The sequence below is a fragment of the Thamnophis sirtalis genome, unplaced genomic scaffold (assembly GCF_051295495.1).
Source record: "Thamnophis sirtalis isolate CommonGarterSnake01/CBP01778 unplaced genomic scaffold, rThaSir2_p1.2 scaffold_11, whole genome shotgun sequence".
NCBI lineage: Eukaryota > Metazoa > Chordata > Lepidosauria > Squamata > Natricidae > Thamnophis > Thamnophis sirtalis.
Window position 1 is genome coordinate 8589389 of NW_028261391.1, and position 124801 is coordinate 8714189.

Here is a 124801-nt window from a genome sequence, read left to right on the forward strand (position 1 = left end):
AAAAATGTGATATAGACAGCATCACCACCAGATGGATTTGTAACTGGCTAACAAATCACACTCAACATGTAGTCCTCAATGGAATTGCATCTACATGAAAGGAAGGAAGCAGTGGGATATCCCAAGTTTCCATTTTAGGCCAGTTCTCTTCAACATCTTCATAAACTATTTAGATGAGGAAATAGAAGGGGACTTCATCAGATTTGCAGATGACACTAAACTGACAGGAATAGCCAACATCCCAGAAGATAGGCTCAAGATCCAGATGGATCTCAACGGACATGAACACTGGGCCCTGTTTAACATAATCAAATTCAATATAGAGAAGAGTAAGGTTTTAAGGCAGTGTTTCTCAACCTTGGCAACTTGAAGATGTCTGGACTTCAACTCCCAGAATTCCCCAGCCAGCATTCGCTGACTCTAGTTGGTAACCGCTGCCCTAAGGGCCACAAAGAAGCTCCTTGGAAAAAGCAGGGTTTATTCTCCTTTTCATTGTTTGCCTCCTTCCAGCCACAAGGTTTCCTGAAGAGCTGATACGAATATTACTTAGTGGAAACTTTTTTCTGGTCACCCAGTTTGTTGACTTAGGAGCCGTCCAGATATTCTTAGTATCCAAATTCTGGGAATAGATGGATATATTTGCTGCTCAACATCAGGAAGAGTACAGGTTAACCCTCTGAAGATAGGATCAATTTTTTTTAAAAAAAACAAAACAGAAATCTGTTGGATTACATAGAGCCTCCACAACTATTTACAATGGAACAGAACAAACCATTCCATACTTTTGTGTGTCGACATATGAACAACCATGATGCAACGAAGAAGCACGCCATGGGATCACTGGCAGCAAATTTAAACTGCAACGTAACAATTTCTCAAACTGGCAAAGCAGCAAGTAAAGTGCCTTCTGGAGCATCACCCCACCCCCACCCCCTGCAATGACCTGGCCAACTGGCCTGGGCCCCAATGGGGGCATGCCATTCTGGAGATGGTTAATGGACTAAGATAAGATGGCACCTCCTTCTCGTGGGCATCTTGCTCCCTTTTTTAGCCACCTTTGTCAATTTTAAACCAGGTTTGTTGTTGCTATTTATTGTTTTAAATGTTTTATATTGTTGTTTTATTGATTGTAAAATACCTACAGTCACCAATATGGGCGGCATATAGGTTTTCAATTAATAAATAAGCAAAGTGCTCATTATATCTGTTCCAAAATCAACATAGATACAGGGTGCTATTCCTGAACCCTCTAAATTTTGGAATAATCAAATATATATGTGTGTGTGTAAATTTTGTGTGTGTGTGTGTGTGTGTGTGTATGAGGACCCGGATTGTTGTTGGGGGCGATATGCTGACTCTGTAAACCGCTTAGAGAGGGCTGAAAGCCCTATGAAGCGGTATATAAGTCTAACTGCTATTGCTATTGCTATTGCTATTAACTATTAACTATTATTATATCCATATCCACACACAGAGATGGATGGATGGATGGATGGATAGATAGATGATAGATAGATAGATAGATAGATAGATAGATAGATAGATAGATAGATAGATAGATAGATAGATAGATAGATAGATAGATGAAAGGTAGGTAGGTAGATCGATAGATCGATTAGCAATAGCAATAGCAGTTAGACTTATATACCGCTTCATAGGGCTTTCAGCCCTCTCTAAGCGATTTACAGAGTCAGCATATCGCCCCCACAGTCTGGGTCCTCATTTCACCCACCTTGGAAGGATGGAAGGCTGAATCAACCTTGAGCCGGTGAGATTAGAACCGCTGAACTGCAGATAATAGTCAGCTGAAGTGGCCTGCCGTACTGCACCCTAACCACTGCGCCACCTCGGCTCTTGCGATTGATTCCACTGTTTACAACTAAGATGATTAAAGGCCTGGAGACTAAACATATGAAGAGTAGTTGCAGGAACTGGGCATGGTTAGTCTAGAGTAAAGAAGGACCAGGAGTGACATGATAGCAGTATTCCATTATTTGAGGGGCTGCCACAAAGAAGAGGGGATCAAGCTATTTTCCAAAGCACCAAAAGCAAGACAAGAAACAATGGATGGAAACCAGGGGTGGGTTCCAGCAGTCGCTACTGCCAGTTCGCTCATGGCTGCGGCACGCCCGTGTCGTTTGATGCGCACTGCACGGGCATGTGCAGTGCAATAAAACCTGCCCTCTGGGGCTTTGGAGAACAAGTCAACCACCGCTTCTTTGTGACAGCCTTCAAGTACTAGAAGATAGTTACTGGGTTCCCACAACATGTTTCCCTTAAATACTAACACTATACATTGCAATGTATGGCTGTGAAAAGTTGGACCATAAGAAAGGCTGAGCGCCAAAGGATGGAGGCCTTTGAACTCTGGTGCTGTAGAAGATTCCTGCGAGTCCCTTGGACTGCAAGACAATCAAACTGATCAATTCTAGAGGAGATCAACCCTGACTGTTCTTTAGAAGGCCAGATCCTGAAGAGGAAACTCAAATACTTTGGCCATCTAGTGAGAAGGAAGGATTGCCTGGAGAAGAGCCTCATGCTGGGGGAAAGATTGAGGGCCAAAGAAGAAGGGGACGACAGAGAATGAGGTGGATGGATGGAGTCATCAAAGCAGTAGGCATGAGCTTAAATGGACTCCAGAGGATGATGGAGGTCAGGAAGGCCTGGAGGAACATTGTCTATGGAGTCGCGATCAGTCGGACACAACTCCGCAACTAACAACAACAACAACAAAATCCATTTTGGCTTGCTAAAATCCCAAGTTTGTTACTTGAAAATATTAATCAGTAAATAGTATTAAAATCTTTCTGCTTTTAAGTGTTTTCAAGGAAAGTTCCATGGTTCAGCACAACTCCAGAGCACATCTCTTGCCATATTCTTGACCTCACAGAGGTCAAGAGCCGAGGTGGCACAGTGGTTAAATGCAGCACTGCAGGCTATTTCAGCTGACTGCAGTTCTGCAGTTCGGCTGTTCAAATCTCACCGGCTCAAGGTTGACTCAGCCTTCCATCCTTCCGAGGTGGGTAAAATGAGGACCCAGATTGTTGTTGGGGGCAATATGCTGACTCTGTAAACCGCTTAGAGAGGGCTGAAAGCCCTATGAAGCGGTATATAAGTCTAACTGCTATTGCTATTGCTAACCGCTATTGCTCACTGGCAAGAATGTGGCAAGAACATGAATCAAAGTCATCTTCTGCACTACAGATATTTTCGAAGGTGATTGGAGTTCCCAAGTTAAAAGCAGTGATATCACAAGGGCTGGAGAATCAAATATAGATCCAGACCCCTCATGGACAAAGAAACAATGGTTGGAAACTAAACAAAGAGAGAAGCATCCTGGAATTAAGGAGAACTTCCTAATAGTGAAGACAATTAACCAGTGGGACAGCTTGCCTCCAGAAATTGTGGGCACTCCATCAATGGAGGTTTTTGAGAAGAGACTGGGCAGTCACTTGTCTGAAATGGTAGAGGTTCTCCTGCTTGAGCAGAGGGCTGGACTAGAAGACCTCCGAGGTCCCTTCCAGTTCTATTCTACAGTATTTCTATGTAGGCTTGGCCAGTGTTTATCTCTCCATTGCAACTGATTATATTCCGTTTGCCAGATCTCTGCTCCAGAGGTTGACTTCTGCAGGAATATCACCTTCAATAAAAGCCGGTTCTCCATCCCTTATTTTTTTTTAAAAAAAAGAACAACTCATTTTTCCTTCCTTCATCTTGTAGTTTTTAGAATTAGAATAACAGAGTTGGAAGGGACCTTGAAGGTCTTCTAGTCTAACCCCCTGCTTAGGCAGGAAACCCTACACCACTTCAGACAAATGACTATCCAACATCTTCTTAAAAACTTCCAGTGTTGGAGCATTCACAACTTCTGGAGGCAAGTTGTTCCACTGATTAATTGTTCTCACTGTCAGGAAATGTTTCTTTAGTTATAAGTTGCTTCTCTCCTTGATTAGTTTCCACCCATTGCTTCTTGTCCTACCCTCAGGTGCTTTGGAGAATAGCTTGACTCCTTCTTCTTTGTGGCAACCCCTGAGATACTGGAACACTGCTATCATGTCTCCCCTAGTCTTTCTTTTCATTAAACTAGACATTGGAATTGGAATTGGAAAGTTTATTTATAGGCCGCCCTTTTCCCTGGGGGGACTCAGGGCGGCTTACAATTCATGGGGAGGGGAATACAAACAGTGAGACATATCCAGTTCCTGCATCCGTTCTTCTATGTTTTAGCCTCCAGCCCTCTAATCATCTTTGTTACTCTTATCTGCACTCTTCCTAGAGTCTCAACATCTTTTTTACATCGTAAAAATGATGAAACCAGCAATTCCACCATTTTTATTTATTTTTTTACTCCTGTTTAATCCTGTTATGGACATAATTATTTCTTCAAGCTTGGAAACAGAATAGGGAAAGTTGCAAACTTTGGAAACGATTAAGTTCCATTCTTTCTTTCTGGAGGAAGAGAGGGGTTAGGAGAGAGGGTAGATGGGGCAAAAGAGGAGGAGAGAAAGAAGGAGTGGAAAGAGGAGGGAGGAGGAGGAGAGAGGATGGGGAAGTAGAGAAGGATGATAGAGGGAAGAAAGGAGGTAGGAAGGAGGAGAAAGGGATAAGAGGCAAGGAAGTGATGGTATAAATATGGTGTATGGAAAGCAGAAGAGCAAATAATAGTCTTTGAGGGGTTGACGGTAAGAGGAATTGATATAATATTGAGTAACAGAAGATAGTGTTGGTGATGATGTAATGGTACACATGTGGTTATTTGTATGAAAATAAAAAATAAAAAAAACTTATTTAAAAAGTTCCATTCTTTCTCTCTTTGAAACTTGCTTATTATCAATCCGGAGATTATTCTTGGACCAACCCAAAGCGACCTACAGCCAGAACCGTATGTTCTGACCCTGACATTGCAAAGTAACAACTTGTATTGTGAACTGCAAGTGAATAAACTTGGTATTTCTCTTTTTTTTAAAAAAAAGCAAACACTTAAATAAACCCCAGAGGATGTTCACACTGACATACTTGAGTTCAGTATGACCGAAGCTCGTGAAACATTTTTGCCTGTGTTTTGTTTACTTTAAGCGCTCCAATTTCCGTTAGGAGGATATACCCCCCCACACTAGTTATATTGGAGCTCTTTCTCCCCATCCCACATTCATCAGATTTCAGAAGGAGCTTCTCTCACCTGGATATGGAAGTCTTCATTCTGCTAGTCCTCAGCGTTGGACTTTGCCAAGCAAAGGATGCCCATGACATAGTGGACAGCAATAATCCAGAGGTTCTCGGTGTCGTGGACAGAGCAGTAAAAATACTTAACGAAGGCAGAAGTCATGGAAATAAGTTTGCCCCAGGTAGCATCCTTCTTGCCTATGGATCAGTAAGTAAATTTGGTAACAACGTCAAAAAGCTAATTAATGGGCAATTTCATAATTGGGGATTTGCACGAGAATGCACCATCAGCGCATCCTATCCAACACTGAATGGTGATCATTTTCCCCAGATTTAATGTTTAATTTAACAGAAAGAAAAAAAATACTGTTTCCCCAAAAATAAGACAGGGTTTTATTTTCTTTTCCCCCCCCAAAAAAAAATAAGCACTTGGTCTTATCTTCGGGAAGGTCTTATTATTTTTGAGGTCCAGGAGGCGGTGAGCGTGGTCACCTCATGGCTGCTGCTGTGTTGCAATATTTTCAGGGCAGGGCTTATTTTCAGGGTATTTCGTGCATGGCAAATAATCATATTTGCTGTATTTAGTTCATTTGATTTGGAAATTTTCTCTTTTGCAATCCCATTTCCTCCACTCTAAGATTTGCTGAAAGGAATCCCATTGCTATTCCAATGAGCATTTAGTGACAGTAAGCGGACCTTCAAAACATAATCCCAAAAAATATTGAACTTCATCTCAATATCATTAATTCCACAAGCTGTGAAGAGCACCCGGAAGCTTCAACTGCTCCAAATGCGGCTGCGCGAGTTGTCATGGGGGCACCTAGGTGCTCCCATGTTACACCCCTTTTAGGCGGCCTGCACTGGTTGCTGGTTTTCTTCCGGGTGCGATTCAAGGTACTAATTATGACCTTTAAAGCGCTCCACGGCTTAGGCCCAGGGTACCTGCGAGACCACCTACTGCCACCGGTAGCCTCCCATCGTCCAGTGCGATCCCACAGAGTTGGCCAGAGAGTGTCGACTGGTGACCCCCAGGGGGAGAGCCTTCTCTGTGGGAGCGCCTTCCCTCTGGAATGAGCTGCCCCCGGAGCTTCGTATAATCCCCAACCTCCGGTCCTTCTGACGCACCCTAAAAAGTTGTTTTTTCCAGCAAGCCAGCCTGGCCTGAACAAAACAAATCAAAGTATTGATTGTTGTTAATTTTAATTTGAATTCTTTTAAAAAATGTGTCACTGTTAATTTTAATTGGGTTTGGGGATATCCTATTTAATTTCTTTTTAACTTTTGGAGTATGTGTTTCTTTTAATGTTGTACGCCGCCCTGAGTCCTTGGGAGAAGGGCGGCATATAAATCGAATAAACCTCAAACCTCAACCTCAAACCCTGTGAGGGAATTTGCATTCCAACTACCCAATTTATTTTCAAAAACTTTGTTTTGCGTTCTTCCATGTCTTCAAACAACCTTCATAAGTCTGGCACTTTTGAAGTAGGTTGGATTTCAGTCCCCAGAATTGGGAGAATTATTGGAGCTGCGGTCCTAAATTTTGGGAGCACAATCTTCCTTCCCAATTCCGCTGCTTTGCCATACAAACATAATATGGTGTAACGATTTGGTGCATTTCATTTAACATTGCCTAACTTGGGACTTCTGTGAGTTTAACTCATGGAATGAATTGGTAATCCTGAAATTGATCCAAGGGAATCGGTTGGATTCCAAGGGTCAGAGGTTGAATAGAATAACAGGCTTGGATGGGACCTTGGAGGTCTTCTAGTCCAACCCCCTGCTCAGGCAGGAAACCCTACACCACTTCAGAAAAATGGTTATCCAACATCTTCTTAAAAACTTCCAGTGTTGGAGTATTCACAACTGTTGTTCCATGGATTAATTCTTCTAACTATCAGGACATTTCTCTTTTAGTTTTAAATTGCTTCTCTCCTTGATTAGTTTCCACCTATTGCTTCTTGTTCTGCCCTCAGGTGCCTTGGAGAATAGGTTGACTCCCTCTTCTTTGTGGCAACCCCTGAGATATTGGAAGACTGCTATCATGTCTCTCCTAGTCCTTCTTTTCATTAAACTAGACATACCCAGTTCCTGCAACCGTTCTTCATATGTTTTAGTCTCCAGTCCCCTAATCTTCTGTTCTTCTGAGAGATTGTGGGTACGCACACACACCCTCTTGGCAGCTTCCTAAATCGATCAGGTGTATTCCAGGGATCACGCTGCAATAAGGAAGGACCTGCATAATCCAAAGAAACACCTTTTCCTCTCTGAATCCAAAGTGCTGCCCTGTTCAAAGCCATTATAGATAGTCCTCAACCTATGGCCATTAGTTGGGACTAGAATTTCTGTTACTAAACAACGTGGTTTCATGAACTGTAGCTGATTCTACTACTTTTGGGGGGGCACAGTTGCTAAGTGAATCACCGCTGTTCTATGAATCATGCAGTCATTAAGTGAATCCAGCTTTCCCCATTGATTTTGATTGATAGTAGCTGTCTGGGAAAGTCATAAATGATGACCCTCAAGATGCCAGACCCGTCATAAATGCATGCCAGTTGCCAAGTGCCCAAATTTCAATCATGTCACCGTGATGGCGCTGGGTTGATCGTAAGTGTGAGGACGGTCATTCTCACCCCCCTACCCGCAAAAAAAAAAACTTGCTGTAACTTTGCACAACTGCTGAACAAATGGTTGTAAATCGAGGACTTTTTGTATTGATACAACTTTTAACTATTTCTCTGAGCGTCTTTGAATCATTTCATGCTGCAAGTAAACAGAAGAACATGGCAAGGTGTTTTTTTTACTTCTAAGACATGGGCAGCCAGGTCGGTTGGCTGGCAAAACAAGAATGCAGCATTGGGACACATCACACTATTTATGTTTTTAATCATTGGTTCTGATTCACTATGTTTCTAAGTTGTTTTAACTGTTAGCTGCGCAGAATCATATATTCGAGATGGGTAGCCAGTGTTCTGACCTAGGCTTCCCCAAAAAGCACGAGGCAGAGTCCTAGTTCCGACAAAACCCCTTTTATTAAACGAATGTGAATTCCGCTCATTCGCATTCAGGAAAGGCCTGGCAAATAGTCTTTCAAAGACGTATTTATGACTACAGACCAGGGGTGGGTTCCTGCCAGTTCTAACCTCTTCTATAGAAGAGGTTCCACAAATCTACAATGCCGTTTAGAACCGGTTCCAGCTCCCTCCCCCCGCCCGTCCGCACATCATCAAGATGAAGAGCAAGAGGAGGAATTCTGGGAGTTGAAGTCCACAAGTCTTAAAGCTGTCAAGTTTGAACATCCCTGGGGTTTTTTCTAAAGGGTTAGGGGTGCAAGGGTCTTGTAACTTAACAGCTTTAAGGCTTGCGTCCTTCAAATGTCAGAGTTTCTGAGCCAACATTTTTGTTGCTAAGCAAGAGCATTGTTAAGTGAGTTTCACCACATTTTACAAGTTGGCCACACCCACCCAGTCACATGGCTGGCAAGCCACTCCCACCCAGTCACATGGTCAGCAAGCCACTCCCACAAAGCAGGCCACACCTACAGAAGCGGTTCTAAAAAAAATTTGAAACCCACCACTGCTACAGACCTTATCTATCTTGGAAAGCTGCCATGTAAATATTTTCCAAATGAGGCGCTATGCAAGGAAAGACTGGGCACAGAGTCTCTGGGATTCACGGACAGATCTCCACACTCCTGAAACAAATCTAACAAATGAACAAAAGAATTGTTTCATGCAAAAGCCCAATCCCCTTTCGCTCCTCTTTTAATTCCTATGGGGGGGGGGACCATTCACCTTCCATCTGTGACTTTACTCCCAAGTCGACCCTCATTTCTGAGTTGTTCTCTTCTTCTGGCAGCTTTGCGCATGCGCACACTGGGAATAGGCTCCAGCTGTTCCTCTGTTTTACTGCTGTATAGTTCTGAAAGCAGCTGATCACTGCCAGACAGCCTTGCCCCCCCCACCACCACCACCACCACCACTACTCTGCCTCTGATGTAGAGCCCTCGTCTGAGCCTTCCCCAGCCTCCAGGACTGGCCCATGTTCACCCCCAACTTCCTCACTGTCCTCACTGTCCAACAGCTGCCCGTTCTGCTGGCCACTGGCGGGCCACAACAGCTATATCAATTTATTAAATACATAAAGCCAAGGTGGCGCAGTGGTTAAATGCAGCACTGCAGGCTACTGCTAGATCAGCAGTTCAGCGGTTCAAATCTCACCGGCTCAGGGTTGACTCAGCCTTCCATCCTTCCGAGGTGGGTAAAATGAGGACCCAGATTGTTGGGGGCAATATGCTGACTCTCTGTAAACCGCTTAGAGAGGCCTGAAGGCCTATGAAGCGGTATATAAGTCTAACTGCTATTGCTATTGCTATAAATCAAACTGCAACAGCACTTACGTAAGTCATCTTTTCAGACAGGTCCTGAAAAAAAACTCCATATCGTGTATGGAGTAAGAGAAACCGTGTGTCCAGTTGCTGCGAAAAGGCCTTGGCAAAAGTGTGAACTTTTAAGGACCTCAAATGCAGTAAGTATTCATCCTTCCTCCTTTGAAGTGGCAGAAAAGAGTTTGGGGGGTGGTTGGGACAGCAAGAAGAAAGAGAAAGGCGTACAGTATAAGGCTTCCAGGATCACCATGGGCAACCAGACCAAAAGTACCTTAATATAAAGCTTGAGGAGAAACTGTGTTTTGGCACCAGACTCAAGGATGGGTATAATAGAATAACAGAGTTGGAAGGGACCTTGGAGGTCTTCCAGCCCAACCCCTTACTCAAGAAGGAAATTCTATATCGTTTCACACAAATGGTTGTCTGATTTCTTCTTTAAAACTCCCAGAGTTGGAGCGCCCAACAACTTTTGTTGTTCCACTGATTAATTCTTCTCACAATCAGGAAATTTCTCCTTCCTTTTAGGTTGCTTCTCTCCTTGATTCGTTTCCATCCACTGCTTCTTGTCTTACCTTCAGGTGTTTCAGAGAATACGTTGATTCCATCTTAACACAATGAGATGCATTGCCTATAACAATATTTCTCACATTTGTTTATTTTAAGAGATGTGCAGTTCAGTTCCCCAAATTTCTCAGCCCCCAAGCAATGATTGTTGAGTGTTGAGGAGCAGCTGGCTCTCTCAAAGATAATTCCTGCCTATCATGCCCAGAGAAAGTCACCTGACCCCTGAAGACCAATAGAAGGAAAGAATCTGATTCTGTGTGGTTGGGAGAGAAGTGCTTAGGTGTCTTTTCTTGATTGGAGCTCAGGATAAATTCCAAAGTTGAAAGTTATTGAGTTAGAAATAGGATTTATTAAAAAAACACAAACTCTGCACTGGATGTGTGGAAACTGGTTTTGTTTTCATAAAATCCACTCCTGGAGTTGACTTCTGGCAGCTGCCTCAGCTTGGCAGACCTATTAAAATCCCTAATTTTTGTTTTGTTTCCCGTTTTGCATTTAGCCAAACTCAGGGAGGGACCTCAATCCTTGCACAAACATCTGTATCTGCATCTGTTCCATGACATATTATAAAATACAGAAGCTCTTATCTGCAATGTTTGTGTATAGAGAGCGAAGGTCCTACAAACAATCCATTGCTTGTTTTCTAACTACTTTATTAGACCATGTTTTACAAGCTCACATCCATATCCACTCACCCAAATATAATATACATAGGTAAGGTAAAGGTAAAGGTTTTCCTCGCACAGACGTGCTAGTTGTTTCCAAATCTAGGGGGCGGTGCTCATCTCCGTTTCAAAGCCGAAGAGCCAGCGCTGTCCGAAGACGTTTCTGTGGTCATGTGGCCGGCATGACTAAATGCCAAAGGCGGACAGAACGCTGTTACCTTCCCACCAAAGGTGGTTCCTATTTTTCTACTTGCATTTTTACGTGCTTTCGAACTGTTAGGTTGGCAGAAGCTGGGACAAGTAACGGGAGCTCACTCCGTTATGTGGCACTAGGGATTTGAACCGCCAAATTGTCAATGTTTCTGATCAACAAGCTCAGCATCTTAGCCACTGAGCCACCGTGCCCCTTATAATATACATACCCACACAGAAAAAAACATAGGTGAAATAGAAAGGGCCCTTCTCGCCCATTGGCCCAATCAGTGAAAGATTTGGGTGATTCCACTGGTGGGATTCAGCCGGTTCGCACAAATTCATCAGAATTAGTAGCTAATTTTTTGTGGAGTTTGGCGAACCGGTTATGATAAATCTTTTTTTTCCGGAACACGTCTGGTTTTCATTCAACTTCCTTCCAGGCCAAGTGTGGGGGGGAACCTCCCCAAAAGTCTAAGAACAGAGTGACGGGAACCAAATGGAGACACAAGAAGAAGTGAGAGAGTAAAGAAAAGGCTAGGAAAATTACTTAATCACCCGTCTAATAGCTTCTGCGGCTGTGGCTTACCTAACTGTTCTGAACCACCCCACTCTGTACGATGAGGCACGCCGACACAAGATTACTGCTAGACAATTTATTCACAGTAAATTAACACACCAACAAGACTTTGGCAGCAACCCAGACTTCCAAGATAAGAAATACATACGAGAGCTTCTCCAGCGTTAGTATATTAGTTGAATCCTGCAAACAGCCTCCTCCCAAAGTCTCTTCTTATATACTCTCTTGGGAGTAGCCTAATTACAACCATCTGTGTCCAATTATCTTTCAGAGCTGACTCATAGGGCCCCTCGCTGTCGGAGTCTGTTTGCAGCTCCAACGGCTCCTGCTGGGCCACAACACCCAGCTATGCTTTTTTTCTCTGCCTCTCCATCCACCACTACTCACCTCATGTTTACATAGGGATTATAGAGGCAGCTCTGGAGGATTAAATGTAGATTTAATCAAAAATAATAATCAATAATCCAAAAGCAAACAATATTCTAATCAAGGAACTACTACCTCAGATAAGCAAGCTAATAATAAACAATAGCCTAGTCAAAAACACACTCACGGACACGGCAAGGCATGTCACCAGTAGATAAAGTGAGAAGAAACCATACTCTCTTCTAGCACTAATGATGTTACCTACTTTGGTCATGAAAGGTCTGCAAGAAAACAACCAAGCTCAGAGATCGCAAAACCCCCACCGATTCCAAATAGCTTTTTGTGAGAATATCTCAGTTTTTCCCCATATCATACCATAATTATAGTAGCTGTGATGATTGCCACACATTTTGACACTTTGTTGTGTCCTCATCACTTTTCTTCCTGTTGGGATGTGTCAAGGAAATGAAGGCCTGTCAATCGATAGCAGCCATGCTGTCATGACAGATGTTTCTATGGGTCTGTTTCCATTGATCAGCTCTACAGGGCGGGGCATAACCTTTTCCTAGGGGGTCACAGCAACACTTGTAATAACAACACAAATAATTCATACACCATTCGAAAGCCCATCAAAAACTGAGTTTATTGACACGATTTAATAGTCAGTATGACCACCATTAGCCCTTCGAACAGCATTCAAACGAGGTGGATAAGAACACAACAAATCTTCAAACAGTTCCGTTCGATTTTCCAGATTTTTCAACACAGTTTCCAAATTCATTCTCAAAGTTTCAACCGAAACAAATTTAACATTTAATAGCTCATTCAATTCAGTTTTTTATGGGCTTTAAAATGAGGTGTCGCGGAAGTTGTAAACTGCTGTCGATCTTGCTGTGACCCCCTAGGAAAAGGTTATGCCCCGCCCTCTGGAAAATCTGGAAAATCGAACGGAACTGTTTGAAGATTTGTTGTGTTCTTATCCACCTCGTTTGAATGCTGTTCGAAGGGCTAATGGTGGTCATACTGACTATTAAATCGTGTCAATAAACTCAGTTTTTGATGGGCTTTCGAATGGTGTATGAATTATTTGTGTTGTTATTACAAGTGTTGCTGTGACCCCCTAGGAAAAGGTTATGCCCCGCCCTGTAAATGATGCAGATCAATGGCTTAGTGACTCTATTCTTTAGTCTATATCCAGGGTGTCAAACTCGCAGCCCATGGGCCAGATGCGTCATGTGTTGGCCACACCCACTCCTCTTTTAGCGAAGGGGGGGAAAGGCACGTGATGACAACATGACGACCCTAGTTTGACACCCTGGTGTATATTCCATAGCTGTCTTGTTATTTCTCTTTTCCCCTTTCCTGATTGACTAATAATAGAAGGATATATAAGCAGGGGTGGGCTGCTATGGGTTTGCCAATAGCTAAACTTATGGCCAGTTCAGTGAACCTCCGAATCCCACCCATGACTGGCCCCACCCGCCCCTTCCAGGAATCTCTACGAATCTTGGATGTGAGGTAAATGCAGGGCCCATGCGGAGGCTCGGGGAGGGGGGAGAAACAGGCCTTCTGGAAGTTCCGGAAGGCCAGAAATGAGCCCATGAGGGCTTCCAAAGTCCAGGGAGGAAGTTTTTGCCCTCCCAGAGGCTCGAGGAAATCCTCCGGAGCCCGGGGAAGGAGAAAATGCCCCCCCAAGCACCGTGGTGCAGGAGACCACCGGGCCACACCCACCATGGCCACGCCCACCCAGCAACCGGGCAGAGAACCCGTTGCTGAAATTTTTGAAGCCCACCCCATATGTAAGTGCATAACAGGATTCAAAGATAATGTAACAGAATAATACATGTAAGGGAATTAAATACACACTTGATTTCAAAAGCTATGGAAGTCATAAGTTCTGTTTCTTAACAGCGGATTTGCACAATTCCTCACAGGTAAGTGCAATACCTTATTTAACACAACAGGTTTAAATTGGTGTCTCTTTCTGCTTCTCTTTCAGCACTCTGGAAACTGTGTGGCTGATATTGACATTAGTGGGTCTCAACAGTTTACCTCCATTTCACAAATTTGCCAATTTAGCCAAGGTGAGTATATGTTTGAGTTAGAAGTCTGAAAAAAAAAATCGCCCCGTTCCCGACAATAATGGAGAAAATAAATAAGTGGCCAGATTTAAACCTGTGAGTGGGGTGGGGATCAGGAAAGGATGATACCACAGTACAGATAGTCCTCAACTTATGACCACAACGCGGCCCAAAATTTCTGTTGTTAAGTGAGTCATTTCTTAAGCGAGCGTTGCCCCATTTCTTGCCATAGTTGTTAATCACTGCCGTTGATAAGTTAGTAGCTTGGTTGTTAAGTGAAGACTTCCCCTTTGACTTTGCTTGTTCAGAAGGTCGCAAAAGGGGATCACATGATCCTAGGACACAGCCACGGTCATAAGTATGAACCAGTTCCCTAGCATCTGTACTTTGATAACATGATCATGAGGATGCTACAAAAGGTCTTAACTGTGGAAAAATGGTCGCAAGTCACATTTTCCAGTGACGTTGTAGCTTTGAACCAGAGGTGGGTTCCTACCAGTTCGCACCAGTTCGGTAGAACCGGTTCGTCAAATCTACTGAACCGAAGAGGTTCCACCAGTGGACCCAGAAAGCAGGCAGCACCTACAGAAGAGGTTCCAAAATTTTTTGAAACCCACCACTGCTTTGAACGGTCACTAACTAAATTGTTGTAAGTCGAGGACTACCTGTAGCTTTCACTTCAATTTCCAATGTGTAATTCCGTGCCTCATGAGCGAGACTTTAAGATGTGAATCGCTCAGCTGAAAAATATTTTCAGAGTTGCATATTGTCAAAATAGAATGTGCAGGAAAAAAAATGTTTGGGCTGTTTGAATTTTTGGAAAATGATTAAGGGGCTGAATGAGGACCTTAAAATTTAACTTTTAAATCGTAAAAAAAAAATCATTTTGCCCCTTAAAAGTGCTGCACCTACCTTATACTGTAAGTTGTATTCAGAACTCCCAGAATTCATAGCTAGAAGAATAGTGGGAAGGAATTCTGGGAGCTATAGTTCTAATAGACAGGGTGATCACCAGGAGGGTACCGTTGGAGTAGGGTGCTATACATCCTTTTGTCTAGCAAGATTATACAAGCCAAACATATATGGGCTGCAGGGGTGGGTTGCTAATCCCGTTCCAACCGGTTCGGTTGGAACGGGGCCGGCGGCGTCCTCGTGCACACGTGCAGTTCACGCATGCGTCTTAGCGCCTGCGCGATGCTCCAGCTGCTCGCGGAGACTCGCTCAGGCGCTGTATGTGCCATCCAGCTGCTCGTGGAGAATCGCGCAGGCGCTGTATGTGCCATGCGCCTGCATGGAAGCGCAGAAGCCTTCAAAGACCGGTAAGGAGCGCGGGCGGGCGGGTGGGCCCTTCGCCGTTCCCAAAAGTTACTTACTTCCGGGTTTGCCGACCAACCGGTTCACGGGGACCGCCGTGAACCGGTTGAAACCCACCCCTGATGGGCTGGGACTAAACTCACTTCTTTTTATATGAATGTGCAAACAACCATATATGCAGAGTTAGATGTAATAAACCAATGTTTAAAAGGGAAGGTATAATTTTTTGTCGACCATTAATTTCTCTAAGATGAATTGCCCCTCATTGCTTGTCCTTTCCAAAATTACTCTTTTGATTCCTTATGTTGTGGCCCGCCAGCAACCAGTAGAACTGGCAGCAGATTCAGACAGTGAGGAGGTTGGGGAGGAACGTGGGCCAGTCTTGGAGTCTGGGGAAGGCTCAGACGAGGGCAGAGAGGGGAACAAGTCCATCTGCCTCCAGAGCCTCCGGAGTCTGACATCAGCGAGGCAGAAGAACAGCGGGAGCCTGTTCCCAGTGTGTGCATGGGGAGAGCTGCCAGATGGCAAGAACAATTAAGAAAACAGGGTCGACTTGGGAGTAAGGCTTGGAGATGATTGCCCCCTCCCATCAGACATAAAAGAGGAGAGAACAGGACGTGAGCTTTTGCAGGAAGCAATTAGTTTATCTGGTCGGTTCAAGCTTTGAAAAGTTCTGTTTGACTCTGCGCTAAGTTCGCCCTTGCTCTGCATTTAGCAATAGCAATAGCAGTTAGACTTATATACCGCTTCATAGGGCTTTCAGCCCTCTCTAAGCGGTTTACAGAGTCAGCATATCGCCCCCAACAACAATCCGGGTCCTCATTTTACCCACCTCGGAAGGATGGAAGGCTGAGTCAACCCTGAGCCGGTGAGATTTGAACCGCCGAACTGCAGAACAGCAGTCAGCTGAAGTAGCCTGCAGTGCTGCACTCTAACCACTGCGCCACCTCGGCTCTATTTGGCAATTAGGTCTCCAGTTCCCAGTAAGATAAGGTGGGTTTTTAATCAACATTCCCCTGAAAGACTGTGGCAACTCAAGCAGACATCTGTCAGAATCTTCACAGACTGTTTGTGAAGCCTTGCAGACTGTTAATGACCATAATTCACAGCCATATAAATAAAAGAGGCCCACAGCTGACTTTCGAACACCACCTGTCAACTGTGACCAGGGGGGCATTTGCCCAGGTCCGCCTGGTGCACCAGTTGCGCCCCTACCTGAACCAGGAGGCTCTCACAACAGTCACTCGTGCCCTTGTGACCTCTAGGCTGGAGTACTGCAACGTGCTCTACATGGGGCTGCCCTTGAAGAGTATTCGGCGACTTCAGCTAGTCCAGAATGCGGCCGCGCGAGTGATTGTGGGCGCACCGCGGTTCGCCCACATAACACCTATCCTCCGCGAGCTGCACTGGCTACCTGTTGGTCTCCGGGTACGCTTCAAGGTGCTACTCGTCACCCATAAAGCCCTTCATGGTAGTGGATCTGGGTACTTGAGAGACCGCCTACTGCCAATCACCTCCATTCGACCAATTAGATCTCACCGATTAGGCCTCCTCCGAGTTCCATCCGCCGGTCAATGTCGACTGGCAACCACGCGGAGGAGGGCCTTCTCGGTGGCAGCTCCGACCCTATGGAACGATCTCCCCGTGGAGATTCGTACCCTCACCACCCTCCAGACCTTCCGCACAGCCCTTAAAAACTGGCTATCCCATCAGGCCTGGGGCTAAAGATTGCAACCCGCCCGAATGGTATGAATGTTATGTTTTAATGATGTATTGTTCTATATGTTAAAAGTTTGTCCCCCCCCTTTTTAAGTTGTAAGCCGCCCTGAGTCCCCCCAGGGAAAAGGGCGGCATATAAATAAACTTAAATACAAATACAAAATACAAATACAAATTTTGGGACTAAGATTGTGATTTATGCTTTCTCAGGAAGCCTAGGTCATAACACCTTACCTCTCCTTTTTTTTTAACTGTAAACCTTACCAATTTGCATACTGTACTAATTTCTATGTAACTTCCCTTTTTAATTTGCTTACTTTTGTTTCCTTTTGGTAATTTATTATTGGCTTGCTTCCAGGACAGAAAATGGTAGCACAATCCCTTGCTCTATGCCCCGGTTGTTGGCGTCACATAAACACTCATAGTAATGAAGTCATTCGTATTGTGATGCACACCATACGGCAATTTAACAATCAGAGTCAACAGCCTTCCTTATTTGGTTGCCCAGTAATAAAAGACGCTCAAAGTCAGGTTTGTATATATTCCAATAATTCTCCATCTTAACTTTATAGAATCTGGTGATTTCAAAAGATTTTAGCTAAAATCTTTAAAAAGTTGAATAGCAATAACACTTACACTTATATACCGCTTCCCAGTACTTTATAACCCCTCTCTAAGCAGTTTATATAGTCAGCATATTGCCCCCAATAATCTGGGTCCTCATTTTACTCAACTCGGAAGGAGGGAAAGCTGAATTAACCTTGAGCCATTGAGAATCGAACTGCTGGAATGAGCAGTAAGTTAGCCTGCAGTACTGCATTCTTTTTTTAAAAAATTTAAATTTTTTATTTAAAACAAACACAATCCTTCTTTACATGCTGTAGAAAGTGTATCAGTTGGTTACAAAAAGACTTTCGTGTATCTCTTCCACAGTCAACAAACATATTTCATATTAACTCAAGAATTTTAACTCAAATATTTAAACATGTGACCATCATCATATCTCCATTTTCATTTGACTATAATTGTTTAAGCGTCCTTCATCATAAAATATACCAAAGTTTAATACATAACCACATACTGGCCTTTCAATCACTATTTCTAAGATCCTCCACTAACACTAAATCCTTATGTCCTATTCTAGTTAAACATCCATAATATTTAATAACAAAGTTTTCTAATGCTCCTTTCCAAATCACTGTTTAAAATTTACATCCAGTTTCTACATTATACCCATTTCTATATATACGTTGTTATTCTTATCCCTCCTTTATTTGACTATATCCTGTATCATAACATTTCCCCCCTATAATCAAAACTTTAGCTGCATCTAAGTTGGTTCCCTTTTTTTTAATTAACCTTTATGTATAATCCAAAAGGATTTCTAATCTTCCTTACATGGGTACCATTCCATATTCATATCCAATTTTACACATCATAACACTACCCATTGTATACATTAATAACATTATCAATTATTTATTTAAACTATATCTATTGTCAATAAATTTCACTAAGTTTAACTAGTTTTAAATTATATTTTTCCATCTATCAACCTGTATCTTTCCAATAGCAAAACAGTCTCGTATCTTTTGCCATTTGTGGTGCCAGTCCTCTAATCATCTCCTTGGTCAACTTTGTATGGACTCCTCTTAGCAACTCCTTGCTTATAAGATCTTTCATGTAATCTTGATGCTCTTTTTCTGTTTCTCTAATCAGTTTATCTTTGATTGTCAGTAGATCCATGCTATTACTAATGAAATTTCTCTCTTTAAATCCATAAATTCTTTGTCTTTTTCTTCTTCTGTGTCTTGCCCATGGATAAATTTCCTCTCCCTTTGTTTCCTCTTTCAGTATTCCACTCTTTCCATTTTCAGAGACCTGCCAATCACCATAAATATCAGCAAATTTAATCTCTTTACATTCATTTTCCACTTCAATTTTTTGGGTTTTAATAATCACATTTTGCATTTGATAAACATCTTCAACTTCTTCATCATATTTTGCTGTTATGTGCTCTAAGTCTTCCAACTTCTTGTCTATCTTCTCATATGTATTTGATAATTTCTGTATTTTTGAAAATATCTTTTGCAAGCTCAAGGTTTCTGTTTGCTTTTGAAATTGTGCCATTCTTTCCAGCTAACAAACACAGCTGCTCTAGCTTGGAAGATTAAAAAAAATTAAACATAGATTCACAAAAATGTTTGTTTTCACTTTTCTCTGGTTAGAGATATACTTCAAAGGGACATCTGTGTGCTTCCCTTCTTATCACTCTATAACCAAGCAGTAAGATCTTACAGTGTCAAGCCAAAACAATCAGCAAAGAAAAGAAAATGTTCAATTTCCAATACACAAACTCTAATAAACAAACCCTCCAGCGTTCGAGCAGGAGTGTTACCATTGCAAATATTATTTCTTTTGTATCTTTTTTGTATTTCAAGTTTAAAAAAGAGTCCAATCTTTAAATGAGTTAGAAAAACACCCACAGCAATGAAAGAAGAAAACTTTAGTCCATAGGTTACAGAGAACAATAAAAGAAAAAAATAGAAGAAGAAAGCTTAATCCATCCATTTCAAAAGGCTTGCATAAATTCCATCCATGAAGATAGCATTTAAAATGTAAAATAACCACTGTCCAAAACCATTCCAAATTTAATTCTGCCGCTCAATTCTTCTGTTCTCCAATTTGAATTAATTTTAAGTTTTTTATAGGCAGTCTCTTTTTAAAACAGTAAAAGTTCCTCACCAGCTGGAAACACTTTCTCTTTCCATATCCTTCAGTTTTGGAGCCGCCCCGACTATACCAGCCTTGGCTGGATTTTTTTTTTGTTGCCAGCTTGAAGAACTTCTCTTGCTTCTTTCAGGGACTTTGCGATGTCCCTGAGGTCAGCAAGACGTATTGTTCCTGTTTACCATCTCTGCGGGACGGTTTAGGTCCGATTGGACCACCCAGCGGCAAAAGTATTGGCTGCGGTCTTGGAGCATCGAGACCGCATGTCCTTATCGCCATGATGCTGGCTCCTCCCCCCCCCCCCCCGCAGTACTGCATTCTAATCACTGTGCCAGCACGGCTTTTCCTTGAATATATGAATATCCTCCCCTTGTGTATCTTTTTGAAACCATCATTTAAAAAAAAAATACAGGCCTGAGAGAAACTCTGCAAGCTAATTCTTTTATTTTCTTGACAAGATATTTGTCCTGTGCAACTTCTATTACATTTTCTCATAGGTGGTTAATGGAGTGAATTATCGTTTGGCATATTCCATAAAAGAAACAAATTGTTCCAAGAGTGAATTTGCAGATCTGAGTCTGGAATGTAGACCCCTTTCTGGAGGTGTAAGTGAAATTCTTTTATGTCATATTCCTATCAGAGGAAGGGAGAGAGGGAGGGAGGGAGGGAGGGAGGGAGGGAGGGAGAGGAAGAGAGAGAGGGAGGGAGTGAGGGGGAGAGAGAGAGAGAGAGAGATATTCCTAAACAGTATGCAAGAAGGTGGACTAGGTAGGTAGATAAAAAGGAAGGTAGGGATGGATGGATGGATGGATGGATGGATGGATGGATGGATGGAGAGATACATAGATAACAGGTGAATGATAGATGGATGGATGGATGGATGGATGGATGGATGGATGGGTAGGTAGGTAGGTAGATAGGTGGGTATAGATGATAGAGAGAGAGAGAGAGATGAGAGAGAGAGAGATGATGGATGGATGGATGGATGGAGATAGATAGGTAGAGATAGATAGATAGATAGATAGATAGATAGATAGATAGATAGATAGATAGATGGTAGGTAGGTAGGTAGGTAGGTAGGTAGGTAGGTAGGTAATAGATAGGTGATGGATGGATGGATGGATGGATGGATGGATGGATGGAGATAGATAGATAGATAGATAGATAGATAGATAGATAGATAGATAGATAGATAGATAGATAGATAGATAGATAGATATAGATGGCTGGGTGGCTGGCTGGCTGGCTGGCTGGCTGGCTGGCTGGCTGGCTGGTTGGATGGATAGATGGATGGATGGATTTAGATAGGTAGATTTAGATAGGTAGGTAGATAATAGAGGATGGATGGAGATAGATAGATGGGTGGGTGGGTGTAGGGAGGGAGGGGGTGGTGGGTGGGTGGGTCGGGTGGGTGGATGGATGGATAGATAATAAATAGATGATAAATGGATGGATGGATAGAGATAGATAGATGATAGATAGATGATAGATAGATAGATAGATAGATAGATAGATAGATAGATAGATAGATAGATAGATAGATAGATAGATAGATATGGGGGAGAGAGAGAGCAGCATGTGAACAGTTTTGAACAAGAAAAGTATGACTAGACAATATGTCAATAAACACTCAATCATCCAGGCCAAAGGTGTCTACAGGTTGAATCATGATAACTGGACCAACTTTGTTAATCTGAGAAATTTCCTTGCTCATCCACCCATCAGTCAGAGCAAAATTAATTAGGCAGAGTCAGAGCGTTGTTAGAATGTACCAACTTTTGCCAAACCAAGACCAGACAACCAGTATCAAGGAAGTGATGGAAGCCAAAATAATGGGCGGCAATAGCTGCCTTTCGGAACTTCCAGAAATAGCATTCAAGTAAGTTTTTTCTTTCTTTTTGGCAAAAGGAGCTGCCTTGACATAACCACTAAAAGAAAGACAAAGATTAAAACACCAAGGCAGTAACAGTGTATTATTCACCAACACATTCAAATTCCTGCTGGACTCATTTGGAATTTATCAGTACTATCCTTTCTATGCCATCGTAACTTCAAACGATTGCCGAACAAGTAGTCACTAAGTGAGGATTACTTGCAGTCAGTGTGGTAAAGATAATTTACAGAAAGAAAACCCAGTTCTGGCCTATCTACAATAATCTCCCATAAAAGTATTTGACCTGGAATTCAAATAATCACTGGTAGCAGGTGGCAGAATATATTTGCATAAACTCAAGCAAGATGCAAGAATGACATACAACATAAAATCATAATTTATAGAGAGAAACAGAGAAAATTAGAACTGTGCACAAAAAACAAGAAAACTAGAATCTTGGCCACAAATTCTTACCTATTATAAAATAAAATAAGATATAAACAGATGTTCACTCTGCTTTAAACTACCTGGAGTTTCCTCAGATTCCTGGAAATGTTAAATGTTAATCAAAACACTCTTAGATCTCTGCTTTTTTCCCAAGCACCAGTTTTCAACTTCTGTCTGAATTTTGTCGCAAGATTTGAAGGGATGAAAGCTTTTCCCCATATCCTGCAGAGTGTTAGAGACCAAGATAATCTGACATCATGTGCATGTAGCAAAAGGCTCTTCTCTGTGAATCAGTGGTGGGTTTCAAATTTTTTTAGAATGTCTTCTGTAGGTGTGGCCTGCTTTGTGGGAGTGGCTTGGCAGTCATGTGATTGGGTGGGTGTGGCCAACTTGTAAAATGTGGTGTAACTCACTTAACAACGCTCTTGCTTATCAACCAAAATGTTGGTTCAGAAACTCTGGCATTTGAAGCACGCAAATCTTAAAGCTGTCAAGTTACAAGACCCTTGCACCCCTAATCCTTTAGAAAAAAACCCAGGGGTGTTCAAACTTGACAGCTTTAAGACTTGTGGACTTCAACTCCCAGAATTCCTCCTCCAGTCATGTTGGCTCAGGAACTCTGGCATTTGAAGCATGCAAGTCTTAAAGCTATCAAGTTACAAGACCTTTGCACCCCTAAACCTTTAGAAAAAAACCCAGGGGTGTTCAAACTTGACAGCTTTAAGACTTGTGGACTTCAACTCCCAGAATTCCTCCTCCAGTCATGTTGGCTCAGGAACTCTGGCATTTGAAGCATGCAAGTCTTAAAGCTATCAAGTTACAAGACCTTTGCACCCCTAACCCTTTAGAAAAAAAACCAGGGGTGTTCAAACTTGACAGCTTTAAGACTTGTGGACTTCAACTCCCAGAATTCCTCCTCCAGTCATGTTGGCTCAGGAACTCTGGCATTTGAAGCATGCAAGTCTTAAAGCTATCAAGTTACAAGACCTTTGCACCCCTAAACCTTTAGAAAAAAAACCAGGGGTGTTCAAACTTGACAGCTTTAAGACTTGTGGACTTCAACTCCCAGAATTCCTCCTCCAGTCATGTTGGCTCAGGAACTCTGGCATTGAAGTGTGTAAGTCTTAAAGCTGTCAAGTTACAAGACCCTTGCATCCCTAACCCTTTAGGAAAAAAACCCCGTGGTGTTCAAACTTGACAGCTTTAAGACTTGTGGACTTCAATTCCCAGAATTCCTCCTCCAGTCATGTTGGCTCAGGAACTCTGGCATTTGAAGCATGCAAGTCTTAAAGCTATCAAGTTACAAGACCTTTGCACCCCTAACCCTTTAGAAAAAAAACCAGGGGTGTTCAAACTTGACAGCTTTAAGACTTGTGGACTTCAACTCCCAGAATTCCTCCTCCAGTCATGTTGGCTGAGGAACTCTGGCATTTGAAGCATGCAAGTCTTAAAGCTATCAAGTTACAAGACCCTTGCATCCCTAACCCTTTAGGAAAAAAAAACCAGGGGTGTTTAAACTTGACAGCTTTAAGACTTGTGGCCTTCAACTCCCAGGATTCCTCCTCCAGTCATCTTGGCTCAGGAACTCTGGCATTTGAAGCACGCAAGTCTTAAAGCTATCAAGTTACAAGACCCAGAATTCCTTCTCCCGCTCTTCATCTTGATGATGTGCGGATGGGCAGGGGGAAGGAGCTGGAACCGGTTCTAAACGGCACTGTAGATTTGTAGAACCTCTTCTATCGAAGAGGTTAGAACTGGCAGGAACCCACTCCTGCTGTGAATGTACATTATGTGGAATGGAGAATGTGTATTCTGTGTGTGAGAATACTCGCACTTCATGCCAGTCACGCTGACAGGGGTGCCATCTGGAAAAACTGATTGAAACAAAGGAGCTGCCTGATAAAAACGTGGTTCAGACTTCTTGCTTTTTGTCCCCTTCCAGCAAAAAGGTTTCTGTAAAGCTAAAGCCTACACTGACAATAGAGGCGCACTCGTCTCTGCACAAGTGGAATGCAAACTGGAAGGTTTGTAACTGTTGTTTCTTTGATTCAATATTGCTCGGTGTTTCTGCGTAGCAACAAATCCATGCTAGGTAAAGATAAAGGTTCCCCTTGCATGTATGTGCTAGTCATTCCCGACTCTAGGGGGCGGTGCTCATCTCCGTTTCAAAGGCAAAGAGCCAGCACTGTCCGAAGATGTCTCTATGGTCATGCGGCCGGTATGACTAAACACCGAAGGTGCACGGAACGCTGTTATAGGGACGCTGTGGCTCAGTAGTTAAGGCGCTGAGTTTGTCGATCAGAAAGGTCATCAGTTTGGCGGTTCGAATCCCTAGCACTGCGTAACAGAGTGAGCTCCCATTACTTCTCCCAGCTTCTGCCAACCTAACAGTTCGAAAGTAAGTAAAAAGGCAAGTAGAAAAATAGGAACCACCTTTGGTGGGAAGATAAATCCATGCTGCAGGCATTCAATTCTTTAGGGTGTTCTAATATCGATATCAACGCCCTCTTAAGAGGCGCTGACCAACAGAATCTTGTAGAATCTTCCCCTTTTGGCCATACTTTTAAAAGATGCAGGGAATGGGCAGGATCCCATCAGGCACAGCCAACCAGACAAAACAGAGGAGTATGATGGGACTTGGAGTTCAACCTTTGGAGAGTCACAGATTGGCCATCTGAAAACAAGGGTGATTGAAAAGTTCAGGTTAGGGAATGCTTCCAAAATTATTTACAGGCCCCAGGTTTAGAGTGTTTGAATGACAACCCATAGATATCAACAGGCTATATTATTGAAATTGGGATCAATGTTCTTCTTCCTTGAGCCGGTGATACGCTGATGCCGAATGTTTTTAATGTACAGCCTGTTTTCAGCAATATTTCAGCAGTTCTTGAACGTAGTGCATGGCTTCAGTGCTTTGTTGGCAGTGCTGTATAGTGGCGTAGAAAGTTGGCACCTACCCCTCTCCTAGAAGAATGAAATATTTTGAGAAATATTAAAAAGGCGGAATATTATATTTCCCTAAAGGAATGAAGAAAAATGCTCTTGGAAATAGAAAGAGACAGCCCCTAATTTTCTTAATAGTTTGAGTTTGAGTTTATTGGTCTTGTATGCCGCCCACTCCCGAAGGACTCCGGGCGGCTTACAATAAACAAGGGAAGGGGATAAATAAACAAAACAACACTTTAAAATACACAACATTCACAGTTACCATGGGGCTGGATATTTCACAAGCCCCCCGGCCTGCTGGAGCAGCCAGGACTTAGTGGCTTTGCGGAAGGCCGGGAGAGTAGTAAGGGTCCGGATCTCCACGGGGAGGTCGTTCCAAAGGGCTGGAGCTGCAACAGAGAAGGCTCTCCCCTGGGGAGTCGCCAGCCGACATTGGCTGGCAGATGGAATCCGGAGGAGACCTAACCTGTGAGATCTAATCGGTCTATGGGAGGTAATCGGCAGGAGGCGGTCTCTCAGGTACCCAGGTCCGATGCCATGTAGGGCTTTATAGGTGACAACTAGCACCTTGAAGCGGGTCCGGAGACTAATGGGTAGCCAATGCAGCTCGCGGAGGATAGGTGTGACGTGGGTTTACCTGGGTGCACCCACAATCGCTCGCGCGGCTGCATTCTGGACTAGCTGAAGTCTTTGAACACTCTTCAAGGGCAGCCCCATGTAGAGCGCATTACAGTAATCCAGTCTTGAGGTCACAAGGGCGTGAGTGACTGTCTGAAGGGCCTCCTGATCCAGGTAGGGTCGCAATTGGTGCACCAGGTGAACCAGCCACCAACAGATATTTTTTGCCCATTAAGAAAGACTGAGCTAGCCTATCTACAAGACAAAAGACCTCCAGCTCCAGGATGATGGGATTAAGACATGACCCTCCAGGATATAATAGGATTAACCCATCTAGCAGAAGAGCTCACTACATTGCACAATCTCCCAAGGACATTACATCAGCAGTCCAAACTTCAACCAAACCTGAGAGCTCAGACAACCTACAGAGCCAACTATGACCCCTACAACAGCCAATAGAATACATGTTCTTGCACAGGAACAGGAAGCTCAAGTGCAAAGCCCAAGAGAAGGTACAAATACCCCCCCCTCTCTCAACTCCATGTGGTCAGCTGCCCAGATTCATGCATGCTTGGTGGTTCTCTTTCACCATTAAATCATCCTTCCAATCAGCCTCCATGTTTCCAATGTCTTTCTCCTGGCTTGGAACTGAACCAGATGGATATTTCTCCCAACAGCGGAATGGAATAAATCATTCATTTTATAGGCACAAGTTGGGGGCCATGATGAAACCATAGATAACCAGCACTAACAGCAAATTCCAAGCTGCTACAGAACAATTTGCACTCATACATTTTTTGCATCGGCCAAATGTGTTCATTAATCTCTTACAAAAATAATGATAGATGCAAGCTACCATTCTTGCATACTTTCGTTTTTTTAAAATAACCCGATATAAACCTGTATTTTCATTTGTGTATTTTCAACAGCTGAGGACAGCCCGATTGCAGAAGATAGTCAAGAACCGGAGAGGCCTCTGGAAGCTATTGTGAAATTATTTAACTATCAAAGCAGCAGTAACTTTTATTACAAAATTGTGGAAATAACAAAAATATCAGGAAAGGTATGAATTCTGAATACCACTGTATTTCAAGATAGATTTTTTTAAGGAAAAAAAAACATGGTGTCAGCTTTTCAAATATCATGCAGAATTAAATCAGAGTCCAAGGCAGAGCTATCCTTAAAGTTCCAATTTAATAAGACAGACATGTTGGCACATCTGTGGAAATCCCAATTCTAAAAGCTTCCTGGGATTCCACCCAGTTGAAAGTTCATGATCTTATCCCCACACCCATAAATCCATCACATGGTCCAATCTTCTTCGGCCACGCTGGCATTCCCACCCATCTAGTTCCGGTCAGGTGCAGAGGTGCGGAGACAAAAGATGACCTTGGGCTTCTATAAAAGAATGACAACAACACATTCCACAATTCTACTCCTTTCTATTCCCCCCTCCCAACTACTACACTAATGAAACAGCATAATGAAATAATAGAGTGTGTGGCAGGCCAAAGATCCTAAAAAGGAATATAACTGCAGGCCTGACACATGGTTGGAGAATAATCTTTTGAGCTTGACTCCTTTCCCAGTTTAGCTGGCCTCATACAAAGTTGATATTGAAATGGAAGACCAGTGGTTTATATTTGAACTTCCCCCAGGTAAGATGGGTGGGATAACTAGGGATGTAACCTAGAGAACACCAGTTTGAGAAAGCCTGCAGGAATTGTGTTAATAGATGATGATATATTTCTGTGGTAGACATTTTCAACCTGAGCGCTTGGCAACTCCAGTAAGCATGGAAAAGATTCCTGACTGTTCTGACCGAGGCTTCCCAGGAGCATGAAGCAAACTCCTTGTCCCGACAAAAAAGCCTTTTATTAATTTACTGTGAACTTTGCTCATTCACATCCAACAAAGTCTTTCAAGGGAGGATTTACTGTCACAGACCTTATCTGGCTTGGAGAGCTGACAGGTCGATATCTGCAGAACTTTGCAAGGAGTCTTGAAGAGTCACGAACCAATTAAGCGAACTAATTGTCTCCTGCAAACTCCACTCCCCTTTCGCTCCTCTTTTATTTCCTCTGGGAGGGGCCATTCATCGTCCACCTGTGGCCTTACTCCCAAGTCGATCCCTCTTCTTTAGCTGTTGCCTTCCTCTGGCAACTCTGCGTATGTGCGCACTGGGAACAGGCTCCAGCTGTTGGTCTGCCTCAGTGATGCCTGACTCTGAAGGCAGCTGAGAACTGTCAGACGGCTCTGGCCCCCTCTCTGCCTCCGACACAGAGCCCTCATCAGAGCTTTCCCCAGACTCCAGGACTGGCCCATGTTCTTCCCCAACGTCCTCACTCTCCGAATCTGTTGCCAGCTCTGCTGGCTGCTTGCGGGCCACAACACTGACTCAAATTTGGAGTGTCTTACTGGTGAACATCAACAATATTGGGCATGAGGAGTCAGTGGTTTGATTTGATCCGTAGCAGTTTCTTATATGCCTCTAAGGCAGTGTTTTTCAACGTTTTTCAACCTTTTTTGTGCAAAGGCACACTTTTTTCATGAAAAAAAATCACGAGGCACACCACCATTAGAAAATGTTTAAAAAATTTAACTCTGTGCCTATATTGACTATATGTTTTTAATGTTTTTAATGTTTTATTTGTCATTTATAGGCCGCCCTTTTCCCTGAGGGGACTCAGGGCGGCTTACAATTCGTGGGAAGGAGTGCAAGACAAAACATAAAATATGTGAATAAAATAAAATAAAACAGTAAAACACAACATTCATTCAACATTCGGGTGGGGCGGATTAGGATCTTATCCCCAGGCCTGATGGGATAGCCAGATCTTAAGGGCTATGCGGAAGGTCTGGATGGTGGTGAGGGTGCGAATCTCCACGGGGAGATCGTTCCAAAGGGTCGGAGCTGCTACTGAGAAGGCTCTCCTCCGCGTAGTCGCCAGTTGGCACTGACTGGCAGATGGAATTCGGAGGAGGCCTAATCTGTGCGATCTGATGGGTCGAAGGGAGGTAATCGGCAGAAGGCGGTCTCTCAAGTACTCAGATCCACTACCATGGAGGGCTTTATGGATGGTAAGTAGCACCTTGAGTAATTTTCCCACGGCACACCTTACACTATGTCACGGCACACTAGTGTGCCGCGGCACAGTGGTTGAAAAACACTGCTCTAAGGGGACACCATCTTTCCTTGGCCCTTTCTCTTGTTTGTTTTTATTAGAATCATGGAAAAAAAATGGGTCCTTGGGGCCACTGACTCCAACATGAGCTAATTAGGCAGCAAGCCAAGAATTTTGTTCTTCATGCTTCATGCTGTTCAGCATCCAGTCTAAATACAGCTGCTAATCGTTTTTCTCCTTCAATTTCAGGTGATAGTTGGACATGTATTTCAAATTGACTTCAAAACTCAGAGAACAAATTGCTCCAAGGCTGAAGTTAAGAATCCAGATGACAACTGTACTCTTGTAAAAGGCGGGGTAAGACACTCGGTTTAGTTCAAGAGGAATATTTTACTTAAAGGAACTCTGTCTATGGAAGTCATCCAGATCGCGATTGTCCCAAAGGTGCTTTTTGAAAAGGCAATTGGACTTTCTGGTTTTTCTTTTAAGACGTTTTGCTTCTCATCCAAGAATTTTCTTCAGAGCTGAAGAAGCTTCTTGGATGAGAAGCGAAATGTCTTCAAAGAAATAAGCTTCTTCAGAGCTGAAGAAGCTTCTTGGATGAGAAGCAAAACATCTTCAAAGAAATAAGCTTCTTCAAAGCTGAAGAAGCTTCTTGGATGAGAAATGAAACATCTTCAAAGAAAAACTAGGAAGTCCAGTTGCCTCTTCAAAAAGCACTTTGGGACAATTTAAGGGAATTAGTTAATTTTAAAGCAGATTCTTGAAATAGCACTTTGATGGGAAATGTTGCATTACTCTATGGATGCATACTACGTTTTGAGATAATCTTGAGATAATCCTTCTGATAAGACAATCCAATGTATGTCTAAACACAAGTACTAAACATATTAACAAAACTCCTGGACCCAAATAAACCATAAGATTAAAAGAATGTCCTTGTTCAACCAATATGACCACTTTAATCTATCTAGACTCATTATTTGGTTTAGAATTGAGCTATAATTAAGTGAAGTAGATCTATGCTCCGGTTTGCTCCAACTTGCTGTTTAATCAGTTGGAAAGCCCGAGACCCCGAATACATTTACATTTTCCAAAACACCACTCAAAACATAATTATTCTACACTAGCCGATAACCCGGCGTTGCCTGGGTATTTATTTATAGGGGGAAAATATCCGGACCAAACGTAATTTCTAATGTTGGATTTTTCCCCTTACCAGAGGGAGCCCCCTTGTGGAGTACTGTGAAGTCATTACTATGGCAGCTCCATTGCACTGTACAGTAGAAATCATTTTACGGCAGTACAGTAGAATCCATTTAAAGGCACAACAGGCTGCAATTTAACAGAACACACACCCTGAGGGGTGTTAGGGGTGTCTTACCCCCACAGTGTTTGTTTCCAGAGAGTAAGTCATCATCTGTGTACCAAGTTTGGTTGAAATTGCTTGAGGCGTTCCAGAGTTATGCTGGAACATACACACACACACACACACACACACACACACAGAGACATATATATATTATTTATCAGCACAAATAAAACACACACACACACACACACACACACATATATTCGTAGATTTTCATGGGTGTAGATATGCTGGTCTTGTTGTATTCAGGTCTTTTCCTGTGAAAGATTGAGATTGTCTTGGCAACGCTTCGGCAAGACATTGCCAAGACAATCTCAATCTTACACGGGAAAAGACCTGAATACAAGACCAGCATATATATACATATACGTATATGTATACGTGTGTGTGTATGTGTGTTTGTAGATTTTCATCTGTACAGGTATGCAGGTCTTGGCATATTCGGATTTTTTCCCATGTAAGATTGAGAGTATCTTGGTGACGTTTCAACGAGGTCCCACTCGCCATCTTCAGGCTGGTACCTTCGGCTTTGTGCTTATGCAAGCAAAGCATGGTCGGAGCTGCTGTCTTTCTATAAATATTGGTGTGTGTGTGTGGAGTGCTGGCTTTGTTGCTGTAAGTGGTTGGTTGGCTGTGTTGTTACATCTTGATTGGTTGATGGAGTTGATGTATGCAGATTAGTCGACTGTTTTATAACATCCTGTGTGGCTGAGGTACTAGCTGTGTGCCCATTAGTCTTTTGTGTTGTAACGACCTGGGTAATGGGCTGTGTGATGACAGTGTCATTTCCAAATGATTTAACTTTGCAGTCACCCCCAAATGCATCCCCACTGAAAACATCATATGCGGAGTTGAAGCTATCCTAACCAAAATCAACCCAGATGAAACCAATAAAATCAAACTTGAAGTCACCAACGTCCTCTGCTCCAGCAATCCACCCAGAAGCAACGTACATAAAGAAGAACAAAAAGCACTCACCAACTTGAGGAAAGACAACAACATAATCATTCTCCCAGCAGACAAAGGTAACGCCACTGTGGTGATGAACTTCAGCCCTACACAGAATCCATCACCTCACACGTACAAAACTCACTCCACTTCATAGAAACAATAAAGAAACATAACCTACAACCCAGCGACCTACTCAGGAGCTTCGATCTCATATCCCTCTTCACCCAAGTGCCTGTTAAAGAAGCCTTGACAGCTATCCAAAACAAATACAACACCCCTAAGCACATCCTAGATCTGACCAATCACTGCCTAACCAAAACATACTTCATCCACAATGGACAAAAATACAAACAGATAGAAGGAGCAACCATGGGATCACCCCCTCTCACCCGTCATCGCAAACCTATACATGGAACATTTTGAAACCAACACCTTAGATAAATCTGAACACAAGCCCAAACTCTGGCTTAGATATGTAAATGACACTTTCGTAATTTGGCCACATGGGAAAGAAAAACTGGACAACTTCCTCACCTCAGCCTACCCCCCAAAATACAATTTACTATGGAAATAGAAGCTAATAACCAACTTCCCTTCTGGATGTCCTAATCTACAAAAAACCCAATGGCTCCCTAGGACACACCATCTACCGGAAAAAAACACACACCAACCACTACTTAAACGCACAATCCCATCACCACCCTGCACAGATTAACTCCGTAGCCAAGACCCTCATCTCCAGAACCAAACGCCTAGCCAACAAAGACCACCTGAAAACTGAATTACACACTCTCACAAACGTATTAATTTCCAGTTGATTGCAAAGAAACACAATTACCAACCTAATCCAAAAGGACACACACACACACCCCAAGAACTGAGACACAGAATAGGACATCCTCCTCCCTTACATCAAAGGCACCACAGATAAAATCAGCAAAATTCTCCACAAACACAATATCAAGACAGCCTTCGGCACTGATCAAAAATATAGCCAACATCTTAAGAAACCCCAAAGACAAAATCCAGCTAGAAAACCAAGGAGTCTGCGAAATACCATGCAAAATCTGCCCTGCAACATACATTGGACAAACTAAGAGGAGAATAAATGCACGCATCACAGAGCACAAGAACACAGTTAGAAAAGAAGAAAAAACTTCCTCCCTTTTCCAGCACCTTAAAGCTACAGGACAAGAAATTAATTTTGAAGGAACCAAGTTAATCTCCAAAACTGAATACTTCAACAAGAGAATAATTATGGAAGCCATCGAAATAGAGAAACACCCCCACAACATGAATAAACATGACGATGCCTCCCGCCTACCAGACATCTAGAAACTAGCTCTAGTCAATAAATGAGTCCCAGCCACAAAAACCGACACCGGACCCAAAACAACACGGGACGCCACCACCAATCGCCCACACCAAACTCAAACCCAAACCCATCCCATAGATGAAATGCAATCACTATGCAGAAGCCAAACCACGGCGGCATCACCAACTGCTGCACCCCCCTCTGACCCCAACACAAAACAAACTGACACACGCCATGAACACATGGCCAGTCCGCAAACTACATCTGCTCAGGATATTACATCACAGAACTCAGGAGGTTACAACGCAGCCAACCTCCCAGGATGTTGCAGCGCAGGACTCAGGATATCACTACACTAGAGCTCAGGATGTCATCACACAGCCCAATACCCAGGTCGTTACAACACAAAAGACTAACGGGCACACAGCCAGTACCTCAGCCAAACAGGATGTTACAAAACAGCCGACTAATCTGCATACATCAATTCCATCAACTAATCAAGATGTAACAACACATCATAGATAGATAGATAGATGATAGATAGATAGATAGATAGAGATAGAGATAGAGAGAGAGAGAGATAGAGAGAGAGAGAGAGAGAGAGAGAGAGATGGTATTTTATTTTTATGCCAATATTTGACAAGAGATGAGTGTTTTCCTTTTTTGTTTCGTTTGGTTGACAGGAAATGATGACCTGCCATGCCTTAATTTATGTGAAACCCTGGGAGCCATCAGTCGTACCAGAGGTGACCTGCACAGACGAGCAACCTTTCCAGGTATTCAAATCTGTCTCCATCCTCTCTTCTATCACTCTCTTGTCATAATACAGAAAGTGATCATTCATGTTGTCCTAGGCCTAGAATTATTGGTATATTTCCCAAGGAATAGGTAATCAGCTTTTCAGACATTCAGTTATGAAGATAAATTAGAGAAAGCGGTAGAGAAGAAGTCCAGAAATATTAATTGTACTCATGAAATTGTTCCTCTTAAAAATGGATAAAAGCTCATTGGTGTTGAAGGGTAGTATACATCAGCAGCTAATGTTAATTTGGACTACATTTGCCTTAATCGCTAGGGAGAGAGACTGCTGACCAATACATCCAGAGGTCACGAAGCTAAGGAATAACGTTTTGAAAGTTTTGCTTTGTAACTTTAGTACCAGTGCAGAGTGATTTGGAATTCCTTTAGACCAGTGTTTCTCAACCTTAGCAACTTGAAGATGTCCGGACTTCAACTCCCAGAATTCCCCAGCCAGCATTCGCTGCTTTAGACATTCATAGCTGATGCGGGACTTGAACTAGTGGTTTCTTGCTAGTTAGAAAGTTTCTTGTTAACTTTCTAAGCAGTTCAGAGGACCGGTTGTTGGAAGAAATCTCCTTTTGTTTTTTCCCACTTTACAGGGCTAATCCTGTAAGGAAGGCAGGAAGGAAACATTCTGGTGTTGTTTTTAGACTAATCTTTATTGCTTACAGAAACTGCCTCTTCGTTTAACCCTTATTATATTGTCACAGCTAAGGCAAAGTGCCCACCGACATGAGTGACGTTGAGTTGGCCACGCCCACAAGGTCACATGACCACCAAGCCACACCTACCCAGCTGGTCATTAGGGCACAGAACTGGTTGTTAAATTATTTGAATCCCACCACTGTCTCTAGCCCAGTGTCTTAACCGCTAGGCCAAACTGGATCTCATATAAGATTGTACCCCCCTCAACTTCCCTGCTTTCACATGAGTGGCTGAAGGGGGGGGGGAAACACTGTCAAACTTCACCAGCTGGGATGAACCAGGTGCCTTCCTTTCCCTGCCTCCTTTCACTCAGAAAGGATCAGTTGCAAGTTAAAACCTACTATATAACCCCAAAACTCTAGTGAAAGGTTACCTTCCTTTTTCTGCAAGTGAGACTTGGACATTTGTTTCACCGCTTTCTGCTTGCATTTGGTCAAAAACCCAACATCTTGCTTAACCTTCTCCTCAGCGGTGGGATTCACTTACTTTCCCTACCGGTTCGCAAATGTGAGCACACATTTTCTGCGCATGTGCAATTCTCGCCCTGTCAGGGTTCCAAATAGCATCCAAAAGTAAATCAGAGTCCAAGGCAAAGTATTGTTCAAAGTTCCAATTTGTGCCAGATGTTGGCACATCTGGGGAAAACCCGAATCTGGAAGCTTCCAGGTTTCCCCCACCTAGTTGAAAGTTCAAGATCTTGCCCCCCACACCCACATGTCCATCACATGGTCCAATCTCCCACTGCCATGCTGGCAGTTCCACCCATCCAGTTCCAGTCAGGTGCAGAGACAAAGGATGACCTTGGCTTTCTAGAAAGAATTTTGTTATGGCTACATCGCACCTCACTCCCATTTTCCCACAATAGAAAATGCATAGTAGAATAATAGAAAATGTGGCAGGCCAAAGATCCAAAAGAATCGGTGACTGCAGGCTGACACACACATTACGTCGGGGCAGGTGGGTGGAGTCTCCCGCAGCCGCCGCTACTGGTTCGCCCGAACTGGAGAGAACCGGCTGAATACCACTTCTGCTTCCCCTCAAAGATTCAGGTGCAGAAAATCCTGGGAACTTGTAGCCTCATGCCTCAAAAATCACAGGAACTCAAGAGACTTATTTCTGCATTTCACTTTTCAGTTTAAGATGTTGATTGTGTTTCCTTTCTAAGTTCCTAAGGCCTTCCCCCGACCTATCTGAAAAACCATTTTTCTGTGTGCCGTTCCAGGCTCCTGAATTCGAAGAACCCAAATATCCAGAGGATCCTATGACCATCTTCGAGGATTATGATATTGTTGATGAACACCATTTTAAAAAGGCAATGAGCTATTTCTCCTGAAATGTTCTACTCTTGGAAATGATGGCATTCTTGGGATTTCTGACTGCATAAAAGCGTAACACTTAAACACAGCAGTTGGCCTGCAGCATTCTGCCTGCTTAGCTTCTTAATGTTTTGCAAAATACAGTAGTTAGCAAACAGTGAAACAAGAACTTTAATTCAGTCCACTTGATCGAACAGCAATATGCACAACTGCCTTCTGCAGGGCCAGCGTTGCCTGCACTCAACCCTGGAGAAAATATATACCGTATTTTTCGGAGTATAAGACGCAACAGCGTATAAGACGCACCAAAATTTTAAAGAGGCAAATTAAGAGCAAAAGTTTTTTCACTCTTGCAGACCTTCCTGAAACGGCCCATTTTTTGGAAAAACAGGCCGTTTTTTTTTCCAAAAAAGGACATGAATATTTGCATTTGCATTTGTAGGCCGCCCTTTTCCCTGAGGGGACTGAATAGCCTTTAGGAAGCTTGTAGAGTGCTCCTGGAGGGTGAACCCCCCCAAAAATGAGCAAAAAATGCCCTATCAAATCCTAGACCTGTCAAAAAAAGGGCATGCATAGCCTTTAGGAGGCTTATAGAATGCTCCTGGGGGGTTGGGGAGGCAAAATTGAGCAAAAAACGGCCCGTTTTTCACTCATTTCTGCCCTCCCCAGCCCCCAGGAGCACTCTGGAAGCCTCCTACAAGCTATGCATGGCCATTTTTGCAAAGGGGGCGGGGTTTCAGGAGGCAAAAAATGCTGTATTCAGTGTATAAGATGCACCCAGGTTTTCAGCCTCTCTTTTGAGGGGAAAAAGTGTGTCTTATACTCCGAAAAATACAATATATATATTTCTTGGAAGAGTCTACAGCAACTCCATGGGTGAATTATATTTTCTCTGCAGTCAGTCAGGATAGAATTCCAAATGTAAATTACTTCCCTATACCTCATTCTAATGGATATTTTATAATAAATGTATAAGGAACATCAGTAATTCAGTACAATTATATTAATTAGTTCAATCTTTTTATTACTGGATATCACATACATTTGATCGTATACCTTTCCTTGGTTATCACAAAACAAAATACTGGAGGACTAAATTTGCTTCATTTGAAACATCAGAAATTCACTGAAGACTTAGCCAAATTCTTTAACGCCTTCTTCGCTCAGTCTTTGTAAACAGCAATGGCTCATGCTCCACATTTCCCAGTCATACCACAGCTAATCACAATGATCTAATACATATCGATTTTACAGAAGAAAACGTTGAAAAGGTAGTACGCAGCCTAAAACCATCTCTATCTATTGGACCTGACGGACTATGTGCCTACTTCTTAAAAAAAGCTTTCCACTGCCATAGCAGAACCTCTAAGCATAACCTTTGAAAAATCTTTCAGGATCAGCTCCTTGCCCAGCCTATGGTCTCTAGCCACGGTCATCCCTATCTTCAAAAAGGGAGACCCCAGCCTAGTTGAAAATTGCAGACCAATCTCATTATGCTGCGCCACCTGCAAAGTCATGGAATCAAACATAAACCAATCCATTGCCCTACAGTTAGAGACAAACAACCTTCTCTCTAACAAACAATTTGGTTTCAGAAAAAAAAATTGTCCTGTAATCTGCAACTCCTACACTGCAAAAACATACAGACTACACAACTTGACCAAGGCAAAGCAATAGTTGCAATTTACATAGACTTCTGCAAAGCCTTTGATCCAGTGGTACACGGCAAACTACTTCTAAAACTAAAATCGTATGGCATTTCTGAACCCCTGCATAACTGGATAACTATGTTCCTGTCAAACAGGCAATAAGTGGTCAAAATTTAGATTTAGATTTAGATTTATTTTATTTGTATGCCGCCCTTTTCCGGGAGGGACTCAGGGCGGCGAACAACTCAAAAAGGGGAAAGGGAACATAGAACACAATACAAGTAATTAAAATAACCAAGAATCACACAGCCACACAGGTCGAGAGGGGAGGGGAACTCATCAACCCCAGGCCTGCCGGCACAGCCAGGTTTTAACGGCTTTCTGGAAGGCCTAGAGAGAGGTGAGGGTCCGAATCTCTGCGGGGAGTTCGTTCCAAAGGGCCGGAGCTGCCACAGAGAAGGCCCTCCCCCGGGTGGTAGCCAGGTGGCATTGGCTGGTGGACGGAACCCGGAGGAGGCCGACCCTGTGCGATCTAACAGGTCTTTGGGAGGTAATTGGCAGCAGGCGGTCTCTCAAGTACCCAGGTCCAATACCATGAAGGGCTTTATAAGTTACGACTAGCACTTTGAAGCGTATCCGGAGACCGATACGCGCCCTATCAAATCCTAGACCTGTTAACAGTGGTGTTCCCCAAGGCACATTTTAGGACCAACACTCTTCATACTTTATGTAAATATCCAGTCTTTTCAAAGGACCTGGCAGATGTTGATGTTTGTTAAAGGTATCTTCACAGGATATAAGCTGTTCCATGTAACATGCTGCCCTTAGCAATTGATTGATGGTGATTTTGTCAATGCTGATGATATTCAAGAAGTGCTCCCGTTGCTTGGGATTGCACCTATTACTATCGGCATTACCTCTTTGCCTCTTAACATTTATATGCCGTATGACTCCCAGTAACTTCGGGCATTTACGATGCTTTCTATGATTTATCTATGCAGGGTTTTTTCTCTTTTTCTGATGGTGGACCTTATAGTTGAGGGACCCAATTTCAATGCCAGGACAGCTCTCCAGCATTCATCTCAAAGGGCAACCAAGGACCTGAAGCTCACCAAGGGCTCCTTATGAGATTACCTGGCAGTGAACCACCTGTATTCATTACAGGTGCTATAGATAAAAGCCAGAGTTGGCCACCAGAATGGTGTAAACCAATTAATTGTGAGGGCAAAACACAAGGGCCAAGAATAATTTGTAGCAAAAGGCAGAGCTTCTGGTTTTGAGTTGAGTTGAGTTGAGTTTATTATATTTCTATGCCGCCCTATTCCCCGAAGGGGACTCAGGGCGGCTCACAACCAAGTCAGGGGGGGGGGGTACAAATAATAAAAAAAGAACACGAACAAAACAATACCACAATTTAAAACACTCAACAACCATACCATTCGAGGGGGGACAAAAACTCATTAGCCCCAGGCCTGTCGGAACAGCCAGGTTTTAAGGGCTTTGCGGAAGGCCTGGAGGGTGGTGAGGGTCCGAATCTCCATGGGGAGCTCGTTTTGTTGTTGTTGTTGTTGGTCATCAGTTGACAAAACAAAAACCCAATGGCCATGTGTCCCATAAACCTTCTGTCTTGTGCCCCCGGATAGTTTGAGAGTAGAAGCCCCAAAATTATCGTCCTTTATGAAAATTCATTTTGTGCTTCCCAAAACCCATCAGATAGATTGTGCAGAAGATGGGGTGATTTTTAAAATGTTTCTTGGAACTTGGGGAAAAGAGAGCCAAATCAGCTTCTAAAGTCCCTCTGAGGTCTTAAAGTGAGGCACAGGGAGAGCCATTCTTTTAAAGCAGGGGGCTGGCAGAGATGGAAATGAAGCCATCATCTCCTGTCCCTCCTGGTCCATTGCCTCATTCCTCCCAGCAGCAGCGTACTTCCTATGGCAGGGATGTCAAATGCGCTGTTCTGACCTAGGCTTCCCCAGCAGCACGAAGCCAAATCCTCGTCCCAATAAACCCCTTTTACTTAATTTACAGTGAATTCCTCTCCAGCAAAGTCTTTTGTCTCCCATAGTCTTTCAAGATAGTTCACAATTACTAACCTTTATCAGGCTTGGAGAGTGGCCCAGGCAATATCTTTCAGAGTCGCAATACTTGGCAAGAATGCAGGAATGAACTAATTGTCTCCTGCAAGCTCCACTCCCCTTTCGCTCCTCTTCTATACCTTGTGGGAGGGGGCATTCATCGTCCACCTGTGGCCTTACTCCCAAGTCAGCCTTTGTTCCTTAGCTGTTCGCTTCGTCTGGCAACTCTGCGCATGCGCACACTGGGAACAGGCTCCAGTCTGCCTCACTGATGTCTGACTACGAAGGCAGCTGATAACTGTCAGACGGCCCTCGCCCCATCTCTGCCTCTGACACAGAGCCCTCATCAGAGCCTTCCCCAGACTCCAGGACTGGCCCATGTTCCTCCCCAACCTCCTCACTGTCCAAATCTGCTGCCAGCTCTGCTAGCCGCTGGAGGGCCACAATACATGCATCATCATAGCATTGTCACATGACATATTGTGACTTTTTCCCCGCTTCCCTAAACTGGCTGTGGGTGTGGGAAGCACATGACGCATCTGGCCCACCAGCCCCGAGTTTGACAGCCCTGCCCTATGGCGTCCTTTGTCAGCCTTTCTTGTGTCCCCGATGATTAACCTTTTCCCACGATCACATCTTACCAATACAGAAACTCTGGTGATTAATCTTTTCCCATGATCATATCCCTCCCAGTAATTTATTTTCTCGTTGCTGTTTATAAAAGCCCACGTAAGCTTGTTTGCAAGTTCCTGTTTTACACAGCAGGTTCTGTTTTCTCTTGATTGACAGCTATGATGTTATAGCCTGAAGAAACCAATCGCAGCCACTTGGTGGCGGTCACTTTACGATCAAAATGCCAGGCACCCTGAAGATACGTCTGGGCTTCTGGTTTCTTCCGTTTAGACCATTAGGGGGCAGTAAAGCTCCCTGGCCTTCATAGTCCTCCTTCCTTGCTATCACTCAGCCCAGCAGCTCTCAGAAAAGGCTTATGGAAGGAATGTGTCAGATCTGCCATCTTCAGCTTAGCGCTTTGCTGCCATGCTGCCATAATTTTTTAGGGGAAGAGGGGAGGAAAGGAAGTAAGCAATTGTCATGTAGAAAGTAGAGATGGGGGTGTGTGGAGTGACGGTCCTGAGGAAAACCAGAAATGTGAGAATCAGTCGATTCCAGCCTTCAAGGCCAGCAAGCCTAGGTAAGGAATGCGAATTGTATCAAGCAACACCAAATATCTGCATGGTTTCCAACACACATACACGGAACGTCGTTGGATGAAGACAGACCAGTCAAGGTGGGAGGGATAGGGAGAAGGGGAAAATGCATGTGAACTTTAGTTCTAGCCTTGCTTTGTTTGCAACCATTAAGCCTTAGTAAAAGAAATGATAAGTTCAATCAAATGGAGTCGAGGGTCTTTCTTTCCTAGGAACCTAGCTATGGCCAGCATGACAGAATGACTGAAAACGTCACTCCATAACTTGGACAACAGATGTACCAGGTGTTTGGCATGTTTATCAGGGACCACCACAAAAGACAGCATACTTTGTTTTAGATGATGCATGGGGGGTAGGGCCCCTCTGTGCCCCATTTTTTGTCCCAGGAAGCTTCAGGGAGGCCTGCTAGCACCAAAACACGGGTCGCACGAGCATGCACAGGAGGTGGGGGGAGTGTGTGTGCATGCACAGGGAGCGGGGGCTGCAGGGGGGCATTGCATTATGGGTGTTGCCGCTTTCAGCACCCAAGGAAATAAAAAGTTTGCCATCACTGGTATAGGGTTTCCTGCCTGAGCAGGAGGTTGGACTAGAAGACCTCCAAGGTCCCTTCCAATTCTGTTATTCTTTTATATACATTCCAGAAACCAGCAGCCTCTACTTAATTTTCTAACTCTTTTGCAAGCAGAGAAAGAAAACAACTCATTTTTTTTCTTCTTCCTTAGAGTATTTTAAAACAGCAAGATGAAAAAGAGAAGAAAAATAATTGTATTTCTGATGGCCCAGCAATTCCACCATAATTTCCTCTCTAGCGAGGGCCATAGTTATCTGACTAAGCTTGGCAACAGAGAAATAAAAGTTACAAATCTTGGGAAAGATTTATATTTTCACTTTTTCTCCCTTTGAAATGTACTTGCGGGTAGTCCTTCACTTACAACCGTTTGTTTAGTGACCATTCAAAGTTACAACAGCACTGAAAAAAGTAACTTTTAACCATTTTTCACACTGATGACTGTAGCGATGGCATCATGGTCCCCTAATCAAAATTCAGACACTTGGCAACTGATTCATATTTACGATGGTTGCAATGGCCCAGGGTCATGTGATCAGCTTTTGCGACTTTCTGACATAACAAAGTCAACGAGGACGCAAGACTCACTTAACGACCATGTTGCTAACTTAACAGCTGGAGTGATTTTGTTGTTAGTTGCAAAGTCGTGTCCAATCCAGGAACAACATTTCTCCAATTCTTCCTGTCCTCTACCATCTTCTGGAGTCCATTCAAGCTCACGCTGGCTGCTTCGGTGACTCCATCCAGCCACGTCATTCTGTGTTGTCCCTTTCTTCTTTTGCCCTCCATCGTTCCCAGCATGAGGCTCTTCTCCTGTGAGTCCTTCCTTCTCATTATGTGGCCAAAGTACTTGAGTTTCCTCTTCAGGATCTGGCCTTTTAAAGAGTGATTTACTTAACCTATTGTGGCAAGAAAGGTTGTAAAATAGGGTACAACTTCATTTAGCAACTGCTTAGAAACAGATCTTTTAGGCTTAGTTGTAATCGTAAGTTGAGGACCTCCTGCTTTATCGTTCTGGAACACATCCTCAAAGTTATCTAAAGCAGTGTTTCTCAACCTTGGTGACTTTAAGTCCTTTGGACTTAAACTCCCAGAATTCCTCAGCCAGCACAGCTGGCTGAGGAATTCTGGGAGTTGAAGTCCAAAGGACTTAAAGTCACCAAGGTTGAGAAACACTGATCTAAAGTGACCCACAGTCAAAACCGTATGTTCTGACCTTGAGATTGCAAAAAATTAACTTGCATTGTGCACTACAAGTGAATAAACTTGGTTTTTAAAAAAAGTTTGGGGCTTAAATAAACTACAAAGGTTGTTTACACTGCTTATAGGCCATGAGTCCAGGCCATGAAATAGCTTTGTTTACTTTGAGTTCTCTGGTATCTGCTAAGAAGATATAGCTCATCAGTTATCTTGAAGCTCTTTCTCTCCTTACCACGCTCATCAGAAGCTCAAAGGAGCTTCTGTTACCTGGCTATGGAAATCTTCATTCTGCTAGTCCTCAGCGTTGGACTTTGCCAAGCCGGTCCTGTCCCAGATGACGTGAGCTGTGATGACCCAGAAGTTTTTGAAGCTGTGTCTACAGCAATAACACGATTTAATGAAGAAGGGGAAAAAACAAATATATTTGCTCTCAATGTCATCCTTCATGTCCACAGAATAGTAAGTAAATTTAGTTAACAACCAGAACCTCAAAAAGCTAATTAATGGGAATTTCGTAGTTGGGGACTTGTGTAAAAGTGCACCGTCCATCAGTACCCTCTACCCAATGTTGAATAGTGGTCATCTGAGCGTTTCCCCCAGATTTAATGTTTAATTTAACAGAAAGAAAGAAAGAAAAATATTACATATGTGGAAAGTAGTCATCTTTACTGTGTTTCATTTGTTCAATTTTGGTTTTTTTCTCTTTTGCAATCCCATTCCCCCCACCCCACCCTAAAAAGAATTGCCCTTTCCATTTGAATGAGCAATTACGATAATTCTAGAATCTCTGCAGGCCTTTGTATTCCAACCAAGTATTTTATTTACAATCACTTTGTTTTGGGAAGGGGGAATTCTTCCCGTGGCACGTCAAAACCACGGTCCACTAAAGCGCGCCCAATTAAAGCGTGTACGTGACGTCATCAGCAGCGCGACAAATACGACCGCGGAGAAAAAAGGGTGCTTTAAAAAGCGCTTTTAAAGCAAGCCGATTCACATAAAGGTAAGGGTTAGGTTTAGGTTTAGGTTTAGGGTTAGGGTTAGGTTTAGGGTTAGGGTTAGGTTTAGGGTTAGGGTTAGGGTTAGGGTTAGGGTTAGGTTAGGGTTAGGGTTAGGGTTAGGGTTAGGGTTAGGGTTAGGGTTAGGGTTAGGGTTAGGGTTAGGGTTAGGGTTATGTTAAGCGTTAGGGTTAGGTTGAGGGTTAGGTTTAGGGTTAGGTTAAGGGTTAGCGTTAGGTTTAGCGTTAGGTTTAGGGTTAGCTTTAGGGTTAGGTTAAGAGTTAGGCTTAGGGTTAGGGTTAGGGTTAGGTTTGGGGGGGTTAGGTTTAGATTTACGCGTTAATTTTAAGTTTACCGCTCACAGCGTGCTGTTTTCGTCACGCTGTGATGACGTCACGTACGCGCTTTCGTCGAGCGCGCTTTAGTCTACCGCGGTTTTGTGGTGGAACCATTCTTCCAGATCTTCAAATAACCTTTATAGGTTTGGTGGTTCTTTTCAAGTACATTGGGTGGCGAATTATTGGAGCTGTAATCCCACATGTTTGGAGAGCCATCTTCCCAATCCTGTTGTTTGGCCATACAAAACATAATACGACGCAGCCATTTGGTGCGTTCCATTTAACATTGTCTAATTTGGGTTTCCATACATTTGAATTCTTTGGTAATGCTAAAATTGAGCCATGTTTCTGCACCAAAAGAGATGGCTATGGTGATTCTCAGTCACCCAGGTCATGATTGTCCCAAAGGTGCTTTTTCAAGAGGCAACCTGGACTTTCTGGTTTTGCTTTGAAGATGTTTCGCTTCTCATCCAAGACGCTTCGTCAGCTCAGAGCTGGAAAAATAAAATAAAATAGTGAAGTGAAGTAAAATAAAGTATTCCTTCTGCCTCTTATTTTCCCCACAATAACGACCCTGTGGGGTGAATTGGGTTGAGAGAGGTGTGACCCGTCAAAACCGCGGTCCACTAAAGCGCGCCCGATTAAAGCGCGTACGTGACGTCATCAGCAGCGCGACAAATACGACCGCGGAGAAAAAAGGGTGCTTTAAAAAGCGCTTTTAAAGCAAGCCGATTCACATAAAGGTAAGGGTTAGGGTTAGGGTTAGGGTTAGGGTTAGGGTTAGGGTTAGGGTTAGGGTTAGGGTTAGGGTTAGGGTTAGGGTTAGGGTTAGGGTTAGGGTTAGGGTTAGGGTTAGGGTTAGGGTTAGGGTTAGGGTTAGGGTTAGGGTTAGGGTTAGGTTAAGCATTAGGGTTAGGGTTAGGGTTAGGGTTAGGGTTAGGTTAAGGGTTAGGTTTAGGGTTAGGTTTAGGGTTAGGTTAAGGGTTAGGGTTAGGGTTAGGGTTAGGGTTAGGTTTGGGGGGGTTAGGGTAAGGTTTTCGCGTTAAGTTTAAGTTTACCGCTCACAGCGTGCTGTTTTCGTCGCGCTGTGATGACGTCACGTACGCGCTTTCGTCGAGCGCGCTTTAGTCTACCGCGGTTTTGTGGTGGAACCGAGAGAGGAATGATTGGCCCAAAGTCACCAGTCGGTTTTTATGTCTAAGGTGGGACTAGAATTCACAGTCTCCTGGCTTCTGGCCTAGTGTTTTAACCACTAGACCAATGATGGCAAACCTTTTGGTCTCGACATGTCAAAATTTGGGAAATTCTTAAGTTGATTCTGTTGATGTGTCAAAAAAAGAATCCTCTATTTCTTCTCCTGCCATCACCCCCATATAGACCACCCTGGACAGTGGCATTTGGCAGCAATTCCAAGGCTGGTTCTAGAGTAGAGGCCCAGTCCTCTACTTCAATTCTAGCCCCCTCAAAATGGCCGCCCCTCACCATTCCCCACAGTAGCTCCAGTTACATGAGGCCTTTGTTCTTGAATGTCTATGGAGATTCTCAGTCGTCCAGGTCATGGTTGTCCCAAAAGTGCTTTTTCAAAAGGCTACTGGACTTTTTTTCCCCCTTGAAGCTGTTTCACTTTTCATCCAAGAAGCTTCTTCAGTTTCTGGCTGGATGGTGGAGAACCAAAGAAGCTTTTGGGATGAGAAGCGAAATGTCTTCGAGGAAAAAACAAAGTCCAGTTGCCTTTCGAAAAAGCACCTTTGGGATGTCATTCTTGAAGCAACTTCAGAGAATGCTCTTTTGTGGCCTCTGCAACAGGGGTGGGTTTCAATTTATTTTACTACTGGGTTTGCTCATGCGCGCACACGCACTTGTGTTCAGCACATGCACAGAAGCGTCCAGGCGGGTGGGCAAAGCCTCCCACCGTGGCCACTACCACTTCACCCGATCCAGGGTGAATCGGCAGAAAGCCAGCTCTGCTCTGCAGCCTCCAAAAACCACAGGAAAGCACGGCTCTCTCATGCAACTTCCAGTGGGTCCAAAAACTATACACTGAATAGAGCCTTTTCTGCCTCCTGAAACCCAAAATGGCTGTGCAGAGCCTGTAGGAAGCTTTCAGAGTGCTCCTGGGGGTTGGGGAGGGTAGAAATGAGCAAAAAACAGGCTGTGTTTTGCTCAATTTTGCCCCCCAGCCCTCAGGAGCACTCTATAAGCCTCCTAAAGGCTATGCATGCAATGTTTTTGACAAAAAATGGGGCCGTTTTCCAAAAAAACTGGCCGTTTTTTCTCATTTTGGGGGAACCACCCCCCAGGAGCACTCTACAAGCCTCCTAAAGGCTATTCATGCCTTTTTTAAAAACGGGCCATTTTCTGGGAGGTTTGCAGAGTGCAAAAACTTTTTTTAAAATTTGCCTCTTCAAAACCTTGGTGCATCTTAAACTCCAGTGCATCTTATATTCTGAAAAATATGGTACTAGGCCATGGACCATTACAAGTGGATTGGCCATCAAAATAAGAAATGCAACTTTGGGGTAAATTATGTAATTTATATTTTTAATCATTGATTGTGCTTAACTTTATTCCTGTGTTGTTTTAACTGTTAGACACTCAGAATCATGTATTTGAGATGGGTGGGCAATGGCATATCGATTTATTAAATAAATAAATGAAATTGCAACAGCACTCATGTAAATATTCTTTTCAGGCAGGTTCTGAAAAATCAATCCGCGTCATCTATCAAATAAGAGAAACTGCATGTTCTTTTAAGTATCACCCTTGGCAAACCTGTGATCTTTTAGAGACCTCGGAAGAAGTAAGTATTCATTCTTCTTCCTTTGAAGTGACCAGAGAGAGGTTTATGGGGAGACAGCAAGAAGAAAGAAAGAGGTGTATAGTATGAAGGGCTATCAGGACCATCATATGCAAGGAGGCAAAAGATGCCATTAAAATAGACTTGATGTAATGATCTGGGGCGTGGCATGAATGCAACACAGCCAGAGAACCGGTATGAGTCCCTTTATTGGCACCAACTTTGCCCCCAATATCCCTTTTATTCTCCGGCCTGAAGAGAAGCTCTTCCACAAACTTGTAGATACTCCAGTCCAAATGCTGTAAGCAGAATGACTGCAATCAATCACTCCAGCAAGGCAACATAATGAGTCCCAGAAGCGAAGAATAATTCCAGCAAGACAAGATAAGCACACAGGACGATGGCAATAATTCAAACAGTCAGGAGGAATGCCAGGAATGCAAGCCACAACTCTCCACTCTAGATGATTTCAGCGTTTATTCCCGACAAATGCCCCTCCCAATTGCCTCTCCTTTAAACTCCATCCCCAGGTGTGCCTTGTGAAGGGAATTGGGGCCCTTTCCTTCCTTGTAAGCCACATCACCCACATTGCTCTCTTCTGCATTCTTCCCGGCACTCCCTGGGATGAGGAAGGGTGAGCCTTGGTCTTCATCTGAACCCCCTCTCCCTTCTTCTATCTCTCCCCTGCTCTGCCCAGCCTGACTTTGCCCTTCCCCAGTTTCCTCCACAGCCAACAGAGCCACTCTCCCGCTCTCTGTCAACTGTTTGTTCAACTTCCATCTCAGAGTCAAGAGTCCTAGTGGAGAAACTGCATTTTGGCACCAACGTCAAGATTGGGTAGTATTAGGTGGATTCCTTGGCAGTTTTAAGACATGTGGACTTCAATTCCCACAATTCTCTAGCTAATAGGCTAGCTGAGGAATTCTGGGAGCGGGAAGTCTGTATTTCTCAAAGCTGCCAATTTGACCTATATTATCATGTGACTGTTGAGGGGAACCGTTGGCCCGTTAATACAATAACCCCGCCTTCTGTGCCCAGGTGGTGTCACCTGACCCTTAAAGGCCAATAGAAAGAAAGAAGAGATTTCTATCGAATTTGGGTGGGGAAAATGTAGATGTATTGTCTTGGCTGAAATCCAGGATGAGGGGTGACTTCAGGCGAGGTTGAAAGTTATTGAGTTAGAATTACATTAGGAGCTTTTTTTATTTAAACTCCACCATCTGTCTGTCTGTCTGCCTGTCTGTCTGTCAGTTTGTCTGTCTGCCCATCCATCCATCCATCCATCCATCCATCCATCTATTTATCTAGCTCTCTAGCTCTCTATCATCTGTTTATTCCATTAGGCACAGCCAAATTATATGATAACAAATGAAATTACCATCTACCCAACTGAGAAAATAGGATGCTTTATTTGTCTCCCCAAAGATCTATCTGCAGGCGTTCCATCACACATTATAAAAAAATATATAGGATTTTATCCGCAATACAAGAAGTCCTCGACTTACAACAATAGCAATAATAGCAATAACAGTAGACTTATATACCGCTTCATAGGGCTTTCAGCCCTCTCTAAGCGGTTTACAGAGTCAGCATATTGCCCCCAACAACAATCCGGGTCCTCATTTTACCCACCTCGGAAGGATGGAAGGCTGAGTCAACCCTGAGCCGGTGAGATTTGAACCACTGAACTGCTGATCTAGCAGTCAGCCTGCAGTGCTGCATTTAACCACTGCGCCACCTTGGCTCATAAAAGTCCTCGACTTTTAATAGTGACCGCTAAAAGTTACAACTGCATTGAAAAAAAAGTGACATGACAGTTTCTTGCAATTATGACCTTTCCAGCATCCCCATGATCATATGATCAGAATTCAGATGTATTTATGGTCACTGCTGTGTCCCAAGATCATGTGGTCACCTTTTGCAACCTTCTGACAAGTAAAGCTGATGTGGGGAAGCCAAGATTTACCTCATAACTGGGTTTCTAACTTGTCAACTGCAGTGAGTTACTTAACAACTGAGGCAAGAAAGATCACAAATGGGGCTAAACTCACTTAACAAATGTCTCACTTAAGAACAGAAATTTTGGGCTCAGTTGTGGTCGTAAGTCAAAAACTACTTGTATTTAAGTACAGGCAGCAAAGGTCTCACTAACAACCCCTTGATGGATTATCAAACAATATCAAAAAGCTATGAAATGTGATGAGTTTTACCGTGTTTCCCCAAAAACAAGACAGGGTCTTATTTTCTTTTGACCCCCGAAATAAGCGCTTGGCCTTATTTTTGAGGAGATCTTATTATTTTTGAGGTGCAGGAGGCGGCGAGCATGGTCACCTCATGGCTGATGCTGTGGTGCAATATTTTCAGGGAGGGCTAATTTTGGGGGGGAGGGCTTATTTTAGCACATGCGCTCAGAAGCCTGATTGGGCTTATTATCCAGGGAGGTCTTATTTTCAGGGAAACAGGGTATTACTTAACAGTGGAAAGTGAATGAACAGGAACTGACAGGAATAGCCAACACTCCAGAAGACAGGCTCAAGATACAGAAGGATCTTGAAACACTTGAACATTGGGCCCTATCTAATAAAATGAAATTCAATGGTGAAAAGAGTAAGGTTCTACATTTAGGCAAGAAAAACAAAATGCACAGGGACAGTATAGGTGGCACCTTGCTCAATAGTAGTAAGTGTGAGAGGGATCTTGGAGTCCTAGTGGACAACCATTTAAATAGGAGCCAGCCATGTGCAGCAGCTGCCAAAAAAGCCGCCACAGTTCTAGGCTACATAAACAGAGGGAGAGAATCAAGATCACATGAAGTGTTAATGCCACTTTCTAATGCCTTGGTAAGGCCACACTTGGAATACGGCATTCAGTTTTGGTCGCCACGGTGTAGAAAAGATGTGGAGACTCTAGAAAGAGTGCAGAGAAGAGCAACAAAGAGGATTAAGGGACCGGAGGCTAAAACATATGAAGAACGGTTGCAGGAACTGGGTATGTCTAGTTGAAAAGAAGGACCAGGGGAGACATGATAGCAGTGTTCCAATATCTCAAGGGTTGCCACAAAGAAGAGGAAGTCAAACTATTCTCCAAGGCACCTGAGGGCAGGACAAGAAGCAATGGGTGGAAACTAATCAAGGAGAGAAGCAACTTAGAACTCAGGAGAAATTTCCTAACAGTTAGAACAATGAATCAGTGGAACAACCTGCCTCCAGAAGTTGTGAATGCCCCAACACTGGAAGTCTTTAAGAAGAGGTTGGATAGCCATTTGTCTGAAGTGTTATAGGATTTCCTGCCTAGGCAGGGGGGTGGACTAGAAGACCTCCAAGGTCCCTTCCAACTCTGCTATTGTATAACACAACTCCAGGCAACTTCTGTGATGTCCCACTGAATACATAAAAGTTCAACTGTTATATCTCTTTTTTCTTCTTTCACAGGAATATGGAAACTGTACAGCTGAGATTGAAACTGACAGATACACGGTAATACAACAGGACTGCAAATTTGCCTCAGGTGAGTAAATTTTAAGTTAGCCTTTTAAAAAAAAAATCACCGTTTTCCTATCCTCTTGATAATAATGGCGGGGGGGGGGGGAAATCAGTGAAAATAAATAAAGTTAGAAGTCTAATAATAACTTGATGAGGGCTGAAACCAGTCTAAACATTAGATCCACTGCAGTGGTGAGTTTCAAAAATTGTTCGAACCTACTCTGTGGGTGTGGCCTCCTTTGTGGGAGTGGCTTGCCGCCCATGTGACCGGATGGGAGTGGCTTGCCGCCCATGTGACCGGATATGAAGATGCTGATGACACTTGTCAGAACCACCTTAAATTACCTCACACACAGCACTGGCATGCATAAGAATATGATGTAAACTTGTTTTTTAAAAGGCATCTTTGGTTTGCGTTAAAACAACTTCAACACACGCAATGTTCTGATTGCACCACAAACGCAGTAGTCATCCTTACCTTTCACAGAGGCACTGAGTTTTCTAAATAGGAGCATGATAGTGTAGAATAATCATATCCAAGGACTCCACTGTGACAAACTATAATAGATGAAGATCTATTACATACCTCAATGGAATTGCCTTTCCGAACTTCCCTTTGACCTTTCTCCTAGAGTAATGAATAGAATAGCAATAGTAATAGCAATAGCAGTTAGACTTATATACTGCTTCATAGGGCTTTCAGTCCTCTCTAAGCGGTTTACAGAGTCAGCATATCGCCCCCACAGTTTGTGTCCTCATTTCACCCACCTCGGAAGGATGGAAGGCTGAGTCAACCTTTGAGCCGGTGAAATTTGAACTGCTGAACTGCAGATAACAGTCAGCTGAAGTGGCCTGCAGTACTGCACCCTAACCACTGCGCCACCTCGGCTCTAAAATGACATTTATTTATGATATTTAATGATAGTCAGCCTTTCAGTAAAAGGTTTGGGGAAGCTGCATGTGAAAAGAGAAAAATAGCTAAAAAGGAACAGCTGCTAGTGATATTCATTTCCCACTCGTTTTTTAACTGTATCTGAAAAATAGAATTCAACAGAGATGGCAGTGCAGTGCTCACAAGTTCAGTGTAAAACGTTTCCCACCTGTTAACGTTAACATCCACTAATCAGTGGGATGACTTCCTTCCACAAGTTGCAGGTGCTCCAACCCCGGAGATTTTTAAGAAGAGATTGGACAACTGTTTGTCTCAAATGGTATAGGGTTTCCTGCCTGAGCAGGGGGTTGGACTAGAAGACCTTCAAGGCCCCTTCCAACTCTGTTATTCTGTTTTTTTCCCCTCTACCAGTTCTAAGGATTTGTAATCTATGTTGGTGAATTCAGTCACAAGACTTAGTCCTTCTCCAGGAGACCCTGTGCAGAGGCATCTCAGGTTGTGAAGAGACTTCACTGAACTAAACTTTTTAAAATAAAAGGGCAGGGTTTTTAAAAAAAAATATTTGTGGTTTAAAATATATTCACAATGGAATAGTGACACCTAGCTGTCAGCAGCATTCAGTGGCCAGGAAATTGTGCTTTCAAAGTTAAAATTCAAAAATGAACCCCCAAAAATGCACCTCTGCCTATAAAGAAAATTATTCTTTGCGCTTGAATAAGGGGGGACAAATTAAAAGGGACAATTAGGACATCTTCTCCATCCCTTCTCTCCAGCTCTATTAGAGATTTGATGCTATTAATTCTATAGCCTGTGTTGGGGCCTGCCAGCAGCCAGCAGAGCTGGCAGCAGATTCGGACAGTGAGGAGGTTGGGGAGGAAGATGGGCCAGTCTTGGAGTCTGGGGAAGGCTCTGGTGAGGGCTCTGTGTCGGAGGCAGAGAGGGGGCCAGAGCCGTATGCCAGTTATCAGCTGCCTTCAGAGTCAGACATCAGTGGGGCAGACAAACAGCTGGAGCCTGTTCCCAGTGTGCGCATTGTTGAGGTCCAGCCCCGATTAGAATGAATGCATGTGGTTTTGTGATTTTAAATTGTCTTTTTCTTGTTTTTTTTTTTCTTTTTCTTCTTTTTTTCTTCTTTTGTAAGCCGCCTGGAGTCCTTCGGGATTGGGCAGCATCTAAATTTTAATAATAATAAATAAATAAATAAATAAATAAATAAATAAATAAATAAATAAATAAATGTGCAGAGTTGACGGATGAAGGGAGTAAGGCCACAGGTGGACGATGAATGGCCCCTCCCAGAAGAAATAAAAGAGGAGCAAAAGGGGAGTGGAGTTTGCAGGAGACAATTATTTCCCTTAATTGGTTCGTGACTCTCGGAGACTCCTTGCCAAATTTTGCAGATATCGGCCTGTCAGCTCTCCAAGCCAGATAAGGTCTGTGACTGTAAATCCTCCCTCGAAAGACTTTGTTGGACGTGAAGGAACAGAATTCACTGTAAATTAACAAAAGGCTTTTTTGTTGGGACAAGGAGTTTGCTTCATGCTTTCAGGAAGCCTGGGTGAGAACAGTATAGCTGATACATGGTTTTCCTGAATTTGAACAAGTTCATGGTTCAGCCCAGATACTACAATGTGGAAAATAAGTTAAATTTTTGCAGCAACATTTGAAGCATAGCAGGTGATAAGTCTCCCACCTTACTGTCCCTTACATCCTCACAATCAATGCAGTTATCTGGTTGGGAAGCATAGGTTTCTGTGACGTTGAAGTTTCAACTGTTGGATTGTGCAATGAAGGGACTTGTGTTCTGAAAGTGGGGTTGGGCAATTCCTATTGTGGCTCCTGGCTTTCATCCTGTGTTGGATCTTAGGGGAGGGGCTGCCTTCTAATCCTACCATTCTGCCTTTGTTAGCTGTCAGACTTTGCTGCAAGGAGTTTCAAAATATCCTGTCTTGAACTGATTTCTACCTGCAGTGTTTGCTTTGCTTATTAATGGAGCTATCTATATAGTTGTCTTCCTCTTTCAATAAGCTCTTTATCTCCTTAAGTGCTGGCATCTGCTGTGGGCTATTAAGAAATACTGGGGGCTGCTTCCTGCCTCTAAAAATATGTTTCTCCATTTCTCCTTTAGGGAAATATAATATTCTGTCTTTTTTTAATATTTCCAAAAATATTCCACTGTTGGGGAGGGGCTTCCCACACTACCATATGTGCAAAGATTAGATGTAGTAAAACCAGCTGTTGAAAGGCAACAAACAATATAATTTTTTGTCTACTATTGATTTCTCTAAAGATGAATTGCCCCACATTGCTCATCTTTTCGGAAACTGCTTTTCATTCTTTGTCCTTTCTTTAATCTCTAACCTTTACCTGTTTGTGTACTGAGTGCTATAGTAATTTCCATGTTACTTTCATTTTTAATTTCTTTGCTTGCTTTCAGGGCAGAAGTATGAAGAAGAGACTTTTGCGAACTGCCTGGGATGCTGGCATCCCATAGACCCTACAAGTTTGGAAGTTCTTCCTATTGTGAGATTCACCATACGGCAATTTAACAATCGGAGTGAACAATCCACCTTATACGAAGTTAAAGAAATGAAAAAGGCAAGCCGTCAGGTTGGTATATGTTGCAATAATTCCCCATCATAACTTTCCAGAATTCAGAATTCAGTGATTCTGATCGATTTATAGTTAAATCACTGGGGACGCTGTGGCTCAGTGGCTAAGATGCTAAGCTTGTCAATCAGAAAGCTTGGCAGTTCAGCAGTTCGAATCCCTAGTGCCGTGTAACAGAGTGAGCTCCTCTTACTTGTCCCAGCTTCTGCCAACCTAACAGTTCAAAAGCATGTAAAAAATGCAAGTAGAAAAATGGGAACCAACCATCTTTGGTGGGAAGGTAACAGCGTTCCGTGCGCCTTCGGTGTCTAGTCATGACCATGGAGATGTCTTCAGACAGCGCTGGCCCTTCGGCTTTGAAATGGAGATGACCATTACCCCCTATAGTTGGGAACAACTAGTACATATGTATGTGCGAGGGGAACCTTTGCCTTTTCCTTATAGTTAAATCTGAAAATGTGGAATGTCCTCCCCTTGGGTATGTTTGTGAAATCTTCATTTGTTTAAAAAAAAAAAACAGCCCAGTCAAATGTTGGCTAAAACACACAAAGTATAAATAAAATTCTTATATTAGTCTGTGCAGTTTTATTTAAACTACAGTGGTACCTCAGTACTTGTCATTAATTGGTTCTGGGAGATGTGATGAATACCAAAATTGATGAGTGTCAAGGAAATTTTTCCAATAAGGAATAATAAACCAATGCAATTTTAAGGCAGTTTATAAAAATATATGGTTGTATATGGAATGGAATGGAATGGAATGGAATGGAATAGAATAGAATAGAATAGAATAGAATAGAATAGAATAGAATAGAATAGAATAGAATAGAATAGAATAGAATAGAATAGAATAGAATAGAATAGAATAGAATAGAATAGAATAGAATAGAATAGAATTCTTCATTGGCCAAGTGTGACTGGACACACAAGGAATTTGTCTTCGGTGCTTATACTCTCAATGAACATAAAAAAGAATAGAATAGAATAGAATAGAATAGAATAGAATAGAATAGAATAGAATAGAATAGAATAGAATAGAATAGAATAGAATAGAATAGAATTCTTTATTGGCCAAGTGTGACTGGACACACAAGGAATTTGACTTCGGTGCTTATGCTCACAATGTACATAAAGAAGAATAGAATAGAATAGAATAGAATAGAATAGAATAGAATAGAATAGAATAGAATAGAATAGAATTCTTTATTGGCCAAGTGTGACTGGACACACAAGGAATTTGTCTTCGGTGCTTATGCTCTCAATGTACATAAAAGACAAGATACGTACGTCAAGATCATAAGGTACAACACTTAATGATAGTCATAAGGTACAAATAAGCAATCAGGAAACAATATCAATATAAATCGTAAAGATACAAGGAAGAAGTTACAGTCATGTAGTCCTAAATGGAAGGAGCTGGGTGATAGGAACGTTGAGAAGAGTAATAGTAATAGTAATGCAGCCTTAGTGAATAGTTTGACAGTGATGAGGGAATTATTTGTTTAGCAGAGTGATGGCGTACGGGCAAAAACTGTTCTTGTATCTAGTTGTCTTGGGGTGCAGTTCTCTATAGCGTTGTTTTGAGGGTAGTAGCTGAAATAATTTATGTCCAGGATGTGAGGGGTCTGTAGATATTTCCACAGCCCTCTTTTTGACTCGTGCATTGTACAGATCCTCAATGGAAGGCGGATTGGTAGCAATAGTTTTTTCTGCCGTTCTGATTATCCCCTGAAGTCTCTGTCTGTCCTGTTGGGTTGCAGAACCAAACCAGACAGTTATAGAAGTGCAGATGACAGACTCAATGATTCCTCTGTAGAACAGAATCAGCAGCTTTTGGGGCAGTTTGAGCTTCCTGAGCTGGTGCAGAAAGAACATTCTTTGTTGTGCTTTTTTGATGATCTTTTTGAAGTTAGGTGTTCATTTTAGGTCTTGAGTTATGATAGAACTTAGACATTTGAAGGTCTCTACTCTTGATACTGTGTTTGTTTAGTATTTTAAGAGGTGGTAGTATGGGAAGGTTTCTCCTAAAGTCTACCACCATTTCTACGGTTTTGAATGCGTTCAGTTCCAGATTGTTCCGGTAGCACTATGAGGCTAGTTATGCAACCTCCTGTCTGTATGGGATGCATCGTTGTCTCGAATGAGGCCTAATCACTGTTGTGTCATCTGCAAACTTCAATAGTTTAACAGAGGAATCGTTGGAGATGCAGTCATTGGTATAGAGAGAGAAGTGGAGAGAGCACTCCACTGGAAGTGGAGGGGCTCTTGTGCTAATTGTACAGGTATCTGATGTGATTTTGCCTAGCTTCACCTGCTGCCTCCTGTCTGTTAGGAAGCTTGTGATCCACTTACAAGTGTGTTCAGGTGCCGCTAGCTGATTCAGTTTATTTAGAAGAATGTCTGATATGATGGTATTGAATGCTGAACCAAAGTCTACAAAGAGGACCCTTGCATAGGTCTTTGGAGATTCAAGATGTTGTAGGATGTACTGAAGAGCCATATTAACAGTATCACCTGTCAATCTATTTGTTCGGTATGCGAATTTCAGGGGGGGTCTAACAGCAGATCCGTGATGGTTTTCAAGTGGGACATCACTAGCCTTTCAAAGGTTTTCATAACTACAGATATCGTTACTTTGCATGAGAAATAAATCTAATAAATCAATAAAGACAACTTAAAAGCCAGCCATCAACACATCCCAATCAACATCTAAAAAGCCACACACAATAGGCAAATAAATACCACACACAGAACAGCACACACTCTGCTAGAGATGAGTTCCTTGAGGATGGACTCCAGCACACGTTCGAAAGCTCAGCAGACAAAACCTCTGCTCCCGGTGACCAGATTAGATCCTGCAACAATATCCTGGGACAGGCATATTTGCCTTCATTCGCAATAAATATTTAGATTAAATTAAATAAAAAGTTCACTTTACCTGTACTTATGGGGTCAGCTTATTTTCCAAAGCACCAGAGGGCAGGACAAGATAGAATGGTTGGAAACTAAACAAAGAGAGAAGCAACTTAGAACTAAGTAGAAATGTCCTGACAGTTAGAACAATTAATCAGTGGAACATCTTGCCTCCAGAAGTTCTGAATGCCCCAACACTGGAAGTCTTTAAGAAGATGTTGGATAGCCATTTGTCTGAAATGGTATAGGGTTTCCTGCCTAGGCAGGGGGTTGGACTAGAAGACCTCCAGAGTCCCTTCCAGCTTAATCTATTCACTTGTACTGATGAGGGAAAGGAGCACAAAAATGCACAAGATGATCACAGACGCTAAGATAAAACTGCCAGGAGATACACACAGAGTAAGAGTTACTGCATGACTAATGTGTCACCTTTGTTTTGGCTGGAAGGAGTAGTGAGTCACAAGGCGACTGACACCAACACGTTCTAGCTTCCACGTTGAGTTACCAAACAAATGTCAAGTACCAGGACAAAATTTTCTCGTCAAAATGCAATGAGTTTTAAAGCAGCTGAGTCCCAAGATGCCATTGTAATTTCTTTTCTCTTAACAAGATACTTCTTGTTCTGTGCAACTTCTCTTAAATTTCTTGCAGGTGGTTAATGGATGGAATTACCAATTGGAATATTTGATAAAAGAAACAAATTGTTCCAAGAATGAATTTCCAGATTTGACCCCAGCATGTAGACCACTTCCTGAAGGTGTAAGTGAACTTTTATATTCCTAGCCTAGTAGATAAAGATAGATGACAGATTCGGTAGATGATAGATAGATAGATAGATAGATAGATAGATAGATAGATAGATAGATAGATAGATAGATAGATAGATAGATAGATAGATAGATAGTTCATTCTCTCTCTCTCTCCCTCTCTCCCTCCCTCTCTCTCTCTCTCTCTCTCTCTCTCTCTCTCCACCCCCACCCCCTCTTACTATACTAAGACCTGGAAAAACACAGAGAAATACAAATAATGGAAAAATATTCTTCTTTTAAGATAGAGCAGGGTCAGCAATCTGGGCTTTGTCAAGATTAGCAAGATATTAAAAAACAGTTTGTTAAAAGAAAAAAAACACAGCATAACCATCCTTGCTTATTTTTAAATGTTACATCTATACAAAGATAGTCCTTGGTTACCAATGATAATCAACAATCCTCACTGCTGTTGTGAAGCAAGAATTGCAGGTGATTAAGCTGAGCAACTTCCCGTCATCATCTTGTAACAAACAAAGGCAATGGGGAAGCCAACAGGAAATCAAAACAGATCATGGATTGCAGTGGCTACTGCTGGACACAAGAGAGCGCACAAGCCCCAGTAGTACAGCACAAAGCCTCATCCACCACAACCGAGAAATGCAGCACAGCCGAGAAATGCAGCACAGCGCAAAGCCCTGGGCACCCCAACCCAGCAACAGGGCGCAGTGTCCCAGTTGCCCCAGTGAAGCACAAAGGCTCGGTTGCGCCAAGCCCACCAGTGCATCATGAAGACCAATACTGCCCTGCTAGACCCCAGCTACAGTCGTTCTGCACTCTGCAGCCACTGCCGCCATGCACTCTACCATCCCAAGCTGATTTTCGCCATCTTCTCTTTCTCACTGCTCAGGAAACAGCACAGCCTGGCCCTTCACAAGACAGCTGCTGGTTACACATGGCTTTCTTCTTGAGGTCTCATGAGGAAACCACGGTTCACTGACAAAAGCGCGCCCAACGAAACCGCGGTGACAAAACCGTGAGTTCTAAACCATGCCGACAAATGAGCACTGAAGCGCGCCAATAACAGCACGCCGAAAACCCTAAACCTAACCCTAAACCTGACCCTGACCCTGACCCTGACCCTGACCCTAACCCTTACCTTAACTTAAATCGCGCTTCTGTCGGCGCGCTGTTGTTGGCGCGCTGTTGTTGGCGCGTTGATGACGTCACAGTTTTCGTGCTGCGGTTTTGTTGCCGCGCTTTTGTCGTGCGCGCATTTGTCAGGTCATGGAAACCACCACACACAACCTCAAGAAGAAGACTTTGTACAGCTAACATTTGCCTCGGGTGGGGCCAGGCTGGACACACAAGGAGACAGCGAAGGGCAGTTGGAGGCAGCAGGGGAAGGGCAGAAGCCACAGAGCACAGGGAGCAAAATTGCAGGGATCTGGGGGGGGGCGGGGGTATTCCTGGAAATGTTAAGTGTTAATCAAACTACTGTAGAATGCTCTTAGATCTCTGGTTTTCCCCCAGCCCCCGTTTTCAGCTTTTGTCTGAATTCTGCCTCGTGATTTGAAGGGATGAAAGATTTTCCCTATATCCTGCAGAGTGTTAGGGGCCAAGATAATCTGGTGCCATGTGCATGTAGCAAAAGGCTCTTCTCTGGGGGTGCATGTTATCAGGAATAGGGGATGTGTATTCTGTGTGTGAGCTCATACTTTGGGCCAGTCATATTCACAGGAATGCCTTCTGGAAAAACTGCCCTGAGTGAAACAAAGGAGCTGCCTGATAAAATACGCAGTCTAGCCTTCACTTTCTTTGCCCCTCTTCTAGAAAGAAGGTTTGTGTACAGCTACTGCCTACGTGGACAATGCAAACGCACTGGTCCGTGCAGAACACAATTGCCAAATGAAAGGTTTGTAACTTCTGCTTTCTAACCACTTGATTCAGTATTGCTTGAAGTATCTCGACGATGACAAGTTCATATTGCATGCATTCAGCTCTTTAGGGTCTCCTACTGTAGGTGTGATACCCCTGACAAAGTTGCTGAACTAGAGTTCCCATCCTCCTCCTCCTCCTCCTCCCTGGCCATACTTCCAAAAGATGCAGGGAATGGGTAGAACCCATCAGGTCCCAGCCAACCAGACAAAGTAGAGAGGTTGGTGCGACTTGCGGTTCAAGATTTGGAGGCACAAAGATTGAAGGGCGGAGGTTCACTCTCCGAGCTTGTGGGTTGGTTTCCAAACATTTCCTTACTAGATCCCCTAAACACCACTGAAGTTACGTAGCTTAGTAATTGAGTAATTGAGTAATTGAGTAATTTATTTATATGCTGCCCTTTTCCCTGGGGGGACTCAGGGCGGCTTACAACTCGAAAAGGGGGGGAAACAAACAATTAACACATAAGACAGTACATCATTAAAAGCACAACATTCATACTATTCGGGTGGGTTACAGTCTTTAACCCCAGGCCTGACGGGATAGCCAGATTTTAAGGGCTGTGCGGAAGGTCTGGAGGGTGGTGAGGGTACGAATCTCCACGGGGAGATCGTTCCATAGGGTCGGAGCTGCCACCGAGAAGGCTCTCCTCCGCGTAGTTGCCAGTCGACATTGACCGGCAGATGGGACTCGGAGGAGGCCTAATCTATGGGATCTAATTGGTCGGGTGCAGGTAATTGGCAGTAGGCGGTCTCTCAAGTACCCAGATCCACTACCATGGAGGGCTTTGTAGGTGACAAGTAGCACCTTGAAGCGTACCTGGAGATCGACCGGTAGCCAGTGCAGCTCGCGGAGGATAGGTGTTATGTGGGTGAAGCGAGGTGCACCCACAATCGCTCGCGCGGCCGCATTCTGGACTAGCTGAAGTCGCCGAATACTCTTCAAGGGCAGCCCCATGTAGAGCACATTGCAGTACTCCAGCCTAGAGGTCACAAGGGCACAAGTGACTGTTGTGAGAGCCTCCCGGTTCAGGTAGGGGCGCAACTGGTGCACCAGGCGTGTAATGAAATGTTTGGAAGGCAACCCACAAGCTCGGAGAACGAACCTCTACCTTCATCCTACGCCTGAACTACAGATATTTACCACCATCGCAAACAATGATTGGCCAGCTAAAAACAGAAATGATCAAAAAGCATCAGGTTAATTTGGCTTCCAGAATTACCATATTTTTGGAGTATAAGACGCACCATAGTATTTGCGAAAAACGGGCCCATTTTTTTTCCAGAAAGAGGGCATGAATAGCCCTTAGGAGGCTTGTAGAGTGCTCCTGGGAGGTTGGGGGGGGACAAAAAGGAGCAAAAAGCAGCCCGGTTTTTGCCAAACAAAGGGCGTGGATAGCCTTTAGGAGGCTTATAGAGTGCTCATGGGGGATGCGGGGGCAAAATTGAGCAAACAACGGCCCATTTTTTGCTCATTTCTGCCTTCCCCAACCCCCAGGAGCACTCTGGAAGCCTCCTAAAAGCTATGCACGGCCATTTTGGTGAAGCGGGCAGAGTTTCGGGAGGCAAAAAATGCTGTATTCAGTGTATAAGACGCACCCAGATTTTCAGCCTCTTTTTTGAGGGAAAAAGGTGTGTCTTATACTCCGAAAAAATACTGTACCCACAGTCTGTCCCTGGGTTAAGAAAGTTTGACTTAAGGATGACTTATAAATAGGAAGGAGCTGTCTCTTACTAAAAATGGTGGACAGTGTTCTCCTCCCTCAAGCCAAAGAAGTGCTGATGCCACGTATTTTTTATATCAAGGTAATCCCGGTTTAGGAATATTCTCTTAACAAATGTTCAAAGTTATGCAATAAGCACCCCCTAGTGTTTGAAAACAGGCCCGAAACTACAAATCTTTCAGCACCACAGCAGTTGTTCGCCCTTACGATACCTCATGTGCACTTAACAAGCCTCGATTAGCGAATGCATGGGCGAGAGGCGGAAGTGATCCCGTTCAAAGTACAAGATTCACTCCCGTGAATCCTCAGGTTACGAATGGAATGGGTAGGCTGCATTACATTGGTAACTCGAGGAATCACCTGTACAGCCTCTTTTCAGCACTTTTCAGTGGTTCCTCAAAGTAACCATTGGCTCAAGGAAGTAACAATGCTGTCTGCCATTTTTAGTACAGGTAGTCCTCGATTTACGACCACAATTGAGCCCAGAATTTATGTTGCTAAGTGAAAAAATTGTTAAGTGGGTTTTGCCCCATTTTACAACTTTTCTTGCCACATTTGTTAAACACTGCAGTTGTTAAGTGAGTAACACGGTTGTTAAGCACATCTGCCTTCCCCATTGACTTTGCTTGTCAGAAGGTCGCAAAAGGAGCTCGCGTGACCCTGGGACTGTGCAACCGTCATAAATACGAGCCAGTTGTCAAGCATCTGAATGTAAATCATGTCACCATGGCAATGCTGCTACAGTTATAAGTGTGAAAATGGTCATCCATCCCTTTTTTCAGTGACGTTGTAACTTCGAATCAGAGGTGGTATTCGGCAGGTTCTGACTAGTTCTGGAGAACCAGTAGCGGAAATTTTGAGTAGTTCGGGGAACGGACTGGCCCCACCCCCATCTATTTTCGGCCTCCTGAGTCCCAGCTGATTGGGAGGAAATGGGGATTTCACAGTACCCTTCTCCTGCCACGGCCACCAAGCCACATCCAGAGAACCGATAGTAAAAAAATTGAATCCCGCCCCTGCTTTGAATGGTCACTAAATGAACTGTTGTAAGTCGAGGACTATCTGTAATAGGCAGTACTATATAGTGGAATGGGATTAAGCATTATTTTTATATGCATACGCTGGTGCATATAATGATGCAACCCTAGATAATAACCACCATCCACAATTAAATTTCAAACAGCTGTAGAACAATTTGCACTCACGCAATTTTTTTGCATGCCCAAAATGTGTTCAATAATCTCTTGCAAAAAAAACAAGAACATAGATGCAGGCTGTTATTCTTGTAGTCTTTCCTTTTTTTTACAAAACCTGATATAAAGCTGTGCTTTTAATTGATATATTATCATCAGTTGACGAAAAAGTGGAACCTCCTGTTGTTGTGTGCCGCGGTTGCCCCAAGACGGTACCAACGGACAGCCCAGAACTGGACATACCTCTACCTATTGCTATAGAATGGTTTAACGCAAAAAACGACAGTGACTTTCATTTCAAAATTGTAGAAGTAATAGAAGCAACATCACAGGTTTGAATTTTATCTCTACCGCGGTATTGCAATTTCACTACAAAAAACCTGGTGTCAGGGTTCCAAATAGCATCCAAAATTAAATCAGAGTCCAAGGCAAAGTATTGCTCAAAGTCCAATTTATTAAGAGATCCATATCGGCACATCTGGGAAAACCCGAATCTGAAAGCTTCCCGGTTTTCCCCACCCAGTTGAAAGTTCAAGATCTTGCCCCCACGCCCACAAGTCCATCACATGATCCAATCTTCCACTGCCATGCTGGCAGCTTCGACCCATCCAGTTCCGGTCAGGCGCAGAGATGTAGAGACAAAGGATGACCTTGGCTTTCTAAAAAGAAAGTTGTTATGGCTACATAGTATGTGACTCCATACCTTCCCCCTTCCCATTTTCTCACAATAGAAACAGCATAGTAGAATAAGAGAAAGTGTGGCAGGCCAAAGATCCCAAAGGAATATGACTGCAAGCCTGACCCCTGATTTGAACCTGAATCCATTTCCAATTCAGGCCCTCAGGCAGCAGAAACTCTGTGTTGATAAGTGACAAATATATAAATAAAATAAATAAAATGTGCTCATTATTTCAATTACAAAAACCAACATAAATGCAGGTTATTCTTGAACCCTTCTAGGTTTTGGAATAATCAAACATATATACCCTGTTACCCCAAAAATAAGACCTCCCTGGATAATAAGCTCAATCAGGCTTTTGTGCGCATGCGCTAAAATAAACCCTCCCCCCAAAATAAGCCCTCCCTGAAAATACTGCCACACAGCAGCAGCCGTGAGGTGACCACGCTCACTGCCTCCTGCACGTCAAAAATAATAAACCTCCCCAAAAATAAGACCAAGAACTTATTCCGGGGGTCAAAAGAAAATAAGACCGTGTCTTATTTTCAGGGAAACACAGTAAGTGTATACATATAAGTGTAACCACTGCACTTATTAGGGACAGTGCTGACTCTTCGGCTTTGAAATGGAGATGAGCACCTCCTGCTTGAGTTGGGAACGACTAGCACATATGTGCAAGGGGAACCTTTACCTTTAGGTCAATGGCTGGCCTTGATCCACAGCAGCTTCTTATATGCTCTAAGGCAGTGTTTCTCAACCTTGGCGACTTTAAGTCATATGGACTTTGTTTGTTTGTTTGTTTGTTTGTTTGAAGTTTATTTATATGCTGCTCTTTTCCCTGGGGGGACTCAGGGCGGCTTACAACTCAAAAAGGGAGGGGGGGAACAAACATTTAACACATAGGACAATACGTCATTAAAAAACACAACATTCATACCATTCGGGTGGGTTACAGTCTTTAGCCCCAGGCCTGACGGGATAGCCAGATTTTGAGGTCTGTGCGGAAGGTCTGGAGGGTGGTGAGGGTACGAATCTCCACGGGGAGATCGTTCCATAGGGTCGGAGCTGCCACCGAGAAGGCTCTCCTCCGCGTGGTTGCCAGTCGACATTGACCGGCAGATGGAACTAATCTATGGGATCTAATAGGTCGAGTGGAGGTGATTGGCAGTAGGCGGTCTCTCAAGTACCCAGATCCACTACCATGAAGGGCTTTATGGGTGACAAGTAGCACCTTGAAGCGTACCCGGAGATCGACAGGTAGCCAGTGCAGCTCGCGGAGGATAGGTGTTATGTGGGTGAAGCGAGGTGCACCCACAATCGCTCGCGCGGCCGCATTCTGGACTAGCTGAAGTCGCCGAATACTCTTCAAGGGCAGCCCCATGTAGAGCACATTGCAGTACTCCAGCCTAGAGGTCACAAGGGCACGAGTGAGTCTTGTGAGAGCCTCCCGGTTCAGGTAGGGGCGCAACTGGTGCACCAGGCGAACCTGGGCAAACTCCCAGAATTCCCCAGCCAGCTTTAAAGTCGCCAAGGTTGAGGAACACTGCTCTAAGGGAATGCCATCTTTCTTTGGCCCTTTTATTAGAATCCTGGGGAAGGAATGGGTCCTTTGCTCCGTTGAATCCAACATGAGCCGATCATATAGCAAACCAAGGTTTTTTTGTCCTTCGTGGTTCATTCTATTCAGCATCCAGTCAAAATGCAGTTGCTAATCATTTTTCTCCTTGAATTTCAGGTTCTGGCTGGGATAAAGTATCGATTTAAGTTCGTAATTCAGAAAACAAATTGCTCCAAGGCTGAAGTTGAGAAGTTAAATGAAAACTGTACCGCTGTTGAAGATGGTGTAAGACACTGGGATTAAGTTTTTGTAGATTCTCAATCATCCAGGCCACAGTTGCCCCAAAGATGTTTTTTCTCAAAAGCCAACTGGAGTTTCTTGGTTTTCCTTGGAAGACATTTTGCTTCTCCTCCAAAAGAAGCGAAATGTCTGCAAGGGAAAACAAGGAAGGTCCAGTTGCCTTTTGAAAAAGCACTTCCGGGGATGACCCTGGGAATATTTCAAGAGGAATATTTCAGAATATACAGAGGTTTCGGGAGCTTCATCATTGGAAACTTTCAAGAAGAGATTGGACTGCCATCTGTCAGAAATGGTGTAGGGCAGGGGTGTCAAACTCGATTTCATTGAGAGCAGCATCAGGGTTGTATAGTGGGCAAGGCCAGGGTGAAGCATGGCCAGCTTGATGTCACTCATGTCGGGGGTGCCTGTAGTGCAGGGACGTGCAGTCACTAGAGGCAAGGGAGGCGGAGCCTCCCCAGTCTCCTGAGAGAAAGGAAAGAGTTTTAAATATTTTTTTTAATGAATTAAAGCCAGGATAGTTGCTACCAGATTTCAAGTCACAGTGGCTTGGTGTCTTCTCTCAGTGTTAACTAGGAGGAGGCCAGAGAACTCGGGGCCTCTTTTGCTTAAGGAATTTTTCGCCTTTTAAAAGTTAAGGCGGAGTTAAAAAGCAAAAGATTTAATATGCAAAAGAGGCACTGATTCTCCCGCCTCCTGATCTGGGAGCAGCGAATCATGTCTTGCACTTGAGTGACTGCGCAAGTGCAAGGGTGATTCTGGAGAGGTTTTTCTTTCACCAGCCGCCATTTCTTCTGCAGCCAGCCCAGCACCGAGCGGGGAGGACGAGGAGGAGAAGAGCGGTGAGCCCTTGTGGCTGGCTGGGGAGGGACTCACCGCTCTTCTCCCAGCCAGCCAGCCACTCACCCCCACCCAACCTGCTCCCTGCTTGGCCGGCCGGCCGGTCGGCACAAAGACTCACCGCTCTTCTCCTCCCAGCCAGCCAGCCACCCACCCCCACCCGACCTGTTCCCTGCCTAGCCGGCCAGCCGGCACAAAAACTCACCGCTCTTCTCCTCCCAGCCAGCCAGCCACCCGACCTGCTCCCAAGAATGTCAGCGGGGACGGAGGAGGCGGGGGGCGAGGCGGCAGAGCGCGGCAGCGGCGAGAAGCAACACCCCCGCCGCTGTGTCCAACAGGCATCTCGCGTTTATGTCCATCATAAACGAGAGACGCCTGTCGGACACAGCGGTGGGGACGTTGCTTCTCGCCGCTGTCGCGCTCTTGCCTCACCAACGGTATCCCTCACCGCACGTCACTGCTGTAGTGGCCTGAGCACTTTGCCACCGAAAACAGACTCCCGAGCTCCGTTTCTGGCTGCGATGGCCTCCTGCAAACCTATTCCAGTGAAAATGGAACTCAGTAGGGCTACGTACAGCCTTCGCGAGCTCTATTTCCAGCTGCCATGGCCTCCTGCAACCCTCTGCCAGCACAAATGGAGCTTAGGAGGGCCCACACGCAGTCCTCCGGAACTCCGGTTTTGCTGGCAGAGGCACCGCGGGGCAGTCTTTCCCTGTTTCCACAGTGGACTCTCAGGCCAGCTATAAGCAACCCTGCGGGCCGGATGCAGCCCGTGGGCCTTGAGTTTGACATTCCTGATGGAGGGTCTCCTGCTTGGGTGGGGGGTTGGACTAGGTGACCTACAAGGTCCCTTCCAATCTGTTAATTTTACTTAAGAGAACAAGTGTTAATTTTGAAGCTGATACTTGAAATATAATGGTGAGAAAAAAATGCAATTCCCCATAGATGAATATTAAGCCTTGAGATAATCTTTCTGATAGGACAATCCTATGTATCTCTACTCAAGTTCTAGTCTAAACCAGGGGTGAAATACAGCAGGTTCTGACAGGTTCTAGGGAACCGGTAGCGGAAGTTTTGAGTAGTTCGGAGAACCGGTAACAGAGAATTTGAGTAGTTTAGAGAACCGGCAAATGCCACCTCTGGCTTGTCCCAGAGTGGGGTGGGAATGGAGATTTTGCAGTATCCTTCCCTTGCCATCCCCACTAAACCACATCCACCAAGCCACACCACGCCCACCAAGCCACGCCCACAGAACTAGTAGTAAAAAAAATCTGAATTTCACCACTTGTCTAAACCTTAAACACAACTTAATAAAACTCATCTGCCCAAACAAGGCAAAGGATTAATAGGATGGCCTCATTCATCCAACATGTTCACTTTGAACTACCCAGAGCCATTTTTTTTTTTGGTTTACTAAAATACTATAATTTGTTACTAGGAATTCTTAGTAAAAAAAATAGCATTGGGGTAAAATTAGATAAAGTAGAGCTCAATAAACCAGTCCTCCCCCCCAAACAGCTGCTGGGTCATGTAGAAATTAAGATTCCGAACACATTTGCATATCCCTTCATTGGGAGTGGCTTTCTGAATGCACAGTCACACACATGCACACCAGTGGTGGGTTTCAAAACTTTTTAGAACCTCTTCTGTAGGTGTGGCGTGCTTTGTGGGAGAGGTTTGCTGGCCATGTGACCAGGTGGGAGTGGCTTGCCGGCCATGTGACTGGGTGGGCATGGCCAACTTGTAAAATGTGGTGAAACTCACTTAACAACTCTCTTGCTGAGCAACCAAAATGTTGGCACAGAAACTCTGGCATTTGAAGCACGCAAGTCTTAAAGCTGTCAAGTTACAAGACCCTTGCACCCCTAACCCTTTAGGGAAAAAACCCCAGGGGTGTTCAAACTTGACAGCTTTAAGACTTGTGGACTTTAACTCCCAGAATTCCTCCTCCAGTCATGCTGGCTCAGGAAGTCTGGCATTGAAGTGTGCAAGTCTTAAAGCTGTCAAGTTACAAGACCCTTGCACCCCTAACCCTTTAGAAAAAAAAACCCAGGGGTGTTCAAACTTGACAGCTTTAAGACTTGTGGACTTCAACTCCCAGAATTCCTCCTCTCGCTCTTCATCTTGATGATGTGCGGACAGGCGAGGGAGGAAGCTGGAACCGGTTCTAAATGGCACGGTAGATTTGTGGAACCTCTCCTATAGAAGAGGTTAGAACTGGCAGGAACCCACCCCTGATGCACACACAGACACACAGATCCAGACCCAAAACCATATAGGGGTAATAGGTCATGATTTTATTGTGTTGATTATATTCCCTGACTTACCCTTCTGAAAGAATTGTTCTTCCCCAAATCAGAGACCAAAGTCATAAACATATTCAGAAAGCAAATATTTTGTCATCTTTTGGAAAAGTGAACGTTTTCCCACAATGGCACTCAAATTATAATTATTCTACGTCATAGATTGTTTTTCATGCCAAGAGATGAGTGTTTCCCCTTCTGTTTTGTTTGGGTGACAGGAGCGACTGTACTGCCATGGCTCAGTTTACATGAGACCCTGGGTAAGACTCCAAGTACCTGAAGTAACCTGCAGCGAGACGCAAATTTCACAGGTATTCAAATCTGCCTTCACCCTCTCCTCAATTACATTCTCCTCCCAATGCAGAACGTGAAAATCAGCATATTGGCCCAGAGAAATTGGTATATTTCCCAGGGAAGTGGCCATCAGCGATATTCAGTTATAAAGTTATGAAAATAAATTAGATCAGTGATGGCGAACGTTTTCGGCACCATGTATCCAAATCGGAATGCATGTGCATGTTTGCACACTGGAAACCCAAAGACCAGCTGGCTGGCACACCAATGCCTTTTTTTGCCTTTTGGGGTGCCATTTTTGGGGGTGTTTTCTGACACTCCAGTGCGCGCAAAGACCAGCTGGCTGGCCCAGATGTGCACACTGGGAAACAGACGAGCAGCTGCTGAGGGCACGCGTGCCGACAGAGGGGACTCTGCGTGCCAGCTTTGGCACGCGTGCCATAGGTTTACCATCATGGAATTAGAGAAGAAGTGGAAGAGATATGGTGTGCAATCATGAAATTGTTTTCCTCTTAAGAATGGTTAAAAGCTCATTGGTATTGGAGCATAGCATACATGAGCAGGGGGAAATATGGTGCTTTTGGAACAGAATTCTCATATTTCTTAGGAATAGAGATTGCCAGCTAATACATCTGGAGGCCATCAAGCTAAAGAAAACTGCTTTTAAAATGTTGCTTTGTAAGTTTAATACAAGTGCAGAGTGATTTGCAATTCCTTCAGACAGCACATGTTCTACCTTAGCTGCCTTGCAAATCTTCATTGATAGCCCTGGAAATGGTTTGTTGTTGTTGTTTTTAAAAAAAAAATCTTCACTGTTTCTTCGGCGTAAAGTGCATGAAAAGTTGAACAAAAATTGACCAGTACTTTTGGTATTGGTATTGGTATTGGTATTTTATTATTTGTATGCCGCCCTTCTCCGGGAGGACTCAGGGCGGCGAACAATTCAAAGGGGAAAAAAGGGGGAACATAAAAGACAAAATTCAAATAATAAAAGTAGACAACAGTCGCACAACCATACATGTCGAGAGGGGAGGGAACTCATCACCACCACCCCCCCAGGCCTGCCGGCAAAGCCAGGTTTTGACGGCTTTTCGGAAGGCCTGGAGAGAGGTGAGGGTCCGAATCCCTGCAGGGAGTTCATTCCAGAGGGCCAGAGCTGCCACAGAGAAGGCCCTCCCCCGGGTAATAGCCAGGTGGCATTGGCTGGTAGATGGCACCCGGAGGAGGCCAACCCTGTGAGATCTAATGGGTCTGTGGGAGGTAATTGGCAGCAGGCGGTCTCTCACACAACACCTACTGCTGAAGCCTAGCTTGTAGGGTTTTGAGCATAACCTTGCTAATGTGTGAAACAAGCACAGTTGTACAGTCATTTGAACATCCTTTGGCATTGCTCATCTTTGGGATTGGAACGTAAAATGACCTTTTCCAATCCTGTAGCCATTGTTGAGTTTTTCCAATTTTGTTGGCATATGGAGTGCCGTACTTTAATAGCATCGTCTTTTAGGATTGTAAATCGCTCAGCTGGAATACCGTTTCTTCCGCTAGCTTTGTTGGTGGTGATGGCCCACTGGACTTCGCCTGAGGTCTGCAATCACACCTTCATAATTATCAGGGACATTTTAAGACCTTCCTCGTATGGTTCTTCTGCGTATTCTTGCCACCTCTTCTTCATCTCTTTTACTCTGCTATCATCTTCCTCGTCTTTGCAGGAAATGTTCCCTTGATATCTCCAGTTCTCCTGACGTCCCCTCTAGTCTTTCGCATTCTATTGTTTCACTCCATTCCTTTGCTTCGTTCATGGAAGAAGGCCTCCTTATCTTTCCTTCCTATTCTCTGAAAATCTGTATTTAGCTGGGTATGTCTTTTCCTTTCTCCCTTATCTTTCACTTTCCTTCTTTCCTCCGCTATTTGTAAAGCTTCATCAGACAGCCACTTCCCTTTCTTGCATTTCCCCCACCCCCTTTGGGATGGTCTTAATTTTCTCCCTCCTGTCTAACAAGGGGAAATGGCTGGTGTACTGTGTAATGACAGTATATTAGTGCTTTGTTAAAATGGAAATGTGGAATAAATAATGTTAAATGCATTTAAATAAATACATTGCTTGGAGAATTCCCAATAATGAAACAATATTTCAGAACTATCTTAGGGTACCTCCAGGTTTCACCCCTTTCCGAAGTGCACTCCCTGTCGCTAATGATCCGGAAGGACCAAGAGTTGTGGAGGAATTCCATATTGATCCCAGAGGACGTCGCGCTCATGAAAAAAAGCAGGGCCATGGCCACCAACACAGACACGGCCACCGACACAAGCATAAGAAGTCAAAAGAGAGTTCTTCTGAAGAAGTTGCAGTTCTACCCGCTATTGAAACCCCAAGTCAACTGCCTACTTCAAAAGCTTTTCTGGAACAGGAGGCTAACAGTAGAAGTCCCCATGGAGAACCTGTTGGGTTTCCTGATGCCTCCCCAGTGCACAGTAGCTCTACAGATTCCCCCGTTTTCTTACATCACCTGCCAGATCTACCAGAACCACCAAAATGTCCCGGGACACCATGGAAGCCTGAAAGAGCAGAGTCTGAAGATACCCTTTTTAACGATTTTGATCTTTACGATGCTTTACAGGATTAATTTTTTTAAAAGGCAGTGAGTTATTTCTCCAGAAATGTCCTACTCTTAGAAATGATGAGAGTTCTCAGGATTTCTGACTGCGTAAAAAGTGTAACACTTAAATATAGTTGCAGCCAAGGTTGGCCTGCTGCATCAGCCTGCCTAGTTTCTTAATGTTTTGCAAGATACAATAGTTAACAAATAATAAAACAAGAACTGTAATTCAGTCTGCTCGATCAGCCAGCAATGTGCTAGGCACAACTGCCTTCTGCAAGAATAGCATTGCCGGCATTCAATCCTGGAGAAAAAAATACATATTTCCTGGAAGAGAAAGGGGCCTTTGAATGACTACAGCAGCTCAGTGGGTGAATTGTGTTAATTTTCTCTGCATGTTGAGTTACTTTCCTACACTTGATTATTTCCTTGCACCATGATTATTTTATGATGAATCTGTAGTAAGTTCAACGCAAGTATATTAAGTAGCCCACTCTTTCTATTACTGGTTTGTGATACATTTTGTTTGTACACTTTTTCTTGGCTATTGCAAATAAAAGACATGTACCAAAGCACTGGAAGGCTAAATTTGCTTTATTTAAAACATCAGAAAAGTCACTGAAGTTTTGAGAGGAGGAGCCAATGTCGCAACGAGATAGTTGTGTGGTCTCAATGCTCTGAGACCACAGCCAACACTTTTGCCACTGGGTGGTCCAAACGGACCTAAACCGTCCCGAAGAGACGGTGAACAGGAAGAATATGTCTTGCTGATCTTGGGGGTATCGCAAAATCCTCGAAAGAAGCAAGATAGGTTCTTCAAGCCAGTGACAAAAAATCCAGCCAAGGCTGACAAAGTCGGGGCGGCTCCAAAACAGAAGGATACAAAAAGAGAAAGTGTTTCCAGCTGGTGAGGAATTTTTATTGTTTAAAAAAAAGAGACTGCCTATAAAAACTCAAAAACCAATTTAAATTAAAGAACAGAAGAATTGAGCAGTGGAATTAAATTTGGAATGGTTTTGGACGGTGGTTACCTTACTTTTTAAATGTTATTTACATGGATCGAATCTATGCAAACCTTTTGAAATGGATGGATTAAGTTTTCTTCTTCTACCTTCTCTTTGTGACTCTCTGTAATTTACAGACTAAAGTTTTCCTCTTTTATTGCTGTAGGTATTTTTCTAATTCATTTAAAGATTGGACCTCTTTTTCTAATTTGATATACAAAAAAGATACAAAAAGAAACTCTTTAATAGCGTCTCCATTCTGGAGGCTGGGAGGTATTGTTGATCAGAGTTTTGTGTATTCAAAATGGAATGTTTTTTCTTTCTTTCGCGGATTGCTTTGACTTGGCACCACAAGGCTTTAATGTTTGGCTACAGACTGAGTGCACAGATGTCCCTTTGAAATATGTTTTCGACCAGAGAGAAGTGAGAACAGCGTTCTTTGCGAATCTATGCTTTAATTTTGTTGATCGTTCAAGCTAGAGTAGCTGTGTTTGTCAGAATGACACAATCCCAAGGAAAAATATAGATCCTCGTGTCCCATTTGGAAAGAGAAAAGGACATTATTATTCTAAAAAAAAAGAAAAAAGATTTGTATTTTTGTGGTCGCTGCTACCAAAAAGATTTACACTTCTCCATTACTGATACAGAAACTTTGGCAATTAGTCTTCTCCTGCAGTCATGTCCCTCCCAGTACTCTATTTTCTCATTGCTGTTTATAAAAGCCCCCGGTAAGCTTGTTTGCAAGATCCTATTTTACACAGCAGGTTCCGCTTTCCCTTTTGAGCTGTCCTGCTGATTGACAGCTAGGATGTTATGGCATGAAGAAACCAATCGCAGCCACTAGGTGGCAGTCACTTTACGATCAGACCGCCAGGCACCCTGAAGATATGTGTGGGCTTCTGTTTTTTTCCGTTTTGACCATTAGGGGGCAGTAAAGCTGTCTGGGCTTCATAGTCCTCCTTCCTTGCTATCACTCAACCCACCAGTTGTCAGAAAAAACTTATGACTTAGAATAACTTTATTGTCACTTTAAATGTACACTAATCGGCATATATTAAAATGAGATTTTGTTGCATTCAGCTCTCCAACCTCCAATATACACTACATAAATATGACAAATAAATAGATTTAAAAATATGATTTTTTTACCCACATAGTAAAAGTTTCCCTCACATGTATGTATAGTCATTCCCGACTCTAGGAGGTGGTGCTCATCCTCGTTTCCAAGCCGAAGAGCCAGCGCTGTCCGAAGACGTCTCCGTGGTCATGTGGCCGGTGTGACTAAACACCAAAGGTGCACGGAATGCTGTTACCTTCCCACCAAAGGTGGTTCCTATTTTTCTACTTGCATTTTTTCATGCTTTCAAACTGCTAGGTTGGCAAAAGCTGGGACAAGGAATGGGAGCTCACTCCATTATACAGTGCTAGGGATTCGAACCACCAAACTGTGGACCTTTCTGATCAACAAGCTCAGCGTCTTAGCCACTGAGCCACCACATCCCACATACCCACATGTATTATTATATGGTACAGAGAAACAATGCAATATAGTCCGGATGTATAAATGAAAAACAAATATTGTGAGTTTACTAGATGGATGGCATAGGGAACAAAGCTGTTACAGAATCTGCTAGTCCTGCCAGAAATACTTTGAAATCTCCTCCCAGTGGGGAGCAACAGAAACAGTGATATTTCATTCCTTCCTCCCTTCTCCCCCCTCCTGCCCCAAATTATTTTTTAAAAAGAATTCTAGTTTCCTTCTGCTTAAAAAAGGTTGCAGGATTGCACTCCGGCGCTCCATCACACTAGGGGAAAAATTGTGGCAGGCAGGGCTTCAAAATGTTTCGTGCTAAAAGAGGCTGAGTTGTGGTTAGGATCATAGAATCTGCGACTTTGCAACTGCAGGTAAAGAATTGCACGCGTGAAACCAAACACTCAGAGTAGTTACAACAAAGGGGTCCAACCTTAGCAACATTAAGGCTTGTGGATTTCAACTCCCGGAAGTGCTGGCTGGGGAATTCTGGGAGTTGAAGTCCGCAAGTGCTGGCTGGGGAATTCTGGGAGTTGAAGTCCGCAAGTGCCGGCTGGGGAATTCCGGGAGTTGAAGCCCGCAAGTGCCGGCTGGGGAATTCTGGGAGTTGAAGCCCGCAAGTGCCGGCTGGGGAATTCCGGGAGTTGAAGTCCGCAAGTGCCAGCTGGGGAATTCCGGGAGTTGAAGCCCGCAAGTGCTGGCTGGGGAATTCCGGGAGTTGAAGCCCACAAGTGCTGGCTGGGGAATTCCGGGAGTTGAAGCCCGCAAGTGCTGGCTGGGGAATTCTGGGAGTTGAAGTCCGCAAGTGCTGGCTGGGGAATTGTGGGAGTTGAAATCTGCAAGTGCTGGCTGGGGAATTCTGGGAGTTGAAGTCAGCAAGTGCTGGCTGGGGAATTTGAAGTCCACAAATTTTAAGTTGCTACGGTTGGACATCCGTGATCTAAACGTTTTGACCTGACCCGAAGATGATTTTTCCCTCCAAAGTTCCCAGCCACCTCAGTCCCTTTCGGGCAGCACCAAGCCCACGAGCTGGCAATTCCAGAGAAATTCTCCTCCAGTGCTCCGTTTCATTGCAGGATGAAGTCAGCGCGTGTATATTTAGCATTACTTTCTCATTTTGAATACCTTCCCATCTCCATCGCCCTCCCCCCCCTCCCATTATGGCCAGACTTTGCCAACACAACAGTTTCTGCAGAGGGAACAAGGGGGACTTCTGGAGAGGATCGTAACCGTGGCTTTTTGCTCTCCTGAGCAGGAGGGTTGGCTGGTGGGATCTTCCGTCATTCTTCAGCCCAGCTGAAAATCCATTTCTCTCTTTTCCTGCATGCATGCTTTCCTTTTTTACAGACAGCGGCAAGTCTGTCTGAATGCTTCAGTGCAACTTTGGGATTTGCTTTATGCCTTTGTCTTACGTAGGAATTGTCCAGGAGAGGAACCTGTCTTATCCCCCACCTCACCCCCAAAACACAGGCTTCCCAGAACATCACTATGGGCAACAGTTCTTCTGGAGCAGGATTTTGTCTCTATATCCTCATGTTCACATGCTGCCAGGGGTGGGATTCAGCCAGTTGGGATTGGTTCGGGCGAACCAGTAGCTCCCACGATCAGCTGAGCGCAAACTGGTTCCCTCCAATGATCAGGTTGGCCCTCCCGCCCTTGTGCTTTACTTAAACACATAATCACCAAACCAGTTATTAAACCGGAAGGATCCCACCACTGCATGCTTGTTTTAGCATGTATTTTGAAGGGGGGAAAAGGCTCGTTTGCATACTGCCAGGATTTAAATATATTGTCATTAACATCTTTCATAAAAATTATATAAATAAATAAAATTGTGGTTGGCTGTGGACTCTACTGGTTGAAGGACAGGACTGGAAGACACCCAGATTCATTCTCACCATAGAAGTGGGTGGGTGGGTGGATGGGTTTAGGTAGGTAGGTAGGTAGGTAGGTAAGGTAGGTAGGTAGGTAGGTAGGTAGGTAGGTAGGTAGATAGATAGATAGATAGATAGATAGATAGATAGATAGATAGATAGATAGATAGATATACAGTAGATGATAGATGATAGATAAATAGATAGATAGATAGATAGATAGATAGATAGATAGATAGATAGATAGATAGATAGATAGATAGATAGATAGATAGATAGATAGATAGATAGATAGATAGATAGATACAGTAGATAATAAATAGATGGATGGATGGATGGATGGATGGATGGATGGATAGATAGATAGATAGATAGATAGATAGATAGATAGATAGATAGATAGATAGATAGATAGATAGATATACAGTAGATGATAGATGATAGATAAATAGATAGAAAGATAGATAAGATAGATAGATAGATAGATAGATAGATAGATAGATAGATAGATAGATAGATAGATAGATAGATAGATACAGTAGATGATAGATAGGTAGATGGATGGATGGATGGATGGATGGATGGATGGATGGATGGATGGATGGATAGATAGATAGATAGATAGATAGATAGATAGATAGATAGATAGATAGATAGATAGATGATAGATAGATGATAGATAGATAGGGTAGATAGATAGTGTAGATACAGTAGATAGGTATGGTAAATATAGAGATATATGTATATTCATGTATATGTACTGTATGTGTATGTATATGGAATATCAATGTCAAAATGAAGAAACATGTAGTGTTATCTTACAAAGGCCACAGTGAATGCACTCAATATGGCACGTATCATTTGTCCCCTTTTTCTCTCTCTCTGCTGACACCTACATCTTCTACCATTTTGGCACATTCCTATCAATGAGTTGCTCGGTTTTTTTTTGTTTTTTTTTGTAGGGAAGCAGGGAGAGATGCCGACGGTGATTTTTTTTTAAATGACTGTTTTTTATGACTCAGGACAGAAAGGATGCGCCCAGCGAAAGCCAAGGGGTCTAGAATGTTTTACAATCTAGCACAAATTCTCAGTAACCACCCTGGTTGTGCAAAGATCATCCGCTCCTGGCTGGCACATGTGCTGCTTTCTGCGAAGGCTCAAATAACAAGGCTGCAGTGGATAACTGATTACGAAAGCAAAAGTATTTCTGACTGTGCCAAGAGCAATCCCCCCAAGGACCAAAATCTATCAGAAATTGGAGAAAATACAGGATAATGAAAGACATCTCTCTCCATTTTCCTGGGAAAAAGAGACGCAGCTGAAAAAGAAACGGATTTGTGTTACTGCTGAGTTAACGATGGTTTCACATGGCAATCGTCCCTTTGAAGAAGAGACACAGAATACACATGCTTTATAAATAGTGTAGATCTGCAGTGTTGTTCTGACCCAGGCTTCCTTAAAAACCAAGAAATCCTGGTCCCAGCAAAACCCCTTTTATTTACAGAACTGTGAATTCCTTTCATTCGCAGTCCGCATGGCTTGGCAAACAGTCTTTCAGAGGATCAACACGAACCTTATCTCACTTGGAGAGCTGCCAGATAAGTAGTTTCCAAAGGCAGGGCAAGGCAAAACTTGGCATAGTCTCTCTTACAGTCCCAAACAGAACTTTTCACTCTTGAAACAACTGAACGAACAAATTGTCTCCTGCAAAAGCCCCCTTCCTGTTCACTCCTCTTTTGTTTCCTATAGGAGGGGCCAATCACCTCCAAGGTGTGGCTTTCCTCCTAAGTCAACCCTGCTTTCTTAGTTGTTCTTGTCTTCTGGCAGCTCTGCGCATGTGCACACTGGAACAGGCTCCAGCTGTTCCTCTGCCTCACTGCTGTTTAGCTCCCTCTCTGCCTCCGACACTGAGCTTTCCTCAGTCTCCAGGACTGGCCCATGTTCCTCCCCAACCTCCTTACTGTCTGACTCTGCTGCCAGCTCTGCTGACTGATGGCGGGCCACAACAAGCGTAGGAATCTTAAGATAAACATAATCCACTCCTAAAACTGAATGTGTTTTGGAGATGTATATTCAGCAAGTATTGTGGGTCCAATGGCAAAAGAAAGCTCAGGGCTGTATTGGTTGGAAACATGCAGATAAGGCCTGTGATGCCATATATATATAAGGAAAGAGGATATTTCTGTCCAGAGAAAAAAACCCAGTTAATGGAAAATTTCTGAACCAACAGAAAACTTGGCCATTTGCAGCTTTTTATGTACTGTTACTGTCCATTTCCCCAAAGGTTTAAAAAGTTGCACCCCAACACCCAGCATACACACTTGTGAGATCAGTATAACCATTGTTTGCTTTTCCTCATATTTTTTTTCTTAATTGCTGAGTTATCTTTCTTTAATTAAAAAAACAATCTGTTATCACGAGAAATACAGTCCTTCCCAAATGAGTATGGGAAATTCTTGTCTGTAGACTTTCCCCGACAGAATTTTATGAGACTTTGCAAACAAGGCACGTTAATTCTGTCTTCTGGCATGAGGGACAACATTATTGCAGGAAAAAGCAAAACTCATCTATGCACAGACAATTCACACATCACACTCATACAGCATTTTAGTGCAATACAGGTAGACCTCGACTTACAACCACAATTGAGGCCAAGTTTTCTGTTTGCTAAGCAAGACAGTTAACTTTGCCCCATTTTACATTCTTTCCTGCCACTGTTGTTAAGTGAATCCCTGCAGTTAAGATAGCAATACAGTTTGTTAAGTGAATCTGGGGTCCCCATTGACTTTGCTTGCCAGAGGTTCGCAAAAGGTGATCACATGACCCCGGGACACTGCAACCCACAAAAATGCCCGCCAGTTGCCAAGCATCTGAATTTTGATCCTGTGACCATGGAGATGCTTTAACAATCGTGTGGGAAACGGTCATAAATCACTTGTTTTCAGTGCCAGTATAACTTTGAACCAGCGGTGGGATTCAGCCGGTTTGCACCTATTCAGGAGAACCGGTTGTTAACTTTCTAAGCAGTTTGGAGAACCAGTTGTTGGAAGAAATCTCCTTTTTCCCTCTCACTTTACAGAGCTAATCCTGTAAGGAAGGCAGGAAGGAAACATTCTGGTGTTGCTTCTAGCCTCATCTTTATTGCCCTGCTTACAGAAACTGCCTGTCGAGTTAACCATTGTAACAGCTAAGATAAAACACCCATCGACTTGAATGATGTTGAGTTGGCCACGCCCACACAGTCACATGACCACCAAGCCACACCTACCCGGCTGGTCATTAGGGCAGAGAACTGGTTGTTAAATTATTTGAATCCCACTATTGCTTTGAACCGCCACTAAATAAATGGTTGTAAGTGGAGGATCACCTGCAGGCAAATCCAGTCACTGTCCATTCATTCCTAATGAAAGTAAATTCATTCAGAATTTGTAGAAATTCAGCAAAGTCTGCATGGCGAATCAATTGTTCACCATGTATAGGGAGACTATGGAAACATAAGATAAAGCTGACCTAAGTAAAAGGGACATCTGGATTGAAATAAGCACAGCTTTATTCCTCCCACATCTTAGCACTGCATGAAATACATGGCATTGCGGTAAACATTTTGCCTTCGAAATGAAATGTTAATGCAACCATACATATCTCTGAATTTATCAGCAGCAAACACCTGCTCTGGCTCTTATTTTATTTTAGTGCTGCCTGAAGAGCCTTTTTACAATATTTTCCACTGAAGGTTTTTTTACATGTTGAACAAGGAACACCTTTCACAAAATATTCAGGAAAAATGTCCTCCTTTAGGCCAATAAGCAACACCTTCATAATGGATGTTGTACTTACTTCACCTCTCATTATATATACACTTTAAATTTCCCTAACTAACTACATGGCTCCTTTCAGATGGCTGTTCCTTCTAAACATTCAGGATTACAAAGAGTAGCAAAGAACAGCCTAATTCAGCATGTGACTCACTGGCATTATTTTCATCTGCCTTGATGAACTTAGCAATTAAAAACTGATGATTACATCCCCCACAGCAATTTTTAGTGTGTGTCATGATGTTCCCAGCCCTGGAATTATGTTATAAAAATGACTAATTGAACTGTCTAACATCATCAGAGTCACTAAGAGCAGCTGGTTATTTCCCATTTGGCTGAATGATAGGTTTCAGTCATACTGAGATAAGGGTAAAGTTGACTATTTACATTAAAAAAAATAATCAGGTGAAAACCCAGCAAGTCAAGTCAGTGTAAACCTAATATGTCTATAACTTTGGGACTAAATATTAAAAAGAGTTACTCCGTGTCATGCATCTGTAATGAAACGTCCTCCAAGGTAAACAATAGTGCCATATATACAGGTCATCCTTAATTAAGAGCACAATTAGAAGCAGAATTTCTGTTGCTAAGTAAGGTGGTTGTTAAGTGAGTCACGCTCAATGTTATCTTTTTTTGCCACACTCTTCAAGCAAATCACTGCAGTTGAGTGAATCACATGGTCATTAAGTGAATCTGGCTTCCTCCAGTGACTTTGCTTGCTGGAAGATCCCTGGGAATGTTGCAAGTGGCGATCACGTAATCCTGGGACACTGCAATCTTTATCAATACATGCTGACTGCCAAACACCCACATTTTCATCACGAGGTCGCAGGGATGCTGTGAGGGTCATAAACGTGAGGACTGGTCATAAGTCCACTTTTTCAGTACTGTTATAAACTTCAAATGGTTGCTAAACAAATGGTGTAAATAAAAGACTACTTGCACATTTTTAAAAGGTATTGAATTTTACATACTATTCAATCGTCAGAAAAAGCTCTTTAAGCAGTTTACAAATGCAAAGGGGCAAAATAACAATCACACAACAGACAAGAAGCCAACAATTAATAAGCATGTTGTTTTTATTGACTGAAAAATAGGTGACCATATAAATATCTTTTGGCTGTGCCTAGTGGGATAGATGATGGATGGATGGATGGATGGATGATAGACAGATAGCAATAGCACTTAAAGTTATATAACGCTTCATAGTGCTTTTACAGCCCCCTCTAAGCAGTTTACAGAGTCACCCTATTGCCCTCAAAACTCTAGGTTCTTATTTTACCCATCTTGGAAGGATGGAAGGCTGAGTCAACCTTGATCCAGTGAGATTTGAACTGCTGAACTGCAGCTAGCAGTCAGCTGAAGTAGCCTACAGTACTGCACTCTAACCACTGTGCCACCTCAGAGATAGACAGACAGACAGATAGGTTTGCCATCATATATAACATACCTGTATGTCAATTGCTAAGTGCAAGAAAGGGCCCACCATACCATCTGTCCAAATGATTTTGCAAATCAGCCAGATTTTGGAAGCTTTCCTAAATGTCACGAGGTAAGATGAGAACTCCAACATCAAAGATAAGATGCAGGATTTCTACTTTTAAGTTATTAGAGACCTTAGGACTGACAAGTCTGAAAATGCCAAGTAAGTTTGCCTTCAATCCTTAATGAAAGGAAATTTTAACAATAAAAGAGTGAAAAAAGTGTTCACAAAAACCATTAAATAAACCGCAAAAAATTAAATAAGACTTTGATCTCTTAGAAGGTTAGAAACAGATTAAGACTCCAGATAAATTTGGAGTAAGATTTCCGAATTAGGTATTAAAAAAAATCCTTCCTGCAGGAAATATGTTTGGACTATTTGCAAGCCACAATAAAGATTAATAATTTTAAAACTGAACACTAGAGGGAACTAAAGATTTCAGTTAAAGGAGAAAAATACACTACTACTCTGATTGACAGCTAATTAATTTGAACATAAAATGATGCATTGTAATATTTTAAAAACCTGGACACGTTTTTAAAAATGGAATTGGAAATTAGCACACACAATGTCAATTGGGAGGTTTGCTTCTATGGATACACTGTGCCAAAAAATGTTATGCAAGAAATGGCAGATGAGAAACAAGTTTTATCTGAAAATACAGAAATGGCATCAAAAGTGGATCTAAAATAACAGGCTGTAAGAATGGGAAAGGATGTCTGACTGGCCATACACAAGAAACTTTTTACTATCTCAAAAATTAAAAAGGAAGAAACTTCCTGTAAGCGCCATGGCAAGTTAATGTCCTGCTGGTAGCGAGACTAAGAAATTTGAGGGTACTTTAATTCAGGAATTGATCTTGTCCAGCCACAGAGTTCTATTTTGGTTTCACATTACAGCATATGCTAACGCAATTCTGCTTTTAAAAAAAATCTAAGTTAAATATGTAAATGGAATGCTAAATTACATTCCTGAAATGGAGGTTGCCATCTTATGAAGAGCTTTGGCTTTACTGAGATTTACATAAATTTCCCTAAATAGAAACTTATCTTCCTGATGTTAAGTAACGGATTTGACGCATATGTTTGATATTAATGTTTGAAATGTCTTTACAGTTTAAAAATGAGAAGAGGCATCATACCTCTCTGTTCTGACCCCCCCCCCTCTTCGCTCGTTCACAAATGACAGTCAGACAGAACTTCAAAGTAAATATCTTTATCAGTCCTGGCTCAAGCTGGCTGCGAGCCCAAAAATAAACGTAGATAAAGTCTCTTGCAAAAAGTTACACAGCAAAAGCAAAAACATAAAGCTCTTACAGCAAACCAGGTTTACAGAAAGCAAATCACTTATCCAAGTGCCTCTTTGAATCAGGTTTACAGAGAGCAAATCACTTATCCAAGTGCCTCCTTGAATCTCGAAACGATGAACCACACACGACGAACCACGAACCACGAACGGTGACTTCTGCAACTAAGGCGTGGCACCATCCGTCTTTTATCTGCAGAAGACGACCCTAACAAGCAACAGCTGCTCATTATTCCTGCATCCCGGCTCAACTCACAGCAAACTTCTGCTGAGTCACAACACCTCTCTATATTGTGTATTATCTACTGGTAAATTATAGATAGATCTTATCAAATCCTGCTCTATTATCTTGTTCTGGAGGTCTAGCACTCCTAGGTAGGATGAAGGAAGATTGCCAAGACTGTTCACCAATAATATATGCTAGGACAACTTGTGACTATTTTGTCATCCTTTCAGAGGTATTTCCTTACCAGATTCTTCAATATTTTCAATAATGTCAGAAGTTCTAAGGTACTGCCTTTAATTGAAAATTTGGGATACATTCAGATGTATCTGCCTTGGGAATAGTCTATCTCGAACTGTACAAACCTCAGCAAAGGAAATTTTGTATTATATCATAAATTGTTTAATGGTAATTTTTTTGTCACAAATTGTTTTATAAAATTTGCCAAATTTCAATTCCACGGGCATCATGGATCCCAGATTTTGGACACATTAGCCCATTTCAGGTATCTTGATTTAAAAATTGTTGTCTTATGATGCACTGTTTCAGCCAATTAAAAGTTACAGGAACAAGAATATTAAGAGACTTAAGGTTGTGCTACTTATTCTACAAGGGAATTCACTGGAGAAAACAATTATGCTTGGAAGAGTAAGCAGTAAAAAGAACACAGTGACTGGGCACGATCAAAGCTAGCCAAAGCTTACCAGCCAGAGCACAAAAAAAAAAATATTAGTGCAAGATCAGATATAAAAAGACCTGGCCCATAGAATCACCAAGAATCGGACAAGACTGAATGGATCCGTAGCAGCAGGATCCACAGTAGAGAGGGAGATGCCAGATGTTCAAAGTAGCTTCAGAAAAGACCAAGAAACACTATGTACTATTGCTGATACATATTTAATAACTGAGAAGGTCAAAAAATATCAAAAGAAAGGTTGATTCCTATGACCATGTGAAGTTGAGAAATATGCTTAGGAATCAACTGGATCATGAAAGGTATCAGCCCACAGTTCACACTTGGTGCACAAAGAACCAATCTCCAAATATTGCATTTTGGACCTATAATTATGGGAAGAACCGGCTTTCTGTAGAAGCCTACAATGATGTGAAAAGTAGAAGGAATGAATACATCAGCAAGATGGATGGACTCAATTTGGAGATGTCACACTACTAGAAAACCTAAAGGGCTAAGTTGGGTCTAGATCATCCTGGTGCTCATTAGGACTTGGCACTGAATTGATGGTACATCATTAGACATGTAATCAATTAAGCACTGAATTAATTTTTGATTGATTCAATGTGATTCTTATTTTTAATATTTTTCTTATATTTTTGAAATCCCTATAATGAATGGTTTTTAAAACTGTAAATCAATAGTATATTTAGTTGCTCTTATTCTTTTTATATTCCATTAATAAAAATTCTAAAAGAATTAAAAGGCCATTCTCAGAGTGATCAGAGCACAAGAGTTGTTCATTGTTAGCTATACCAACCATCTTATCTCTTAGCAGAGAAATAATAGAGAAATGTATAGAACTGTAGATGAATTCTATAAATATAGAAGCGATATAAGATTGATATATACAGGTATAATGACATAACAATATTAATGTGTTGATTGTAAGATGTTATAGAGGGGAAAAACTTTTTAAAAAAAAGAAAATGGTGCTTTGGATTTGAAATCTTCAGTAAAATCTGGGAAGTTAAAATAGGAGTTTTAACCTCTTCCACTTGTTGCTACCTAAAGCTTTTCCCCTGTTGGATCAGCTTCTGTATTTCCAACTTGATTCTAGGATGCTATTTTCTATAATTTTACCTTTGTTTAGAGCAATAGTTTATAAAATTCTGTTGCCTTTCCTCTGCATTTAGCCATAAATGAAGGGCTATTATATGCAAACAGTAATCTTATTTCTGAGAAGTTTAGCATTAGAGATATACTGAGCCTAATGATTTCTGAGCATCCTATAACAAATAATCCACTAAAGGAGTATGAATTTCCTAGTAACCTGAAATTGCACTTATGAAATCTGATAGAAATAAGATGGATGTTTAAAAACTTTAGTGGATTTTTAAATCAAAGTCAAACCTCTGGAAGGTAGTCCATTTCCTTTCCATTCCACCCTTACAATTTCTCCTACACAGGACTTAAAATGCACTACTGAAACATGGCCCTTTTGACTCCAAGAATCAGCTGCAAACGTTAAAACCCTCTGAAATATGAAATAAGGTCAGAATTCAATTGCACTTTTATTTGATCAGAAGGTTGGGAAACTAAATTATGCCCCCCAATCCCATAAATGTTGCATTATTCTATAATTAAGGAATAAAAATGAGAAACAGGCTCTGATATGGTAAAATGGTGCTTTGTGATTTAAAAAAAAAGTCAAAACAGCAGTAACCAGAATTCTTTACCTAAACTATGAACATTTGTAACTAATGCAAATCTCTTAAGCCTTTTCTGGAGGAAAACTATTCATTAATTTACATGCAGGATTAAACTCAATAAAGAATAGTCTGGCAATGAAGCAATAGGAACCGATTTCTTCACCTGTAAACAATGCATCCCAAAGGATGCAATTCCTTGCCATTAAGCCATTATTTTTTTGGCACCAAAATGCAAACTGTTAAAAGAATATCTGTGAGCAGAAATAGTGTTCAGGAAACTACCCTATAGAATATATTAAAATGAGCAATTACTTAGGATGAAAAAAGGATCAAGCTAAAAAAGTAATTATTCTCACTTGTACTCAATTCTTCCAAAAGTTGGCAAGCTCTTAACTCACCAGATCACACCTTAAAATCAATTCTGAATGTCACATATGAAAATAAATAAAAACAATTTTGTTCACCAATCACTTTTATTACAATTTTAAGCTATCCTTTTTCAAAAACTTCTAGACTAGTTCAAAAATAGACTAGGTCTCACCCCATATATCCTTCTATATCTTGATAAGCTTTGAAGACAAAATGATTAAAACTAAACTCATTAAATAGGCAGTGATTTCAGTCTGAAACTTTTCAGGCTCAACACAAGAGACAGCAACAGTTAAAGGAAAAATAATTCTGAAGATTCTCAGTCATCCAGGTCATAGTTGTCTCAAAAGTGCTTTTTCAAAAGCCAACTAAACTTTGTTTTTCCTTCTTATCCAAGAAGCTTTATCCATTCAGGCAGGATAGAGGGGTTGAATGATTAGTTCTGATAGGAAAGGGGGGGGGGGGAATGGAAGGATCATTTTCAGTCATATGAATATTCAGTCATCTGGTCATACTTTCTGAGAAGTTCACATTTTGAGTCAACTATCAGCTCCATTCTGAATTCAACAGGTGGCTTTCCCAAAAACACTATTTTTACCTGCTTATAACAAGAATATAGAGCACATTAAAAGCTAACACTCAAAATCCATGACAGTTACAAATATTAAACATTATTACTGCTGCTGAAGTGATGCTTGCCTTAAAGAGATAGCAGAAAAAGTCTTTATTCATACTAATCTGGAAGCAGGCAGCACGTTTCTAACCACCTGGCATGATCCCAGAGAAATTAACTGATGCAGGCAAGCCCTTCCCCACCCTAGAACTTCTGTATTCCATCAAGGCACCAGAACAGCTATACCTAGTGAGGTTTTTTCTCTATGAACTAACTCTCCCCCACTTCCCAATTTACATTGCCTAGACATGAAGTTTTCCCAGTGGCAATGTATGGCTGTGAAAATTGGACCATTAGAAAGACTGAGCGCCAAAGAATGGAGGCCTTTGAACTGGTGCTGGAGAAGACTCCTGCGAGTCCCTTGGACTGCAAGGCAATCAAACCGGTCAGTCCTAGAGCAGATCAACTCTGACTGCTCTTTAGGACAGATCCTGAACAGGAAACTCAAATATTCTGGCCACCTAATGAGAAGGAAGGACTCACTGGAGAAGAGCCTAATGCTGGGAAAGACTGAGGGCAAAAGAAGAAGGGGACGACAGAGAATGGATGGAGTCACCGAAGCAATAGGTGTGAGTTTAAATGGAGTTCAGGGGATGGTAGAGGACAGGAAGGCCTGGAGGAAAGTTGTCCGTGGGGTTGTGATGGGTAGGACACGATTTTGCAACTAACAACAACAAAAACATGAAGCAGGTACAATAATCTTCTCTGATTCCGTTTAAAAGGATACGTAGCCAAAAGCTATCACCAGTCTTTGTTAACTCGTCCCCTTGGCGTTAATATTACTTTCCCATGCACCCCTTTCCCCCAACTTCTTTCCATCCATTTGCCTGATGAAGGAAATAAATAAATAACAAGTTACTCTTTCATATAAAGTGTAAAAATGTAACACAAAGGGGTGAGACTCTTGGCACGGTTTTTCTTGATTGTAAAATTCCTTTGACTTTGAAATACAGACAAGCACACCAGTTGGTGAGATCCACCGCCTAAACAACCAAAAGAAGCAGATAAGAAAAAAAAGGGGGGGCTGCAGGAAAAGTCATGCTGAAATGCGAATGAACTTCAGAAGAAAATGGGGAGGGCTTAAGCGTCATGTATGATGAGTAGAAACGTATAAATTGTATTACTTGAAATCTGTCTTTGCGCTCCTAGCATTCAAGCCATGGGGAAGAACCTGGGAGGCCGCGCTTGCAACCGCTTATTCTATTTCCTTGCAATAAAAACTTTTGAATTGTGAACCGGACTTGTCTTTCGAATTGTGAGTATAAAAATTTGTTTTTCCTATCTCACATTGACTTCTCGCCTCTTCTTCCTTCTTTCCCCCCAAGCGACCTCCAGCCTTCCTCGTTTCTGTCACCCTCCCTCCCTCACCAAACCTCTGGCAGCCTCGTCCGCCAACCAAATAATCAACGTACTAGACGGCTCTCCGCCCAATCAACCAGACGCTTTTCCATTCAAAAAACAACCGTTTCGCCCCTCGGCAGGCAGGGCCGGCGGTTGCGCCCGCCCGACTTCAATCTTAGGGAAGAGGCGGGCGAGGTCTCCTAAGTCCTCCGTCCCCCTTCCTTCCCCAACCTCGCGCCCTCCAAGCGCACCCTAAAATGAGGGTGGGGGGGGAATGAATGGAATGTAAGGACGAGCCGCGACCCTCCCCCTCATCCCGCTACACGTGTTAGGCCGGACGCCCCTCTACCCCCCCACGGAATAACCCCCACAGATCTGGAAAGAAACCGGGGCGGTGAGGGAGATGAAGAAACTGCTTCATCTTCCTCTCCTTGCTGCCCCTCTCCTTTTTTCCAATACTGCCGCGCAGATTGACACCCCCCCCCCCCGACGGTCTCTCAAATAAGCCCACCCTGGGGGGGAAAGACCGCCCGGTAACCACCAAGATTCCCTCATTAAAGGGCTCTGCGGGTTCTGAGGCGGCAGAACCTTTAAAATCACCTCCACCGCCGTCCTTCCTTGAGATGGGGCGGCTCTGCCTCACTTTCCAGGCTCAAAGACCCTGTTCTCCCACCCCCTCTTCTCGCGGGCCCCTCTCCTCCGCCTTTCCGCCCAGAATCCCCCTCAGGCAGGGAGAGCCGCCGCCATTTTTCGTTCCCTTTTCCCTCCTCCCGCTTCTTCGCCGAGGCAGGGGCCGCCTAGTAAGCCCCGTTTACGAGGCGGGGGGGGGGGCGAGTTCAGAGGTGGGGGGGAGGTTTGAAGCGGGACGTATCCCGTCACCACTGCACTGCTGCAATATCCTTCCGCGTCTCGCGGCATAAAGTAGTCCCTCCCGCCGGGCTCCGTTCTTTTACGGCCCTGAGCCAGCCGTTGCGGTCCGCCTGGAATAATCTCTCTCTCCCTCCCTCTCTCTCTCCTGACCACCCTCCCCGAGCCTGAGATGTGTCCATGGACAGGAAAGGGGGTGGGGCAGACCTGCACGGGATCCCCCTGCTATGAAGTTCTCATACTTGGGCGGGGGGGGGGGGAGTAAAAGTAGATCCGGCCAGGGGGGAGGGATATATAAAGCGGGCGCCGCGGCGACGCTGCCTTTTCAGTTGAGGAGAGCGGCAGCAATCGGAACATGTCAGGCGGATCCGCTGATTACAGCAGGTATATTCCGGCGTGGGCGAAGAGAAGACGGCGGGGAGGCTTTTAAAGGGAAGCTTATTCAGGGCTGTAGGTGTGATGGGAAGAAGCGGGGGGTTCCTGGAGGCGGCCGCCTCGGGGAGGGTCCCTTTCTGGCTCCGCTTCCTCCTCCTCCTGCCCTTGGGATAAGGAGAGGTCTTCTCCCTCGCCAGTGCCTCAAGCGGCTTGTCAGGGAACTGAGGGGGCTTTTGACGGAAAATCCGACCGTTGGTCTCGAGCGTGCAGTAGATGGCCCTGTTGCCATCCCTTCGAGCCACCACATGGTTTCGCCCAAGCGGGCGGGCGGCCGCCTCGGACGAGTCCATTTTCGTCCACGGGTGGGGTGGGGTGAAGAGAAGAACAGGGAGGGGCGCGGCTGGTAAGCCGTTGGTTTGCCGACAGCCTCGTCCGTCACCGGCTGGCGCTCGACTTCGAGAGGGTGGAGCTCTCGCGAGAGTTCGGCGGACTTTTTGAAGGGAAGAGAAGGCCCGGAATGGCGCGGTGATAACGTTCCCCTGTCCACGTTTTCCTCGCTTGATCAATGATTTTCCTCCTTCGCCCCTATTGCACACGGGCCTTCCCTCCTTCCTCTTTGCCCGTTTTCTTCATTCCACGAATCCTTGCAAGAGACGGTCATTTGGGGGTTCCACGTGGACGGGGTTGCCTGGGCAACCCAATGGATTTTTTTCGCAGGTGGGAATCCTAAAATTGATTGGATCTGCCATGCTGGGCCCCGATTTAATCGAAGAAAATAAGCCATAAGGATCAGTGTGTTGTTTGCATGCAGGCATCTGTTTATTTTATTATTAAGCCTCCGGTGTATATACACAGTCCACAGCTATCATTGGCTTGCCATTTCTTGTGTGAGGCGATGAGAGGTCCTTTTTTTATCCCCAAAAAACTCAATTAAAATTGGGGGAAAGTCCCAAAGGTGCTTTTTCAAGAGGCAACCGGACTTTCTTGTTTTTCTTTGAAGAAGAATCGCTTCTGATCTCCAGAACTGAAAGTTCAGTTTGCCTTTTCAAAAGGCACCTTTGGGTCACAAATATGACCTGAATGACTGAGAATCTCCATAGACGTTGAGAAAAACTATTATTTTCTAGGACTAGATTTTAAAGGCAAGAAAAATAGATTTAATAGTTTAAAGTATTTTTGGGGAACACAACAAAATTTAGCCAAATACTTTAGATAGATCACTGCCAAGTATTATGACAGAAGCAGAGCAACTGTATGCTGTGGCCTGCTGTATTTTGACTTCCCCGGGGTATTTCTATTAGCATCAGAGGTCAATGCAGAACATTTGAAAGCTTGCTTTTTTTTTCTCAAATGAGAGAAGGATGAATGATGGCTTCCCAAATGCACGCCATAATGTGATTGAGGCTCAAATATTTCAATGCAGACTGATTTTCATAGGGCCAGTGAGACAGTAAATGTAGAATTGCAATAACAATTGCCAGTTGTGAACTTGGGTCACAGACAACCCAGAGTTATGAGGATAACATAAAGTAGGGAAGGTACTTTTGAGGGAACCTGGAGGGGTAGTCCATAATTAAATGCAATCTAAAGGCTTTAGAAAGGACTTGCGCAAATGGTCCCTGACTTAAAATTGGAATTTTTTGCTGCTAAATGGGTTTTGCCTCATTTTACAACCTTTCTTGCCACAGTTGTTAAGTGAATCACTGCAATTAAGTTAGTAATATGGTTAAGTGAATCTGGCTTCCCTGTTAAGATTGTAAAGGATGATCACTTGACCCCTGGATAGTGCAGCCATCATAGTTGCCAAGTGTCTGAATTTTGATCACATGGCCATGGAGATGCAACTATGGTTGCCACTGTGATAAGTCACATTTTTCAGGATCCTTGTAATTTTGAATGGTCACTAAACAAACTTGTAAATTGAGGACTATCTGTACATTTTGAGAAGGCATGCATTCTTAATGTACACTGCAAGCAAAATACTTCTGATAGTCCTTGACAAATGACCACAATTGAGTCTGAAATTTCCATTGTTATGTAAATCAGTTGTGAGTTTTGCCCCATTTTACAACTTTTTCTTGCCATGGTTGTTAAGTTAAATTAAATTGGTGAGAGTTGGTAAGAGAATCAGGCTCCCCTCATTAGTTTGACCTGTCAGAAGGTTCCATAAAATAGCTATGTGATCCCACGACACTGTAACTGTCAAAAATAGTAGCCAGTTGCCAAGCATTTGAATTTTGATCACATGACCACGTGGATGCTACAAGAATCATAGTGTGAAAAGGGCTTATGAGTCCCTTCTGTGCCTTCGAACTGTCACTAAATGAATAGTTCTAATTCAAGGATTGCATGTAATGTGCTAACATAAGTAGATTAGTGAGAAACAACCAAAGTTATTAAATGGAACTACTTATTTTTTCATGATTTTTTAATGGTATGTATATGATCATGAATGATTTAGTAATGTTAGAAAAATTGTGAAGCAGTACACTTTTGACTAGTTATGGTCTTAGCAATAATTACTGCATATTTGACAGCTTTCAGATATGTTATACTAATAATACTTCAAGAATTCTTAAATTTGGTTAACAATGTATGCTTCTCTTACTTGATAGAGACCATGGCCCCGAGGGAATGGATCCTGATGGTGTCATTGAGGTTAGTATGTTAGTGATAGTTGTTTTTTACAAGCTTGTGTAGAAAGATGATGAGGCATATTAAAATTTGCTTTTTCTTCTTGCAGAGCAATTGGAATGAAATTGTTGACAATTTCGATGACATGAATTTAAAAGAATCCCTTCTCAGAGGAATTTATGCCTATGGTTTTGAGAAGCCTTCAGCTATCCAGCAACGTGCTATTATTCCATGTATTAAAGGTAAGCCATAGTGAAGATTTTTTTTAATAGACACAAAGGTTTGGTCTGAGCTGCTCTGCCTTGGGTGGAAATTCATATTTCCTTGTGAAGTGAGATGATGGTATTCCATCTTTCGGGACTGACCTAAAAATGGAGACTATTTGTAACACTGATCACTTGAAAAGGAAATGTATAGTTAAATTGCAACCTTAATGTGTTGTGTGAGAGCAGTAAATATCTATCCTCTTTTTAGGGTATGATGTGATTGCTCAAGCTCAGTCAGGTACTGGCAAGACAGCCACATTTGCTATTTCAATCCTGCAACAGTTGGAGATTGATCTCAAGGAGACCCAAGCACTAGTATTGGCCCCCACCAGAGAACTGGCTCAACAGGTATCGATAATGTAGTTGAAAAAGCTGCTTACATGTTGCATAGGTTTCAAGTGTCATAACATAACAGCAGGATTTCTTGCAAGTTTGTAATGGCTGCTCATTGCCTTTGGGTTAATAAATCTGGAAAAGGTCAAGATATCAGATATGACTGAGGCAGATAATGGAATGAAGTGCAGTAATGGCTGTGCAGGAGCTTAAGTGAAAATTGTTAAAATGCAAAATGCAAACAATTTATCTGAGGAAAAGTACTCTTAAGAATGCATGTAGTTTCTGCAACATGAAAATGCCTGTGTGCATGTAATCAGTTTTTCTCTATATGTGTGCAAATTATACTGTGTCAGTCTCTTGGCCTCTATTTTGAACTGCATTTTTGCAGAACTATATTTAAATTTTTATTGGTTTTTTTATTTTTATTGATAGTCTTATTTTTACAAATAAGGCAGTGAACCTACCCAACAAACATTCTTTTTCCTATTTTCCCCACAACAACCCTGTGAGGTAAGCTGAACTGAGAGAGACTGGCCCAAGGTTCTCCAGTGGCTTTCATGGCCAAGCAAGAACGTGAATGAACTAAGCTTCTCTTTTTAATCCACTGTCTTAATGACTACACCAAACTGGCTCTAAATACTATAATCTGGTGGTGATGTTGAAGAAATTGAAGGCCAATTTTACAGCAATACTGTGCTATGCTTGGTGAAAGAAAATGTTCATGCAGAGAGTAACTCAAAGTACCTTCGAAAAACACTCCTGGTGCATCTGAGCATACAACTAAAATGCAGTTAGATGTCTACTCACCTTGTACTGCTTAATAGTTATTCTTTGAGGACAAAGCAACAAGCCCAAAGTTATTTTTAGCAGTAAATAGCTTTTTTGGTCATGTCAGCCGCGTAAATTGTTATGCATCAACATCTGATTGTAAAATTGAGGTGTACAGAACATTTCAAGTTTCCACATGGTTCTGAACTTATTGGAGGCATTCAGCAATAATGACCTGAACATTTTTGGGAGAGCTCTTAAGTTGAGAACCTTTCTGGGTGATATTTGAGGGGCGTGTTTTTGAACTTGAAATGTTTCAGATTTAAATGATTTGTAGACCTCTGCTAGTGTTGTGTCATCTAATAAAGAGTCAGTTTTATCTTGCTGACTTAACTGATAATTCCAAAAGACTAGATTGAGTCTGCTTGTCTATAGAGAAATGCCTGATAATGGTTTTGGCATGGTATCATAATGAGCGTATGGTTCTTGGCTAGCTGTCAGCTTTATTTTATAGAGCCAAAATTCCCTCTTCATGCAGTATCAGTTGAGATTCTACAAATATGGTATTTGTGGGTAAAGAAAGATTGTCAGATCTCATTTGAGCTTCCTCATCAAATATGAGCCATGGTGGCACAATGGTTAGAATGCAATATTGCATATTGCAGTTTACATCACTGCTCACTGCCAGGAGTTCAATCCTGAGTGGCTCAAAGTTGACTCAACCGTCCAAAGACTGTAAAATGTGGACTCAGATTATTGGGGCAATGGGCTGACATTGTAAGCCATTTAGAAAGGGCTGTTAAAAGCACTATGAAGCAATATATAAGTCCTATTGCTATATTATGAATCCATTGGGAAACTGGCCAATGGAAACACGGTAGAGACACACATATGCCCCAAGTAGTAAAATTCTAATTGAGATTTATGTCATTTCAGATCCAGAAAGTTATTTTGGCACTTGGAGATTATATGGGCGCCACTTGTCATGCTTGCATTGGTGGTACAAATGTTCGCAATGAGATGCAGAAGCTCCAAGCAGAGGCTCCCCACATTGTGGTGGGAACTCCTGGACGCGTATTTGATATGTTAAATAGGCGCTATCTGTGTAAGTACTTTAATGCTGATTTGAAATCTCTATAGGATGTATCAAAGTAGGCATAGGTTTAAAAATTCATGATTTAAACAAAAGTAAAATTTTAATAATGCAAAATATTATTTATAAGAATACTTAAATGGAGCCTGGTTTTTTTTTTCTTTGTAGCACCTAAATGGATCAAAATGTTTGTCTTAGATGAAGCAGATGAAATGTTAAGCCGGGGGTTTAAGGATCAGATCTATGAAATTTTTCAGAAGTTAAGCACAAACATTCAGGTAAAGTGAAACTTGATGCAGTCATGTAATAATGCAGGTAAAGTTACAATGTAGCTGTGAAGTGCTGTATTGTCGTTCCCCCTGCATAAAACAAAATTGTCTCTATTCTATCTTTGTCTGTTTTGATTCCGTAGCAGACAAAGACGCTTGGTTTCATACATTCGCCTCTTAAACCTTTGGGCAGACTAATGTTTTAATTTTCTTGAACCAGGTTGTATTGCTCTCTGCAACTATGCCAATGGATGTGTTAGAAGTGACCAAAAAGTTCATGAGAGACCCTATTCGTATTCTAGTGAAGAAAGAAGAATTGACCCTTGAGGGTATCAAGCAATTCTACATTAATGTGGAAAGAGAGGTAAGGAAGATGATGAACCAGTGAAGCTAGTTTGACTTCTTGTTACAAGCACTATGCTAAAACTGCACAAGTTGGGGTATTTCCTTGGCTTTTGTGGTAATGCTAGCACGGTACACACAAGAAGAAGAAGAAATGCACTGAATCAAGTGTGACTTGGGTGGACCTCTTTCTTAATGTCCAGTGTCCTAGTCTGGAGACTTGGTGCAACACTATATAGTGCTGAAAGTTTTATTTTGCACTGTTTTTTTTTCTGTGCTTATGGTCGCTTCCTTAATTTCACAGGAATGGAAGCTGGATACCCTGTGTGATTTATATGAAACTTTGACTATTACCCAGGCTGTTATTTTCCTCAATACAAGAAGGAAAGTAGATTGGCTTACAGAGAAAATGCATGCAAGAGACTTCACTGTTTCTGCTCTGGTAAGAAGACATCCGAAGATAGGTTCTGTGATATGGTTCAAATGCCAAATATTGGAACATGTCCCCTATTCCAGTTCCCTGAGCTCTGTATCAAGACTGGTATTGAACGACAGAAAATACTTCAATCTGCCCCAAACTTCATGAATTTAAATGTAATACATCAGAAGTCAGGTAGTTTCATCAGTAGGTCCTTTGTTTATTTTAGGAATTGGTCCTCCTCCAGTGACTGAACACCAGATTCTCTTAGAAATAAAAATAATTGCTGGGTTCTGTTTGTGTGTACTGACTGTCCCACCTGCTCAATTCCTCTTGTCTAGTCCACAATAGAATACAGTAAAAGATACTATTTTATTTAAAAGGCCTGCATTTTTTAAAAAATTGACTAGCAAAACTCAAAGAAATAAAAGCTGGTTGACATGGTTAACTCTTTGTATTTATAAAAAATCTCTACAGCATGGTGACATGGATCAGAAGGAGCGAGATGTTATCATGAGAGAGTTTAGGTCAGGATCAAGCCGTGTCCTAATTACTACTGATTTGCTGGTGAGTTTCAGTGGTCATTGAGCTTAAACTGATTTGTTTTATGTGGGTCATTGTAACCTAAGTTTCCCAAGCTCTTGGCAGAGCAAGTTCATACCATGATGTGGACTTATTAACTGCGGTATATTAAACTATATTGTCCAGCAGAATTGAGATACCTTGACCTCCAGGCTTGAAGTGTGCTGTTCAGTGCTTTGCCTTTGTTTTACAGGCTCGTGGCATTGACGTGCAGCAAGTATCGTTGGTTATAAATTACGATCTGCCAACCAATCGTGAAAACTATATTCACAGGTAAGTTGAATTTTTGAATTTCAATTCTGAAGTCTGAACCTTCACATCTTCAAACCTCCCTCGCTTTCTTGCATTATATAATGTGTGTGTGTTTATTGTGCGCGCATAGTGTGTTGAGGATGGGAGGGGCAGAGCTTCTTGATTAGCCAATGAAACAAAACAGTGGGAAAACTTGTTTATTCAATTTTTGATAATTACTAAAGATAGCGAAGACTGCTAAATTAACCTCCTTAGTCAGATGCTTGAAGTTTGCAAACATGTTTTAAAGAAGTTGCCATTGTGTATTATTGTGATTTTAGGAAAACATGCTCAGAGGTTTGCGCTTTTCATAAAGTTGTTGTTAGCTTAATATTGCTTTATTGGACATTTCTTTGTGCCAATGCCTCCACTGCCTCCTTTGGTTCCTCTTACATTGGGATTCTTTCTCTGGTGTCTTCTAGTAGAACTTTAAATTTACCTCCCTAAGCTGTTGTCTTTCTTAGTGGCTTTGTCCGTAAATGAAGTAAATTGTACCTTATTACTTGATACAAAAAAATACAGGAGTCGCTAGCCCAGTTGATGACGAGATGGTGCTCAGAAACGACGACGTAATTTAGGACGTGGATTCGTAAGCGGCACACTGTTTGCATAAAGAGCGAGTTGGTATTTATATACTTTTCTTTTGTAATGACTGTTGTGAGCTATGTTTGTCTTAAAAAGCTCTTAATGGTTTGACCAGGTAGAAGCAGAAGTTGTGGGTTTGTCAACCTGTAGATCTACTGTGTGCCCAGTACTGTTTAATTTTTAAGTTGTTTGTTTTGACAGATGGTGATAAGTTTTCCCACTGATGAATAAAAGTTCTTTGTCTCTTTGAAAATACAGTATTAACTCTTGGCTTTTAAGAACTGCAATTGGAATGAGAGTCTCTCTGATTTAAAACAAGCTTGGTAATTTGGAGGCTGACATCAAGCTCTGTCCGTGTTCAGAAGAAATGGTGTGGGAGAACTTTTTGCCAAAGTTCTCCAAAATAAGGAGGGGATGAGATCAGCAAAAAAAATACTTGGGAGTCATGTTGAATGTAATATATCCCGTCTACACCAAAACTGAGAAGCTGTTCTGTAATCAAAGTATTAGTCAATATTTGCTAAGCTTTTAAAATGCTCAGGCCAACAAAATAGCATAAGAGATTGTAATAACATTAATCTGGCAATGAGTGTCATTACTAGTTTCTGGCTCCCTCACCCCAAAACAGGTTTTGTTATTTGTCAAAGAAGACTAATGTTCAATGTCTTTGCTTTGTTTGCAGGATTGGTCGAGGTGGTCGTTTTGGCAGGAAAGGTGTGGCTATAAATTTTGTCACTGAGGAGGACAAGCGGATCCTTCGGGATATTGAGACTTTCTACAATACTACAGTGGAGGAAATGCCTATGAATGTGGCTGACCTCATTTAATCCCTGGGTTGAGATGTTTTTGGAATGCAGTGCTCGCTGTTGCTGACCTGGCGATCCACAACGTGCATTGTGCTTCTTGGGGGATACATTGAATCTTGTCTCAATGCTCATTACGGATCAGAAATACAGATTTTTGATAAGCAAAGCGACATTTTGTCGTGAGCTTTTGTGGGGGAGAGCCATTGGCTTTCTCCTCTTTAGGGTTTAGACTGTTGGGGTTGGGTGGAAAGTCATGGGGTCTGTACATTTTTTCTTTATTAGAAATTTATTTCCTAGTTCTGTAGAAGTGGTAGTGCTAGATGTTCTTTATCATTTAATAATTTACTTATGGACTAAAAGATATAAGTGCTGTATAAAATCAGCCAATTATGTTAAACTAGCATACCTACCTTTATTGTATGTTATAATCCTATATTAGAGTAAATTGGAAAGGCCTTTCAAAATGACTAATCTTTTATAAGAACATAAAAATGCATTTTTTGTTTGGTATGTATTTATTGAATAAAGTATTTAATTAGTGTTAAGTGTGATCTGGACCCTGTTGCTAAACCCTGAAAGCAATCATTAATATTGTCTTAGTTAGGGTTTAAACCCATTAAATTGCCATATTGCACATGTCTTAATGAAGTTTGAATGTTCAATAAAATATTATATATTCACTTCATTGGATGAACTGGATGCTTTTTGGAAATTGGCAGTGCAGTTCTGGGTTTCCGTTTTCAATCTTTACACAGACTGCCAGATATGTATCTTGCACGTGCCACATTCAACTATACATAATAGTAGCAAGTTATTTATTTGTTTCTGTCTGCCTAGTGGAGATAGTGGTTCATGTAGTCTTTCGGCTTATGGCTGTTGAGCCCAGAAGTACATTCATAAATCATGCCAGTCGTTAAGCAGTCATCAAGTGACTGATTTGAATGTTTATAAATAGCTGTAAATGCTGGCATAACGGGGCATCCATCACGACTTCAAAATCAGGCAACATGCAATTCTTGGGGAGATATATTGTAACTTTGATCAGTAACTAAGTGATCAGGCATCAGTTAAGGACTAACTATACCTAATGTTGAGTTAATTCATGGTGCTTCAGTTGTATTACCACACAGGTCACCTACAGATAGTACATAAGTAATGGAGATCTTGTACAAGTTGACATCAAACTGCTATTTCAACAGTAGTATTGAGCAGGGGTCACCAACCTTTCGGACCTCAGGGACCACTAAATAATTTTAAATCCCGCAGTCTACTAATACAAATTTTTTAAAAGATAAATAGTATTTAGTGCGATATAAAAAATAATTTTTCTGTGGGCCACCAAAATTTTCTCACGAACCACCAGTGGTCCATGGTTGGTGACCAATGCTAGAGTGATTAGACGAACCAGTCTCTGGGTATTATGTCTTAAATGTTGACCACTTTAATTACAATTACAAATTTATTCTATTTGTCTAGTCAAGAATGCCCAGGAAACCTAAGGCTTTGCTTTGCTTTTTGTCCTTAAAATTTAGTTACTTTTAATGATTAGAGTAGGAGAAAGCTAAAAACCAAGCTTAATATTACTTTGTAAAAAGTTGGACTTGCCTGAATGGTAAGAGAAATTTATGGAATGCACCTCCAATTTTCATAAACCCAGAAGCACTTTGAGCAATACGTTTATTCAGGTTAGTGAAAAACTATTGGCCAGGTTTCCAGCCTTGTTTACTATTTTTCTTATTTCTTCTCTTGCTTTTCCTAAGTATTTTATCACTACCTTCTAAAGAAGAATGTTGAAAACTTTAGTTGAAAACTTAGTGGTCTAAAAAAGTTTTTTAAAGTTAACCTAAATTTCAGATGACCAGAAGCATGCCTTTACAATTACAGGCCTTACCTTTTTCTGCTGGAATAGGTGAGGTCACACTGGGGGAGAGCATGATATGATGGATTACATCAGGCATTCAGTATCAATCATTCTATTTTTGCTTTGGTTTAGCCTAATAATGTAGTTTGCATCGATTTGATTTTTAAAATGGGCAACTACTACAAACAAAACTGGAACTTGAAATACAAAAATTCGGAAGTGTTGGAAATGACTATTGTAGCAAAATAAGCTTGCATTCTGGATACAGAAAAGAATTTCCTAAGGAAAGGGGAAATAAAGCAATTGTTATGGGGGAGGGTGTGTGCAGACAACTCCATGTGGTTGTTTTGGCAAAACTAGATTCTTAGCCATCCAGGTCATGGTTGTCCCAAAGGTGCTTTTTCAAGAGACAACTGGACTTTGTTTTTTCTTTTGAAGATGTTTTGCTTCTTATCTAAGAAGCTTCAGCTCTGACAGGTTAGTGGGGAATTGAAGGATTTATATTCCTTGCAGTCAGGTGGTCATTTGTATCCTTTTAGAGCAGGGTTTTCAACCACCAGGTGCTGGCCACACCCATGCCTGGTTTAGTGAAGGGGGGGGGGGAGTCCTGATGAGTTTAACACCAAATTTAGAGGGTTGTTGAAGCACTTGGAGGTTTATCTGGGTCACCTGACTAGTAGTGTTTTGTCAAAATCTGAAAAGCTATCTGAAGATGACTAGCACATAACTGGTGTTTTTTTACTTAATGTGTATTTAAACCTACCTTGCATCTTCCATTCTCTTATTTCTAGCATATCTGTCATAAAATATCCTTGTGTTGTTTAAAACAAGTTTTAAACAATATTTAAATATTTTATGATCTGGTGCATTTCTTAATTTCTTTTCATATATAAGTTGCATACAAGTTAAATAGGCAGGGCGATAGTATATAGCCTTGCTGGACTCCTTTCCCAATTTTTGAGCCAATCAGTGATTCCGTGTGCAGTTCTCAGTGTTCCATCTTGACCAGCATATAGGTTTTTCAAGAGACAAATAAGATTGTCTGGTACTCCCATCTCTTTAAGAACTTGTCACAATTTTTTGTGATCCACACAATCAAAAGCTTTAGTATAGTCAATGAAGCAGTAGATGTTTTTCTAGAACTCCCTAGCTTTCTCCATGATCCAGCATTTGTTGACAATTTGATCTCTAGTTCCTCTGCCTCTTTGAAATCCTGCCTGTATTTCTGGTAGTTCTCAATCCAAATACTGCTGGAGCCTAGCTTGTAGGATTTTGAGCATAACTTTACTAACATGTGAAATGAGCGCAATGGTGCGATAGTTTGAACATTGCCTTTCTTTGGAATTGGAATATAAACTCACCTTTTTCAATCCTGTGGTAACCGTTGAGTTTTCCCAAGAAATTGGGTACAGCACTTTTACTGCGTCGTCTTATACTGTCACCTCCACTAGCTTTGTTGTTTCCTAAGGTCCATTTGATTTCACATTCTAGGATATCTGGCTCTAGACCACCCCATTTTGCTTATCAGGGCTGTTAAGCTCGTGTATATATAGTTCTGTTAATTATGCCACCTCTTAATCTCTTCTGTCTGTTACGTCCCTGCGATTCGGGTCCTTTATCATGTCCATCTTTACATGAAACATTCCCTTCATATCACCAATTTTCTTGAAGAAATCTCTAGAACCTCTCTATTCTATTGTTTTCTGTTTCTTTGCACTCTTCATTTAAGAAGGCATTCTTAGCTCTTCTATTGTCTGGAATTCTGCATTCAATTGGGTGTATCTTTCTCCCTTTCCTTTCCTTTTGCTTCCCTTCTTTCCTCAGTTATTTGTAAAGCTTCCTTAGACAGCCATTTTGTTTTCTTGCATTTCTTTTTCTTTGGGATAGTTTTAGTTGCCTCTTGCACAATGTTGCAAACCTTCGTCCATAGTTCTTCAGGCACTCTTATCTACAAGATCTTAATTTCTTAAATCTATTTGTCACTTCTACTGTGTATTCATTAGGGATATGATTTAGTTCATACCTGAGTAGCCTAGTGCTTTTCCCTACTTTCTTCAATTTAAGCCTAAATGTTGCAAAGAGAAACTCGTGATCTGAGCCACAGTCCGCTCCTGATATTGTTTTTACTGACTCTATAGAGCTGACCCATCTTTGGCTGCAGAGCACATAGTCGATCTCATTTCTGTGTTCACCGTCTGGTGATGTCCATGTGTAGTCGTCTCTTGGATTGTTTGAAAAGTGTTTGCTATGACCATCGTATTCTCTTGACAAAATTCTATCAGCCTGTGTCCTGCTTCATTTTGTACTCCAAGGCCAAACTTGCCTTTTATTCCGGTTATCTTTTGGCTTCCTACTTTAGCATTCCAATCCCCTGTGATGCTAAGGACATCATTGGTGGTAATTCTATAAGGTGCTGTAGGGCTTCGTAGAACTGGTCAATTTCATTCTCTTCAGCACCAGTGGTTGGGGCATAGACTTTGACTACTGTGATGTTGAATGGTTTGCCTTGGATTCGAACTGAGATTTTGTCATTTTGGGGATTGTATCCCAGTATTGCTTTTCCCACTGTTATTGACTATGAAGGCTACTCCATTTCCTCTGGGGGAGTCTGGCCTGCAGTAGTATACCTGATGGTCATCTGAATTAAATTCACCCATTCCTGTCCATTTTAGTTCGCCGATTCCTAAGATGTCGATGTTCAGTCTTGTCATCTCGTTTGACCACGTCGAATTTGCCTTGATTCATGGATCGTACATTCCAGGTTCCTATGGAGTATAGCTTTTTTTAGCATCGGACTTTCCTTTCACCACCAGATACATCCACAGCTGAGTGTCCTTTCGACTTTGGCCCAGTCACTTCATTGTTTCTGGCGCTACTAGTACTAACCCTCTGCTCTTCCCCAGTAGCATATTGGACACCTTTCATATCTTTTTGCCTTTTGGTACATGGGGTTTTCATGACAAAGAGTGGGTTGCCATTTCCTTCTCCAGTGGATCACATTTTGTCAGAGATCTCTGTCCGTCTTGGGTGGCCCTGCACAGCATAGCTCATGGATTCATTAAGCTACCCAAGCCCCTTCACCACGACAAGGCAGTAATCGATGAAGGGATTTCACATCTTAAAGAATACTAAAAACAAAACTTAAATGCTACTTTTTTTCAATTTCAAGAAAATGACCCCCCCAAATTTTTTTTAAGTGTTTACCCATTTTATGAGAAGATTCACAAATTTGATGGGAGCCTCAGATTTAAAGTTAAGGCTTTAGGATTAGGTTTTATAGGATGAGGAACCATTGTGTGATGTAGCCTCAGAACATGTCCTAAACCAGCAATTTTCACAGTAGTCTGGGGACTCCTGAAGGCAATCTTTAATGCTGTAAATATCAAATACCAATATTATCCACATAAATCATTTTAATAATGTAAAGGGGACCTGTAGCAAAAAATTTTGAAATCTTCCCTAATCTAAAGCCATATATTCTCGGTGTATCCAATTACATGTGTTTGTGCATGTATGTGCCTTTCAGTCAGTGTTGGCTCAAGGTAAGTACAGTTTTCCTGGGAAGAAGTCAGAAGTGGTTTGCCATTTCCTAGGGTTGAGCGTGTGTGACTGGCCTAAGGCACTCAGCTGGCTTTTGTGCCTAAGGTGGGACTAGACTCATGGTCTCCCAGTTTCTAGGCCTTTAGTCACTATTATCAAACTGGCTCTATTGTAATGACCACTTAACCATAGCTTGTTTTAACACCGCATTCCCCAACCTTTCTGGGTTGGCAGCCCAGCGTTGGGGGGGGGGGGGGAAGAGGAGGGCATGGTTTTGTGTGAGGGGCAGGTCCACATGTGCACATCTTTTGTGTGAGCAGCAGATGCGCACACCCACCCCTCACACCAGTGCCTGCCGCTTGTGTGATTTGGGCTCTGTGTGCATACCAGCGCAGTTGTGACTAGGCCATGGCCTGGTAGTGAGCTGCAGCCCATAGGTTGGGAACCCCTGTTTTAACATACTATATAAACACATGATCACCAGATGGCTTGTATAATGTATGTATGTATGTATGTATGTATGTATGTATGTATGTATGTATGTATAGCAGGAAAAAAAGCTTTGATTCTTCCTTCCCGCAGTAGCTTGGACCTGAACCAAAAAAGCTAAAATGAAAGCGAGAAGATGAAAATCCAAAGCAAAGTCTATATTTACAGAAGAGTTTGCAAACTGTGCCAAAACTGCAGAGAAAAGATCTGCGATGGCCATCAAAAGGCCACTTGTCCCCTGCAGTTAGCTATTCTGAATTATTTGCTGCATCATGACTGCACAGACGCTGATCAACTGCAAGAACTCATCGGAGCCGTCTGCCAAGCACTTGTCTGCTTCCTGCAAAACAAAACAAAATACTCAAGATCTGCCAAGTTTGGTAACAATCATACTTGGCATAAAGCAAAACATTTTAGCAAATATATTTCCTCTTCCCTTGCAAAATATGTATCAAACTTTTTTTTGTTCTAGGGAGAATGAAATTAAACTCTCTAATATTCATTAATATACAGGTGGTCCTTGTTTAACAAACTACTCAATCAACGATCTTGTAACATACCAAATTTCAAAACTACTGAAACATTTTAAAGCCATTTTTCAGGTAATTGTTCTTTTAGTTGCCAGTACAGAACAATCTGCCAGCCAACCTTTTCCAACTTGTACTCCTAATTTAGTTAAATAATACCTACTAAAATTTCCAGCTAACATGGAAAATCTACAACTTGCCATGGTTATCTTGCCACAGGAGTTAACACTAATACCGGTATTGAAGAAATAGCCAACTAGAATAATTAAAGAAAAGATGCCAAAGAAGGGACAAAATAAAATGTGAAGGACAAAAATTAAAATATTTTCAAATATTTTAAATAATTAAATTGTATTGTTGAATTGTCCCACTGTGAGTTAACTATGGCAAATTGGCCACGAGTTGATCGTAACGAGTTGTCCCATTCCGACATGGAAATGGCCCAATGCACCTGGAGACATCAGGCTGAACTAGCTATAGTTGTGGCAAGAATATTAGCTTATATTAAACAGTTGTCTAAATGCAGATACATTATGCTTTTATTTTTTTTGTTCTTGTTACTACCAAGTAGCAAAAGAGAGCACAGGAAAGTTGGTGAAATTACAACCACCCACTATGGAACAAGTTGTGAATCTCTTTACCATACAGATTCTTTATGACTCTTACTTACTTTTATTTGTATATCACATTTAGAAACCACCCATCTCTGTGTGTGACTTCTAAAATACAACTTCCCACAAGTCCTTAATGTACTTACTATTCATTTTCAACCACATATTTCATTAGCCTTTGATAGAGTTTGAATGCAAGTACTTAAGACTTACAGCTAATTTCTCTACAATTACAGATTTTTGCTTGTCATTGAGGTCTTCTTTGTCAACGATGATATCATGAAGCTGATTTATCAGTTGAGTAGCTGCATAGCCTTCACTGATCACATTCTATAAGCAAGTCAGAGAAGAACAAATAAGGACTAGTATTAACAGCTGGACATTATTATTGACAAGATTAAATAGTTTAATGTTATTTAAACAAATAGTTTATTTGTTATTAGTTTAAAACCTAGTGAAAGTACTTCTGGTCCTACATAGTGAGGGGGTCCTTGGTAGTCTCCAAACTTGGTTGTTTTCTTGTTCTTTTCATTATCCAAACTAAGTCAAATCATCAGTGCTAGTAAGGATTTTACATTCCTGTCAGTGTTGATAGGAGTGGTGGTGATGGTTCTTGGGTTAGGCTGTTTGTTTGTAGTAGTATTTGGCTGTTTAGTGTTGGCTTGTTTGGCAGTTCCTTGATAAGGATAAGGGTATTGTTTACTTGACTGATTGTCTGATGTTAATCTATGCTCATCTGGGTGCTGATTACTGGTCCTATATAGTAAAGTTAGGAGATAATATAAAGGTAAAAGTTCCCCTCTCACATATGTGTTAGTTGTTCCTGACTCTAGGGGGCGGTACTCATCTCTGTTTCAAAGCCGAAGAGCCAGCGCTGTCCGAAGACGTCTCCATGATCATTTGGCCAGCATGACTAGACTCTGAAGGCACACGGAACGCTGTTACCTTCCTACCAAAGGTGGTCCCTATTTTTCTCCTTGCATTTTTACATGCTTTTGAACTGCAAGGTTAGCAGGCGCTGGGACAAGTAACGGGAGCTCACTCCATTATGTGGCGCTAGGGATTCGAACCGCCGAACTGCCAACCTTTCGATCAACAAGCTCAGCGTCTTAGCCACTGAGCTAAGTCAGGAGATTCTAAGTTCAATTATGAATTCCTTACTAGGATAAAGCTGCCCATGGAGTTGCTTGAAATATTACAAATGAGCACTATGCAGAAGTTGAAACTGAGCAACAACCAGTGAAATAGACCATTTCATTAAACGCTCTGCCTTCCAGAGATCATTCAAGGTGGCAAAGCTGTCAATACTTGGGATTTTATTCATTTACTCTGCCCTCAAGTTCCTAAATGCCAACTTGATTCCTTCTTGTGCTAATGGAATGTTGCACCTCCATGCTGGTTTTACCAAGTCAATTGAGAGCTCAACTCAGCAGGGTGCTGCTTACCAGTCTGCATTCCAGGAAGAGCCAAGCTATGATGCCATCCTCCCAGCATCCCCACAAGCCAGGGTTAGAGTTAGCGAAAGTTCTACTATCCCACAAGAAGACCCGGTCAGTGGTGATTCTTCTGCATTCTGCCCCCCTAAAGAGATCCACCTTTGCCAGTGTGCCTTACTCAGCCAGGCATCCCACTGAAGCCAGTGTCTTTTTCAGGAAAAACAAAGCTTGCTAGCCAGTGTGGCCGCCTCTTCTGGCATCCACCCAAATCAGAAGCAACAAACCACAAGCCCAGGGCAGCCAGAAATAATAAAATAAAATGGTACTGACAGTTTTTGAAAGTTTGCTTTTAAACTAGAGCAGCACACATTCCATCCGGTTATTTGATGGTCCCAATAATGGGAGATGATTTTTATATTGTTCAACACTACTACTGTGCTATTGTTTAATAAGCATATTTAAGAATAAATCATATAATTGAATTAGTAACATCTGAGTTAACCAGAAGCCTTACTTGGCAGGAATAGACGTGAAGGTGTTTCTGGCACTGCCCTATGAACAAAGTACTAAGAAGGTATCAATCTTGTAACATTAACTGTTAAAGGAGACTCTACAGCAGGGGTGCCAAACTCAAGGCCAGATCTGCCCCACAAGGCCACCTTAGAAACAGCGAAGGACCGTCCCGCTGTGCCTATGCCAGCAAAATTGGAGCTCACGAGGGCGTGTGGCCTTCCTGAGCTCCGTTTTCACTGGCAGAGGTTTGCAGGATGCTGTCCCAGTTGAAAACGGAGCTTGAGAACCTGTTTTTGCTGGTAAGAGTGCTCAGGCCACCAAAGGCGCCTCCCTAATATAAGTGATACCATGCTGGTCACGGCTATCCCCCCCCCCGCCTCAGGTCAAACACAAGCCTAATGCGGCCTCAATGAAATCAAGTTTGACACCCCTGCTCTACAGGGAAGCCTTTCCCTTTCCGTTTAACAATCTGCAGACAAGCAGGAGTATAGACACTTGCTCCATTTTTAAAGTGGAATTTAAATCTTCCTCAAATGTTCCTGCAGAGACTGAGGGATTGCTCTTGCAAACAGAGGAACAATCTATTCTAGTGATGAATTTGCTTAGCTCCAAGGCAGATCACTGCTTATTTTACAGAGTGTGAAAAATTGCTACCACTGCCAACATAATTACAGAATCTGAGACAACAGTGATACAAAGAGGGAGGGGAGGTGTCAAGACTTCCAACTATATATGGAAACTAAATTGCTCCCATAAGAATATAGTATTTGCTTCAGGGGGGGGGGGAAATCACAAATTCTTGTTCAAAGCAGGAATCTTATCTGCAGTATCTCAAAAAATACCTGTTTAGGAAAATCTCTTCCTCCTCCCTTCGACCTACATGAGCGATGCAGCTATTTTGAGCTGGTGGGTTTTATATCAAACATTGAACACATAATAAAGTTAAGAGAGGCCCTGCACGGTGGGGGGGAGGGTATGTTTGCTCATTCATAAAATATGAGTTGCAAACCATACCACCTGTCACAACTACCCATTTCTCAGAAAAATAAATTCCTGATGCTTTACAAATAAAAATATGCCCCAAATATGGGTCCAAGGCAGAGATCAATTTCCAAAACGCAATGCTACCCCTTTGAACCTAGCTTTGTATTCCAAAAGCCCATTTCACCTGTACCCCAATACAAGCAAAAAATCACCTACTCACACCAAGCACGCTAGGGCTATGCTGTGCTTTTCTTTCAAAGAGAATTTGGAGCATGTGGGGAGACTGAATTAGCATTTGCCAGCAACTCTATAGCACAATCCTGGAAAAGGGCAATTTGGTTTAGGAGACTACATGTACACATAATATACATACTCCAAAGCAGATTCCCCTTTGGTTCTGAAGTCATTTATAACCTTATGACACACCTAACAATTCACTCACACATACATTTTACACAGAAAAAATATCCAAAGCCAATCTTAGGTACAGAGAAACATATGAAGCAAAAATATCAGCTATCTGAGAGAGAGAAAGACCTCTCTATTTTTGTCTTATCATAGCTCCTTAAAGTAGATCAGGAGAAAAATATGCAAGAGTAGGAAACATGGAGCACAACACACAAGAGTCCCAATTTTCATGTACTTTTAGGGCCTGCCATTTTGAATTGTTCAAAAAGATATGCTGAAGCTGAATATTAATCAAGCTGAAAATAACATATTCTTACTGTACAAAGTGAGTTAGACAGTTAATTAACTCTAGGGAGTTATACTTCTCCTGTACCTAAGGTCATAAGCCAAATAAATGTCAGGCAGTTCATGTTACATTGACACAAGATTAGCTTAAAGGCAGGCAGTTTTTAGTTTCAGTGTGATTACGCAATTGTACTATGTACCACCTACCAGCAGAGAAAAGAGTGTCCTATAATACAAAAAGCTACTTGCTGTGTCTCATTCAAATCTTAAGGAACAAACCTTCATTACAACTTCCAGCTTTTCAAAAGAGCCACTTTGACAGGCACTCAGCAGCCCATCCAATATTTCTTTGGGGACAACCTAGAATATAAAGTCGTAAAAATAAAACATAGATATATTATCCATCTCCTATCACACAAAACCTTTTCTTTTTGATGTAAATCACCAGGGCAATAAGAAAATACAGATAGACAAACAAAAATCCTAAGGTCACAGGTAGTCTTTTCTGTCCAGGTTTTTCCAAAAATGAGAAATGCAGCCAGCATTCTGGACTTTGCAGACATACATGTCCATCACGCTATTCCCTTTTAAGGTAAGCAATGTTAGGCAGAAGTGGGAAAGGAGTAACAGGCAAAGAAAGTGAAGGCACGAGCCAAGAGAAAAAGAAAAGGAAATCATGGTTATATCTACTTTACACCAAACCATTCATTATATCTATCCATATTTCTCTATTCTTCATCCTTGCTTCCAGCATATCCATAGACCACTTTACCCTATCCTGCCTTCTGTACTTGGATCACTCACATTTATATTCAATTCACATACATTCATCATCTAGCAATACTTGACCCTTCATCATCTAGCTTACATTATGGCAATATTTCTAACATTTATCTCATTGCATCTTCAATCTATGATCATCCCTATACAGGTAGTCCTCAGTTGAAACCACATGACCAGCACCATTTGAGCCGTGGTGGCACAGTGTTTAGAATGCAGTATTGCAGGGTAATTTTGCTGACTGCCAGGAGTTCAATCCTGACTGGTTCAAGGTTGACTCAGCTTTCAATCCTTCCAAGGTCGGTAAAATGAGGACCCAGATTGTTGGGGGGCAATAGGCTGACTCTGTAAAGTGCTTAGAGAGGGCTGTAAAGCACTGTGAAGAGGTATATAAGCCTAAGTGCTATTACTATTCTGTTACAACAGTGCTGACAAGTGGTGATTACAACTGGCCCGTGAATTTCTGGCTATCCTGGCACCTTTACGGTCATGTGAGCGGGGAACTGCCTCACAATTATGACAGTTGAAGTGTCACATGGTAATAGTGGTCATCATTTTCAAGCTTCCCTGCCACAAGCAAAATCAATGGGGAAGTTGGCAGAGAAGATTGCAAGTCACTCTGGTAAATCTTCTGCATCTGGCAGTAGCCACCTGCACCCTGCCACACTTATGCAGCCCTTCACATCCCCTCCGGCAGCAGCAACCCAAGCCCTACCCTACTGCACTTCCCCTGCACATCCCTCCTGGGCCCTAAAGCAGCTATCCCAACTCTAAAGCATTCACCCCACACTGATCTCCCATAAAGCAATTTTCTCTATATCCACATTATTGGAAGTATAGAAAAGATCCAGGTGGAAGCAATAAACATTAAACAGGAAATACAAATGATAAATCAAAAGAATGAGCTAGAAAATGATTTTTTGATAGATCTATCAAAGAGATTTGTTAAAGCCTTGAAAAAATTGGTGTGGTATGAAAAAGAATTGGAGAGAAATCTAATCCTATGACAATATTTTAGTGAATTAATGATTACATCTGTTTCAAATAAAATAATATTTAATATTTATTCCTATTTAAAGTAGGAAATCACTTCTTCACGTTTTCTTTTTCTTTAGTCTATTTTTTCTTCTTTCTTGCATTCTTTCCTGTTCCCTTCTTTTTCTCTAACTTTAGTTCGCATTAGTTTCTACAACTATAATTAACATTCTTAATACAAATTATAGCAAGAAAAAAGTCTCTCTTCAACACATAACTCTCAGAGTATTATTCTGGGTAAGTCTTTAAAAATATGTGTGCAGCTTCTGAAGCTTTGTCTTTAATGAAAAAATCACAATTTTGAATCATCACTTTTTACGACAGCAAATATATCATCTCAAAACAAGGCTTACCCCTGCAATTTCAATGACAATTTTCTCTGTCACTTCTTTTCCCCCTGTCAGTCGTGTAGCGCTCTGAAGAAGTGTGATTGCTTTCCTCAAATCTCCTTCTGCCACATGAACAAGGTAATCGATTCCCTACATAACACAGTATTTAAAATAAACACAAAAGAAATCACATGCAGAAAAGGAAAACAATGAATACCATTTTGCAAAGCATACTTTTTTATCATCTTATACTAAATTTTCAGCTTGTTAATAGTCTGGTGAACCAAGATGGAAGTGGAGCTCCCATGGTTATTCTCCTTGACCTCTGACAGCTTTTGAAATTGCCAATCACGCTCAAAAGGCCAGGGGTTACACACTTTAGGAGCCTTCCCACACACTCAGCTCCAGCTCAATCAGCAGGTGGCAGCTATGCCAAGGCAGGCCTTTGTCCAGCTTCATCTGGTACACCTATGTTGTCCTTTCCTAAATCAAGAGGCCCTTCAGTCACTCATGCCCACAAGTCACAGCTTGCTTACTACAATGCATTCTGCAGGGGGCTGTGCTTTAAGATTGCCTGAAAGCTTCAATTAGGCCTAAAGTATGCATTTCAGTATGCCCATGTGATACTTCTGCTTTGTGAGATACACTGGCTGCCTGGTTTGCTCCTAGGTGCAATTCAAAGTGCTGGTTATGACCTATAAAGTCCTACATGGAATAGGGACTGGTTACTTTAGGAATTGCCTGTTTCCTGTGATGTCAGTCTGGCTGGTTGATTCCGACAATTGGCATGCTCCAGATTCCTTGAGAAATAATCCATCTATCAGGACCCTGGAAGAATGTCTTCTCTGACCCAGTGTTTGCCCACTGAAGGGAGGTCCCTCTGAGATCCAGGTGCTTACCACCCTGATGGCATTCTGGTGGGTCTTAAAAGACTTGGCTGATGTCCCAGTCTTTGGGCTAAGTGGTTGGAGTCCCTTTTTGGGTGTGCGATATATTTGTTTGACTGGATCTTTCATCAGTTTATTGCTGCTTTTAATCTGGATTGTATATTTGTTGTTCTTATGAGGGAGGGGAGTGCAGAGGAGGGGAAGGAAGGAAGGAAGGAAGGAAGGAAGGAAGGAAGGAAGGAAGGAAGGAAGGAAGGAAGGAAGGAAGGAAGGAAGGAAGGAAGGGTTTCATTTGTGGTGAGCCACAGACAGTTCAATCCTCATTACTTTGGGTTATGCATTTCTCTTGGAGATATGGGTGAGGAGGGCATGTTAAACTTCTATTGAACTTCGATGGTTGGAATGCGAAGTGCAAATTGTAGGACTGTTTATGTATAATCTCCCAATATTACAATTAGGTTCATCTTCCCAATCCTGACAATTTGGAGTTAGTATCAATGAAATTAGAGACCCCATTTTGGAAAGACTGTTCTAAGTCTAATCTATCGCCATTCCTTACAAAAGACATAATCTTGTCTCAGGCTCTCAGATGAAGGAACACACAATTAAATTTTATAGGCTGTATTTAATTCAGGTTTCTTTTCTCTTTTCCCAGGGGATTCTCCAGTTCTGTGCTATAGAATTAAGCTGTGTGCAGAAACCTTCGGGTGGGGGGGGCATGGAATTCCATTCACAAGTGTTACTTCTTCTACAGGTAAAAAAAACCCACTGATGAATACAACCTTTTATTCACAATATTAAAACAAATAATTTTACAGTTAATTGGCATGTTACCTCATTGCTGATCATCACATTTTCTTTTTCAGCAATGTTTAGAAGTCTCTGACGTTGGATTTTGTCGGAAAGTGGCTTGAAACGAAATTTGGAACATCGAGATGTAATCGGTTCAATGATTCTATTCAAAAACAGGAAGAGAAACTCAGTAACCAGAGGAAACAGAAACACTTTCTGCTGTTATTTTCTTGCAACATATGTAGTTTCTTTCCACAGCATATGAAGGTAAAGGTTTCCCTGTCCAGTCATGTCCAACTCTAGGGCATGGTATTCATCTGTTTCTTAGCCAAGGGAGCCAGCATTGCCCAAAGACATTGTTTGTGGTTGTGTGGCCAGCATGGCTGTACCCCAAAGGCGCACAAAGCACTGTTACTTTCCTACCAAAGTGGAACCTATTTATCTACTCACATATGCTTGCTCTCAAACTGCTAGGTTGTCAGGATGTACATTTTCACATATTAGCATTGTGTTATCATACTCATTTTTTTCCTTAAGTAGAACATAACTGTCTTTAAAATTAAAATACATTATTTCATTTCTTAGACAGATATTTTAACAGAGCTAACCAAATTTAGACTCAGAATTTATGCATGGTCAGACCTGGTTGCTATCTGGATGGGAAAACACCAGGAAATCCCAGAGCTGAAGGCTTGAGTGGGAAGCTGAAATATCAGCCAAAAAAAAAAAAGGCTGAGTTATAAAAACATCTATAACATTCCTCGGAAAATCTCAGAAATATGCCCAGCATGTTGCCAAGAGGTGAGTGGACTCCAAGGTGTAGTTTTCATAAGAGTAAATAAACACAAAAGCACACTGTAATTCATACACACCGGCTGATGTAATTACAGATAAGGCAGAATCGTGTGGTCTTAGATTCCTTCTCCATGGTGCGCCTTAAAGCCGCTTGAGCTGCCGAGGTCATAGAATCTGCCTCATCCAGGATTATGATCTTAAAAGGCGGACATGGTTTGCCGCTAAACACAAACAATCACAAAAGCACGTGTGAGCCATTTATAGTGCCAGCACAAGCAGTGCTTTCATCAGTCTACTGACAAACACATTCTGGCATAAATGTTGCGTACCATTCAAATCTACAATGGGAAAAATTCTGAATTGGAACTTTCCCCATTCTGTTCCCCAACTTAACTAAATACTGTTGCACTATGTGGAACTGCCTCACAGTTATTCAAAACAGGCCACATTATTTTCTTCTAGACTTTTTATTTCCCATGGATTCATTTATGGAAAGTGTTGGCATTCCCACACTGCAGGTGTTTTTATGATGTTCCCTAATTTGTCCATACTTCACAAGGCCAAAGTTCCTGGCCTTTTAGGGACTAGGTTTAAGGGCAACATCTGATCCTTGAGCTTTATAGAAGCGTTAGGTGTACATTTCACCTTTAAAACCTTGAATTGCTTTTCCCCATTTTAGAGGGAGATTTAAGAATCTAAAAGAATATGATTTTAGCTAAAGTAATTATTTGTCCCTAAATCCCAGCAAAAAAAGAAAAACAAACAGGCAGGAAAAAACAGGCCAAATCAACTCATGCTTTTCCTAAACTCTTTTCAATACATAAGCTCCATATAGCTTATATCTTTCCTTTCTGCCTATAGAATATTCAAAGGAGAATTGAAACATTAATCTATTTCTTATCATAATCTGATCAATAGTCAGGTTACCCAAAGGGATAGTTGAAGCTGCTATTTCAATTAACTGGAGGATGCAATTTAAATATCTTAATATATTACATGACATTTCAGTGTTTACACACAAGTTCTATCGGAGACACTAGCAAAGGTATGTACACTTGATGATTAATAAATTCCCCTCAGATTATAGTAAAGTTTGGAGACTCACTAAGGCATCATCCGAGAGCCTCATAGTCCAGTGCTGACTGATAGTTTATTTTAGCATTACAAAGCAACTCATGTTAACCTGAAACAGAGATAAATACTATCCGAGAGAGCTTACTCTGAACGATTTCCTGATACTGTTAATTGGGCAAAAGTCTTGACTTTCTCTCGAATGACTTGTATTCCACGTTCATCAGATGCATTTAATTCAAGGACTCTCTGCCGGAACAATTCAGGACTATTTATAACAAAAGAAATATAACACACCTTTTAATAAATATCTTAAGCAGAATTACTAACCCAGATTCACATTCTGAATTCTCCTAAAGTAAACTGTAGAAGAGTACAGGGATACAGCTTTTACCTAAACATCACTTTAGGCTCGATAGAGAGGGAGTAAAGAAAAAAACTTAAGATTGTCCCATTTTTATTCTCTGATTCTCTCAGAGAATCTGTCAAGACATTCAAGATTCTGTTACTGCATTCTATAATAATAATAAAATAGAGTTAACTAATAGAAAATGAAGAAGCTAAATAGCTCTGGGACTTTAGAATTCAGAGAGACAGGTACCTGCCACATAACACTCCAACAATTGTCCACAAGAAAGGGGGGGAAAAACTGGATAGTGGATGTGGCAGTACCTGGAGACAGCCTAAGAGAATCAACTAGAGAAGGGAACAAAATACAAAGACCTGCAAATAGAAATAGCATGACTGTGGCAAAAAAATAGCAAAGGTAGTACCAATAATAAAAGACACTCTGGGTATCTATTTTATTCTTTATTCTGAACAGGACCCATTCTTACTGTGTTATAAAATTTCAAGATGTTCATGCCAGAAACTCTACTGAGAAGAACAACATATGGATAGAGTCAAATTCAATTTCACTGAACTTCATATTACCCAAAGAGTTCTCTAGCTGCTGCCAAAATCGTAGATGTTTTCCCAGTTCCAGGAGGGCCATAGAACAAGAGGTTGGGAAGCTACAACAGAAAGAAAATTAAAGAATATGATAATATATTTAGCAAATACATATTTCCCACTTTTAAATAACTACAAGAAGTACAAGAAAAAACATTTGAAAGTAAAAAAATCTAAAATGTATATATTTTCTCCAAAATGTTGTTGCTATATCTACTCCACATTCACAGCCTCACACATTCTTAAACACCCAACAAGCTATGTTCTAACCTTACTGAAAAGAAAGACCGAGTGGGTTCAACAGAACTTAATTCCAGGGAAATATATAAAAGAATTGCAGAATGAATGGCCATATTTTAAACAGGGCTGTTTAAATGACCCATCTATTGTATTTCATTCTTCCCAACAATAAAATTAATGTACCTGCAGACAGCTTATTCAATTCAGAAAAGGTTAAGAAATACATGGATAGTTACAAATTAAAATTCACGATAAAGATATGGTAAAATTATGTTAGATCTGTGGAAACTTCATAGAAAGCATACATTTCAACAAAAACAGATGCAGTTATTCAAACATGTCTAAATATTGAAAGCAAGATGTTCAAGACAATGGTGAAGACTCAAAAAGGTAGTGTAGGTGTGTGTTTAGTAGTCCTTCTTTGAGCAGATATCAATACTGTACCAAGGGATGCTTTCAAAACCCACTACGTTAAAAAAGACAAAAACAGAAACAAAAAACCCTTTGTACAGAGGTCCCCAACCCGCGGTCCGTGGACCGGCACCAATCCATGGCATACCAGAAACTGGTCTGTGAAAACAAGTGAAGCCCCATTCGTGAGATGCAGGCAGCAAACGAAACTATGCCCCCCCTCCAATCCACGGAAAAACCTCTCTCTACTGAACCATTCCCTGGTGCCCAAAAGTTGGGGGCCATGCCTTATTATTTTGTAGAAGATACTGGAACCAGAAACCCTTCAACATGCAGAGCAAGTGGCTTAGTTTTGTTTTCATCTCAGTCAATAAGACTTAATTTTCAAATAATGAATATTAGTTGCTTATTTTGCAAAAAAAATAAAAGATGAAATATAATTATAAATGAATAGTTTCCTATTTAGCCAGCAAATGTAGTAATATTTAAATCCAATTTTATAAATATCTAAGAAGCCAGTCAGCTTACATTATACAAAGAGTCAAATTCAAAAGAGAAGCAACACCATTTTTTAAAAATTATTGATATATATCATTTATAATTACTTTCCTAAATTGCTATGTAAACAACATGTAGTAAGAAAGATAAAGAGGGACATAAGACATCACTAACAGCAGAATCTGTAATCCATAAAGTAGATTAAAAAGTATATTTAGAATTTTTTACATGCTACAAACTTTAATATTTTGCAATATGTAAACCCAATATGTAAACCAAGCTTTTAAGAAGTACAGGTAGTCCTTGATTTACAAGTGTTTGTGACCAAAGTTACAAAGGCACTGGAAAAAGTGAGTTTAGACCATTTTTCACATTTACAACTGTTGCAGCATCCCCATGGTCACATGATCAAAATTCAGACGCTTGGCAACTGCTACATATTTATGACGGTTGCATTGTCCCAGACTTACATGATTCCCTTTTGCAACCTTCTGACAAGCAAAGTTAGCGGTGAAACCAGGGTCACTTAACAACCATGTTACTAACTTAACAACTGCAACAGTTCACTTAGTAACTGTGGCAAGAAAGGTCATAAAATGAGGCAAAACTCATTTAATAACTGTTGCTTAGCAACAGAAATTTTGGTCTCAATTGTGGTCCTAAGTCGAGGACTACCTATACTATCACTTGGCACATGCAATATAAATGGCAGTGTAACTATGATAAAAACAAGATACTGCTGCTTTAATATTTAGGAAGCTGGCTCCTGTATTCACAATACGCATCTTTCAACAGTTAAGGGTATACCGGAATTTTGATAAAACAATTAAGAGCTGGCAACAGTATAAATTTTCCCCATCTTCATTTACTTTCCACATGAAACAATTATTTTAATGACTGCAGCACTCACATCAACTCCCTGTAAGGATTTCTTCAGTACTGCCACAACTTCCTCTTGAAATGCAACTTCATCCATGCATTTTGGACGGCTAGATATTTTAAAATGAACACTGCATTAGGTATTGCACTAATTATTCTTTAAAAATCAAAATGAATATTATGATTACAGTATCTTCATTGCTCCATCACTGGAGGTTTTCAAGAAGAGATTGGACAAGCCATTTGTCTGAAATGGCATGGTCTCCTGCTTGAGCAGGGGGTTGGACTAGAAGACCTCCAAGGTCCTTCCAACTCTGTTATTCTTTAGATCAAAGAGCTTTGCATCTCTTTTATTGCTTAGAAATCTGACATTGTAGCTGCTACAATAACAGGATCTAAATTCCAGCCATTAATGGTCTTAATAAGATGAAGGCAATCAATGATAAATTATTAAAAGAAAAAAAATTAAAATTATACAAATATATAACTATTGTGTCATAACAACAGTCTTACACATAAGGGTATCATTTATCCTTCACATTGTAAAAAAAAAACCAGGTATCAGCAAAATACTGCCTCCTGGGGAGACGGGGTTAGTCTCCATATCATCAGATAAAGGATTAACTTCAATACTGACTGAGCTTCCATATAATCTTTTCCAATCTCCTTAGGTGGTCCAGTGAGCACATATGGTAGTGTCATTTCAGGTAATGACTAAAATAATGCACAAGTCTAAATATATTTTAAAAGACAAGGTGATGAAGTGAAACAGACGAACACTGTACTGAACCGGCTCTGTTTCAGGGCTTATATCAGTGATGGCAAACCTTTTTCGCCTCGGGTACCAAAAGCGTGCCTACCCCCATAATTTAATGACCCCCCCATGCTATGCCCCCTGTGCATGCGTGTGTGACCCCACCCCCACGTGCATACACACACAGCTTTCTTGGAGCCTGTGGAGGGTGAAAATGGCTTCCCCCACCCCCTGGAGGCCCTCCAGAGGCTTTCTAAGAGCCTGGGGAGGGCAAAAAACAGCCCAACACACAAACCGGAAGTTCGGGAACGGACTTCCTGGTTGCCCGTTGGACTGTTTTTCTCCCTCCGGAGGCTTCAGGAGGCTTCCTTGAAATCTCCTGAGGGTGAAAAATGGCAGAAAACCAAGGCAGAAAACCAGTTGGCCAGTGCGCAATTGCACGCTGGAGCTGACAGGGCAACACCTTGCGTGTCCTCAGAAATGGCTCCATGTGCCACCTATGGCACACGTGCCATAGGTTCGCCATCATGGGCTTATATTTTCTGTTGAACAGTGACATTGGAAATAAATACAGAACACCATAGCAGATCACCGCAGGCTCTCTACTCTGCTGTATATCCATTCCTTCCTTAGCTATCTCTGTTAATTTTACTGTTAATATTTATTGTTAGAATAGAATAGAATAGAATAGAATAGAATAGAATAGAATTCTTTGTTGGTCAAGTGTGATTGGACACACAAGGAATTTGTCTTTGATGCATATGATCTTGGTGTACATAAGGAAAAATAAAATATATTCATCAATGTTTTATATTATCATTTTTATTTTGTTGTAAGCTACCTAGGTTGATAGAAACATGGCCCAAAATGATTTTGGACTAGCATTAATATATTTGTCAATAGGTACGTAAGTCCAATTAAATGCAAAAGATTAACCAAGGAGAAACACAGAAAAAGCAAAGAAATCTGGTGATTACAATCAAAAAACTAATTTGAAACATCCTCATTCCGTAGCAGTTCAAGTCTGCATATTCATCCACAGCAATTACATTACTCAAGATTCCAAACCAGAGCAAAATTCTTACTATTTTTCGACCCAAGGAACGGGTCTGGGTTTCTTACTCTCCCCACTGCTTCCTGCAGTTGCAGCAGCTCCCCGTTCTTTAGTAGAGGGAGGTTTAGCACTGACTGGACCTTTCAGAAATGCCTGCATTGTTGCTTCTCTTCACTCTAGCAACCTGTAGAGGGAGGAATGGGAAAGGATTAGACCTGTGTTACTGTCTGCCTTGAAAAATTATAGTACAGGTAGTCTTCAACTTCCAATAACGATTGGGACCAGAATTACCATTGCTTAAAAAAAAAAGGCACTGTTTAAGTAAGTCACACTTGATTTTACAACTTTTGTTAAAATTGTTATGAGAATCACTGTAGTTGTTAAACAAATTGCAGATTCAGCCAATCCAGCTGGGAAGGATGCTTCTTGGGAAAAAAGCACTTTGGTACAACCATGACCTAGATGACTGAAAATCCCCATAGACATCCTGGTCTCTGGCTCTGTCTTCTAACAGACCGTGTTATAGAATAGAACAGGTCTTCAAACTTGGCAACTTTAAGACTTGTGGACTTCAACTCCCAGAATTCTGCAGCCAGCTATGCTTCATCATAGTCCACAAGTCTTAAAGTTGCCAAGTTTGGGAAATAGAATAAGAGAATTGGAAGGGATGTTAGAGGTCTTCTAGTCCAACCCCCTGCTTAGGCAGGAAACCCTACACCCCTTCAGACAAATGGTTATCCCACATCGTCTTAAAAACTTCTAGTGTTGGGGCATTCACAACTTCTGGAGGCATGTTGTTCCACTGATTAATTGTTCTGACTCTTAGGGAGTTTCTCCTTAGTTCTAGGCTGCTTCTCTCCTTGATTAGTTTCCACCTGTTGATTCTCGTCTCATGCTTTCCCTCAGTCAAAGGCCCTGTTCACACAACAGGCCAGGCCCCGTGGCCTTCTTCCTAAGCAGCTTCCCCACCATTAAATTTTCTCAGAAATTCCCTCCCGTTGTACCTGAACCCGTGTGTATCATGTCGTGTGAACGAGTCCTTTTTCCACAGGCGCCCAACTTCCCTGGAAGGGCAGAGGGGCGGGGCGGAACCACAGCAAAAAACACAGGCCAAAAGACAGACAGCGGCCGAGTCCACAGCGGTGGGCCCGTTTTCTAGCTTAAAACCACGCGGTGAAGACAGAACACCGTGACCCATCGTCCCCAGCGGCTTCCCTGAAGCACTTGCGAAACGTCGGCGGCTTCCCCCTCAGCGCACCGCTTACCTTTCAATTCCCGCCAAAATCGGCCTTTCTTTGCCCCGCCCCAAAGGCGGGGCCACCTCCGGAAGGATACGAGACGCTCTAGGGGAGCTAACGCACCATAGAGGACGCCCCGTGCTCAGGACCGAAATCAGAAGCTAGCGTCATGACGCATCACGCCATAAATTATGTCATCCACTGCACTGACGTCACCTAGAGAAAAAACAGGCCCGGTTTACAATCTAGAGATAGTGCGCATGTGTGAAACTGCAGTTCCTCCCCCACCCCGTTAGGACACAGGTGCGGGTCAGCAAAGGTCATATGCGAGAGATGCGCAAGCGCACCTTCGTCTCCTCCTGTGTTAGTGATGTCAGGCTTCCCGCTAAAAAAAAAAATAGAGCAAAAACGCAGTTGCGCAAGCGTACTAAGGAATTTCGGGGTGTGGCTTCCACCATTCCCAAGACGCGTGACGTTAACTTGGATATCTGTCAGAATTCAAATGTGCGGTTTCTCAGGAAACTTTAGCATAGATATATGTAAGAAACATATACACCCACACAGTGACGCCCACCAATGTCATAAAGCAAACTCAATATCACTGGAAGCTTCTCTGCTATAGCTTTGTACAAAATCATACATTATAAATTACAGAGGATGGTAGAGGACAGGAAGGCCTGGAGGAATGTTGTCCATGGGATCACGATGGGTCAGGTCCCACTTTGCAACTGACAAAGCAGGAAAATGATGAAACACAATGTCTGTCCTTAAAAATCAATAATGTCAGCAATAGGTTTTCCTTTGCATTTCCCACAACATTGTTTTGGAACCACAAGTACCAAAATTATTTATATCCTAACAAGGAAACAGTATAGGTGGTACCTTGCTCAGTAGTAGCAACTGTGAAAGGGATCTTGGAGTCCTAGTGGACAACCATTTAAATAGGAGCCAGCAGTGTGCAGCAACTGCCAGAAAAGCCAACACAGTTCTAGGCTGCATAAACAGAGAATCAAGATCACGTGAAGTGTTAATACCACTTTATAATGCCTTGGTAAAGCCACACTTGGAATACTGCATTCAGTTCTGGTCGGCACACTGTAGAAAAGATGTGGAGACTCTGGAAAGAGTGCAGAGAAGAGCAACAAAGATGATTAGGGGACTGGAGACTAAAACATATGATAGCCATCTGTCTGAAATGGTATAGGGTTTCCTGCCTAGGCAGCGGCTTGGACTAGAAGACCTCCAAGGTCCCTTCCAACTCTGGTATGGTATGGTATGGTATGGTATGGTATGGTATGGTATGGTATGGTATGGTATGGTATGGTATGGTATGGTATGGTATGGTATGGTATGGTATGGTATTGTATTGTATTGTATTGTATTGTATTGTATTGTATTGTATTGTATTGTATTGTAAGGAATTTGTGTAGCCCTGACACTTATACCATATCTAAGGTGTCAGGTCTGGAGGCTCTCAAGCAGGACTCAATCAAAAGATTTTAAACTACTCTGCTAGCTAGCACGGTAGACTGGACAGATTCTGTAAATGAAATGTTTTGCACCTGTATTACTGAGCAAACAAGCAAAAGTGCAATCCCACAATTCAGCCAGACAATAGAAGTATTGTTGGAAAAGGAACTCTATGATTGCGCAAAGTTGACCCCAGACTGAGTGTCTATAGCAACAACAGTTGATCAAAAGCAGCCTGCAAACTCAAATAACATCATTTCTGAAAAAGAAAAGCTGTAATTCAGTTTGGGGCAATTTGAAATGTTTTTATTCCTATTATTGGACAAAAAGGCAGTGTTCTATATTGAATTAGGCCATCCTGCATGAAGGGCAACAAAGGGTCAGTGTTATTTATACCTTCCTAGATTTTGAAAACTAAGATCCCTAAAATTTAGGTTTTTATATTATTAAGTACAGGTGGATCCTTTTTATCATTACAATTTAATCCAGGAGTTTTTGATTTTCCAGTTCTTCAGAAATTATACTTTTTTGTTGACAAGTGATTAAATTAAACAGTTAAATTACATTAAATAAATCAAATAATTCTAAGAATGATACAGCAGCAGAGGGGGGGGGGACAAAGTCATCTGTTAAAAGCCATTTACTACATGATGGGACCCAATTTTATTCTGCTCTGGACAGGTTTTAAATGCCAAGTTTGAATCAGGAAGGGCTCCCTCCCTTGCGTCTAGCCCAGAGCCCTGATTCCTACCAGTTCGGATCAGATTGGCTGAACTGATAGTAGTTTTCTGGCCAGGGTTGATGGAACCAGCAGTGACCATAGTCTGTGAAGCCCCCGAACCAGTTCCCTGGTCCCTTCTCCTGTCGCCGGCATGTTTCTCTGCATGCACAGAACAGTTTTCAGTAAACTGCGCATGCGCAGCAACATGTGCTGGGTGCACGTTCAAGCAACGCGTGCGCAAAACGCCCTCTCTCAGCCAACCAGTAGTAAACCGGCTAGGAACCCACCACTGCTCTAGCCACATCATGTGGCAACCTCTTTCTTCTTACATGCTCTCCCAGGGGCAGTTCTAATAGGAGTCAAAATAGTCCGTTTTCACAATATTGTATGGCTTACTTAGCTTCAATGTACAATTCAAGCAATTTTATGTGCATTAACTTCTCAGAATTATAGTTAACATTGATATTAACTTTTCTTTATCTGTAATGGGTTGTTGACTACCTTATTATAGTGTTAATAGTAAGACAATAGCAGAGTTGAAAGGGACCTTGGAGGTTTTCTAGTCCAACCCCCTGCCTAGGCAGGAAACCCTATACCACTTCAGACAAATGGCTATCCAACATCTTCTTAAAGACTTCCAGTGTTGGGGCATTCACAACTTCTGGAGGCAAGTTATTCCACTGATTAATTGTTCTGTCAGGAAATTTCTCCTCAGTTCTAAGTTGCTTCTCTCCTTGATTAGTTTCCACCCATTGCTTCTTGTTCTACCCTCAGGTGCTTGGGAGAATAGCTTGACTCCCTCTTCTTTGTGGCAACCCCTGAGATATTGGAACACTGCTATCATGTCTCCCCAAGTCCTTCTTTTTATTAAACTAGACATACCCAGTTCTTGCAACTGTTCTTCATATGTTTTAGCCTCCAGTCCCCTAATCATATTTGTTGCTCTTCTCTGCACTCTTTCCAGAGTCTCCACATCTTTTCTACATCGTGGGGACCAAAACTGAATGCCAGGAGTAAGTAGTTTACATTGTATAAATACTGCTATATACCTAGTTAATTCCGGTGGAGGAGATAGAAGAAGAGGAGGAGGAGGAGGAGGAGGAGGAGGAGGAGGAAGAGGAAGAGGAAGAAGAAGAAGAAGAAGAAGAAGAAGAAGAAGAAGAAGAAGAAGAAGAAGAAGAAGAAGAAGAAGAAGAAGAAATCAAAACAACGTTCTGTTCTTGGCTGAGAGTTGTTTTAAATGCTTCAGAAATATAAATTAAGTTTATGGGGCATATAGCTTGCCTCAAGGGTATACAGGCAATATTAACTATGTTTTTCTTCAAATAGAGCACTATAGCTATCTAAAAATAGTCCTCCTTTATTAAAAAAAAATATTTAGCGCCTTTCATTCCACAAGACATTTTACGCAGTTCCATTATTACAGGAATAGAAGGGGTTTTATTAAAGCTTGGTTTATTCTGTTGGCCATGGTGGTATTAAAAAGTGGATATTGTAACAGGGCTATAACGTTCATATAGTTTAACCACAGCAGCCGATTTGAGAAATTATTTTATTACAATATTCACTTTACAATCGAAATGGATGATTATGTAGGTTACTGGAACAGCTAGCGAAATGGGAAGGCAGAGCAGAATTGATTGGAGCAGATTATTTAAATAAATATGTATCACAAACAGTGATCAGGATTTGTTTTCCAGGCTGTATGCAAACTATAGAAACTTTTTGGATAGACTGGAAATTTTGTAGAATTGTTGTTTTTTTCTGAAAGAAGAAAATAAATTAAATTGAGGGTTTTTGGATTTGAGGATCAAGAAAGATGTGGAGTAAATAGGGGTAAGTGTATTTGTAAAATAGATGGGAGAGGAACAATAGGAATGTAATTATCAAGAACAAAGGAGAAATTTCCTGACAGAACAATTAATAAGTGAAACGTCTAGCCTACTGGAGTTTTTTAAGAAAAGATTGGATTTGTCTGAAAAAGTATAGGATTTCCTGCTTGAGCAGAGGATTGGACTAGAAGACCTCCAAGATCCCTTCCGACTCTGTTATTCTGTTGAAAAAAAGGCCGGAAATCACTCATATTTCTTAAATTTAGTTTCCTTTTCCTTTTTTTCTTGACTTTTTTTTCTTTTCGTTTCATTTTGGTTTATCTTTTACCATATGAAAACTCTTAATAAATATAAATAAAAGAATTTGTTTGACTGTCTGATGTCCTTAATGTCAGAAGGATTTTTTTTCTTGGAAATATTTTTTTCATGAAACTGGTGTGTGTGTGTGGATTTTAAAATGTACATTAAGTACATTTCACCCTCTCTGCTAAATTAAGAACAGCATTTCACTCTCTCTGCTAAATTAAGAACGGTTGTAAATATTGAATGCATCCCCCTTAACCCCATTCCAACCCTTGTACCCTAATCTTATAATGCATTTTTCCTTGGGTTTGAAAGGTTGAGGTCAAAAGCAATAAATCTTCCTTTCTCATTAAGATTTTTGTAGTAATTATGCCTGCTTCCCTCGTGCAGTATATAATGGAGGTTTTATTACTACATTATTGATTTATTTCTCTTTGTAATTCTGTTAACTAATATACCAGCTGGACTCCAAACTTATATCAGAAAAATAATATCCATTTGATTATCTAGTAAGGCATCTGTAAACCCAAGAGATCCATTAATCGGCAACTAGGCCTATATTCAGCGTGAAGTTTCTTCTGGACATCTGTAATCTGCACTGTCTTCTCTAATTTAGTTCCTCTTTTGGGTATTGTTCTCCCATTTTAAAGATTTTCTCTTTTTCTCCATTTCTAGAAATGGCAACCAGCCATTCAACAGTTGGCTTTATTCTTAAATCGGGATTTCCCTTGTATCGCAGGGAGCACCAATACATATAAAGTTAATATGTTTATCCAAAGAATTAGACATAAATAATTCTCACAAAATATGATTGGCTTTTTGTAATACCATGTTCTGTTTACAATGTAGTCCTCAACTTACAAGCATTTAGCAATTGCTGGCAGTGACAATGGCACTAAAAAAATGACTTACAATTGGTCCTCACATTTATGACCATTGCAGTATCCCTTCGTCATGTGATTAGAATTTGGGTGCTTGACAGCCAACATTTATTTACAATGATTGCAGAGTACTGGGGGTCATGTGATCGCCAATGGAGACTCTCCCAGTCAGCTTCCAACAGGCCAAGCCAATGGGGGATGCTTAAGGACCACATAATTAGCAACTGAAGTGATTCGCTTAGCAACAATGGCAAAAAAAGGTTCCAGGCACGACTTACTTAACAACTGCCTTGATAAGCAATGGCCATTCTGATTCCAACTGAAGTTGTAAGCCGAGGGCTACTTGTTCGCAGTTCGTGTTTTCAAAGTGTTGTGGTTCATCATGGCCTCCTGATGTATTGAGACTATAACTTCCAGAATTCTTTGTTAACATTGGCAGTGGAATTTTGGGAGCTGTGGTCCAAGATGCCTGCTAGACACCAGACTGCAGAAATGGGTAGAGTGTATATTCTGTATGTCTCGGCCAGTCGTGAGTTAAGTGATGCTGTGTCCTCCCTCTCGCAGTGTCTGGAGGCTGTTAGGGGTTGGATGGGAGCAACGGGTTGAAACTAAACCAGGGGTGGGTTCCTGCCAGTTCTAACCTCTTCTATAGAGGAGGTTCCACCAATCTACAGTGCCATTTAGAACCGGTTCCAGCTCCCTCCCACCGCCCGTCCACACATCATCAAGATGAAGAGCAAGTGGAGGAATTCTGGGAGTTGAAGTCCACACGTCTTAAAGCTGTCAAGTTTGAACACCTCTGAGTTTTTTGTCTAAAGGGTTAGGGGTGCAAGGGTCTTGTAACTTGACAGCTTTAAGGCTTGCGTGCTTCAAATGCCAGAGTTTCTGAGCCAACTTTTTGGTTGCTAAGCAAGAACGTTGGTGAGTTTCATCACATTTACAAGTTGGCCATGCCCACTCAGTCACATGGCCGACAAGCCACTCCCACCCAGTCACATGGCCGGCAAGCCACTCCCACAAAGCAGGCCATACCTACAGAAGAGGTTCTAAAAAAATTTGAAACCCACCACTGAATTAAACTCTTGCAAGACGGACTGGCTCTGGGTTTGGGATTCGTTGGCTCAGGGAGAATTGCCACCTTTGGTCTTGGATGGGGTGGCACTACCCCAAACAGACTCTGTGCATAATCTAGGGGTTTTTCTGGACTCACGGCTCCTGCTCGAAGAACAGGTGGTGGTTGTGGCCAGGAGGGCCTTTATGCAATTGCGGGTTGTGCGCTAGTTGCGCCCTTTCCTGGACCAACAGTCCCTACTCACAGTCACTCATGCCCTAGCAACTTCCCGTCTTGACTATTGCAACATGCTCTACATGGGGCTGCCTTTAAAGAGCATCCAGAAGCTCCAGAGGTGGCGATAATAACCTACAACCTCAACTTTTTTACTTTGATACAATAGTATATGCCAGTGATG

The 124801-nt window shown here is 42.1% G+C and overlaps 4 protein-coding genes and 3 non-coding genes across 11 annotated transcripts; 6 read left to right on the top strand and 1 right to left on the bottom strand.

The window, feature by feature from the left end:
- Nucleotides 1–5178: 5178 nt before the first annotated feature.
- On the top strand, nucleotides 5179–35572 carry LOC106554001 (kininogen-1). Its single transcript, XM_087725164.1, has 10 exons — nucleotides 5179–5371; nucleotides 9577–9687; nucleotides 13914–13998; nucleotides 17387–17559; nucleotides 20256–20363; nucleotides 24021–24102; nucleotides 26572–26705; nucleotides 29017–29124; nucleotides 33089–33181; nucleotides 35134–35572. Exons 1-10 carry the CDS (start codon nucleotides 5186–5188, stop codon nucleotides 35242–35244), a joined length of 1191 nt encoding a protein of 396 aa, XP_087581290.1. The 5' UTR covers nucleotides 5179–5185; the 3' UTR covers nucleotides 35245–35572.
- Nucleotides 35573–42109: 6537 nt separating this feature from the next.
- On the top strand, nucleotides 42110–70697 carry KNG1 (kininogen 1). Its single transcript, XM_087725163.1, has 10 exons — nucleotides 42110–42386; nucleotides 45953–46060; nucleotides 49489–49564; nucleotides 52869–53041; nucleotides 56606–56713; nucleotides 58534–58615; nucleotides 61714–61886; nucleotides 63969–64076; nucleotides 67450–67542; nucleotides 69661–70697. The coding sequence occupies exons 1-10, from the start codon at nucleotides 42201–42203 to the stop codon at nucleotides 70147–70149; spliced, it is 1596 nt and encodes a 531-aa protein (XP_087581289.1). The 5' UTR covers nucleotides 42110–42200; the 3' UTR covers nucleotides 70150–70697.
- A 16600-nt stretch (nucleotides 70698–87297) lies between these two features.
- Nucleotides 87298–96442, top strand: EIF4A2 (eukaryotic translation initiation factor 4A2). Of its 5 annotated transcripts, none has more exons than XR_015697981.1 (12): nucleotides 88053–88084; nucleotides 89983–90025; nucleotides 90111–90243; nucleotides 90476–90615; nucleotides 92308–92476; nucleotides 92633–92742; nucleotides 92954–93097; nucleotides 93380–93517; nucleotides 93971–94060; nucleotides 94269–94348; nucleotides 94889–94986; nucleotides 95634–95775. XR_015697981.1 is itself a non-coding variant. In XM_014068389.2 (11 exons), exons 1-11 carry the CDS (start codon nucleotides 87348–87350, stop codon nucleotides 95776–95778), a joined length of 1221 nt encoding a protein of 406 aa, XP_013923864.1. In that variant the 5' UTR covers nucleotides 87298–87347; the 3' UTR covers nucleotides 95779–96442. The 5 variants fall into 5 exon arrangements, 3 of the variants coding, with proteins under 3 accessions (XP_013923864.1, XP_087581291.1, XP_087581292.1); XR_015697980.1 differs by having other exon boundaries at nucleotides 94889–94990; nucleotides 95634–95774; XM_014068389.2 differs by lacking the exons at nucleotides 88053–88084; nucleotides 94889–94986 and adding an exon at nucleotides 87298–87376 and having other exon boundaries at nucleotides 95634–96442.
- Nucleotides 90331–90401, top strand: LOC148043530 (small nucleolar RNA SNORD2). Its single transcript, XR_015698118.1, has one exon. It is a non-coding gene; the product is annotated as a small nucleolar RNA SNORD2 (small nucleolar RNA).
- LOC148043531 (small nucleolar RNA SNORA63) lies at nucleotides 92774–92903 on the top strand. Its single transcript, XR_015698106.1, has one exon. It is a non-coding gene; the product is annotated as a small nucleolar RNA SNORA63 (small nucleolar RNA).
- Nucleotides 93131–93309, top strand: LOC148043532 (small nucleolar RNA SNORA81). Its single transcript, XR_015698107.1, has one exon. It is a non-coding gene; the product is annotated as a small nucleolar RNA SNORA81 (small nucleolar RNA).
- Nucleotides 96443–101784: 5342 nt separating the features above from the next.
- Nucleotides 101785–118302, bottom strand: RFC4 (replication factor C subunit 4). Its single transcript, XM_014068387.2, has 11 exons — nucleotides 118153–118302; nucleotides 116919–117071; nucleotides 115111–115189; nucleotides 113034–113113; nucleotides 112249–112368; nucleotides 111107–111250; nucleotides 110277–110397; nucleotides 108580–108705; nucleotides 106691–106771; nucleotides 102999–103115; nucleotides 101785–101987 (listed from the first exon to the last, which is right to left on the bottom strand). Exons 2-11 carry the CDS (start codon nucleotides 117044–117046, stop codon nucleotides 101892–101894), a joined length of 1092 nt encoding a protein of 363 aa, XP_013923862.2. The 5' UTR covers nucleotides 117047–117071; nucleotides 118153–118302; the 3' UTR covers nucleotides 101785–101891.
- Between the last annotated feature and the right edge of the window lie 6499 nt (nucleotides 118303–124801).

Excerpts from the sequence above, each read along its gene's own strand:
- LOC106554001 (XM_087725164.1), top strand. The coding sequence starts at position 5,186 with ATGGAAGTCTTCATTCTGCTAGTCCTCAGCGTTGGACTTTGCCAAGCA. Across the intron at positions 20,364-24,020 it reads GTAGACCCCTTTCTGGAGGT|CAAAAAGGTTTCTGTAAAGC; the intron begins GTAAGTGAAATT and ends GTCCCCTTCCAG. Across the intron at positions 26,706-29,016 it reads TAACAAAAATATCAGGAAAG|GTGATAGTTGGACATGTATT; the intron begins GTATGAATTCTG and ends CTTCAATTTCAG.
- KNG1 (XM_087725163.1), top strand. The coding sequence starts at position 42,201 with ATGGAAATCTTCATTCTGCTAGTCCTCAGCGTTGGACTTTGCCAAGCC. Across the intron at positions 64,077-67,449 it reads GTACCGCTGTTGAAGATGGT|GAGCGACTGTACTGCCATGG; the intron begins GTAAGACACTGG and ends TTTGGGTGACAG. Across the intron at positions 67,543-69,660 it reads GCGAGACGCAAATTTCACAG|AACTATCTTAGGGTACCTCC; the intron begins GTATTCAAATCT and ends ACAATATTTCAG.
- EIF4A2 (XM_014068389.2), top strand. The coding sequence starts at position 87,348 with ATGTCAGGCGGATCCGCTGATTACAGCAG. Across the intron at positions 87,377-89,982 it reads GGATCCGCTGATTACAGCAG|AGACCATGGCCCCGAGGGAA; the intron begins GTATATTCCGGC and ends CTTACTTGATAG. Across the intron at positions 92,743-92,953 it reads AGTTAAGCACAAACATTCAG|GTTGTATTGCTCTCTGCAAC; the intron begins GTAAAGTGAAAC and ends TTCTTGAACCAG.
- RFC4 (XM_014068387.2), bottom strand. The coding sequence starts at position 117,046 with ATGCAGGCATTTCTGAAAGGTCCAGTCAGTGCTAAACCTCCCTCTACT. Across the intron at positions 112,369-113,033 it reads GCAGCTAGAGAACTCTTTGG|TCCTGAATTGTTCCGGCAGA; the intron begins GTAATATGAAGT and ends TGTTATAAATAG. Across the intron at positions 101,988-102,998 it reads TAATTGTAGAGAAATTAGCT|GAAGCAGACAAGTGCTTGGC; the intron begins GTAAGTCTTAAG and ends TTTGTTTTGCAG.